At 36.8% G+C, this 144,179-nt stretch overlaps 7 protein-coding genes across 10 annotated transcripts in view; 3 read left to right on the top strand and 4 right to left on the bottom strand.

Moving 5' to 3' along the window:
* Positions 1–2,336: 2,336 nt before the first annotated feature.
* On the bottom strand, positions 2,337–5,720 carry LOC142537378 (putative serine/threonine-protein kinase PBL7). The gene is made up of 10 exons (XM_075642914.1): positions 5,181–5,720; positions 4,888–5,092; positions 4,653–4,792; positions 4,453–4,547; positions 4,193–4,356; positions 3,754–4,101; positions 3,529–3,671; positions 3,020–3,238; positions 2,706–2,855; positions 2,337–2,599 (listed from the first exon to the last, which is right to left on the bottom strand). Exons 2-10 carry the CDS (start codon positions 5,066–5,068, stop codon positions 2,516–2,518), a joined length of 1,524 nt encoding a protein of 507 aa, XP_075499029.1. The 5' UTR covers positions 5,069–5,092; positions 5,181–5,720; the 3' UTR covers positions 2,337–2,515.
* Positions 5,721–16,371: 10,651 nt separating this feature from the next.
* Positions 16,372–17,750, bottom strand: LOC142537480 (uncharacterized). Its single transcript, XM_075642991.1, has 2 exons — positions 16,520–17,750; positions 16,372–16,403 (listed from the first exon to the last, which is right to left on the bottom strand). The coding sequence occupies exons 1-2, from the start codon at positions 17,748–17,750 to the stop codon at positions 16,372–16,374; spliced, it is 1,263 nt and encodes a 420-aa protein (XP_075499106.1).
* An 8,536-nt stretch (positions 17,751–26,286) lies between these two features.
* Positions 26,287–29,521, top strand: LOC142530066 (putative mitochondrial protein AtMg01110). Its single transcript, XM_075635833.1, is given in 2 exon segments — positions 26,287–28,643; positions 28,645–29,521. Coding segments are annotated over 2 exon segments (879 nt in total). The 5' UTR covers positions 26,287–27,998; the 3' UTR covers positions 28,879–29,521.
* Positions 29,522–32,731: 3,210 nt separating this feature from the next.
* LOC142530034 (uncharacterized) lies at positions 32,732–35,342 on the bottom strand. The gene is made up of 2 exons (XM_075635787.1): positions 33,171–35,342; positions 32,732–32,965 (listed from the first exon to the last, which is right to left on the bottom strand). The coding sequence occupies exons 1-2, from the start codon at positions 34,621–34,623 to the stop codon at positions 32,937–32,939; spliced, it is 1,482 nt and encodes a 493-aa protein (XP_075491902.1). The 5' UTR covers positions 34,624–35,342; the 3' UTR covers positions 32,732–32,936.
* A 1,518-nt stretch (positions 35,343–36,860) lies between these two features.
* Positions 36,861–44,493, bottom strand: LOC142530044 (uncharacterized). 4 transcript variants are annotated; one of them, XM_075635822.1, is made up of 9 exons: positions 44,258–44,493; positions 44,067–44,182; positions 43,663–43,716; positions 43,545–43,569; positions 43,249–43,371; positions 42,732–42,895; positions 42,465–42,534; positions 41,976–42,074; positions 36,861–37,078 (listed from the first exon to the last, which is right to left on the bottom strand). In XM_075635822.1, exons 1-9 carry the CDS (start codon positions 44,429–44,431, stop codon positions 37,004–37,006), a joined length of 900 nt encoding a protein of 299 aa, XP_075491937.1. In that variant the 5' UTR covers positions 44,432–44,493; the 3' UTR covers positions 36,861–37,003. The 4 variants fall into 4 exon arrangements, with proteins under 4 accessions (XP_075491937.1, XP_075491913.1, XP_075491928.1 ...); XM_075635798.1 differs by having other exon boundaries at positions 43,545–43,716; XM_075635813.1 differs by lacking the exon at positions 36,861–37,078 and adding an exon at positions 37,134–37,403 and having other exon boundaries at positions 43,545–43,716.
* Positions 44,494–45,520: 1,027 nt separating this feature from the next.
* Positions 45,521–82,797, top strand: LOC142530024 (cytochrome P450 71A6-like). Its single transcript, XM_075635779.1, is given in 3 exon segments — positions 45,521–46,470; positions 46,472–46,556; positions 81,869–82,797. Coding segments are annotated over 3 exon segments (1,518 nt in total). The 5' UTR covers positions 45,521–45,649; the 3' UTR covers positions 82,481–82,797.
* Positions 82,798–135,452: 52,655 nt separating this feature from the next.
* LOC142530014 (4-alpha-glucanotransferase DPE2-like) overlaps positions 135,453–144,179 on the top strand; it is a 9,353-nt gene continuing 626 nt past the window's right edge. Inside the window, exons 1-21 of the mRNA XM_075635770.1 lie at positions 135,453–135,655; positions 136,172–136,571; positions 136,918–137,035; positions 137,128–137,183; positions 137,283–137,410; positions 137,510–137,636; positions 137,720–137,916; positions 138,114–138,192; positions 138,274–138,312; positions 138,500–138,619; positions 138,717–138,818; positions 138,959–139,042; positions 139,144–139,386; positions 139,508–139,633; positions 139,990–140,064; positions 140,375–140,446; positions 141,075–141,191; positions 141,421–141,518; positions 142,330–142,489; positions 142,610–142,708; positions 143,556–143,753. Of these exons, the coding sequence (XP_075491885.1) occupies positions 136,218–136,571; positions 136,918–137,035; positions 137,128–137,183; positions 137,283–137,410; positions 137,510–137,636; positions 137,720–137,916; positions 138,114–138,192; positions 138,274–138,312; positions 138,500–138,619; positions 138,717–138,818; positions 138,959–139,042; positions 139,144–139,386; positions 139,508–139,633; positions 139,990–140,064; positions 140,375–140,446; positions 141,075–141,191; positions 141,421–141,518; positions 142,330–142,489; positions 142,610–142,708; positions 143,556–143,753 (2,592 nt within the window). The 5' untranslated portion in view covers positions 135,453–135,655; positions 136,172–136,217. The remainder of the gene's footprint in view (positions 135,656–136,171; positions 136,572–136,917; positions 137,036–137,127; positions 137,184–137,282; positions 137,411–137,509; positions 137,637–137,719; positions 137,917–138,113; positions 138,193–138,273; positions 138,313–138,499; positions 138,620–138,716; positions 138,819–138,958; positions 139,043–139,143; positions 139,387–139,507; positions 139,634–139,989; positions 140,065–140,374; positions 140,447–141,074; positions 141,192–141,420; positions 141,519–142,329; positions 142,490–142,609; positions 142,709–143,555; positions 143,754–144,179) is intronic.

Genomic DNA, 144,179 nt, shown 5'->3' with positions numbered 1-144,179 from the left:
GAAATTACACATTTAAAACAAGCCCACTTACCTTAGATATCGTAGAAAACGTGAATAAAGGGAATTCCTGCACTGGAATTTCGAACCCTAGCTTCGGGGTTGGACTGCAGCAGCGCTTCGCTTCTTCGCACACTGAGAGAGCAAGCTCTCGAAAATCCTAAGAAATCTAGGAGAGAAACTCGAAAAACTGGAGTAGAAAATGGTGTGAATTTTCGAGTTATAGGCCCTCCTATTTATAGGGGTTGGCTGCTATCTCGATAGATGTCATCCGCGCGTTTAAACTTGAATCAAATCTCAATCCAAAATCGTGATCAAATCTAAATTTTATTCTTTATCCTAGACCTAAATTTCGAAATTCATGTATGTATCCCAAGGATAAATTTCGAAATTTATGCTTTGCCCATCCTGCAAAATTTCAACTTTTGTGTCTAATTCCCAATATTCGGTAGACTTTTTATTTCCTAAAATAATAAAAATTATATTTCTTAAATCCCACAAATTTGCTGACTTAAACCCGAAATTTAGTAGTATTTTTCCCAAATAAGATTTTGATTATTTTCCTAAAATCCTGGTAGTTAAATCTTTCCCAAGCTGCATTTATCGTGTAAACTTTTCCCTTTATCTATGATTTTCGAAAATTCCCTAATATTCTTTCAATATTATTTTCGAAAATCCCATGATAAAATCCTCAAGATTTTTAGTTCCAAGATTGGGTTATCTTCTTGCTTAAATCTTTATCCAGGTATATCAAATCTTAGATCTATATCCGGTAAAATTCTGCATATCTCAAATTCCGAAAAAAATATACACGATATTATTTAAATTCTTGAGTTCCAAAAAATGCCACATCACAAATTCCGAAAATCTCGCAAATCTTGGTACAAAATATTATCATGATAAAATCTAAAATCCTGGATTTTACATGTTTGATAACTCAACAAGATCTGAAACAATTGATACTCAAATATCATATATTAATATAATATTTTAAATATTTTTTGCCGATTTTCATTTGAATACAAATGTGTCATTAATAGCGGTACATGTTATACACGCTTTGAATACACATTAATCATATATTAGTACCAGATTTGAAATAATTGATACTCAAATATCATATTTTTAATTTTTTTTATCAATTTTTATCCGAGAAAAACATGTGGGTCCAAATAGTGTAGAAACATTTTTTTTTAAGATCTGACGGAGAATGAATGAAAATTTATGTTTGGGTGTGGATATATATACTGCCTTTTCCCTTAAAATTTTGTATTTTCTACTTAAAAAAACACATTTGCTTAAATAAAAGTTATTGACATATTTTCCACTTAAAAAAACATTTGCTTAAATAAAAGTTATTGACCTATCTGATATCAACGTTCTAAGTTTATAATCCTTGTCCAACTCAAAACAAAAAAAATATTATTTTTCATTGATCAAATATTTGAAGTAAAATTAATTACGTGACATAACGTGCTCCCACTCATCTTATATTCCAAATTGATGTACTTAATGACGTAATGTTGTTTCAAAAAATCTTAACATTCAAAGAATCTCGCGACTTTTTGATTGTTAAGGCAGGTCGATCCGATCCATATTTAGAGTGAAAAATAATATTTTTCATGATTTGAATAAGAAATATGTCTCATAAAATTGACTCGTGAGACGATAAAGTTAGACCAGTCATGCTCAATTACAATCTGGATGCATAATCAAATCGTATTTTTATCTTGAGTATCCAATTTCAAATTCGTAATTATTAATGGACTTGATATGAGGAATTTGATCCTAAAAATAATAATATAATCCAAGAGTATCAATTATATGATATATTGATCAAATTTTGGCTAACGACGATCTCATTCTATGATACAAATTCTTGATATTTTTAAATCTAAGTTTAGCCCACAAAGCTGCTGCCACGAAAGTTGAACTTGGGCTTTCCCAAATTTAAGAAAATATATATGTGACTAACCAAAATTTTGACTCATACTTTAATTCAAACCGAATTCAAATGAGCTCTAGATTATTTAATAAGTTTAGCCCAATTTATTTTCTTGTCGGGTCGGGCAAATCGAGCATGGGCTAGCTCGACCCCATTGGGAGTCCTAATTCCTAACAACAAATGAGTTCTCAGACAATAATACCGACACAAAGCTTTTGTCGGGTCGAACTCGAGTCGAGCCCTATTCGAGCATGCATGGCTCATTCATCACGCGCCACTCGTTTAGCAAGTGTTTGATTTCTTTCTAAATCCTGTTACTTTCTTCTATTTGAACTCGAAATCTTGTCCTAAATTGAAATTCTGGATGCACTTGGCCAAGAGGAATCATGAAATTTAAATCACCATTTAACTATAAAAAAAGGTGATGCCCACAATTCATAATCATCAATAATGATAATCAATTATCCGTTGCGCAAACAATACCAGATCAAAAAAATCTATATATGACCAATCTCAGAACAATAGCTTCGAATACATATGGTCCGAATCGAAAAACATATTTTTCTGGTTCGACTACCATGCCATTAGTTCAGATTCAGTTGGGGAGAAATCTTCGACGCTACAGCGATTAATAACGTCTCTTAGAGCCATCACTACCTGTAATGAGAGCATGATCAGTCAAGAAGGTAACCAGCTAAAGCATTTGTAAAAATTTTCTTGTCATGATAGTTTTTGTTCATTACAACTGAGACTAATTTCTTACCTTCTTTATCGAGTATCTGCTCTTGGGATCCCAATTTAGACATTTTTCGGCCACACGAATTATCCAATATAGCTGGTAAAGATCCACAGAATCTTGCAGGATTGGATCAATCAGTTCCATGTATTTCTTTTTCCTTACCAACGGTCTAGCCTAAATTAAAATAAATAATTTCCATATGTTAGTTAGTCCTTCCTTCCTTCCTTCCTTGCTTCCATCCATCCATCCATTCTTTTCTTCTTTTTTTTTGGGTATAAATAGGTCTTAGAATAAAGATTTTGCATGATGATATTCAAATAAAATCCCATATTCATTACCCATCTCAAGAAAGTTTGCCCATCAGTATCTTCAATAGTCTTTCTACCGGTTATCAGCTCCAAAAGAACAACACCGAAAGAAAATACATCAGCTTTACTCAAGTCTATCCCGGTTTCTTGAAATTCTGGTGCCAGGTATTCGAAAGTCTTTAACACCGTCGTCTCAGAAGACTGGCCCAGGGCTTCATATTGGTTTATGGCGAGTCCGTAGTAGGAAATCTGATATATATATCAAACGATCAATGGCCTTATAAGAGGTGCATTCATCCTGAAATAAATAATAGTTATAACTGTTGGGGTGCAACAGCAGCCTCCTCCTCCGTCGATAGTTGCTTATCTGCTTTTGTGTATGATGATCAAAATATGTTTGTCCAAGGTGTTGTGCAGTGTAAAATATTCGAATTATACTGTCATCACCAACTACAAATATAACAGTAGATACTCTGTCTTTTTATTACTCATTTGCATTTCTGTGTGATAATAATATTTTTATACGAATTTATGTTTACCAGTGGTTGAAAATCATGAGTAACGAGGATGTTACTAGGCCTCATGCTTCCATAAATTCTTGCTCTGTTCAAAGCTTCTAAACCTTTTGCTGCTCCAAGGGCAATATCTAGTCTTCTTTCCCATGTAAATCTCTTACTTTTTTCTGCACAAAAAACCATATACTAATAAGCTCCCAAAATCATATAGTTCAATGAATTAGAAAAAGTAAGGGTTCTTCCATTCACCCGATAGATGCCTGTTGAGAGAACCATTGCAAACAAACTCGTAAACCAGAAACCTCTGGCGCCCTTCTGTACACAATCCCAGGAACAAAGTCACGTTTTCGTGTCGGATATCTTGGAGAGTCCGAACCTCTGTATTAAACTCAGCATCTTTAATTGTTGCTGAAGGGTGCTCCCAGATCAAAACTTTGCTCTGATCATTCAACAATCCTAGATAGATTTTCCGTCCATGGTCGGACAACAAATTTTCAGTGCAAAATCCATTAGTTGCGAGCTGCAACTCTGCGTAAGTGAACCGTTTATTTATTCCATTCAAAGGGTTTCGGTTCACACAAAACGAACAGAGGCTCCCTGGTGATCGTTTTTCCCCGTCTGTTAGACTTCGAACCAAAACGAATAACCATAATTTTATGCATGAAAAGCTGAGGCCATAACCACTTACTGGATTCCGGATTTGAGGTCGACTCCAGCACTAGGCCTGGGGGCAACGCGCTAGCTTCGTTTTCTTGAGGCTCTCTGATAACTTTAATATTGCCATTAGATTTCATCTTAGAGATTCCACAAGACAGGTTTTTCACAAAGTAATTCCATTCTTTCTTAACTTTCCTGGAATTGACAGGTTCAGAAATCATCTAATGGATTTTAGGTCCAATCTTTCTCAAGTTCGATTCGATCAAGTTCAAAAGAATGATGGATAGAAACCTGTGAAGAATCACATGTGTTGCCTGAACACTCTTGACATATTCTACAGCAATCTCTTTCAGCAAGCCCGCTACCACCTTTATCTCGAACTCTATCTATTTGTGGCAGATTCAAGAATTTAGTCAGGATGTTGCCATGTATAAATATTTTGTTATTTTTCAAATAGTCAAGACAAAAAAATAAACTAGACCGTCAATCACCTGTAACGATTTGGCCATTCTAAGTATCTGTTTATGCTCGTCGCAGCTAATATACTGATCAAATTTCTTCTGAATTTCTTCTCCGATGTCCTCTTTGTGCTTATTTATTGTTGCACTCGAATGCAACCGAGTTTTATTTTCTGCACAAGAATATGAAAAATATTAGTTACGTAGAATGCTAAAATATGAATCCAAGAATCAAATCCTTTTTTCACCACAAGTACGAAATCTTTACTCAGTAATTTTCCACAGAACATAGGATGAAATATCGAGTCGTCTCTAAAAGCCTCAATTATTCCAAGAAGAATGACTCTGTCACCACACTTAAGTTCCAAGCCGTGCAGAACATTTTTTACTGTACTAAGTTCCCTTGACGCGTCCTGAATTACTACAACCTTTTGTACGTTACTCGACATTGTTCTTGCGACGAATGAAGTATACTGCAACAGATGAGGCTGTTATCCAAGATTATGCCAAAAAAAACAGAAGCGAGATTAGCAATAACGCAATAGTTCAGTAAGTCTCAACCTCAATATTCCTGGAATGCAACTCTTGTTGGGATTTGTCCAATTTGAGGGAATTTATGCAGCTTCCAATGCATTTACATCTTTATTTCTTGAACTCAAACTAAGTAAATATGGAACAATGCCTCGTATTTGTATTTTGTAATCTGATATTCTCTATATTACGAGTAAAAAAGGGACAAAAAATGTGCTTTGTTTCCTAAGAAATATTCTTTAAAGCAAGAAAATATTTGCTTTCTCGATGCGATTTGACTCAACTTTCTGTGCATGTCTTATTGTGTCTTGTTCTGATTGCTCTATGCTTGGTTTTACAATTAATCGCGCATATTCGATGAGTCGGGACAAGAACATTTCATGTTCGCCACATTCTTCTTGTACAATGTCACGTTTTTCTGCTGTTAGTTTGTTGTCGTTTGGGGAAGTTTCCTAGTTCATTGTCCTTTTTAATGGTGCCCAAGTTTGGCTTTTGGTTGATTTCTCAAACTTATCCATCTTATAATTATATATCAAATTTTCATTTTAAAATTGAAACAAATGTAGTGTTGGGACATCGTGTTCTCGTACCCAAGATTCAGCGGAAGTTTAAAATTTTTTTCTTGAGCGTCGTGTGTTCGAAAACATTCAAAGGGTGTTCTAAGAATTATACATTTGCATATCAAACGCTGGACACCAAACTATTCCGGTTTTTACGCGGATATAGCTCTTCTTATATATCCCTACGAATGGTTCTTCAAACTTTATTATCTAATTAGGTCAACGATCGAAGACTTTGTTCCTCGCTTGGATTGCACTAGAAATCGCAAGCGATTTGTGCGTTGAGACTTTATGGAAGAGGAGGGGAGAATTTTGTGTGCAAAATTTTGTGTACAAAATAATTGGTCATGTATTATGAGTCCTAGTAGTGTATATATAGAGCGAGACTCCTAATCTAATTAGAAGTTCATCTCCCTCCCACAAAGACTCTAATAATTTCATTATATTTAATCTCTCATATAATAAATATATAATGTATTTATTAACCTCTAATAATATATGATATAATAATATCATATACACATATTTATATCACCATATAAAATATAACATGTATATGTATATTAAATTAATAACAATTATTTAAGTTATAAACTAACTCCTTGGTTAATTTAATTCTAGACTCCTCTAGAATATTTATGGGAATTTGTATATGTTAGCAGTCACCACTACTAGCACAATAATTTAATTAGTAAATTCTCAATTCACTAAATAAATGATTTCGAAATCATTATATCATCGATCGACGATCCGAGATCGCCGATATATCAAGGACACAAATCTTGTTTATATAATGAAAATCGAAAATTTAGAAGATCAAAATTTTCATTTACCAATTTTAGAACTTAATATATATGACAATTATCATATTTGGCAGCTGCCAGTTTTAGTGAACTCCTTCACAAAACAGACAGTTCCACTCTCCTTCCTTATTTAGCAATCATGCAAACTTTCATTTCTTCAATCTTATGGAATCAGCTCATAAACTCCTTTATAAGCTTCATGTTTAATCTCTATCAAACTATAGCCGCCAAATTTCAACTCCTTAAAATTTGACTATTTCAACGGGAACACAGAATCGGATATTTGTGTGATCTTCAATGGTTCAGGGATACAACTAGCAGTGGGTTCACATTTTCATGTGATTCAAAATAACATTTATTCTTATTCGGGTTTACCATAGTTAACCCCATTCTTTTCATCAACACCTTGATCAAGAATGTCAGAATTCATTTCTGATTGCACCGATCGGATCATGATAAGAGCGTCTAGTAGCATCGCCTCATGATCCCCTAGGTATCACTGATAATGCCTGCAAGAACATTTAGTCATGGTTAGCGTATAGTACGGCCCCTTCAACATATATATCCCGGTCGTATATGTAATCATTGGTATATCGAGAGTTGTATATAAATTCGACAACGGTGCGATTTATCTTTGAGTACTAATAGTGTCATGGTATGTGCAACTAGGAAAACACCTTTCCATAAACACATTTCTTGCTCTGGCCAGAGACTCCTTGCACTATTAACTCATCAGATCACATAGAATATCTTCACCCGTAGGCGAACGGTGAATCCCCGACTACAATGCATTTGCTCCTACGTATTTCGAAACTAAAACCCAACCTCACCACCTGATGATCCTCAATGGAGTCGGTAAACGAATTAAAGTGCATGCTAGTACGTATAACTTCTACATTGTCCCGGGTCAAATGACTAATAGTATACAACTATAACCGCGGACTATTCCACTCGATAATTGAGAACCACTTGGACAGTCTGATGGAGGGTTGTTCAGTGCATCATCATATGATCACTTATCTGTGAGAATGAACATCTCCATGTCCTTGCCAATGAAATATGTCGTTTACATCACAGATGATAGTCTCGAGCTCGAGCGACCTTTATCCTTGTTTTAGGCGGCTGAATCGACTAGGAACCTGTTTAGAATATATGGTACACTTCCTAATGAGTTTAATGATCTTACGTTGTGACGCAAACTTCACGGTACCTATTGTATATTCAAGGACTTTATTTATGTAGTTTGCATGGGTATACATATAAAGTATAATGTCATAATAGAATAAAATCGAAAAATATTATTAAAATAAAAATTGTTTTACATTATAGTCAATAAAATTGGAGCCCACAGTTGATTTTTCGGGCACCTTACTCTAACATGTAGAACCTTTTGTTTTTGTTTTTGTTTTTTTGTTTTAAATAAATAACATCTCAAAGAAATTATATATATTATATATATATAAATAAATATATTCATATGATTTACCTCGCATACTTGATGGCACGTACTATTATTAGATTATAATTTTTTTCGATAATTATTATTAATATTTTATTTATTATTATATTTTTTGTCACAAAAAATATAATAATAAATAAAATATTAATAATAATTATCGTTTAACAGTAGCCAGAATAATAATACTAATAATAAACTTTCAAAATAACTATTATTTTAATTTTAAAATTAAATTGTGATTTAGTTATCAAATAATTCAATTCCATTCCTTTCTCTTATCTTTTTATATAAATCATATGAATCAAATAAACATACAATTAATCCAAATTTGATTCTCTTTCATTTTTGCCTTATTCAATTTCAGCCAACCAATGATGGCCTTATAATAGTGATAAGACATTGTTTTAACCGGCCTCGCCTAAAATGCCATTATCAAATTTGGCCTCATATAAAGTCGTTGTTATTATTATTATTATTATTTTATCAAAGTAGAATTTTATTTATGCAAGTTTTAAATATTTTCTTTAAACATTTTCCTCCTTTATTAGATCAAATATTTATCATTTTGCCAAAAACTATAGTTAGTGGTTACGGTGTAACTTAAATCTTTTAAACATTACAACAGATCGAACATCATGTTTCGATTGTAATAACCAGCAGAAACAATTATTGAACCAAACAATTTCTCTACCAATAATTGTACTTCTTGTCATCAATGCGAATCGAATTCGTGACATTGACTTCGATAAATGCTTGTCGTTTTACCATAAATATAGCTGGTGGTAACGGTGCAACTCAAATATTTTAAACATTAATGCAGTTCAAGTACCACGTTTCGATTGTTATAAACCAACAAAAACAGTTATCGGACCCAACATTCTTCTTCCTCACAATGAATTTTGCCCGCCATTAATTTCTCGTTAGGTTGCTTCACAACCCTACTTAATATAATTTCTCTAAAATATTTTCTCGTCTCTCTCATTTCTTAATCGTTTTTCTCTGTGTTTCTATAAAAAAATTTCCTCAACATTAATCTAGAGCCCGGTAAATCATTCTTGTTTCTTAGGAATAGTTCGAGTTTTGGTTCAAGCGGTTTTCCTTGCTTTTTCGTAATCAAAATACCGCTCAATTCATATTTTACTGTCTCAAAGGAGCGTGAAGATAAATTTATTATGTGCGCCAATGGTTCGTGCTGATATGGGAGATGGGCGTAGCTGTTTTATATAAATATATTCATATTACAAGATTTATCGTACGTGTGTGTTTTATTGTCATAAAAAATAATAATTATGTGTATTTTTCATGTTATTAAGTTTTACCTTGGTTATTTTGTTTACTTTTTTTTTTTTTGCATGCATGAACTCACAAATATAATTACAAGAGTATTAAAATTAAAGATTGCACTTAGAGTCGACGAATTATAATAGTATAATTAATTTATTAAGTTGTAGAATGGATTGAGATGGAGAAATGTTAAGAAAATATGTACATTCAACAACCCAGTCTAATATAAGTTCATGTAGCACTTCTCGTTTGAAATATAACATACTTTGATGCTCGGAAATTGCAGGGTTTTGGTGATGCTTTGGTTGTGTTTCCCCTCAGCCTTTGGCCACTATTTATAGGTGAAAATGATCAGTTGAATAAGCAGCTATTACCACTCAATAATGTGTGTCAATGGACGTTAAATCAGCTGTTACGAATCCTCCAAACCAGCTGCATGTGTCCCATTTACATTTTCGAATTTGAAGGCTGCATGCTTCTATTTTTTTCCCTGTTATAATGCTGCTGCTGAACAATGGGTCAAATGGTCTTTAATCATCTTTTATTGTATTGTTACAATTTGGCCAATTCAATTTAGAATAATGGTGATTAAATGGAGAGAGCACATTCTGGACATTTATTCGAAATGCATGAAATATTGCAAGACTGAATTGATTCGGGTCTTCACAAATTCTGTGTAATCCAGTGAACAAAGAGTCTAGAATATTCGTGACTGAGAATTATGCTTTCTAATTTTGAAGACACACTCTGAATGAAAATTTATCTTTGTTATTGGCTTAGAATTTGTGCTAGAATCATGTCATTTGATATGAAACCAAAAGAGATACGCCTGGCATGTGCTGAAATCGTCGTGCAAGTATGTGCACTGTCATACTAATCTTTTGAAATCTGGAATTGATCGTGTGAGAACCCGATTTGTGGGTATGTAATTATTTATTTAATTAAAGACATGTATAAGATTGTATTTTCGAAATTTTGGTATTATTGTGATAATAAATTCAAAAATATTAAATAATACATGATATTCAGAATTTTCAAGACAATAAATATATTAAATTTGAAATTCAATGCAATATATTCAAGAATTTCGAAATTTAGGGATAAAGTATCAATCAAATTTGGAAGAAAATAATACATTCAAAGTAACTTTTACCCAACAAAGAAGTTACTAAATTCAATGGAGTCTAATTACATCATAAACATGTACAAGAAATCTATCTACATTCAGCCACACAGTCCGATATAAATTTCAAAAATTATATAAACTTGGGGACCAAGTTTTCGAAATTGGCAACAAGTATGGTGGGAACATCTGGAAATACCCAAACCCACATTCTTGAAAATCACACCTAAATTTTACTCTATATTTCGAAATTCTCTTCCCAAGTCTTGTCAAATTTTTGATTCAAAGTTCTGCCAAGCATCAAACTGTTGCCCGGATGCTGTCTGAATATCTGCAGTGGTTCTTCAAGGATTTCGAACCCAGCCATCCATCTACACATTTTTTTTCAAGTTTGAAGTAAGTGGACTTGTTTTGAAACTATAAATTTATTTTATGGCTTAGTTCGTTTTTGAAATTTTCAATCGAGAATTATTATTAGTCTTCTTCCCCTTCTTGTGATACGATATCTAATGTTTTGGCACTGTTAGAATTCCATTGGATATGGGTTCGAATCTCAATATATGATAAGTTTATGTATTTACATAGTGAATTTGTAACCGTTACATGGTCTCGCCCCCTTAGAGGAGTAAAATTTAGAAATTGATATCTGTAAACATTGTAAAGTATAGAAATCTCAGTACTGTAGGACCGAATGTTTACCGCTTTACCAAAAGCTATAGCTGATGATAATGGTGCAACTCAAATATTTTAAACCGCACAGCAGTTCAAGCACCACGGTTCGATCGCTCTACCAAGCAGGAACAATTATTGCACCCAACAATATCTCTCCCAATAATTGCACTACTTGCAATCAATGGAAATCGAACATGTGACCTTGGCTCTGATACCAATTGTAGGACCGAATGCTTACCGCTTTACCAAAAGCTATAGCTGGTGATAATGGTGCAACTCAAATCTTTTAAACCGCACAACAGTTCAAGCGCCACAGTTCGATCGCTCTATCAAGCAGGAACAATTATTGCACCCAACAAGTACCTAGGCCAATTTAATGTTATGTTTATGCTCATGATATATGTTATACGAACTATGTTATACATGATATGTTGCTTTTCCAAAATCATGTATGTTATGTATTTGTTCGAACTGCCCCCACTTACTAAATGATGACCATATCACTCACCTCTTACTTTAACCTCTCTAAATAAGTCAGAAGAGAAAATCGAGGAAGAGAAGCAAGACTAGTTTTGGGTATCGAGGCATGACAGATCAGAACATAACTCGAAGTTGAGGTTCAAATAAAACTTGTAGATAATTGAGTTTTGTTTGATTTTCTACCTGTTATAGATCATTTGTATGTGAAATGAAATTCATATGAATTTTCCATGAGAAATGCTCTAATATGCGGAAAACAGAACACCCGAATGTCATGCATGTTCTTGCACACGGATTCACGCATGATAGTTTTTTATTTGGCGAATCTTTGAGAACATGAAATGTAGAAAAATGATTTATCTTTCATTTCCAATATACATAACTTGTTTTGGATAAAAAATGAATCATATATGAATTTTATACTAACAAGTGACGAACCTGGAATTGTGTGGTAACCTTGCTGCATTATGTATTGTCATGGAGCTATTTAGCCCAAGTTAACGAATAAATTTCAGTTCAGTGTTCTATGATGAAACGTGGAGACCGAGCTAGGTTTCCAACGACATATGACATTGATAATTTCAATGAGTATGAGGTGAGCTATGAGCTTGAGACATACTACAAGTACAAACTGAAAAAATTTCATTTAATGTAAATATTTGATGTTGTGATAGAAATCCAAAGCAAGTTGCTCTGTTTCGGATTCCAACTTAGTTTGATTCACATTTTAGATTCGTTCTAGCTGTTAGTTTGATATTCCAGCTCGTTTCTCCATCACTCGCGAGCTCATTTGAATTAGTTTGGTATTGCAGCTCATTTTTTCACTTAGACTGTATTTTTTATATTCAGGAAGCTTTGAGACTGATGTGATCTCGCTGAAATAGATGAGCCGGGTAAGGAGCTCCAACGGTTCAAAACAATAATTTTTAGTATTGAGGGATTTGAGTGAAGATAATGGCAGTGACAACACCTGCAAACAAGAAAGGAACTCGTGAATGGGCGCCCGAGGAGTGTCCGGCGTAGCCACTCCGATGCCAAAGTCAGCAGGTGGAAGATGAACACAAGCAATATTTGAGAGAAAATATGTAAGTTCTTGAGAGTTAAAGGATTTTTTGAGAGTATAAATGACATAATACCTGCTATTTATAGTAGAAAAATGGGATAGGTACCTCGATTCTCGTGCCACCTACTAAGTATGGCAAGTCAGCTGCCCATACTTGTAGCATCTGATGACTTCTAGGACACTCCAAGCCCAAGTGGTTCTGACAGATTAGACGGCCTGTATCAATCATACTTGAGTGTGGTGCAATTTCGAGGTGGCCCGGGTAGTAGGGTACCCGGGTGCTTGCTTGAGATCCCGGTTATTGGCTTGAGAGCCCGGGTTATGATGATGATTTCCCGGAAAGGGGCGCTGTCCCGATCACATTTTTGTACTTTGTAATAAATATAATGAAGAGGGTGCAAGAGCACTGGGGCTTCAAATATTCGATGGATGAAATGAGATATCGGGGTCTGATATCACCCGGGTTTAAGATATTGTGCCGAGGCCTTATACTGCTCGGGTTTTGAATAAGACGCCGGGGCCTCATGTCTCCTAGATATTTTGTCGTTTAGTATTCTCGGGCAATCCAAGGGATGTCATTATGACGCATGCTTTTAGCATTAAATTCCCGCCGAAAAAACGTTCCGTATTCCGAGAATCCGATAAGTCTGACACCTTGATATATGTGCACGTCCTTTCACATGCTCGGTACAATTTACGAGGCACATCTTGATTGTCCATGTGTACTTAGATCAACGGCCGAGATCTCCCCCCACCGCCTATATATATTAGCCCTCTATTTTTCAAAAATCACTTTCAAATTCAAACTCTCGGCGAAGCCCTTGCAAAATTTTTTCTCGAAGCTTCTCCGTGCAAACTTCTTGACTCCGACGCTCTCCCACCGTCCGCCACTTCAAATCATCTTATCCTCCAAAGAATCGTAAGTCTTCTCCCCCAAATAATTTCTAATTCTACTTCTTCAACTTCTAGAGCGAATGCGCGAGGCTCTCCTAGTGACAAGTCCGTCGTGATGTGCTCCGATTCTTCCCCTTATCCTCCTTGCCGTAGCATTACTTCCCAAGCTTCTAAAAAACCCATAGCTCATAAAAAAAAAACCCTCTTCTTCAAAACCTTCTTCCTCGGGCACCTCCCGAATTCTGAAAAAGAATAAGGGCAAGGGCAAAGCCCGGGCTTCTGACCCTCCTTCTATCGAGGCCCCGGGGGTTCCTTGGTTCTCCTCAATGAGCAGCACTCTGCGCTCGGGGGCAGACGAGGAACTTCGCGCTATAGGCTCTATCCCTTCGAACTTTTCTATCCTTATACCCGGCCTCTCTGATAGGGCTGATAACCCTCCTACCGGGTATACTACTTTTTTCCGGGACCAAGTAAAAAATGATCTCCGGTTTCCTATCCCCCTTTCTATATTGCAGTGGCCAAGTTTTTTGGCGTGCCCATCAACCAACTCCACCCCAATTCTTTCCGTATCATTGCTTCGGCCTATGTTTTATTTAAAATAAACAATTTTCTTATCAGCCCCCTCATTCTTCATTATTTCTTTTCGTGCAGACTCAGGGATAATGCCTTTTTCCTGACTGCCCGCCTTAATTCCCGATTTCTCGATGATATTCCTTATTCTCAGAAGGGGTGGAAAGGACGATTTTTCTTTATTCAACTCCCTGATCCTCTTCTTTGTCTGACCGGGTTTCTTCATTCTCTTCCACCACAACCTGCCCTTCCCCAAGCTTACAAATTTGAGGAGCCTTTCCTCATGAGTCAAGCTCTGGTGGAGGGCCACAAATACTCCTCCTCCGTTCTTATCTCCAATGAGAATCTGGTCGCTTATGGGTTGAGTGTCCGGGCTGAGGACCCTTTGGATAGGGTGATTGACGAGGCTGCTGGCTCGGGTGCTCAACCTGGTACATATTATTTTTCTCTTTTTTTTTACACATGTTCTTTACTTTATCTTTATGTAAATTTTCAACTTGTACTAATGTTTCCTTCCTCCTTTTTGTGTAGATAACTCGAAAATGCAGGAGGCCTTCGCTAAGAAATGGGCGGCCGGGAAGGTAGCCAAGGAGAAAAAACTGGCAGCCCGGAAAGCCGCTGCTGAGAAGAAACAGGCTGAGGAGGCGGCCCAACAAGCAGAATTGACTTGGGTCGAGGCCCAACGAGAGGAGGAGGTGACCCGAGATGAATCCCGGGAGGATTCTGAAGATCATGTCCCTCTCACCCAGAGGAAGCAAAAGGCTATCACGAGCCCGGAGCAGATCCTGGTTGAGGATAACCGGGAGGGGGGCCAAAGTTCCTCTCAAGCAGCTCAATCAACCACCCCTCCCCTGCAACAATCCAACCAGTAGCCCCTCCTCATCGAGCAACCTCCCCGAGTCAACATCAATGAGGAGGGCTCCTCGGCTAGAGGGCTCAAGATTTTTAAACAGCTCCCGACTCCTGATGAGGAGACTTGTTTGAAGAACTTTCGGCCTTCTGCCAAACTTTTCGAAGGCTCGAACAAGCTCTTGGCAGTAAGTCTTTCTGTTAATCTCTCTTACTCTATTTATTGTTTATTTTTACTAACTTGCTTTTGAACAGGCCGCTCAACTGCTGATCTCGGCCTTTGAGGAGGTTGCGGCGGCTGCCAACATTTCTGGCAACCGAGCCCGGCAATTCCAAGACACTCAGGCCAAGCTGCAAGAGTAATTGTCCCGGGCTCGAGCCACTTATGAGGAAGAAGTGGCCAGCTTGCGCTCGGCCCTGGACAAGGCCCGAGATGACATCAATGAAGGTCTTGTTTGAGAAGAAAATCTGCGAGGCTCTCTGTCTGTCTCGGAATCGAGGAACCATTCCCTTTCTGAATAGGCAGAGGTGCAATTACTTCGGGCCGAGAGAGCCGAGAGTGCCCTGGCCATGGGTGAGTACAACAAAGATAAATGGCATGCCTCCTTCCTTCAATCTCCCGAATTCAAGAAATCCGTTGTAGACCGGGCCTATCCCCTTTTCCAGACCGGTTTTGAAAAGTGCCGGGAACAATTTGAAGAGGCCGAGCTTTTACCTGAGGATAGGGGAGACTTCCTGGACTTCGGACGTGCTATAGCATTTCTTTCCAAGGATGGGTAAGAAGAGAAAGAGGCTCCGGAAGAACATCCAGGGTCAGACCATATAGGTATAGATTAGGATTATTTTTCTTTGTTTGTTTCTTGTAATTCCTGCCTCCGGGCTTTTATTAATGAAAATCTTTCTTCCCTTCCATTGTTTTTTTATAATGTCGTGATAAGTCTTCAAGAAACCCGGGTTATTTAACTGTGTATAATAGTTTAGAAAATCTTCGAAGTGTTGAGAACTGACCGGTATTTTTAATAAATAATAAAGATAATGAAATATGATCTCGAATAAGAACCAAGGTGCGGAATCTTGGGCCGAGGAACATGTCCCGGGACTTGGGAATGGTCGAGGTGTGGTTCCCTGAGCCAGGGTGTAGTGCCCTGGGCTTTTTAAGAACCAATGTACGGAGCCTTGAGCCGGAGAACATGTCCAAGGACTTGGGAATGGTCGAGGTGTGGTTCCCCGAGCCAGGACGTAGTGCCCTGGGCTTTTTAAGAACCAAGGTACGGAGCCTTGGGCCGGGGAACATGTCCCGGGACTTGGGAATGGTCGAGGTGTGGTGCCCCGAGCCAGGGTGTAGTGCCCCGGGCTTTTTAAGAACCAAGGTACGGAGCCTTGGGCCGTGGAACATGTCCCGGGACTTGGGAATGGTCGAGGTGTGGTTCCCCGAGCCAGGGTGTAGTGCCATGTGCTTTTCTTTTAATAACTTGGGCCTAGTACCACTGGAAGGACTGCTTCAGAACCATATACCAAGTTAAAAGGAGTTTCTTGAGTAGGTGCCAGGGGAGTGGTTCTGTATGCCCAGAGAACACTGGGTAATTCTTCCACCCAGTCCTTTCCTTTTTACCTTGTAGCCTAGTTTTTAATGCTTGTACAATGACTCTATTCACAACTTCTGTTTGGCCATTAGCTTGAGGATAGGAAACAGAGGTGAAGGACTGAGTGATCTTCATTTCCCAGCACCAGGATGTAATTTCTTTGCCCTGAAAATGTCTGCCATTATCTGATATCGGTCTTCTGCGTACTCCAAACCGGCACACAATATTCATCCACAGAAATTTTAAAACTTCCTGCTCAGTGATCTTAGCCAAGGGCTCAGCTTCTACCCATTTGAAAAAATAATCAACAGCTACTAGCAAGAATTTCTTCTGAGCCCAGACAATTGGGAAAGGACCGACAATATCCATGCCCCACTGATCAAAAGGGCAAGATGCCCAAATAAGCTTCATGAGAGTGTCCGGGCTATGTTGAAAATTTGAATGACGTTGACAGCCCTCACAAGCCTGGACTACTCGAGCAGAATCTTGGCTAAGAGTTGGCCACCAGAACCCGGCAAGCATTGTCTTTCGGGCCAAAGATATTCCTCCGAGATGCTCAGAACAGCACCCCTCATGAATCTCTCGGAGGACATAATCCACTTCTCTCTCAGATAAACATTTTAATAGAGGTCCCTGGAATGATCTCCTGTACAAGACATTATTTAAGATAACAAACCGGGGAGCTTGTCTCTTGATCTTTTGAGCTCTGGCTTTGTCTTCGGGTAATTCATTATTTATAATGAATCTGATCAGTGGCATCATCCAGGAGTCCTCGGGCACTGGTAATATTTCTTCCTCAGTGGAAAGGATCAACGGGGAAACATGCAAGACTTCCCGGGTGTTAACTTCTGATAAAGAAGCAGCCATTTTTGCCAGAGCATCAGCCTCTCCATTCTCCTCCCGGGGTATTTGTTCAATACTCCAATCCACAAAGGTTTCTGCTTGGGCTTGAATGAGCTGTAGATATTTGAGCATCCTGTCATCCTTAGCTTCATAAATGCCCTTTATCTGTTGAGTGATTAGCTGTGAATCAGAGTACAGAATAATCCGGGAAGCTCCAATCTCCCGGGCAGCTCGAATACCGGCGATGACAGCTTTATACTCGGCCTCATTATTGGTTATCCGGGAATCAATCCTTAGTGCCAATTTAATCTTTTCTCCCGGGGGAGATATTATTAAAACCCCTACTCCACACCTAGTAAGGCAAGACGCCCCATCCACAAAAACTCTCCATACCTCTTCTTCCTCGGGTTGAACCATCTCTGAGCAGAATCTACCAATATTATAAAGAATACCTTACACTTGATTCGATCAGTGTAACAGTGTAACATGACCATATTCTCAAACCTAGCCACGTGCTCCTCGGGGTCTGCATTGCCATCGTAATCCTTTATTTTTGCAGATTTGAAGTTCCCGGGAAGGGGTTCCCGGACAATGGCTTCAGCAAGGGCGCGGCTATCAACCAACCTCACTTCTCGCCAAGCAGCATAGAAGCATAGCTCGTATTTTCACCCTGTAACAACACAAAGTGTGGACGAACTGCCTTTAATCGATCCCACCCTACGCCTTCTTCTTTCTGCTTGGCTGCTTTCGCGCCTAGTTCTGGCTGGGTGCCTTTGGTCGTACAATTGTTCGCTTTATTATAAGAACTCAGCCTAGATGTGGAGCTGAATTATATCGAAAAAGGACGGTTACCAATTCGCTTTCCTCATGGTTACGCGGGCAATTCAACAACATATGATTCGCCCCGAATATCCAATGATTCACTGGCATACGATTAGCCGGCAGTTTCCCGGTTATCCCGAGCTAGGAGCTCCGGGTTCTTCCGAACCAAAAGACTCTGAAATCGCAGCTAAAGCAAGAGGTGCTATAGATCAAACGAATTTGCATCAACAAACGCATAAGCTTCAGTAGAAGCTCTTTCACAAGCGAATTCCGAGACCTATCAAGATTCCGACCCAAATAGAAATCCGAATCAGAAGCCGAAAGAGACGCAGCTGCCACTAAAGCAGATGATACTGCCAAGCCAAGGAAGGCACGGAAGAAAGCATCTATTCTTGAACCAGCGGAATCCGCTTTTAACAACCCAAAATAAAAGAAGCTACATGCCCCGCAACCCTCAATGACACGCTTTGAAAGCTCCCCTATCTGACATAAGCGCACTAGCACATTCATTTCAATCTGTTTTCATCTACTCGTGGGCCTAGTTTGAAACTATTTGAACAAAAAATGAAGCAGGAGCGTACTGGAGTTTTCGGGGCTTGGCTTTGAAGCCGTAGCTTGCTGTTACCTTCGGACTGTCTTGACTACGGCCATGAATCAAATCAAAGATTTATCCTAGTAAGGGGGCTGAACCGTGAAAGAAACGGTAAGACGAGCTTCTTTCCTCTCAGTCTTAGGCTCAATTTCAGAATGCTTTTTCCGAAATGCAAGACCGATATCTTTCGTAGCAGCCAAGGATGAGTTTGATCCATTAGGTTCTTCGATTTGTTCAGAAAAGAAACGAGAGACAAGAAAACATCTTTGATTACGATTAAAAGGAACAATCTCAAATAGACCAAGATCAAATTTCGAGTCATTTCTTGGTGAACATGATCCGCCATAATCTCTTCGATCCCTTCATTGATGTGCCAGAATAGAGAGAGATTTGGTAAGAAAGTGGAAAAGACTTTTTTGTATATGATAATCAAAGGGAGTGGGAAAACTGCAGTAATTCTTTGGAAAAGCCCGGTTCTCTTTGTCTTCGAGCTTTCATTCCTCAATCCACTAATTCGTTCCTTCATATACCTCCCCACCAATAGATAGAGACAAATGGGAATAACCGAACCACGTCTACAAAATGCCAGTACCATGCAGCTGCTTCAAAGCCAACGTGATGCTCCTTGGTCAGATGACCAAGATATTGGCGAATCCCACATATGATCAAGAAAAGAGTACCTATAATCACATGAAAACCATGAAAGCCTGTTGCTAAGAAAAAGGTAGAACCATAAATACTATCCGAAATAGTGGAGGGTGCTTGATAATATTCCATTCCTTGAAAGCCAGTGAATACTAGAGCCAGTAAAACGGTAGCTACTAAAGCGTAAACTGCTCGTTTTTCCTTCTCCGCGAGTATAGCATGATGAGCCCAAGTTACGGCAGCTCCGGATGAAGGGAGAATAAGGGTATTAAGAAAAGGGATTTCCCAAGGATCTAAAACCCCAATCCCTTTTGGTGGCCAAATACCTCCGATCTCTACCGTAGGTGCCAAAGAAGAATGAGAAGAAGCCCGAAAAAAAGCAAAAAAGAACATAACCTCCGATACGATAAAAAGAATAAAACCATATCGAGGTCCTAATTGTACGACTTTGGTATGATGTCCTTCCAACGTGGATTCACGTAGAACATCGCGCCACCATACGAACATGGTATATAGAATAAATATGAGGCCCAAACTGAGAAGTGTTGCACCCCCTTGAAATGAGTGCATGTACATCACACCTCCTACGGTTGTTGCCAAAGCTCCGAGTGAACCCGAAATAGGCCATGGACTTGGATCTACCAAATGATAAGAATGCCTCTGAGATTCAATCATAAACCATTTTGCCTCGGTTGTATGTAAACCCCCCCGCCTTCACCCCCACCCCCTAAAGTAGTAAAGAAGGGCTCTTTGGGGTCTAATTTTCTTTCTATCTGACAGGACAAACAAATAGGAAAGGGTGGTTCTTTCATTGCATTGATAGAAGAAGAACTATAAAAAGATATCTTTATTACTTTGAGAAGAGAATCGTTGGTTTTACCGACGAACTACGTGGGAAAATGGACCTTATTTCTTTCATTTTCAGCAATATTTTTGGAAAGTTTCCATTCAGTTCGCTTTCGGAAAACTTGCTGGTCGCGGATTAGTTCGTTCTGCGCCGCCAGCGGCCTAAAATAAAGCAGGTTGATCTCTTTTGCATTCATTTATTCAACTTGACACGTGGGAAGGACTTACTCTCCTAGTGGCTCGGCTTGGTCTCGCTCCCTTCCCGCACTATTCCTCCCCACTCAAAAGAGCTCACTTCCGCAAGGTTTCAAACTTGAGTTTTCAGAAGGTGTTGATTGAAGGAAGAAAGCCCGTAAAGTAACAACATTTCAAAGTCGGAAATCCACAGTACTGGAAATTCTTCCTAGAAGGCCAAGGTGTAAGCGAACATAGATAAGCTAACCAGCTTACTTTCTATGCTGAATAGAAGGCAGGTATCTTTTTGAATAAACTAAACCACCCCTCCAACGCAAAGCAAGAGAGGCTAGCGAATAAGCAGACGAGGACTCTACTACCCAAAGACAGCTGCTACTGGAGAAGAAAGACTCAGGAGTGGAACGGAGCGGAAGAGTTAAGGAAAAAGGCTCTAGAGAGAAGGGTTTAGTAAGCTAGAGATTTCGAATCTGTCTTTGTTCCAGAGGGGAATGAGTGTTGATGGATTGCCCACGGGTAAGCAAAGATTCTAATTCGAGATTGGCAGAGAAACGGCCCGTGCGAGCACGAACCAAAGGAAGGTTCCAAGCCGAAGTGTACAAATCTCATAGGTCAATATCTGCTCAGTCTATGTTAGCAGCTTCAGTAGGATTCAGGTCTTTTCTTTCTTTCCTGCGAATGGGGAAGTCCGGATCAATCCGTCGAAAGAGAAGCCATCTCAGCCTAAATGGAAGTAGACCAAGTAGTTTTATAGGAAGAAATGTGAAAGTAGGGGCTGCTAAGCGCCCAGACCCAGAATTCATTGAAAATGGAGTTCTTGGTACCGGCCAAGCAGAAATAATATGAATAGCGAGCCAGCACTATATTTATTGATTGGAAAGAAGGGACTCTCCAAAGAGAGGCCCGAGCGGAATGAAGTTGTGCTAAATGCCCCTTGTTAGCTGTCGCAGGAAGTGAAGCAAACTCGACCAAAGGACAAGTCTGTTCCTGCTTCGTTTTCTGTTCCCGATTCAATCTTCACCTTTCCTGAATGAAGAAAGAGAGTGAAAGAGAAGAGATCAGTGCAATAAGAGGGGAGAGAAACTGTCTTCGTTCAGTTCGGCAGAAGAAAGCCGAGAAAACAAATAGGAAGAGCATTATGCAAGCAACTAATTAAGTAAATAGTTGCTATCACCACCTCGAGCAGTAAAACAAAGTCGTTACGGCTATGTTACTAATATGGACAGCTATGAATGGTATTCATTGACAGGAGTGACCGCTTTCTAGTCGTAGTTGGTACCGCCCCTGTTCACTTCAGCATGCAAGGAAGACCTTCGGGAAGAATCAAAGTTTTTCTCCTCTGCAAAGCATTGATAGGTTCTCACGGAACTAACCTTGTGCTGCTTTCCCTCTCTTGGAGCTCTCAGTTGATGAGAACTGGCCTTGTGCTTTCGCTCCATCTCCCGTGCCATACCTTTGTCTTGAACCTGTTGTCTTTTACCAACTCCCCTTATAAAACCACGAGTGGGTCAGCGGGTCTCTCGCCTATGGAATGGCCAGCACCTACACCCGATTCCTAAACTCCTGCTCATGAAAGTGAAGATTTTTATGTCCACCCGGCTAGGATCCAATAGTGAATTCTTCTTTTCTTTACTCAATGCTGAAGCTGGTTCTGAAGGATCAAATAGGTCATGGCTTGGGGAGTCATTGAAACCAAGACTTTCGGTTTAGTGTTTATTAAAAAGAACAGAGGAAGGAGCCTAGCCGCCTATAGTTAGTATAGTTGAGTATTCGGCCTAACTCACAGGCAGATCTAAAGGCTATTAAATAGTCGCCTAAGCAGACGATGGACGAGACTCTGGAAGAGTGGCTTTCTGCTGAGGTTGCTTCTGACGGGCTTGTGATCAACAAGGTCAAAACCCCTAGTGAAAACGATGTCTGTATGTATAGTATAACCGCCGCTTCAAATCAATTGAATCAATGCAAGCTATGCTGTTCCCACATGCCTATTCATTCCTATTTGGTTGGATTCCTCGGTTCATGTTATGCCTTAGATGGAATAGCCTGTTTTTCTAGCTATTAGTTTCCTTCATTCAGGTATGGTGGCAGGGAATACGAAGTTCGAGTAGGCTTCGTCGGTTTGAGAAGGTAAACGACAAATCCGAGTGATCGAAGGAAAAAGTACTGAGCGAATATTCAAACGTCTATTCATGTGAGAACTTCTTGCGCCTTTGGTTGACACCACCTTAGTTAGTAAAGGAGGGAGGTAACTATTAAATAGGGCCTCCGAAAGTGAACTGGTAAGATCTTTCCATATGTCACTTCCTTACTAGGGATCCTTCCGTAGGAGTGCCTAAAGTCTTCCTATGATTCAATTGCACAACCCCCTTCAACTATATGATGCAACCTTTTCATGTGCAATGGATTCTTAAACCTTCTTCCTCCAACTGCCTTTACTTTATTCCGCAACAAATGGTAAGGTTATCCCCAGCCCCGGAATCAGCCTCTTTAGCAAAGAAGGAAGGGTGGAGATGTGTTGATCCCACCGTCTTGCCACATCTTGTCTTTGATGAGGCTTCATCATGGTGGTCTACCGAGAATGTAGTGTTGCCAGACTCGGAGAGTTTAGACACGAGTATGCGAGCGCAGTTACCAGAGATTGGCCGTTAAGCTGCCATGACCATAGGTAGGCAGTGCCAAATGAGAACTTTGCGAAACAAAAAAAAGAGAGCTATTGTAGGAAGTGGGCTCTTTGCTCCTTCCCAGATCGGACTAGAATTGGTATGAAAGAGAAAGCCTCAGCTCTCACCACTCATCTCGAAGCCCCTGGCAGCATCATCCAATACTGCTATTGACTGACAAATGCTCTCACTAAGGGCCATTTCGAAAGTCTTTCTTTCGGCCGTCACTCACTTGATCAGCAAATGGCGAAGGGTTTTAGTTTATTTAACTGAAGGTAAGGCTTCACTAGTGATATCCCTGGTATGAGGGAGCGGTAGCTCAGGGCTTCCCATTAAAGAGAAGCTTTAGAGAGTAGGGGAGAGAGTAATCCAACCATGCAGTAGCATACCAATGCAGATATCAGGGATGATACTCCATCCATCTTTCATCAATCTTTCAAACATGCAATCTGCAGTCAACACTCCCAAATCTGGAAATGCTAATCAAAACTTCAATGGTAAAGGAAAGGAGGCGAAAACATTAAAAGATAATATAATGGCGCTTCTTCCAACCTTTAGATGTCGGAAGACCTTGACGTGAGTAGACCTTATAAGATCCGCTGCGTAACCTGTACGAACACAGCAAATTGACTCGCAGCTCCGAAAACAGGAAAGCGGAAACTCCAGAAGAGAGAATACGGAGAACCCTAAGGGACACAGGACTGAAGTCAAGTGTAACCTTATAGACCATAAATCTCTTATCAAATTATAGAGCACTCACGTTAGAGATGAGGGACTTTTCTTTTGATATGGTCACATTCCTCCATAACCTCAAGATATTACTTCGCGACTACTGGATCCGCGATGACAATGTCATCGCCCAGTAGAGCATAATCAAAGAACTAAACCCCAGGGCGTACCCTCCATGCTGCATACCACACCAGCATATGATGCGTGAGTGTGAACACAGGCCATGAACTGTAAAACCCTAGAGGTTGACCCTTTGTAAACCGGAAGACATATAATTAGGCGAAGGTCTCTTTTCTGGTAACTGGAAGCCAAAAGCACATAGAAAAAAATCCATGACTCGGCTAATCGACGGCCAAACAAACAAGACACCTCCACTAAAATATACCGGCAAAGAGTCGATAGCAGCTTTGAGATCAAAGGAAAATAAATTACTTTGACCGGGCGCGGTTTAGTTATATGTCCCGTCAGTCGGAAGACGACGAAGCACATCCATCACCCAATCATGTAAAGGCCAGACTAAGGCTTAACTAAGGTTAAAAGCGCTGTCGCACCTTCACTCTTTGTATTTGTCGGCCTTACTAGCGCTACTGCTAATGTCGGCGTAAGGACTTTTTATCGGAGACTTCTATCTTTTTGGGAAATACACCTTACAGTTATGACACCCTTTAGAGAATAAATACACCTTACTCTAAAGGTGACAAAAAACAAGTTCCAGAGGCATCTTCCATTCATATAGATTTCGGTCTTCTCGTTGAAACATGCGGCCATACTCTTTCCTTATGGGGAAGAATCTTCTTTTTTTTTGAAATCCACTACTATTGGAGAAAGGGTGACCCCTTTAACCCAACTATATCTGAATTCATGAAGAATTATGATGCCCCCTTTCTTTGCCGTATGAAAGTTTGTCAATAAAACAAGAAGAAGAAAAGGTACATAAGTGATAACTAAGATGAAAAAGTATACAAGCACAGCGCCCATGACCAAAAAAGAACACGAGCTATATCTTGGTCAAAATGGGCCAGTAATCTATTTAAAATCTCAATCATTTGCTTTGGTTCGTTCATTCTTTGACTGCTCTGCTCCCCCCAAGGGAGACTTGTCGGAAATCGCCTTGGTCCAACCAAGAAAGGCATGGGAGTTTTTGGGCATTGCTTGAGCTAAGTCAAGATTAGGTCGAGTGTTGTAAAGACTGGCTACCTAGAAAGTCAACAAGAAAGCAGTCGATCGTTCATTCTCCCTCCCCAGTGGCTTTCGAAAGCTCGACATGAAAGAAGAGATAAAATAGGAAAAGTACGGGGATCCCATTCCTTAGTCAGGACCAGGGCCTCCTTGTGAGCCATAGTTATAGTGTAAGCATATAAATTAGCCCAAGTAAAGGGACTCTCGAGAAGATAAATATAACTGCTAGTTTCAGCTATCTTTCCTGTGAAAATATTAAACTTCTTCTAAATAACTTAGAACTCTTTGATGAAAAGAATGTGGAAGAACTGCAAAGTGGCTTTCCGAAATCAGGGGTGACCCTGATAAATGTTGGGAGCTGTATCGCCAGAGACGGATAATTCAAGCGATAGAGAATAAGAATCAATTCTTATAGCTTGAATCTCTTCTGCTCTGGTAGCTAAGTGACTCTTCTCTTTCCTTTATTAGGAATAGACAAGTCTCAGTCTTAATAGGAATGGAATAAAAGTTCTTGTTGCAAAAACTTTCTCATTTTCCGCTTCACTTCATAATGAGATTAAAAACCGATGCTTCCTTGGCCGTGTAGAACATGGATTAGCATTATGTCATTCCTACAAGTGATCCCCCATCCAGGATTGGAAGAAGTGCTATATGAGGACTTCGAAATCAAATAGAATATATTTCTTTCCATTCCTCGTGAGCCACTTAGTTCTCCGAAACAAGAGATTAAAGTGATCTTCTTCCTTTTTCCCAATAAGTCGACGGCGTTACACCATTGGGATACTTCGAATAAACTGGAGTACATATAGGATACACCGGTGCTAAAACCTTTTCTCAAGATATCTTCCAAACTGTTGGGGTCGTTCCTCCGGATGTTGTTCTCCCGGTGTGAAACCAGTTGGTTCCGTAGTTTTAGAATTCTGCTGATCCCAAGTACTCCATCTCCATCATTGCATATGGCAATATAGAAAGTAAAGAGGAAAAGGCATGACCAGAAGAATTGTGTTAAATAAGTGAATTTATCTAGTTGAGGCATTCTTGATTGAGAACCGATGATTCCCTCCAGACAGAAAGAGAGTCCTTCCTGTACGAGTATAGTGAAAAAACGAGAGGTTTGGTTGGTTGTTGACCAACAGAAAGCATGGGAAATAAGGGTAGGGGACTTTTTCTCGATCAACTATCTGACGAAGAAAGAGAGTAAACCAGAAGCGTTTTCTTCTTCTCTTAAGATATTTCTTTCTAGTTAGAGGAAAATCTCACTCCTAAAAGCAAGAATTATCAACTATACGATTACGAGACCACCAGACGCGCATTCCTTGGGATCAGAAGGAAGACTATCCCTGTGCGTGCTACTGCTCTAAGGCTTTCAATAATGAATTGGATGGCATGCTTTCGACGTGCTGTGATGAGAGGTGCCTTAAGCTCAATCCCGTCCTTTTGAGTTGTAAGCAATGTCCCTTCGTTTTGTGAAAGTGATTTCACTTTCTTCTTATTCCTTTGCCCTTTCTTGTGCCGATTGCAGGTTCCAAGATAGTCTTCTTTTGGAGGTTGCTATTCCGAGTCCGCCTTGTGTGCCTGCCAGTTTCGGGGAGTACGAGACGGGGTGTCTAGCTGGCAGGCTTGATTAAAGGCTTTAAGAGAAAGAGACGGAAGCGAATTCGGCTTGCTACTCCTATTCCATACATCCTTTCATCTAGTGACCAGAGGTGAGTTTCGTATAGAAGGGACGGAAGTTTGTTGAGTTGAAACTATGGGACGGAGGTAAGGACCGGTATAGAGTGAGGGTAACAGTTGAGGTGGCTTAACCATTCGAACTACCTATTCATGCTTTCCCACTTTTCGGTTTTGATATACGAAGGGAGACGAGCTAACAAGCGAACAAGGGTCTGAAAGAGTTGAAGTTCGTATAGAGAGGCCCGTATATAAATAGGCAATGAGGTTTATCACTTGACGACTCTCGAAATGGCTTTTTCACATGGCATGATCCCTATAGCTGGACAATGAATCAATCGCTATCTCACTCTATTGACAGACTTTCTGATAGGTCCTTTGATACTCGTATAGGTGTGATTTGAATAAAACAACTTCTTACTCTATCGAGTAAGCCTTTAGGTGCTTCAAGAGCTCGACCGAAAGGAAAAAAAACCTTGTCAGCTAGGTCTCTTTAAGCTACTCCCCTGTCAGCTAGCCTCGCTTCTTTTCTGTTTTCCTTTTCATCTTCGTCCTATGTAAGAAAAGCATTTATTTAAGCTGACTGGGGGCTCTTTTCGAGCTTGCCTACGTATCTGCCGCACTTGGCCAGGATCAAGTCAGCACTTTAGTTTAGAATGAAGAAGACAATGCGCAATTGAATCAATAGTTACATCCATACACATAGAATAGGAAGAGAAGCTGCTGTTTGCAAGCTCTTTCTTTAGCATTAGTTAGTATTAGAATCCCGCCCTTCCTGTTATGTTAAGAAGTGACGGAGCTCTCCTAAGCAAGAGCCCGAGCAGAAATGGCATTTTGAACATCTAATTGGAACAGAGATTCACCAATGATTCTTTATTTCCCAGCGAGGAATGGCGCTCAGTTATCAGCTGAGTACGTACTGGCTTCTACCTTGTCAAAGGTTTTAATACAGCCGCAAAGGTTATGATCTTCATATACAAAGGCGCAAGCCAGAGTACCGAAGACCAGGTCCAACAGCTACTCTCTAGTTATGTTTTGGTCTCCCGTGACGTGATACCAATCGGCCCAACACAACAAGAAGAACATTCGATTCCGGGAAAGAAGGTTGATCATCAGTGCGGACGGTTTAGCAGTAGAATCCGATTCTGAAACAGAAAGGGTCTTCCTTCGCTGAGAATGTCAATTTTATTCATTCTCTCCAGGGTTACTGTTTGTCAAGATTACTTTATATCCTCTTGATAACCCGGTATACCACACAGGCTTCTAATGAAGACCTAGAGACTTACGAGAGATGCCTCGGACTCGGTTTCTCGAGCGTGGCTAGGGCGTATGCCCATCTCTGGCCTGGTAGGTTGGCGTCAGTGGTTGAAGGAGCGGGTAAGAGGAGGATCTTTGCCATTGGTAATTACCTTAAGACTCCTCCGCCCAGTACATGATTGGGGTATGGAGGTATTACACCGCATATCACAAGACGGTACGTTTAACCAACAAGCTCCCATTATCCGTCTGTCTGTTTATAGGCCAATGGATATTTATTCCTTTGACCTTAAATCAGCGACGGATCGGTGGCCTTTGGTGATCATTTACACTCTTATGGAGTTGTTATTTGGTCCAACATGGGCTTCGTCTATTGTTAATGGGACCTTGGGCCTCAACTCATTTTGGGCTATGGTTAGGAGACCTTCCCTTGTGAGTTTTGTGGCTGGTCAACCTTTGGGTTATTACGGCTCTTGGGCTCTTTTCTCACTGTCACACCACTATTTAGTGTGGTTGGCGATTGAGTTAACTCTTCCTCAGAACCGGCCTTTCACCCGTTATGCGGTGCTCGGTGATGACATAGTCATTGTCCACCCGAAGGTGGCAGGTAAGTATAAGGAAATGTTGGGAAAATGGGGAGTTTCTATTTCAGTGGGAAAATCATTAATTTCCCCTAATGGACCCTTAGAGTTCGCCAAGAAGTATTGGGTGAGAGGAATCCAAAAAAAAGGATCTCTCCCCGATATCAATACGGGCTCTACTCACAGTTAGATCGACACTGGGCCTCACGCAGCTAGGGGATCTATATAAGATATATAATCCGAATGTCTTATTTCGGTTAGCTGGTGCAGGTTACCGAGTGAGATCTCGTCTATACTCTTCTCGTCGTTCTCCGCGATGGGAGAGATTATGGATTGCCGCTACGAAGCCCCCGGTCTCAGCTACCGATTGAATGGTGGATTGGTCGGGGACGACCCATCAATCCCTATCTTAAGGGACTATTAGTTGAGAGGCTCAGACGGGAACTCAGACCTAAAGAACTAAGGCTGATCCCCGATGAGTTGGTGTTTGATGGAGAACGGGAAATCCTGGAACGCACGTTGATCTATAATTGGGTCAAGCAGTGGCTCAAGTGGAATACCTGGTACTTCACCATAGCATGTAAGCCGGACCCGAGTTTCGCCGAATTATTCACAGCGCCTATTTGTGCCACAACCTGGAAGAGGTCATTTTACCAATTCGTGTTGTATGGCCTTGTATGGAAGTGCTATGATATAGGTGCGGGACCCTGGTCACATCACAGGGTTATTGTCCTCCCTATGTGTTGGATGATAAAACTGTGATCCAAATTGATAGGTGGATCTTGGGAGGAAGAGGTGGAACTGATTTCATCATGTCTCCTGTGGTTGACCAAACCCAGGAGGAAAAGGTGACTGGCACATAAGAATTGTTGTGCACCTGAGCTTAGACAGGAGAAAAGGGGTTTCAAAGCCCTTACGTTATAGGGGTAGCGGCATATCGTACTAGATCTGTAACCTATAGCATCATTAATAGAGCTAGCGGCAAATGCTTTAGCACTCGTGCTTTCATTATGGATTAACTAGCACGAGTAGTGGCTCCAGTAGCTTATCTGGGGTACCTCCTGTAGTGGGGGAGGCAAAGATGCCCTTTGGCGACTTTCCGTGAAGTACTCCGGCTCTCCAACTGCCCTTCCAGGACCTTCATCTTTTGTCTTAGTTCCAACAATTCCTCCGCTATAGTTGGAGATTTGGACCCGGCACTAGAATCCTCGTCCTCTATCCTCATCTCATCCTCCTCCATCAACTCCTGCTGCTGCTCCTGCTCATTCCCCTGCTCTCCTCTTGGAGAAGTAGCCTGGCGTGAATGATTTCTACGGGCCATGGCTTTATCCACAGCTTCAAAGATCATTCTAGCCAAATCCTCCGGGGTCATCGTAATAAGATTGGGTCCTGTGGGAGGAGCACCACCACCTTGTCCTGAAGTACGCGCATTATCACCCTGAACCCGGGAATTATCCTGGTTAGTTCTTCGCGTATGAGCCATATCAACGTCTTAGTCTCAATATTTCCCACAGACGGCGTCAATGATGTGATCTCGCTGAAATGGATGAGCCGGGTAAGGAGCTCCAACGAATCAAAACAATAATTTTTAGTGTTGAGGAATTTGAGTGAAAATAATGGCAGTGACAACACCTGCAAACAAAAAAGGAACTTGTGAATGAGCGCCGAAGAAGTGTCCGACGTAGCCACTCCAATGCTAAAGTCAGCAGGTGGAAGATGAACACAAGCAATATTTGAGAGAAAATATGTAAGTGCTTGAGAGTTAAAGGATTTTTTGAGAGTATAAAATGACATTAATACCTGCTATTTATAGTAGAAAAATGGGGTAGGTACCTTGATTCTCGTGCCACCTACTAAGCATGGCAAGTCGGCTGCCCATACTTGTAGCTTCTGATGACTTCTAGGACACTTCAATCCCAAGTGGTTCTGACATATTAGACGGCCTGTATCAATCACACTCGAGTGTGGTGCAATTTTCGAGGAGGCCCGGGTAGTAGGGTACCCGGGTGCTTGCTTGAGATCCCAGTTATTGGCTTGAAAGCCCAGGTTATGATGATGATTTCCCGGGAAGAGGCGTAGTGCCCAGGTATTTGAGGAGAGCACCCGACACATTGGCTTTGATTCGGACTATCCACGTAATAAATTTGGTTAATGACAACCCGAATCCTTATGATGGTATCACCAGAGATATATATTGATTGTATTTGCAAAGTTGAACACTAGAATAATATATATGCAAGGGATGAAAGAAATCTTAGCAACAATATATTATGTGTTCACAAATGACCCGAATAAAGAAAACATGGTATATAGGTTTTTTGTTTTCTAATTTTTTATACTTTTATGCAAAAATAAACACTCTTAAGTACCTTGAAAATATTTGTTTAGTTTACTCGATATTTGTATTTCCATCAACCCATTAACATTTAATGTGCTTCCATCCATTTTCTATGCTAGCGTTGCAACTTATATTTTCTATGAAGTTTATGTTCCATCACTCACATATAATAGTCAATCTTGCATTAATTAAGCAGTTGTTTCTTAACTTGTTTGTAATATAATACATATATATATAATATATATGTTCGTGGTTCTGTAATATGTTAGAAATGAGACCATATGTTGTCAAATTCAATATACTAACAAGACTTTTGTAGGTCATTAATTAATTAGTTTTTTTGGGGCCTTGGAGAAATTGAATCTGTAGGAGTTTGAAGATATTGTTTGTCATATTATATTTATTTAAGTATGAGTTTGAAGATATTATTTGTCATGTATTTTATTTGATTCATTACTTGAATTGTGTTAATGATTTTGATTTTTTGTTGAATAATTTACAGTTTGGATATACAAATTTAAAGAAAAGAGATCGTTGCAGCTTTAAGAAAAATCTCGGGTCAAGAAAGTGTGGTTGTGAAATCAATACTAGATCGAGTCGGATGCTAATTTATCCTGAAGGGAGGATTCCAAATTTATCATGATTAATGCATAGCTCTTTTTTCTAGCATACATGGAATTAGGATTCGAATTTTGAGTGATTTATAATTTTGGAAAATTGAATATTAAAATTTATTTTTTAATTTTGAATGATTTATAATATTGAAAAATTATAAGTTAAATTTGAATTTTTTGTTTTGTTTTTTATCTGGTAAAACAATAATTTTTTTCGTTGTTGCTGAATTAAAAGTGTTAAAACTTATTTTGTTAAGTAATACGCTCAAAGATAACAATTTAAAATCTTTGTATTTGCCTTCAAAGAAAAACTTTTCACCATTGTAAAACATTTGTCATCTCCTTTAAAGACAACGGTTTGAGTGCACTTTTAACATGGACTTTAACAGCAGTTTTAAACTACATAGGATAGCGGTAAAAAACGTTGTTGTTAGACATTTTTCTTGTAGTGAATGATATTTTTGTTGTGAAAAATAATACTATGGATATAAAATGTAATATTTTTTATGGATGAGTCAGAGATTCATTTCAAAAGATTTATGTAAGACATTCTCACATAACCTTATGTATTTTGAATTGAGTAAAAAGTAATTAGGTATATGAACTATTGAATAAATGTCAAATTGGTACATGAACTTTTATTAAAGGTTTTATTGGTACATATCCGCGGGATTCCGGCCAATTTCCGATGACATTTAACTAAAATGTCCAATTTGCCCTTTATTACAAAAAAATACAAATTTATTTCTTTTTTTTTAATTAGGAATATTTGTATATTATATTTATTATATTAGATAGGTTATATCCTTTACAACAAAATAATTAGATATATTATATTAATGCATTCAATATGTAAATAATTTTAAATAAATAAATTGATAATATAGAAAATAAATTATATATTTAGCTAAAATTTTGATTTATATATACGTAATTTTCTCATTAATAATTTTGAAAACATTTTCAAATAAATAGTGGTTGTGATAAAAAAAAAGTTAATATTTTAGTTACATAACCATTTATTGAATATGATATTTTAACAAATTCTTGACTAAAACTTAATTTCAAATTTTATTTAATATAACGAACCCATCTAAACAATATCAATCAAACCACGATAGATTGTGTCCCGTGCTATTTAACTAACAACGTAGATTATTTAAGCACAACAAAGTACATGAGTAATAAATAAAATTTTGAAAGTTAATCACCCTATATATCATTGAAACTTTGAACAAAAATACAAAAAAATATCATCGTGAATCATAGTTTAATTTTTAAAGTCTACCAAAAACAAGTCATTTCCCAGGAATAACATTGATACTATCTACCAAAAATATCATATTATCATTTCCAAAACAATCTATCAAAAAAAGTCATTTCCAAAACATATAAAATATCATCGTGAATTGTAGTTTAATTTTTAACACAAAAGCTATCCTTGCATTTCCAAAAGTTTAAAACTCTACCATCATGCTCAATTTTGATGAGATTCTTGCACATCTCCTGTCAAATAATTACAAAAAAAAGGTGAGGAAATGACGATTATTTAACAACAAAAATTTGAAATTTAAAAAAACATTATGAGTAAGAAATTTTGAATTTAAACAACTATATTACAACAAACACTAATTAATTTTACATTCTCTATAAGATCAATAATAAATATTTCAGTATCCAAAATAATATAAACTAATACAAATTATATTACCTTTCTTCTTTTTCTTCAATTTTTTACCAAAATTCCCAGGATTGTGAGGACATGTGGCTTTGTTGTGTCCAAGTTCTTTGCATATGCTACAACTCGAATGAACAGATTTCTGATTTTTTTTCCCAGTAAGTGATTCATCTGCTCCTTTTATTCTTTTTAACTTTGGCCTACCAGGTTTGCTTTCTTTCTTTCTCACGATCATCTTAGGATAATTCTCATCCTCCCACATAGATTCATCAGGAATAGCATTGATATTGCTCTCATATGTCCTCAAATAGGCAGCTTTTGTTAAAAAATTATCAACATATTTCATAGGATCATCTCTTATATGATTGATACAAAAAATTGCATGCTTGCATGGAACTCCACTAATCTGCCACTCTCCACATTCACAAGTCTTTGAATTCAAATTCACAACAAACCATTTGCCATCACTAATTTCAAATAAGTGCTCAGATGATTCAAATCCATGCAATTGTCTACTTTCTCGAAAGTTTCTGCTTAATTTGCTTTCAACTTTTGGGGGCACAATTGAGTTCCAAGTCATAGCATTTTGTTGTCTTTCACAAAATCTTTTCATTAGTTTTCTTCTTATATGCTCCAATAATGTAAGGACCGGTTTTTGTCTCATCACCCTTAACTCACTGTTAAATGACTCAGACATATTATTTGTCACATGGTCATTCTTAACATGTATGTCAAAAGCATGTCTTGACCAATGAAAAGGTTCTTCTTGCGTCAACCAATTCCACGCTGCTGTATTTTCTTGCTTAATCTCATCCATAATATCATTGAAGCCAAACACATTAGTAGCCTTCACTGCTGCCCAAAATTTATTCCTAAACTTTGGTCCAGGAAATAAGCTTTTGAAATTATTATATCTATGCCAAGCACAATATCTATGCTTAGCATTAGGATAAATTTTCTTAATGGCATTTATGAGACCTTTTTGTCTATCACTCATGAAGATTAAGTATCTCTCATCTCCTAAATGCCAATGTAAGCAATCAAGAAAGTATTCCCAACTATCCTGATTTTCTCCCTCAGAAATCATCACTGCAATTGGAAAAATACTAGAATTTGCATCAAGTGTTACTGCACACAAAAGTTGTCCTCCAAAAGGATTTTTTAAGAAACAACCATCTACCCCAATGAAGGGCCTACATCCATTGACAAACCCCTCTCTTTGAGAAACAAAACTAACAAAAAATCTCTTGAATATGGGATTACAATTTGGATTGCACAAATCTAATCCTTCACACAATATTTTACAGGTTACGCCCGAATTATATTTTCTCAAAACTTTAGCATATTTGGGAAGTTTGTTATAACTAACCTCATGATCACCCATATACCTTTTGGTCACCTTTTTTCGCGCTCTATGAAGTTTACAAACATCAACATGAACACCATAATCATCAATAAGAGCAGATCCCAAATCCCCAACTGTCATTCTTTGAGCAGATTTCAGTTGTTTCTCATAATTTTTAGCTATCTACTTGGATGTTGCACTTTTATCTCTGCATTGCACAACACAAGTGTGTGGACCACCATAAGTTTTAATTTTAAAAGTTACTCCATCAATCCACTTTGATGCATGGATCCTCCAAGGGCAACCATCGGTTTTGCACTTTGCTGTTTGCATATTTCTTGTATTATGAATCCTCTTCATTCTAAAACCCTCCTGGACTTTGTAATCCTCTAAAACACTCTTAAAATGTTCCACATCCTTAAAAATCTGACCAACCTCAAATTCTATAATTCCATTTTTCTCAGTTTCAAAGACATCTCCATGCATTTTATCACTTAGTTTTGCCATCAAGGTTTCAACTTCATCATCATTACTCAAAAATTGGTCACAATCAGAATTGTAATCTGAATCATCTTCATCACCTTCACTTTCAAATTCCTTCTCTGTATCAATTAATCTTTTCTCATTTGTTTCATTACTAACACTATTGTCACTCCAACAACATAACTCTTCCTTTATTTCTACAACATCAACTGTGAGTTCATCATTTTTAAAATCAGCATTCATGAGTTCTTGTTGCACACAAACTTCAACATAGTTTGGTTGATCATGGTCTTCAAAAGTATTGTGCAATAAGCGCACTTGTAGATGTAATGACGCATCACCAAATGCTTCATATGCCATAAAAAGATTTTTAAAATCTTTATCACAGTTCAAAGGAAAACTTTCTTTAGAACTATCCAATTAATCCAGTCAAATCACCAATTTGACGTATATCTGCACCAAATATTGCTATTATAGAATCACGTACCAACATTGACAAATCATAATTTTGAAGGCTTGGCACATCCTTTAAAGCAATTTGTTCATCACAGTGGTGCAAAATCATCTTCATCATGAGCTGTATATTTAAAAGAAACATATAAATATACATTAGAACAAAACACAAACCAGTCAAATACAATTTCTATTAAGCGTTTTTAATAACCCAAACTAGTTTAAACTTTCTATCGAACACCTTTCAAGCAAAGCATATCATTACAAAAAAAACACTAAAATGAGAAGAAATGACAAAAACATAAGAAGGAGAGAGAATACCTTGTTTGGAGACAATCGATTTTCAACATATTGAGGGGAAAATGGAATGCGTATCGTGGAAGCAGAAAGACTTTTTTATGGTGAAAAAATACAGTGGAAGAAAGGGTTTAGAAATAAGAATAAAATGGGATAAAATTTATTAGCTTAATTAATCTTTATCTATAAAGGGCAAATTGGACATTTTAGTTAAATGTCATCGGAAATTGGCCGGAATCCCGCGGATATGTACCAATAAAACCATTAATAAAAGTTCATGTACCAATTTGACATTTATTCAATAGTTCATATACCTAATTACTTTTTACTCATTTTGAATTTACATGCAATCCACCATTATCCCTTCATATCTCCATATCCTAGAATCTTCAAGTATTAAAACTCGGGTAAAAGATCACTTATTAAAAGTAAAAGCACCGAAACTCTACTTTGAAAACCCAGTAAACCAAAATTAAACAAATTAACAGACCAAAAAACTAGTTTCTCTTCATATTATTTCGATTATTCCATCCCAATATTGCAAATTCTCAATATATTATTGATTATTACATTTTAAAAATTTTGAGAGACTATATCGCCTCAGGAAAGTTTCAATTATATATATTTTTCTTAAAATACAAATAGATAAAACATTTCACTAATTAAATCTAATTTAGAGGAACTTTTTAATGCAGGTTTCGATTCAGATAGTTAATTCAATTAGTTCAAGTATTTTAATTGAATCTTTGCTATAATATTATAGCTCATCTCAATTTAATTTCTTCTTAGTTTTTATATAAAAAACCAAGTTTGTATGCAAAGTGATTTTTTTTTAAATTTATTTACGTTAATTTCAGTGCATAACATAATACTTCAATTAGTTAAATTTATGTATAGCATGGTTGCATATAGATGGTCTTACTTTCTTCTTTTGCCTTGGAATATGCCAACCAGTACATGTCAAAAAGAAAATAATTTTTTATTTATTGTGTTCTATCAAAAACAATTATCAACAGTTTGAAAGTATTTATTACATATATTGTAGTAAATGTTAGAAACAGTTGTAGTCAACACATGAGAACAAAAATGTGATTGCTATCACAACTCTTTGATCTAACCTTCTCTGTACTGTACAGTATCCTAACAAAGTATTAACATATATTGTAGTAAATGTTAGAAACAGTTGTTAGTCAACACATGAGAACAAAAATGTGATTGCTATCACAACTCTTTGATCTAACCTTCTCTGTACTGTACAGTATCCTAACAGAGAGTTGATTATTGTTGCTTACAGTGCATAGATGATATCTTCATTTACAGGATGATCTTCATCTTCTGCAATCATCCAAGGTTGTTTATGACCCTGGCCAACACAAAGTTGAAAAAAAATTGTAAGGCAACTGGGCCCATACAAGATATAGAAACAAGGATAACTTCACTATCCAATCGTGTAGAAAAAACACTCTCAAGTAAACCTTTCCAGGAGTAAAACAGAGGTGTGAAATAATGGGCCTCTTTCAGGTGTCACATACAGTACATCCAACCACATAGGACCTAGTTGACTTTCCGATTAGGATCACCCCTCATTTAGTTCTCAATAATTATCGTTCTTCTCTACTCATGGCTTAGTTATTGTCAAAGTGCGCAGAACATTGAGTCTAAGAACTTAGTCTATTTAATCGAACCACCTGAAATCAATGAAGTACAAAAAGATTTTATATACAAGTCAATGAAGCTAACTAAAGAAACTTGAAAGCATGAGTAAAAACATGAAACATAAAACGTGTTTGGCTATAACTAATGCTAACTATTAACACATTCCCTCGAGGTCAATTGACACCAAGCTTGGAAAGCAAATTTTTTTTATGTTGCTTGCTCAAACTTCTCATAAATAAATCTGCAAGTTGCTGATTAGTAGGGATATATGTTGTCCGAATGGTTCCATCTTTAACTATCTCCGAATCAAATGACAACCGATCTCTATATGTTTCATTCTCTACTGATAAACCGATCTCTATATATTTGCCAAAGGCGGTACTCGGCCTTTGCAAAGGGCCTGGAAACAGTGTTCTGCTTCTTGGTCCACAAAGACATTAATGATTCCCAAGTTTAATCAATAACTTGTAAGAAACTTCCTCGTCATGGGCAAGTTACCCAATCCGAATCACAATAAGTCAAAATTCATAAAGGACTTCACATTGGTAAAAGAATTCTCAAACCTGGAGTATTCTTAAGATATCTCACCATCCGAACTGCGGCATCCATGTGTGATTTTTTGGGAGAGTGTATAAACTAGATTAAAGTCTGAACCACATAACAAATGTATGACCTCATGATGGTAAGATAGATTAATCTCCCAATCAACTTTATAATATATCTGAATCACTCAAGAGCGAATCTTCTTTGTATTTACATTGAACATAACTCATATTTGTGTCTAATTCTTGGCTTGTTAACTTTTATTTTGTTCCATTACTGTGTCAAACGGTTGTGGCCACAACTTTAATCTTCGCTATAAGTTCAAGAGCACACTTTCCCCAATATTTAAGTGGAAGAGAAGAATGAAAACATAAGGATCTGGCTATATCAAGGATATGTGTACTCTTTTTTTCAACTAGCCCATTTTGTTTGGTGTGTGAAGACAAGAACTTTGATGAATGACATCAAGGGATGAAGAATAGGCTGCACTCGTATTATTTGTTCAAACGACCTTAATCATTTGTTAGAATTGTTTTGGACCATAGCAAAAAAATTTCTCAGAATTCCTAACACATCCAGTTTTGAATGCACATACACCCAAGTTCCTTTTAAAAAAAACGTATTTTTCCCCATTATAAGTGGGTCTGTTGGATGAACCCCAAATGATCAATATCGATTAATTGAAATGGACATGATGATTTAAATAAATTGAACTTGAGAAAACTTATACAAGTTTGCTCGATTGAAGACAAATACTGTAGTGAGACAAAGACATTTTATTCGACATAAAAGGTGGAAAAAACATTCTCGAAAGTGACAAATGACGCAACCTTTTATGCCAAACATCATCTCAATCAATAATAAATGTACAAATAACTACATTATAATGAGGAACTATAGAAGAAGAATGGATTACAGGACTCGACTTTGACTTTCTGAAAGGATTAAGGTTCTAAAATTCGTTAGGCGCTAATCAGGCGCTAGAACAGCGCTTAGAGCCTAGACCACCAGGCGGGGACTAGGCGTCGCTAAGCGGATTCCACGGTATCAAGAGATTTATAATGGTTTTAATAATGAATTTCAGCTCAAACTATGTTAAAATCCAATTGATACCTAGTTCATTCCTCCTACTTCTTCTGCTTAAGGGAGGTCGGGATAATAGGCAATGCAAAATAAATCAAAATACAGAAAAAATTACATTTAGGGTCTGGTTCGATTTTCTTATGCGCAGGTACGCAGACGAAGAAGATGAGAGTGGTGGGTTAGGGCAAGCGTAAGCCAACAAATCATGGTTTTAATTGAACTTTCCATCTCAAAAAAATTCTCAAAAAAACACTAAAAGCCTAGGACCGCCTAGACCCGCCTAGGCGCCCTTGCAGCCTAGGCTGGCCGCCTAGCACCTTTTCCGTGCGGTCAATAAGTGCCTAGAGCCTAGGCGGCCGCCTAGCACGAATTTTAAAACACTGAAAATGAGTTTTTTTTTAATATAAAACGAAATTATATTAAAATAGGAAAAAAATTATAGGGAAGGGGGTAAGATATCGGCAAAAGCATAATACAGGAAAGACTACCCAGTCGTCAATAACATAAAAAATTTCAATCCCTGACTAGATATGAGACAGAGAAATGATTAAACTCTATAAGTTTTCCCATCCAACTAGCAACCCTAAATCTTAGCTTTTCTCAAACCTCGTCTATAGACTTTGCTACATTGTTGAAGATTCTTCTGTTCCGCTCCAACCAGATTGACCAAAAAAGGCAATGAACTACCACATTCCAAAAGTCTGACATTTCCATCCGTTAGGTAATCTCGGGTCCACAAGAAACATATCATGCGCCGCTCTTGGAAATATCCAGTTCATACCCAATTCCTGCAATACTCTATACCAAATTCCACTAATAAACGAACAATGCAAAAGTAGGTGATCTTGATTCTCCTCTTTGTTCAAGCGAAGTGTACACTAGTTCAGACATAATACACAGTTAGGCCATCTTCTTTACAAAGAATCGCAAGTTGGCAATTTTCCCAAAACCACAGTCACGAGAAAACTTGAACCTTATATGGGATATGTTCTTTCCAGATATTAAAAAAATAAGTAAAATTAGGAAAATTACTGACCGAAAAAAAGAGTCATAAAAAGATCTGACAGGAAAAAAACCCCAAAGACTCCCCCAACCCAACCCTAAGATCCACCCAACCCAACTCCAAATGAACAGTACCTAAAACCCCTAACAAAGTACTCAACTCATCAATTTCAATCTCATTCAAAGCGTTTCTGTAGCGTAGATCCCAAGCATAGGTGGAATTAATGGAAGGTCCACCTCACTGATAAAACTGTTAATAGGTTTGTTATGACTCGAGGAGCTTTGGAAAAGATATGGAAAAAGATATTTGAACGACGAAACCCCCCACCAAGTATCTTCCCATAAACAAACGATATTCCCCATTTGAACACTGTCCTAACTAAAAGATGAAGAGCCGGATAAGATCGAGTGATAAATTTCCAAGGATTTAAAAAAGTCTTACTCCTTGCCAACCCCATGTCCCAACCATTATATTGCAATCCATAAATGCTATTATTAACTATTTTCCACAAAGGTTCCTTCTCCACATAACATCTCCACCAATATTTCCCTAAAAGTGTCTTATTCCTCAAGTAACTTTGTCTCACGCTACCTTTTATCTCCTGCATATCGAGAATAGTCCACCAGTCAATGAAGGAAGGTATCAAAGGTTAGTGGGAAAGTTGATATATCTATCTCCCATAAGACCTAACATTGGATATGTAATAAGTGTCTCGCGTCAGTTCATGAACAATCCAACATAGGAACACATGGAGGCCATTCTTCAGGTATTAAAGTACCTAAAGAAGTCTCTTAGAAAGGGACAATGTTTTCGAAGAACCACCACAAGAAATATACAGGTATACAGTGACGTTGACTGAGCAGGATTTTCTACTGATAGACGATCTACACATGGGTATTGCTCATTTGTTTGGGGTAACCTAGTAACATGGTGTAGTTAAAAGCAAATTGTGGTGGCAAGATGCAATGCTGAAGCAGAATTTCAATTCTTGGCCAATGGGATTTGCGAATGATATGGCTTCAAAGATTGTTGACTGAATTGAAATGGGAAGGTCATCAAACAATGGAACTAAAGTGTGACAATCAAGTTGCGATAAGTATTGTCAATAATCCAGTTCAACATGATCGTACCAAACATGTAAATCGTCATTTCATAAGTGAAAAAATTAATAAGGGAATCTTGAAACTCAACTACGTTCCTAGTCATTCACAAGCAGTAGATATCCTAACAAAGGCCCTATTTCGAGTTACATTTGAAGGCTTGGTGTCCAAGTTGGGCATGATCAACAAATACCACACAAGGGGAAGCGTTGAATATCCGAAGTTTGATTAGGATAGGCATTTAAATTGTTAGATGAACATTCATCTACTGTTTTATGTTATAAAACATCCATCTATTGTTTTATGTTTGAAACAATGGATAGATTAGATTAGATTACGTTATTATTTTTTGATTTAGTATGTACAAGTATAGGTTGTATTTCTCGGTTAATGGCATGAATAAGAATTCATCTTTTCAGCATATAATTTTCCGTGTATCAAACTACAACATTCATTTGCTTAGTCATCTCTTTATTCATCCTTTTATTAACACCCTTGTTTTGTGGCTTATGTAACAGGTACCCGGAGGATAACCAATAAGTCGATAACATTTATCTGTTGTATGTCCATTCCTATTACGATGTTCACACTTCAATGGCTCATTTCTTTGTCCGGCACTCTTACAGGAGTTAAACATCAGGATATAATGCCCAAACCCTTAAAAATATTTTTTATCGCGCACACATGAAGACTGTGAAGATGAATAAGAATAGGTTCATGACGTTGAGATCAATATTCACAATTCATGACATCAATTTCTTATTTCTTAGAGCACTGGTGCACTTGTGCAGGTCACCGCCAGGAGAAATTGTTACAGTACCATAGAACTTGAGATAAGGTGAGTTAAAACAAATAGTAACCAGTGCAGCTCTTACCTTTCCATGTCGTATAATTTGAGGAGAACTCCCAGTCATGTCCACTACAGTCGATGGATCAGCTATCCTCATACCAGCATCGACAACAAAATCAAGGCCCTGGATTATATAACTCAGAAGTTACCATAAAGAGCACAGTCACGGCATTTATTTAATTTAGCCACTACTATAATTTTCAATGATATGGAATGAAATGAAGTTCCACTCTATTGTGTTAAATTGTGTAACTTCGTTTCTTTCTGTTTCTTATAAATTTTATTTGGTGTTTTTAAGAAAATTAATTCTGCATATCTTATTGGTCAAACAGAGGAACGGAAAAAATACATGCAGTCACAGAGCCTTGGTAATTCCAGTTCGTATCAGAAGTGCAAGAACAGTAAAACTTCCATAATGAAGAAGAGACCACGACAAATGAAAAAGCGGGCAGGCAAAGGTTCCTATAGAAATGCCTTTAGAAGTACTACCCAATTAATGTGAAAGCAGCAGTACCTCTGATCCGTATACGTCGGCTATCACAACAGGATCTAATATCCACTCGTTGTCCTTTGGCGATTTGACACTAAAAAGTAAGAAGTATGGTGTATGAATGTTCCAGAAAACATATGTAGAGATAGGATATCAATACTGAAAGTCCTTATTAACAACTTAATATATCAAATTTTTTTCAATACCACGGTCATCCAGAAACAAACAGAAACAATGAATTTGTGGCTTGTACCATATATGCCAAACAATTAGGAGTCAATATGAGCCTACCTCGTGGATATCAAAGGTTCATCAATCTTCTCCAGTATAGCCTGACACACAGGATCATCAGGTATACGAACTCCAACGTTTTTTCTTGATGCATACTTGGATTGAGCCCCGTGTCTTATACATTGTTTTGGCAATTCTTTGCTTGCAGTTAAAATGAAAGTATACTGTACCACAAAGAAAACTTGGTTGTTGTTACAGACTTGATGTAAGAAAGAGAAAGAGACCATTAGTTGCAGTTATATTAGAATGAAGTCATGAACAATATGGACCATTGAAAAAGTAAATAAAAGGAAATATGTTTCACTAGCAGCTTAGGTAAGAGTCATGAACGAACAGCAACAAGAAAACCACAAAGACATATATACTAATTTTTTTCCTGGATAAATCAAACAAAAAAGTAATAAAGTTTCTTTTAAGTTTTAACTGGACGAAGATCCACGCACTCAAAATAATGCAACATGCTCGTGCTCTGATATAAACCTACAGAGGAAACTATACAATAACTAGTTGCACTTACTGGGCCTGGAAGACAATGTTTAACTGCTCGAAAAATGTTTGTAAGACCCTGGCCATTGCCCTGAGGAAATCCTGTGGTATATGTATCTATGTCTCTAAAAGAGCGACATAAAATACTAAGAGGCTGCAAAAGGGAATAAAATAACGATAATAATCAAAAGTGAAATCAATTTAAATGCAAGGAAGGCAACTTTATAATTGGATAGCAATGGGGAAAAAATCAGGTATTTCATTCAGTAACTTGTGTGAGCAAAGGTGATGCCAAGCTTAAGATCCAGAAAGTAAACAGCAGCTTGCCTTAGTAGGCTGTATATCCTTTATTCTGAACAAATAAAATAAAAATCTTAGTCCACTAAATAATGAACCAAAAGGTTTAGTCGCGATTGTGACAGATGATAAGGTGAACATCACATACCTCCGCAGTCGTTCAATGGCTGAATTGTTTCTCAGATCACAAACTAGAGCATACCTTAGAACAAAAACAGAGAAAATAACATCAATCATTTGACAAGATCCCTTCAATCCAAACAGAAAAGTCAAAATGGTGAAACAACTGAGAGTTAAAAATACATAAAATCCCAAAAGAAGTAAACTCCACTACATTAGTATTAAAGATGCATATCTGCCAATTTTAGCTTGCCTTTGATAAAGGACGTGGTGTAAAACGATTTAAGTAGACAAAATATTGAAACAATATCTGACAAGCATGAAACAGCTATCGGATTCCAAATACATTTCTGAGTGCAGACTCATCAGCATACAGATACAGACGAGCTTTTACTTCAATAAAACAACAAAAAAGAAGTAGAAACAGTATACACGGTGTCAGTAGGTATAACTCCAACAGCTCCCTCCTTCAAAAGCTCGATCATCGGGTCTAGTTTCCATGAGTCCGACCCAGCAGGATCAACTTTAACATAAAGTAGCCCGTCCTCCTGAAAGGAATCAATAATAAAAAAAAGTTTTTCCTCACACATAAATACCCCGCTGTGACGGATAAGACGACGGACCTTAGCAAAGCGAGGAGTGGAGTATTTGAGTCGTTTGGGGCTCCTCTTCAGTACTGCAGATGTAATGAATCGGCGGGTGATTTTCTGAGGGGGTTGGTAGGATAAATTCTGAGAGCGTCGGAGTGAAAACGTTAGTACGGCGGAGCCGCCGCAACATCTGACATCAACCGCCATTCTTCAATATTCTGGTGAAAGAAATGGACACAAATCCGCTGGCCCAATTGTTTGTTTTCCACCCATTGGCAATTGTCCTCTTGCTATATACAGAATGTTTTTTTTTTATTATTATCTTCTAGATCCCCTATAATTAACGGTGTAATGCATAATTTTAAAATTAATAAAATCTTATAATACACTTCCACCAAAATCATCTTATATATCCTATTTGTTTATCACAAATATTTGTGAGGGTGTGAGATATGAAATCGTGTCAAATATAAAATCCGACTTCTAAATCAAACTATGTGAGTCTCGATTAAGTTGTTAGTTCTAACTCTCTCGGTAAAGGGTGAGTGTCACTGAATAAGTGTAGCAAGCATTTTCTCAAATTTAAAATACAACAATAATACATGGAAATCTAATAATATAATATTTGACCCAATATGTATTACACAAATTTTCCTTGTTTCAATGTACTAGAGGAGGTAATGATTTCTAGTGTTCATCTGGTTAACCCTTCATGTCCTAGAATTATCAAATTTTAAAACTTTGAGTAAAAGATCGTGTTTTGGGCAGTGACTGAAAGGCTAAAACCCAGTTTTAGAATGTGTCAGAATAATTTAAACTCCTAAATTGCAAATGGGTTGTGGGAAAATCTTATTATTTCGATTATTCCATTCCAATTCGCAATATATTATTGATTATTACATTTTACAATTTTGGTAGACGACATAGGCTCAGGCAATTTTCATTCATTAATTATTTTTCTCAAAATACGAATAGATAAAAATTAAACTAATTAAATTTATTTTAGGTGAACTTTTTAATCCATGTTTCCATTCAGTCCTATTTTACTTCCAGTCTTATTTTTCCTGATCGGTGATATCACATCGAAAAATATTAATGTGGTATCAAAAAATCCCGACATTACACCGAAAAGTATCGACGTGACATCGAATCTTTTGCTTCAATTATTATAATTCAAATATCTTTACATATATTGTCGGTGTTTCAATTATTTAACTTTATGTATGGAATGGTCTCATCAAAATGGTCCAATTTTATAAGATATTTCATATATGAGTAAGAGCGTATGATGAAAAATATCCGAAGATTTGCAGTCTGCTTTCTGATTTTGCCTTAAATGCAATGCAAAGTAAAAAAAATCACAAGATAGGTTGCATTTCAATATATTGAATTATACCACCACAAGTCTCTGGGGCTTACAAGAAAATGGCTTCTCTTTCACAATTAGTCGTTTCTCTTTCTCTTTTCTTGATCTTCCTCGTCTTCGTCTACAAATGCCGATGCAACGAAGCTTCAAAACCAGGGAAAAAACTGCCACCATCTCCGAGAAAGCTTCCATTAATTGGCAACTTCCACCAGATCGGTGCACTCCCCCATCGCTCTCTCCAGTCTTTGTCCAGGCGCTACGGTCCCCTCATGCTGCTTCATTTCGGCGAAGTCCCAGTGCTTGTCGCCTCCTCAGCCGATGCAGCTCGCGAGATTATGAAAAACCAAGACTTGATCTTTTCAAACAGGCCCAAATCTATCATACATGATAAGCTACTTTACGGGTCCAAGGACGTGGCGTTTGCTCCGTATGGCGAGTACTGGAGGCAGGTCAGAAGCCTATGCGTGCTTCATCTTCTTAGTACCAAAAGGGTTCAGTCCTTTCGTCGTGTGAGGGAAGAGGAGACGTCGATTATGATCGAGAACATTAAGCGACTGGGACGTTCTTCCCGTGTCATAAACCTGAGTAATTTGTTGGTATCCCTTACCAATGGAGTTGTTTGTAGGGTTGCCTTGGGGAGGAAGTTTGAGAATAAAGGAGAAGGGGATAAGGTAAAAATGTCATTGAAGGAGTTTGGGCAGTTATTGGGAAGATTTTGTATGGGTGATTACATTCCTTGGCTTTCTTGGATTGATCACGTAAATGGTCTGCACGCCAAGTTGGATAAAGTGGCAAAAGAGAATGACGAATTCCTGGAGAGGTTGGTGAAAGAGCACAGGGATCAAGAATTAAATGAGAAAGGAGTTGTTGGGGGAGTTGAATTTTTTGGATATATTGCTTGAATTTCAGAAGGAATACAAAGAGACTAGTCATATCGAGGACAATTCCATCAAAGCCATTATTTTGGTAAGAAATCTTAATTTTTATCTAAGCGTAAAGTTTATTTAATTTTTTTTATGCGGTGAAATAGAATTATTAAAAATGGAGAGTTTACTAACACATCTAGATCATGAAACTAATGCAAGAATTTAAATAATATTTACAACTTAATAACATGACAACTGAATGCAGAAAATGAATAGAACGTCACTTCCAGCTATTGAGTTTTAAAGAACGCCCACCAGTAGAATTTCCTTGATTTACTTCGCATATTAAATGAATTAATAGGTAGATAATTGTCGAAGTAGATGCACGTGAAGTAATAGGATACCATTTTACTTCGCATTATCACCGAAGTCGTATCCAAGAAATTAGCGAAGTTTTTGACCGGAATTAGACCGATGACGAAGTAAAACAACGTCTTCTACATCGTCGATTTCGTAAAGTGCAGAAGTAATAGCTTATATATAACTTCATAGTTTATATAGAATGAGGAAGTAAATGTGTTGTATAACTTCATATTTTTGTATTTTTGTGAAGTAATTGATGCGAACGACTTCGGTGTTATGGAATTAAATTAGCGATGGTTTCCAATTAGCGACAGTTTCGGAAAGACAGACCGTCGCTAATTAGCGATAGTTTTCTGAAAAACCGTCGCTCATTAGCGACGGTTATATGAATTATAGCGACGGTATATACAAAAACTGTCGCTATACCGTCGCTAATTAGCGACCCTTTATACCAAAACTGTCGCTAATTAGCGACAGTATTTATAAAACCGTCGCTAGTTAGCGACGGTAATTCATAAAACCGTCGCTAATTATATTATTTTTAAAAAAAAAATTTAGTTCTAAAATTTTATAATTATTCCTACATAATTTTAAATAATATCCTCCCCACATCTAAATATCATATTTTAAATTTGTAAATAATTTATAAAACAATTTAACCTTGCGATAAAATGAGCTAACAACAAAATTAAATTCAAGATCATAAATTAAAAATTGAAGCTAAAAAATATAATCTAAATCGAAATTAAAACCATCCGAGAGAAAAAAAGGACGAAGATAAGAAATGGTGTGAAGAAAGCCGGGGAGGTGTGTATTTATAGGCAATGGGCGACGGAAATTTATAAATCGTCGCTATTAGCGACGGTTTATTAAATAGGTCGCTAATTAGCGACGAGTTTTACAACTGTCGCCGATTTATTTAGCGACAGAATGTTTAAACTGTCGCTATTGGCGATGGTTAGAACAAAACCGTTGCTAATTAGCGACCTTTTACAAAACCGTCGTCGATTTAGTTAGCGACGGATATTTTAACACGTCGCTAATTAGCGATGGTTTACATCTTTTTTTGTTTGTAAGTTTTGTGTTACTTCACAATTTACCTTTAATTTTAATGACGAAGGAGTGAATTTAAAGGACTTAATTTTTTTGTGTTGTAGTGAAGTAATTAATAGAGAACGACTTCACAATTATTGAGTTGTGGTGAAGTAAATTCTTTCTTTAACTTCGACACAATTTTAATACGACGAGTTAATTAGTATTTTATTACTTCATCATTTAAGGAAAATTAATTAAAATTATGGTTCATTTTTTTACTTCACTAAATATAAATTTAAAATTTTTTTAACTTTTCACTTCATCAAAACTACTCTGTCGAAGTAAAAGATTACAAAAAATTAGAAGTGAAGCCCGTGCTTTTTAAATTGTGAAGTAAAAAATAATGTTTTACTTCGCTGATGTTATTACCGAAGTTGATTGATATATACTATTTCATAATTAATAATCGTCGAAGTAACGAGTGGCGAAGTAAAAGCCAAAAATTCTACTAGTGGCCTCGACACATTTGAATATATTTTAAATGTGTGACAGTCTTCTAAGCACTCCAAACTATACTATAGATAGTGTGAAAACCCTAATATTTTTAGAGATGTAATTATTAATTGATCACATACATGTATATGATATTATTTTTTGAATTCTTCGTATTATGATAAATAATAAGACATTCAGAAATATTAAATAATACATGACATTCAAAAAATTTCAAAGCCAATAAATACATGAAATTCAAAATCTAGTGCAAGATACATAGCAATTTCAAAAATTTAGGTTGTATATCAATCTAATTGGAAAGAAATATTGCATATAAGGTAGTTTTTCTTAACAAGAAAACTACCAAATTTCAGTGCAGTCCAGATACATTATGAATCTGTACAAGAAAGCAGTCTATATTCAAGCATCTAATCCAAGGTTAATTAAATTTCGAAATTTAAAATATTTGGTGGACATGTTTTTCAATTATGACATGATATTATCTATGGAAGAAACATCTCGAATTATGGAATAATTATATCGAATTTATGGAAGGAGCATCTCGAAATTTTGGAAGGATTATCAATGAATTTTGGTAATATTTTCATATCACCCCTATAAATACTACACCTAGGTCATCCGAAATTTACACCATTCAAACACTCTGTATTTTCAAAAAGTTTCTTTCCAAGTGCTGCTGAATTTTCGAATTTCTGCACTCCAAGTTCTATCAAGTAGCGAAGCTCTGCTGCAGTCCAGGTCCAGGGAGGATTCGAAAATCCAAGTCAAGACATACTGCCATTCACGTTTTTTTAGCATGTGGATATGAGGTAAGTGGGTTTGTTTTAAAAGTATGAATTTTGGTTATGCATTGTTTCATTTTTCGAAAGTTACAGTCTGTGGGGACCCGGACGCTAATCATCTTCTTAATCATCTTTGGGACTAATTAATCAATTAGGATAAACAGGGTCTAAAAAATTTTTCTTTAAAATGCGGAAGATAATGGAATCATTCTATTATACAAACCAGTATAATAATACAAATCTTGTACAACATGCTTCTAGTTCAAACTAATTTAAGGTTTAACTACCAATTTCTAGTATTAAACCAAGTTTACATCCAAGTCCGGAATCACCACTCTAATCTTGATCTCTCATCATCCTCTTGACCCTGATCCTGTCCCACCTGTTGTCATGCACACATACAAAACAAGACAACAGCCGGATACTCCGGTGAGAATAAATCCCAGTATAAACAATGTATTAAATGCATTCATATAAAACATATATAAAGCATAAACAGACATCAAAACATGTATCTAATCTGATTACATGAATCAATGACTCGTGATCTAATCTTATCTTATCTCAAATCTAGGGATCCCAATCTAATTTAGACTTTGGTATTCTGTATCGAGTGTCTACGATAGACGTCCATCTACATCTAAAGCTTTTCGATACACCGTAAGTCTAGAGTCTTATCGGTTCTGAGAAAGACTCGGCGGTTCTGCCCTAGCTAGGCTGATCTGCCCTAGACTCGGACTCTGACTTTGTTCTAAGTCAATACGTTAACATATCAATCTGATAATCTGCAATTATCAATGCAATAAATAAAGTATGTTATTTAGGGAAACTCAAGTCAAACCTAACTCGAGTTGTGCAATCCCGAATCAACATTTATTTATACCTTTATCTTCACGATCTGATGAAGACGAAGTCTCGTATTCCACTCTGTCCATACCCAATCTGGCAATGACAATCGCATAAATACAATATCAGTATATAACTCAATTCAAGCCCTGTTCTGATCAATACTCAAATCGGTATATAATCTGATCAATATCAATCTACTGATGTTTTGACAGCATAACAATACAGTCTTGATACCCCGTCAATCTCAACATCACCGAGATAATATCAGAGTTCATAATCAGTATCAATACAATTCATAATCTGAATAATAACACAACTCTGATATAGAATCTCAACCAAATTAACTCTGAAATTCATAACAATTTCATACACAGTCTGTTCTTTAATCTGACTTCAATTATACCATATCTACGGTAGCAGAAACACCATATATGATTCCCGTCAAATTCTGACGATATCATAATTTCAAATCATATCTAAACGTAACAAAACTTACGTCCAGTTGTAGCCTACGTTGATAGGAACTCAATACTGAAGTCAGATTTGAAATCAGACGGACGGATTGAAATATAAAGGCGTAAGGATTTTCTGGAGAATTCTCGTGCTTCCTTTCTCGTTTCTCCCTTTCTTTACTAAATGAATTGATATATGTATATATATATATACACATCTCGTGCATGAAAGGCAAGTGGCTCGATTTCGTTTTGCATGATTCGCGCTCGAGCGGTTGATCTTTACCGCTCGGGCGCTTGCTCGGCGCTCGGGCGGTTAAAACATACCGCCCAGGCGCGGGAGTTTCTGTCCTCCACACTCATCCTTGGCGCTCGGGCGGTCAAAGACTACCGCCCGGGCGCCACATCGTCGGCCCAAAGCTTACCTTACTGAACATTGACGCTCGGGCTGTGAGGCCCGGGGCCGAAGAGAGCGGAGGGTGATCGCCGGTGCCATCAGTTGCACGGACAATGAGCGGCTCCTGGCAGGCTTCTAGGTGGAGGGAACATGAATGAACCGACCCACACGGGAATGAGAGGGATTCCGAGACTGTTCAATGTAATGGAGTGTACAGTTGAAGAGGGCTTAAAAGATTTGATTTGTACTACTCATATCACGAAGATGCATCTTCTTTTCGGTAGCTCATCACATAAGAACTCTAAAGTTAAGCGTGCTTGACTTGGGGCAATTTTGGGATGGGTGACCTCCTAGGAAGTTTTCCGGGGTGCGTGTGAGTGAGGACATAAGCACGCTGGAAAGACTCGTCTTGGTACAGTGAGGACAGTCGTCGAATCTTGGGCGTTACACGGGCGGTCATTTTCTACCGCTCGGGCGCCAATGGTTCTGTCCAAAAATTGCACCCTTCATATGATTTGGCCAATCTGGTCTCGTAATAGCCCGTCTATAATTATATGCATTCATAATCAATAATCATCTCAGATTACGTTAATTAATTTCGCGGGCATTACATTTCTCCCCCTCTTAGATTTGAGTTCGTCCTCGAACTCATAAACAATCAATTCAGAGATATCAGAAGAAATGCATAACAAAATTTAAACCAACACTCAAATATCTGATTCCGGTCTGGAATAAGAATTTACTAAGTATAATGTCATAATACTTCTCCAGTCCTTCTGACAGAATCAATCTCACATTACTGGCTTTACAACATCCGTATAAACCAATCTACAGCTCATCATATATCAGTACTATCTGCTGTTATCAAATCAGTTTATCCCGATCAAGGACATATACCATCTTCAGCTTCAAGTACCAATCGTCATCATCCGACGTTGGTTTCTTAGGTCTGTCCATTCTGAACTATCTTCATCTTCCTTCTAATTTTCTTCAAAAGAAATCTGTAGTATTCACCGTATACTGTCTTGTCTATAACTATCTCATTACCCAGCTGATAAGCTGATAGTTATCGTCACGCAGTGATAATAAGTCATATCAATTAGTGCTAACATCCAGCACTCTATACCTCTACCAAAATCTTCCAATATCTGGATAAAATATTCTGACAGTCTGTCAATCTGTGAAGAATCTAAAAGAAAGCTCATGATATACTCTGTCCCATGTACAAAATCAATCAAAAATCACAATCTGATATATTTTACTGGGGCATTTTGATTACTCTGACCACTTTTCTGACATCGATCTGTGTCATTTGGTCATGTTTGTACGTGATCTGGTACAAACTAATAGATATATGGATTGAACAATCTGTCAATCACAATCATATCATATCATAATCTGGAAGTATTGCAGTAATCTCATTACGAGACTCATCGAATCATACTCCCCATTTCTCGTCAAAACTATACAAATTCTGTAAGAAATCTTCTGATCTTTATCTTTCTGTCTTCATTTGTTGACAATGTAGACATATCAGTACAAATTCTGCCAACATTTCAATACAAATTCTGTCATAACTGATCTAATCTGTCTATATCAACATTATCTGCTCAAATACAATACATTCTCAATCATCAACTGAAAACTGAATCCACTACGGCGCATTTCTGACCCTATCTGTGATATCTTATTCGAACTATTTGATACAAACAAATCAGTTAATAACATAAATTAAGGAAAATATACCTACCTGGTATTCGGCTCTGACTATCGATATCAAATTCTGTTATACAATTCTGAAACATTCTGACATCATAAGATAATCAATCTCATACAAAACACAAAATCACATATCTGTTACTCTGTTCTGATTATAAAAATCTAGTTCTGCACATTCTGATTACATTCTGAACTGCTGTAACTCTCGAAATCAACTCTGATTCGGTTGGAACTGTATATACTCTCACTGGTTCACAATAATCTGTAGCATATACGGATTCAAAACACAGTAATATCAAATCAGAAACGAATTATCAATATCCTATACAGATCTAGTGAGTTCAGTGAACTCATAAAACAATGATTTCTGGTCAATATCTTCGTATTCTGATCAACTGTTATATCTCATCTGCAAATAAAATATGCTCCCCAAAACAATATAAGATGTCTCAAATACTAATTTAGAACAATAACAATACTCAGCAGATATAAAGCAACAGTCGAATAAAATAATCTGCCAAATCAGACAAACTATATTTCTGACATTTCTGACATTTCTGAACTTTCTGGTCTTTCTGATATCGGTATCTTAGCAGTCACTGATCACAATCTCAACGGTGTCAAAATCAATCGGTATACGAACTTCAGATAACGCATACTCTGAATACAATCTGTTTCAAGCAAGATTCTTATCTGAACAATTTCTGTATACAATCAGCATAGTTCTCAGAATATCCAATAAAATCTTTCGTTATTCGATTCGATCAATCAAATACTGTAATTATATCAAAATCTCATAGATATAACAAGCATAGAATCATCAGAACATTCCTGAAGATACTGAAACATGCCACAGGGAAACACTAAATCAGATGTAACTCCTGTTTGGTATTCTTCTACTGATCTTTCAATTCATTCTGTATCATTATGTACATTCAATATCATTCTGTACTGAACTCTAAAATAACAATCAATATCTGATCTGGATTCAATTCTGAAATCTATATGTCTGATATAAAGCAAATCTAAAATCTTATCTAAGCAAGCATCAGCCAATTCGTATATTATTGGCAAATCTGCCAATGCTATGCTCGATTTCAGTATATCTACTGAATACATAAGGATACCATCTGTTCCTTTCTGTATTAATCAAGTCATAGACAATATAAATATCACAGGAATACTAAATCTAGAATACTGTGAAATCTCTAGTCACCAACCATATCTGGTCTGAATCTTATACTCTCCTGAAAGGAATCTATAATAGTTCTGTAATTGTTCAGCATATTAATATCAATAATGCAGTCAAATCAGAAAGCACAAGTACATCATAATTTAACTCGATCTCATTCTCATATTACTGTAGTAAACAATATATCACCGAAATCTCTGATATCAATCTTTCTTTCCCAGAAAGTAAGGGAATCACTACTACAGTACAAACAGGCTCAACAGATACAGCATATCTCAATGCAACTTAGTCAAAGATAATCATAGGAAATGCATTAGTATATATCAATACATATTCAATATAATCATATAGTAACGGTACCTGCCACTATATCATCAAGTGCCTCTTGGGTCTGTTCCTCAGTCACTACCACCAGATGGTTCTGATCCCTGAAATCTTCGGGAATCTCTCTGGGGACAAACTCTAGCAAAATGTCCCGGCTGTTTACAAATATGGCAACTACCAGTCACTCCCTGGCATTGCTCTGTGGGATGTCTCCCTCCGCAAGTTCTGCAATATACTCCAGTATAACTTGGACTGGAACCACTGGAGCTAGTTGAACCGCTCAATCCGCTCCCTACTTCTTGAATAGCTTCTTTCGAGCTTTCAGCAAATCTTGCTTTCCACTCGTGCTGCCGCGATCAAATCGGAGAGGGGATTGTTGTGGCTGGGGTTGCATCGCACACACCCTTTTTAGTTGTCTAATCAGACTTTCCTCCGCTCTCTTCGCTTTACTCAAGCCATCAGCAAAATGATAAGGTCGCTGCATATTCATCAATGCAACTACCTCCGAGTTCAATCCCCTGATGAACTGATCCGCTACAGCTTCATCATTCCCAATTACATGAGGAGCAAAACGCAGTAGAGTAGAGAGTTTCGCAACATATTCTGCAAGATTCAGTTGGCCTTGTCTCAAATTTTCAAATTCTGCTTTCTTGTCCTCTCGGTACGAAACTGAGAAAAATCTTCGATAAAATTCAGTTCTGAATATTTCCCACGAAATCACTGTACTTCCCTGTTCTAGCATTCTTTTACTTGTAATCCACCAACTCCTGGTGGTCTCTCGTAACTGGTGGAATATCAGTTTAAGTCTCTGCTCATCTGAATAATCAAGCAAATCAAACAGTATTTCTATGTCATCAAACCAGTTCTCACAATCTTCAGACGTCTCGGTACCACTCAGAATCGGCGGCTGAAATAACTGAAATTCTTTCAACTGTATTTCCATATGAGTTTCTGATACATCTATCTGTTCAGTCGAAGTATTACCCCTTTCTGGAATTCTCCGTGGAGGTATATCTGCTTATCAAAACATTAGTACTCAAATACTACAAATCTGTTCCATTCTTTCTCTGATCATCTTACTGCTGATCATGAATCAGATCTGATTCATACTCAATAATACATAATACCAACTCAAATCAGATAATCAGGTAACCATGTATTTCAAGGCAGTAAAACATAATCTCATGCTAGCATACACAATGTCAATCAACATTAAAATAAATCTCATGCTAGCAATCACATGCAAGGAAAGAAAAACTCAATCTACCCCGCTCATTCTCTTCTATCTCAATCTAAAGGATCTATCGCTCTGATACCATCTGTTGTGGGGACCCGGACGCTAATCATCTTCTTAATCATCTTTGGGACTAATTGATCAATTAGGATAAACAGGGTCTAAAAATTTTTTCTTTAAAATGCGAAAGTTAATGGAATCATTCTATTATACAAACCAGTATAATAATACAAATCTTGTACAACATGCTTCTAGTTCAAACTAATTTAAGGTTTAACTACCAATTTCTAGTATTAAACCAAGTTTACATCCAAGTCCGGAATCACCACTCTAATCTTGATCTCTCATCATCCTCTTGACCCTGATCCTGTCCCACCTGTTGTCATGCACACATACAAAACAAGACAACAGCCGGATACTCCGGTGAGAATAAATCCCAGTATAAACAATGTATTAAATGCATTCATATAAAACATATATAAAGCATAAACAGACATCAAAACATGTATCTAATCTGATTACATGAATCAATGACTCGTGATCTAATCTTATCTTATCTCAAATCTAGGGATCCCAATCTAATTTAGACTTTGGTATTCTGTATCGAGTGTCTACGATAGACGTCCATCTACATCTAAAGCTTTTCGATACACCGTAAGTCTAGAGTCTTATCGGTTCTGAGAAAGACTCGGCGGTTCTGCCCTAGCTAGGCTGATCTGCCCTAGACTCAGACTCTGACTTTGTTCTAAGTCAATACGTTAACATATCAATCTGATAATCTGCAATTATCAATGCAATAAATAAAGTATGTGATTTAGGGAAACTCAAGTCAAACCTAACTCGAGTTGTGCAATCCCGAATCAACATTTATTTATACCTTTATCTTCACGATCTGATGAAGACGAAGTCTCGTATTCCACTCTGTCCATACCCAATCTGGCAATGACAATCGCATAAATACAATATCAGTATATAACTCAATTCAAGCCCTGTTCTGATCAATACTCAAATCGGTATATAATCTGATCAATATCAATCTACTAATGTTTTGACAGCATAACAATACAGTCTTGATACCCCGTCAATCTCAACATCACCGAGATAATATCAGAGTTCATAATCAGTATCAATACAATTCATAATCTGAATAATAACACAACTCTGATATAGAATCTCAACCAAATTAACTCTGAAATTCATAACAATTTCATACACAGTCTGTTCTTTAATCTGACTTCAATTATACCATATCTACGGTAGCAGAAACACCATATATGATTCCCGTCAAATTCTGACGATATCATAATTTCAAATCATATCTAAACGTAACAAAACTTACGTCCAGTTGTAGCCTACGTTGATAGGAACTCAATACTGAAGTCAGATTTGAAATCAGACGGACGGATTGAAATATAAAGGCGTAAGGATTTTCTGGAGAATTCTCGTGCTTCCTTTCTCGTTTCTCCCTTTCTTTACTAAATGAATTGATATATGTGTGTATATATATATACACATCTCGTGCATGAAAGGCAAGTGGCTCGATTTCGTTTTGCTTGATTCGCGCTCGAGCGGTTGATCTTTACCGCTCGGGCGCTTGCTCGGCGCTCGGGCGGTTAAAACATACCGCCCGGGCGCGGGAGTTTCTGTCCTCCACACTCATCCTTGGCGCTCGGGCGGTCAAAGACTACCGCCCGGGCGCCACATCCTCGGCCCAAAGCCTACCTTACTGAACATTGGCGCTCGGGCGGTCATTTTCTACCGCTCGGGCGCCAATGGTTCTGTCCAAAAATTGCACCCTTCATATGATTTGGCCAATCTGGTCTCGTAATAGCCCGTCTATAATTATATGCATTCATAATCAATAATCATCTCAGAGTACGTTAATTAATTTCGCGGGCATTACACAGTCGATCACAATTCTTCTTCTATCCGTTCTTGATATGATTATCGTACGTTATGTGTTTTGGCACTCTGAGGATAAACTGGATAGGGACGGGACTCCCAAAACATGACAAGTATGGCCCTTACACAGTGAGATTATAACCATTATACGGCCTCGTCCCTTAGAGAAGTAAAAACTAGAGACTGATATCAGTAAACTATGGAAAGTAGAGGAATCTCAGTGCCTAGGTCAAAAATATGCTTATGATATGAATTGTGCATGGTATGTTTTTATTCGAAATTCTTGTATATTGTCACGTATGTACTCAAACGACCCCCCAACTTTCTGAGTGACGACCATATCACTCATCTCTTACTCTACCCTCCCCATATAAATATGTAGAATAGATCAAAGAAGAAGAGTCAGACCAGTTTTGGGGCTAGGGATTGATGCAAAAAGACGTTTAATTTAAGTTTACGTTTAATTCAGTTGTAAAGAGCTTCTGCATTATTTCTATCATTTTAAATAATTTCGTTGTAAAGACAATGTTATTTCTATGAAAATTATGAACTGGTTTTTGTTTATACTGTACTACGAGGCTTTTTTTTGACGATTATGTGATTGTTGAACAACACCAGTGTCGACTAACCCCGATCTCGAGGCGTGACATTTAAGTGTTATCAGAGCCAACCTCTCCTAGTATGATGTGTTCATGGACGAACCAGCTTAAGAGGGCGGGGGGTGATCGCTGGTGCCATGTGACTGCATAGACAATGAGCGACTCCTGATAGGCTTATAGGCGAAGAGAACATGAATAAACCGATCTTACACTGGAAGAGAGGGATTCCAAAATTTTTCAGTATGGGACGTGCAGTTGTGGAGTGCTTAAAAGATTTTATAGGTACTAGTCATATAAAAACGGTGCATCTTCTTTTCGGGAGCTCAACACATAAGAATTCTAAAGTTAAACATGCTTGACTTAGGGCAATTCTGGATGGGTAACCCCTTGGGAATTTTCCTATGATGCGTGCCAATGAGGACCTAAGTACGCTGGAAAGACTCGTCTTGGTACAATAGAGATATTCGTTGAATCTGAGGCGTTACAGTTGGTATCAGAGCTGACCTCTCCTAGTATGGTGTGATTCAGGGACAAATCAAGCAGAAGTTGGTGAGCATATGAGGTCAGGGGCCAAAGAGGACGGGGGTGATCGGCGGTGTCATGAGCGGCTCTTGGCACGCTTCTAGGAAAAGGAAACATTAATGAACCGATCTCACACCGAAAAGAGAGGGATTCCAAAAACTGTTCAGATATGAGACTATGAAGTTGAAGAAGAATTAAAAGATTTGATATTTATTACTCATATCAAGAAGGTGCATCTTCTTCTCAGGAGCTCATCACATAAGAACTTCAAAGTTAAGCATGTTTGACTTGGGGAAATTCTAAGATGGGTGACCCCCTAGGAAGTTTCTTAGGGTGCGTGTGAGTGAGGACATAAGTACGTTGGAAAAACCTGTCTTGGTACAGTGGAGACAGTCGTCGAATCTAGGGCATTATAGTTGGTATCAGAGTTGACTTATCCTAGTACGGTGTGGTTCGGGGACGAACCAAGTGAAAGCTGGTGGGCATGTGAGGATCGGACCGAAGAAGGCGGGGGCTGATCACCGGTTCCATGAGGTTGCATAGACAATGAGCGACTCCTGACAGGCTTCTAGGCGGATGGAACATGAATGAACCGATCTTACACCGGAAGGAGAGGGATTCCAAAATTGTTCAGGTATGTGACTGTGCAGTTGAAGAGTGCTTAAAAGATTTGATAGGTACTACTTATATCAAGAATGTACATCTTCTTTTCATGAGCTCATCACATAAGAACTGTAAAGTTACGTGTGCTTGACTTGGAGCAATTGTTGGATGAGTGACCTCCTGAGAAGTTTCCTAGGGTGCATGCGAATGAAAACATAAGCACGTTGAAAAGACTCGTTTTGGTATAGTGAGATCACTCGTCGAATATTGGGCATTATAAATAGTGTTGTAAAACTTTTAGGTATGTATGCTTAGGGATCCAAAACTTCACTATTTATAGGTAGCTCGTTACAATAATCGAGCAAATAAAACATTGTGGCATATCGCGATAAGAGTTTATGCACTTTTGAAAATATATGAATGGCATGATATTGTAAGATTTGATAGATAATGCACATCTATATATGACTAATTAATAAAATAAAGAATATCCATAATTAGTTCTTAACATATATTCATATGGGTCACTCAATAATGTAAAATTTTAACACCTAAATTATAATTTTTTCAATATTATCTCACTTGGCCTATATGTATCTCATCATCGCCAGAGGAATAAAAAAAATGCACGAACAATGATGATAGGTCCCCTAAAAACGAGTATTATCTTTCATGTATCTCGATGCGCCATGTTTCCCAAACAAATATAACTTGATGAATAAACCATATGTTTATTTAAAGTCCAACTTTAGTGGTAATTCTCAAATTAATGAATGCGTACACAAATAAAAATATGAAAAAAATATCATAACGAAGTTTCATTAATAACGTAATTTGTTTTTATAAACATAGAGGAACTAAGTCTTTTACTTTCTAGACGGTCCATAAATTTTTGTGGTGACATGCCTTTAGTCAAAGGATAAACAACCATCAATTCAATGCTAATGTGTTCGATAACAATTGTCTTATCTTTAACATGCTCTCTTATGGATAAATACTTGATGTCACTGTTCTAGGTTTGACTTCTACTTTTATTGTTATTAGCAATAAAAACAGTAATAGAATTGTCACAAAACATCCTCAATGGCCTAGAAATAGAACCCAAGATTATAAGCTCTGAAATGTAACTTTTCATCCATACACCATATGAGGTGACCCCAAAACAAGATACGAACTCAACCTCCATAATGGAAGGAGTCAATGTTTTCTTTATGCTTCTCCAAGATACAGCTCAATCGGCTAGCAAGAAAACATATCTTGAAGCGTATTTTTTGAATCAATGCAGCCAAAATACTCTGAATCAAAGTAGTCAATCACTTCCAAATTTTCAGTTCATCTGAACATAAACATGTAGTCTTTGGTCCTTTGAAGGTACCTCATCAAATTCTTTTCAGTTTTCCAGTGGTCTATGTCTGGATTACTCTGATATATCCCCAATATTCCAACTATATATGCGAAGGGCCTCGAACTACTTGATTGAAAATTTGCGGAAAATTAAAAATTTTTCTTTTTAAAAGAACTTAAATGGCCTCATTCATAAAATCACTGGGGAATCAAGTTCAATGTTTAAAATAATAGCAGCGGAAGAAAATAAAGTTTGCCAAAAATCACAATTTAAAAATATCCAACAACTGATAAAAATTGTTTGCGGAATAATATAACAACTGCTGCACTGAGGTCCTCGGGTGCCACTACTGCCGACCCAAGCTGGCTCACTGGTCCCCGCCCTCGGCCCTGACCTCATCAGTACCTACAACAATCAAGTCTAGTGAGCCTAAAGACTCAGCATGCATATATCACAGGTAACGAGTAAAAATCCGAATTAAAAATATGCATGAGTTAACGTATCCTGTCCTGAGGCATACTGAAAATAATCTGTACTGAGCAATTATAATACGTGCATAATTGAACTGGAAATCACTGTAAAAATATTTGCTCCTTGGAGCCTGTACTGAAATATCTGGTAAAATTTTCTGTTGAGATTATGTTTTACGCCTGTGGCCACTGCACTAAGCTGAACTGATCGGTAACTGGCTACCGGGGAGGCTGAAACTGAACTGAGCTGGCCGGTCACTGGCGACCGGGTGGTACCATACTGAACTGATCGGTCACTGGCGACCGTATAAAATAACACTCCCACATAGTGAATGAACCACAAGCCATATCGCATAAATCTCAAAAATAATCATTTTCTGTTTAATGCACGTAAAATAATTAACTGGCGTAATGAAAATTCCTGTAATTTTACCAACTGGATTGGATTGGATCGTTCCCAGGCTCGCTGCAACCTAACTGTGCCATGAAAAATATGCAATAGCTTAAACTTGACCAACTATGCAATTTACGTTCAAAAGATGCGACTATGACGCCTAATGACTTCGCATTTAATCATGACTCCGAGCCAACCTGAACCGACACTGAACCGACGTATAGTCATGATTAAAATACGCTGAAAAATCATAAAATAATGTTCCTAAAATGATAGGGTCGAAATCTAGGTGGAATGGAGGCCAAAACACGAAACGCTTTTTCGAGAGTCAATTTGGCACATTGCACCGTAAATTCTCGTACGACCTCAAAAATGATCCAAATGACGAACGGTCGAAAACATGACCTTCCTAACTCAATGAGGCACTGTCCAGTCCAAGGACATGGGCTAAAAGCCAACCAAGAACTCGAACGAGCCTCTGAACCGACACAGCAACTTGCTGTAATTTCCAGCAGCTGCGACCTAGCTTGCATCGCGTCGTTTGCGAGACTTTTGACCATTGAGGCTTGAACCACCGACCAAAGCCTCTCCACAACGTCCCAAGGAATGATTTGAACCATGGCTAAGGGCCCTAGGCCAGCCACAATTCGCCTCATTCCAGCAACCACTCGAAAGTTCTCACCGAGGGCCCTCATGCGTGCGTGTGTAGTGTTTATGCTATGATCGATGTCTTGCGTCGTTCTAGTAGCCATTTGATTGACCATGGCACGATCTAGACATCTAGGAGCATGATATGAACCGTGGCTAAGGGCCATAGGCCAACCAAGATCCACACCAAGCAACAAAAGAAACGAAACCATATGCTGAAAAATGGAAGGGCCGAATGGGGAAAGGGGCTGTCTTGTTGATTATTTAAAAACCGATGAGCCATGGACCAAGCCACCAAAAGGGCGACTTAGTCACGTCTTAGACATGCTAGGGAAGTGATCCAACCATGGCTAAAGGCCATTGGGGCAGCCAAGATCAGATACTTCCTCCTTGACATCCAAACTGAATTTTCGAATCACATTTCTGCACTTATGGGGAACTTGCTGTCATTTCGGTTTTCCAGCAAGTATGGGGCTGGTTTGAATGGACCAACATGGTCCTAATGCATCCTAATACATGTATACAAGCCGCCTTGGGAGCCTGGAGTCGATCCAATACCTGAAACCATCAAAACTTAGAAAAAACGTGAAGCTTGTCAAGGGAAGTCGAAAATTCTGCATGTGTGTTCCAAAATATTTTGACATGGATCTCGATTTTTTCTTGCTACAACATGATCATGTACTGAAAAATAAATGATAATATGACTTGATTGAGGTTTGAAAGAAATCTAGACATGCCTGGTTTCGTTTCGAAAGAAAACGAAAAGAAGAGACGAGACGGCGCGGAGGAGACGGAGTGGCTTGCTTCTCTACCTTTCTTGGCTCTCGATTTTTCTCCCTTTCTCCCTAGCTGTTATTCACGTTTTTTTCTACTGAAAAGGGGTCTTATTTTCGGTGGAGGTGGAGGGGGAGTGATGGTTATGAAGGTGAGGAGAAGGGTGCACAAAAATAGGATCATATCAAGACCAAGTCTTCATGCATTTGAATTTTGAATTTTGAATTGCTATCAAATGATCTCTTGGGTGATTCTAGACTATAGTGGCCGATTTTATCATGCCAAACAAGGGTTAGGATAGTGGTCTAGTATTAATTAATTAAGGTGGAAAAATAGCTAAAAGAATTAGCATGCTAATCAACCAAGAATGGGTCAAAGGTAAGTTGGCAAATCCTAGTTTGTTCTTCTAGGGGTGTGGCCGAAAATGCATGATAAATGGTAGGGGGAAAATTGATTATCTAGTAATTTAATAACCCTTAAAAGCCTTACTAATCCTTTAATTAATTTAGTGAACTAACCCCTTAATTAAGTAACTTAAATGAGCTCATTTCTTAATCACCTCCAATAATTTAAATTAAAATCCTCAACTAACTTAAATAATTCCTTAAACTTCTTTTTTAACTTAAATGAACTTACTTGCTAGCTAAATTAACTTCTGGAAATATTTCTCAAATCTTAAATTCTATCTCAAAACTCCAACTCCGGTCCGGCCTCACTGAAATAACTGAAATGCTAAAGATCAAACTACTGAACTGAAATAATGAATAATTAACTTCAAATAAATGCATTTAAAATAATCATGCAATGAAGTCAATTAAATTTAAAAATCTAGAATTATGCATGGCTTATACGTCTACTGACTTACGGGTTCTACAATCCTTCCCCCCTTAAATAAATTTCGTCCTCGAAATTAGAACTCACCGAATAACTCAGGGTATCGACTTCTCATCTCCGGCTCAAACTCCCACGTAGCTTCCTCCTCTGAATGGTTGAGCCATTTGACTTTGACTCGCTTAACCAACTTGTTCCGTAGTTTCTTCTCCTGTCTGTCTAGGATCTGCACGGGTCTCTCCTCATAAGATAAGTTCGGAGTAAGCTGCAACGGCTCTAAATTCAGCACATGCGAAGGATTTGCCATATACTTCCTCAGCATGGAGACGTGAAAGACATTGTGTACTCCGGCCAGATTTGGCGGAAGAGCCACACGATACGCTAGCGTCCCAACTCTGTCGAGGATCTCAAACGGTCCAATGAATCTCGGACTGAGCTTCCCTTTCTTGCCAAATCTCATGACACCCTTCATAGGTGCCACTTTCACGAAGACATGATCGCCCACTGCAAACTCTAACTCTCTCCTCCGCTGATCGGCATAACTTCGGCTCTGAGCAGTCCTCATTCTATCACGGATCTTGACTACTACATCTGCTGCCTGCTGAACAATCTCTGGACCCAACTCTGCTCTCTCTCCTACTTCATCCCAATGAACAGGAGATCTACACTTGCGGCCATACAGCGCTTCATACGGAGCCATACCTATAGACGACTGGAAACTGTTGTTATAGGTGAACTCTACCAATGGTAAGTTCGACTCCCAACTCCCAGAGAAATCAATGACGCAAGCACGGAGAAGATCCTCTAAGATCTGAATAACTCGCTCCGACTGTCCATCTGTCTGCGGATGGAAAGCTGTGCTAAACAGCAACTTCGTACCCATAGTCGAATGCAAACCCTTCCAAAACGAGGAAGTGAATCTGGGATCTCTGTCGGATACGATAGAAACTGGAATACCGTGGAGTCGGACTATCTCTCGGATATACAGCTCTGCATACTGAACCATGGTGAAAGTCGTCTTAATAGGCAAGAAGTGCGCTGATTTGGTAAGACGATCTACAATCACCCAGATAGCATTCGATCCTCTGGCTGACCTCGGCAATCCGGTCACAAAGTCCATGGTAATGTTCTCCCACTTCCACTCGGGAATAGGAAGAGGCTTGAGCAAACCTGCTGGTCTCTGATGCTCGGCCTTCACTAACTGGCAAGTCAGGCACTCGGATACAAAACGCCTGATGTCCTTCTTCATCCCTGGCCACCAATACAATAGCTGCAGATCTTTGTACATCTTCGTACTCCCAGGGTGAATGGAGTACGGGGACGTATGGGCCTCTGATAAGATGTCTGCTCGGATAGAATCACTGCTAGGAACCCATATCCTATCTCGGTATCTCACAATACCGTCGCTGACTGAATACAAAACACTGCCCTTAGCTTCATCTCTCTTCTTCCACTGTGCCAACTGCTCATCTGCTGCCTGACCGCTGCGAATACGGTCAATAAGAGAGGACTGGATAGTCAAGGTAGATAAACGAGGAACTCTACCTCGAGGGTAAGTCTCAAGATCAAACCTCTGCATCTCGATCTGAAGAGGTTTCTGAATCGTCAAATGAGCCATCACTGCGACTTTCCTGCTCAAAGCATCCGCAACTACATTAGCTTTACCCGGGTGGTAGCCAATGTCACAATCATAGTCTTTCACAAGCTCCAACCAACGCCTCTGACGCATGTTCAGCTCCTTCTGCATAAAGAAATACTTGAGGCTCTTATGGTCGGTAAAGATCTGACACTTCTCTCCATACAGATAGTGCCTCCAAATCTTCAAAGCAAAAACTACGGCCGCTAACTCCAGATCATGGGTGGGGTAGTTCTTCTCGTGGATTTTCAGCTGTCGAGAAGCATACGCTATCACTCTCCCATGCTGCATCAAAACTGCACCTAAACCAAGCTTCGAAGCATCGGTATAAATGACAAACTCACCAGATCCTGACGGTACAGCCAAAACGGGTGCTGAGATAAGAGCTTGCTTCAAAGTATCGAAGCTCTTCTGACACTCCTCGCTCCACACAAACTTCACATTTTTCTTTGTCAGTGCTGTGAGTGGAACGGCGATAGAGGAGAATCCCTGGATGAATTTCCTGTAATATCCTGCTAGCCCAAGAAAACTGCGGATCTCTGATGCATTCTGAGGCACAACCCAATCTCTGACTGCTACAACTTTCGCCGGGTCTACCTCAATGCCACTGCTAGAAACAATGTGGCCCAAGAACGCCACCTTCTCTAACCAGAATTCGCACTTACTGAGCTTTGCGAATAATTTGTGCTTCTGCAATGTCTGCAACACTGTGGTCAGATACCTGCTGTGCTCCTCCCGACTCTTGGAGTAGACGAGAATGTCATCTATGCACACTATCACAAACTGGTCGAGGTACGGCTGAAATACGCGATTCATGAGATCCATGAAGATCGCTGGCGCATTCGTCAGACCGAACGGCATCACTAGGAACTCGCAGTGGCCATAACGAGTCCTGAAAGCTGTCTTCGAGACATCAGCATCTCTCACCCTCAACTGGTGATAACCGGAACGCAGATCTATCTTGGAGAAAATCGAAGCTCCCTGCAACTGGTCAAACAGATCCTCAATCCTCGGCAGTGGGTATTTATTCTTCACTGTAACCCTGTTCAACTCCCGGTAGTCAATGCAAAGCCTCATCGAGCCATCCTTCTTTTTCACGAATAAGACTGGCGCGCCCCATGGAGAAAAGCTCGGGCGAATGAACTCCTTGTCGAGAAGTTCCTGAATCTGCTTCTTAAGCTCTGCCATCTCTGTCGGTGCTAGTCGGTATGGCGCTTTGGATATCGGAGCCGTACCTGGCATAAGCTCAATGGAAAACTCCACCTCTCTCTCTGGTGGCATACCAGAGACGTCTTCGGGAAAAACTTCTAAGAAATCTCTAACAATCGGAACATCTGAGGCTGACTGGCTGGGTTCCTCGGGGACAGATAAAAAGGTTGCTAGAAATGCCCGACACCCTCTATGCATGAGCTTCCTAGCCTGTACATAAGGAATAATGCGCGGTAAAGAAAAGTACCTGTCCGGCTCAAATAAGAACTGCTCCATTCCAGGCGGTCGGACAAGAACGGATCTCCGCTGGAAGTCTATCAACACTCTGTTCCTCAATAGCCAGTCCATCCCTAGGATGATGTCAAATTCCGGCATCGGTAACACGATCAGATCCGCATAAACAAGATTACCGTGCAGCTCAAGGTCTATATCTCGGATAACATTGGTAGCTGCCATCTCCTCTCCTGACGGCAACACTACTGAAAAGGCTGTATCTAGCCCAATGGTCTGGATCTTGAGAAAGTTTGCAAAGACCTCCGAAATAAATGAGTGAGTGGCCCCTGAATCTATCAAGGCCTTGGTAGCGGAACCAGATATAAAAATTCTCCCTGAAAGAGCGGAGCTCTAAGTTGAATCCCACTACAAGATCTAAACTTATAGACATGCAAAGGTCAAGGTTCCTCTAGCTTAATTTCCCCGAAATAAATCTGAGTAGAGCATGCAATCCTATAACAGTTCTAGGTTCAAAATCTAAATCCCGATTCCCAAAACGCGGAAATTCAAATAATAACTTAAAGTTTAAAGGTACCTGTCAACAACATAGTCTCCGGGTTGGCTTCCGCGGCATGGAGAGCAAAAACTCTGCCTTGGGTAGGCAGATTCCTCTGAGGACACTGCAGCAACATGTGGTCTGGACTGCCACACTTAAAACACTTTCCTGAGCCAGCCATACATGCTCCAGGATGGCGACGTGAGCACCTGGGACAGACTGGGTGCTCCTGAGTCCTCGGGGCTGGGCGTCCCCGCTGCTGCTGCTGCTGGCCTCGGTTCCTGGGCGGTCCATGAAAAGGCCTCTTATTCTGCTGCTGATGCTGATGAGGAGGAGGGCGGTGCGGTGCCTGGACCGGGCGCTTGCCCTGGCGATCCCTCTCGATATCCCGCAGATCCTGCTCTGCGGCTAAGGCCTTGGAGACGGCAATCTCATAAGTAGCGGGGTCAGATACCCTAACATCCCGGCGCAAGATCGACCGTAAACCCACCAGGAAGTGCATCAGCTTGGCTCTGGCATCATTCGCTATCAGGGGCACAAAGTGACAGCCCCTCTCGAACTTACGGATAAACTCCGTAACCGACATATCCCCCTGTCTTAGACTCATGAACTCGGTGGTCAGCCTGGTGCGAACCTCCTCAGCAAAATACTTGGAGTAGAAAACCTCCGTAAAGCGGGTCCAAGAAAGTGTAGCCAATGTCAGGGCTACCGAAGCTCCTTCCCACCATAAGCGGGCGTCTCCAGTGAACAAGTAGGTGGCACATCGGACTCGGTCTGCGTCCCCCAGCTCCATAAAATCGAAGATAACCTCGAGGGATTTGATCCATCCCTCGGCAACCATGGGGTCAGATGCCCCAGAGAACTCCTTCGGGCGCATCTTCATGAATCGCTCATACACAGCCTCGGGCCCTGTCGGCCTGGCTGCGGCTGCAGCATTGCCCCCCGCAAACTGTGCGAAGAACTGTGCCATCCCAGCTAACATCTGGGCACTCATGTCCGGTGGGGGCGGTGGAGGAGGTGGTAGGTCTCCCTCCGGTCTATGCTCCTCTCTGTCCTCTCGGCGAGGCTCCACCTCTCTGTTGCGCTCTAAAATGCGTCTAGGGGGCATACTGTTCCAACATAACCCATACGTAACTAACATGCATAATTCCATACTTTATTTTAAATGGACACTGAAGTACTGAAAATCTGGAAGCATGCTGACAAAATAATTCATGCTATAACTGAAATGCTGAACAAAATGCTGAACTGAAAAACTTACAGACCAAAGGCGTGGCTTCGTGAGCTTCTCGCGGTCAGTAGTAGTGAAACCCTATACAGAACCACCGCTCTGATACCAACTGCGAAGGGCCTCGAACTACTTGATTGAAAATTTGCGGAAAATTAAAAATTTTTCTTTTTAAAAGAACTTAAATGACCTCATTCATAAAATCACTGGCGAATCAAGTTCAATGTTTAAAATAATAGCAGCGGAAGAAAATAAAGTTTGACAAAAATCACAATTTAAAAATATCCAACAACTGATAAAAATTGTTTGCGGAATAATATAACAACTGCTGCACTGAGGTCCTCGGGTGCCACTACTGCCGACCCAAGCTGGCTCACTGGTCCCCGCCCTCGACCATGACCTCATCAGTACCTACAACAATCAAGTCTAGTGAGCCTAAAGACTCAGCATGCATATATCACAGGTAACGAGTAAAAATCTGAATTAAAAATATGCATGAGTTAACGTATCCTGTCCTGAGGCATACTGAAAATAATCTGTACTGAGCAATTATAATACGTGCATAATTGAACTGGAAATCACTGTAAAAATATTTGCTCCTTGGAGCCTGTACTGAAATATCTGGTAAAATTTTCTGTTGAGATTATGTTTTACGCCTGTGGCCACTGCACTAAGCTGAACTGATCGGTAACTGGCTACCGGGGAGGCTGAAACTGAACTGAGCTGGCCGGTCACTGGCGACCGGGTGGTACCATACTGAACTGATCAGTCACTGGCGACCGTATAAAATAACACTCCCACATAGTGAATGAACCACAAGCCATATCGCATAAATCTCAAAAATAATCATTTTCTGTTTAATGCACGTAAAATAATTAACTGGCGTAATGAAAATTCCTGTAATTTTACCAACTGGATTGGATTGGATCGTTCCCAGGCTCGCTGCAACCTAACTGTGCCATGAAAAATATGCAATAGCTTAAACTTGACCAACTATGCAATTTACGTTCAAAAGATGCGACTATGACGCCTAATGACTTCGCATTTAATCATGACTCCGAGCCAACCTGAACCGACACTGAACCGACGTATAGTCATGATTAAAATACGCTGAAAAATCATAAAATAATGTTCATAAAATGATAGGGTCGAAATCTAGGTGGAATGGAGGCCAAAACACGAAACGCTCTTTCGAGAGTCAATTTGGCACATTGCACCGTAAATTCTCGTACGACCTCAAAAATGATCCAAATGACGAACGGTCGAAAACATGACCTTCCTAACTCAATGAGGCACTGTCCAGTCCAAGGCCATGGGCTAAAAGCCAACCAAGAACTCGAACGAGCCTCTGAACCGACACAGCAACTTGTTGTAATTTCCACCAGCTGCGACCTAGCTTGCATCGCGTCATTTGCGAGACTTTTGATTATTGGGGCTTGAACCACCGACCAAAGCCTCTCCACAACGTCCCAAGGAATGATTTGAACCATGGCTAAGGGCCCTAGGCCAGCCACAATTCGCCTCATTCCAGCAACCACTCGAAAGTTCTCACCGAGGGCCCTCATGCGTGCGTGTGTAGTGTTTATGCTATGATCGATGTCTTGCGTCGTTCCAGTGGCCATTTGATTGACCATGGCACGATCTAGACATCTAGGAGCATGATATGAACCGTGGCTAAGGGCCATAGGCCAACCAAGATCCACACCAAGCAACAAAAGAAACGAAACCATATGCTGAAAAATGGAAGGGCCGAATGGGGAAAGGGGCTGTTCTTGTTGATTATTTAAAAATCGATGAGCCATGGACCAAGCCACCAAAAGAGCGACTTAGTCACGTCTTAGACATGCTAGGGAAGTGATCCAACCATGGCTAAAGGCCCTTGGGGCAGCCAAGATCAGATCCTTCCTCCTTGACATCCAAACTGAATTTTCGAATCACATTTCTGCACTTATGGGGAACTTGCTGTCATTTCGGTTTTCCAGCAAGTATGGGGCTGGTTTGAATGGACCAACATGGTCCTAATGCATCCTAATACATGTATACAAGCCGCCTTGGGAGCCTGGAGTCGATCCAATACCTGAAACCATCAAAACTTAGAAAAAACGTGAAGCTTGTCAAGGGAAGTCGAAAATTCTGCATGTGTGTTCCAAAATATTTTGACATGGATCTCGATTTTTGCTTGCTACAACATGATCATGTACTGAAAAATAAATGATAATATGACTTGATTGAGGTTTGAAAGAAATCTAGACATGCCTGGTTTCGTTTCGAAAGAAAACGAAAAGAAGAGACGAGACGGCGCGGAGGAGACGGAGTGGCTTGCTTCTCTACCTTTCTTGGCTCTCGATTTTTCTCCCTTTCTCCCTAGCTGTTATTCACGTTTTTTTCTACTGAAAAGGGGTCTTATTTTCGGTGGAGGTGGAGGGGGAGTGATGGTTATGAAGGTGAGGAGAAGGGTGCACAAAAATAGGATCATATCAAGACCAAGTCTTCATGCATTTGAATTTTGAATTTTGAATTGCTATCAAATGATCTCTTGGGTGATTCTAGACTATAGTGGCCGATTTTATCATGCCAAACAAGGGTTAGGATAGTGGTCTAGTATTAATTAATTAAGGTGGAAAAATAGCTAAAAGAATTAGCATGCTAATCAACCAAGAATGGGTCAAAGGTGAGTTGGCAAGTCCTAGTTTGTTCTTCTAGGGGTGTGGCCGAAAATGCATGATAAATGGTAGGGGGAAAATTGATTATCTAGTAATTTAATAACTCTTAAAAGCCTTACTAATCCTTTAATTAATTTAGTGAACTAACCCCTTAATTAAGTAACTTAAATGAGCTCATTTCTTAATCACCTCCAATAATTTAAATTAAAATCCTCAACTAACTTAAATAATTCCTTAAACTTCTTTTTTAACTTAAATGAACTTACTTGCTAGCTAAATTAACTTCTGGAAATATTTCTCAAATCTTAAATTCTATCTCAAAACTCCAACTCCGGTCCGGCCTCACTGAAATAACTGAAATGCTAAAGATCAAACTACTGAACTGAAATAATGAATAATTAACTTCAAATAAATGCATTTAAAATAATCATGCAATGAAGTCAATTAAATTTAAAAATCTAGAATTATGCATGGCTTATACGTCTACTGACTTACGGGTTCTACAATATATGCTATATTAGATCTAGTGAAAACTTGATCATACATCAAGCTTCCAACAACCTTTTTCAAATTCATTTTTCGACATTGATCCAAATTGAATTTGTCTCCCTTCACTATGAGAGCCACATTTGGTGAACAATCCTTTATCCGAAGTCTATCTAAAACTTTGTTTGATATAGGTTTCTTGAGAGAATCCTGAGATCCATCGAGATATATCTCTATGTATCTTGATGTCAGTGAAATAAGAAGCATCACTCATATCTTTCATATCAAAGTTTTTAGATAGAAATTGTTTCATCTCATATAGCAAGGTCAGTGGAAGTAGGATTCATTTACTTATTCTATACGTGGGTGGAATATTACTTGCAAACAATGATAAGTTTATGAATTGATTCATTATGTTCTCTACGAAACCAAATGAGAAGATAACATCGTGAAATTTTAGATACCATTGAAGGAAGGCATTTTCAATCCATATATGGATTTCTTAAGCTTGCACATCAAGTGCTCACCATCACTAGAGGAAAATATTTCTAGTTGTTTCATGTAAACTTCTTCCTATAGATCACCATTGAGAAACAATATTTTCACATTAATTTGTTGCAACTCGAGGTCAAAATGTGCAATTAATGTCATAATTATTTGAAGAGAATATTTCTTAGAGACACGAGAAATGTTTCTTTGTAGACGATTCATTTCCTTTGAGTGAATCCATTAGCCACAAGTCTTGCTTTATATCTTTCAATGTTGTCCATTGAGTCATTCTTTGTTTTAAATAAACATTTACATTCAATGCTATTCGCACCATGAGGCATTTGAAAAAGATCCCATAGTTGATTTTATGCCATTGAATTCATTTTTATTTCACGAACATCATACCAAATTTTCGATTCACTACAAATTATTACTTGTGAAAAGTTTTCAGAGTAATTTTAGGCTCCAATGTTAAAGTTCGGTTCTTGAAAATACACAATATAATCATTAAGTATATTTGATTTTCTTATTCTAGTAGCTCTTTTTAAGTTGTCATCTTGGAGATCTTATTGATCAATTGTTTGATCAACAATTGTTTATCGTCCACAATTAACAGTTCGATTGACTAGATTTTCATCAACATTTTGTGAATTTTCAACAATTGGTTGTCTATCATCCGTTAAGGCTTGAGGGGTGTGAAAGACAACCAATGGATCGCTTGAATAAGCGGGTTGATCGTTCATGTGATCTTCTGAATAATTACATCTTATGGATTATCATTCCAACTAATCAAGTAATTTTTAATAACTTTTTCATTCCTTGATTCCACAATCCTAGTGTTATATCATCACAATGAGAATAAAACTCTTTGTACAAAGGTACTTGAAAGGGTTTATGGAAAAACAAGTATATCTCAATCTCACTCTTTTAGATCATCAATTTATTTTTCTTTTCTCTTTCTTTAACCTCTTTTCCCTTTTCATATTTTTTCTTTCTATGGGCACCTCAATCTTTAGTTTACTATTTTTTCAGCCATTTAACATTTCTTTCGAGTCACTTCAAGAAATTTCAATATATTCTCAACAACTACATTTGGATTCAATTGAACAAGAGATATATATTTTTCCTCAACACATTCAAAAACCAAAGTTTCACCATGTCTACTCTCCTCCTTCATAGCATATACAATAGAAACTTCTTCACAACTTAATGGTTAACTCTCCATTATATATTGTTCAACGACATTTGAATCATCAACCAGTGGAATATCATCATCATTAACTCTCTCAACCAGAACCTCAATCTCGGCCTCAAGCTCAAATTCAAATTTTGATTCAAATATTGAATGACTAGTGCCCGACCGCAGCATTATAGGATGGCTCTGGCATGGAACAACCTCCCTTACTCCATAGGAGACGATAAGGTTGAGCAATTTTAGATTCAAGCTCAATTACAACATTGGATCCACAATCATTTATGTCTTCGGGTTCAAGCTCCACTTTAGAACCCATCACTGTCACCGGCTCACTTGGACATTAGCTAATGTCATGCTCCACCTCTAGACACCAACAAAATATAATATCACAAGTACGAGAGAGTGAATTGTTAGATGTACATTGATATTCGTACTTGGATTCTTCATGATTTGAATCAATCATTGGCATAGCCATGATGTTCTTCTCAATACTCAACCTCCATGTGGATGCTAAAGACGTCTCATTCAAGTCACATTCATCTCTTCTATCAAATCTCCAATCACAGTGATTAAGAACACACCATTTCCTCATCACCATTTTCATCTCATCCCACGTGAATATGGGGTCATCTCCACATCTTCTCCTACCCGACACTAATTTTTCCCACCAGATAGTTTCACAGTCGGTAAACTCGCTAAAAGCTTGTTTTACCTTCATAGCTTCCGAGTAATCTCGTACCTCAAAAAATAAAAAATACTTTTCATTCTCTCATCTCAATCAAAATAATCCTTTGGATTAGCTTTCCCATGGAGAGATGGAACTGCCATCTTAACACCACTCACTCTATGCCCTTCTCGGCTTACAGATCCACTAATCTCATCGTGTCGCCTATCATCATCAAGATTCCAGTGCGACACTCTATTTCCCTCGATTCTTTTTGCTCTTTTATCATCATCAGCTTGCCTATACTTCTTACATAAAATAAATGCTTCAACTCCTTCTCCCACATTTATCCAACTCTCCGAACTAATCTTGAGATCATCAGACATGTCGTACCTGCAAGAAAGGTTAGTAAAAAGATAACAAGATATATCTTCCTCACTCAAATCTTACAAGTCACTCCAAACAAAAAAATCACTCCTATATTTTTTTTGTCTTCACCAAAAATACCTCACACGTCATTGCAAGAAAGAAACGCTCGCACTAAAATATTTCATTCAATTTTGAGAATTCTCTCGTAGGCTACACTTTAGGCTCTGTAGCTTGTGTGCATCAAACTCACAAGTTCAAATTTCACGACATCTGAAAATTTACTTACTCGGACTGCATAAAACAAGAAATCCGAATTTTTTTTCAAACACTTGGATATGATTCACAATAAAGACAAGAACAACAATTTCAATGCTAATTTATTTTGATCCTTTTTTTTTTTTATCGAAAACCTCTTTTTTGATCGAAAGTATTTTTTTACAACACTTGCACAACAAGAAACGAAAACTTGTGCAACAACGATAACAAATCAACAATATTCGAGAATTACAAGATTCACAAACACAATAATGCATGATTTTTTAAAACAAAAATTTTGCGACACAAGAAAATGAAGAGCAAGAACAATATACGAAGAAAAATTGATAGATAAACAAGATAACTTACTTGTTTCAAAACCTCGCTCTGAATTATCAAATGATTAATCAGAGCAGGCCATAACTCTGATACCAAATGATGTGAATCCGGTTACCCATGAAAAGCAAACACGAACTAGACCTAGTCCTGCCATCGATTCAATGAACAAGAAGATTCTTTTACCCCAGATCTTTAAAATTTGAATCAAACAACATGTATTTGCCCCTAAATCACGTGGTTTAGCAAATAATACAAATAAACAATTGATCTCAAACGAATCTTCAAAGAACTCATCATTGACAATCATCCTGAAGAACAATCGACAAACACCACAAAGTTATGAAACTTTGATAAGTTTGATTTGAGAAACACACTAAAATATATACAAAAGTCAAAGTTTTTTTGGAGAGAAAAGATCTCAAATTGTGATAAAACCCAATAATCATTTGTTATAATTTTGTGTATACAAGCTTATATAAATAAAAGATAACAATCTTGATGTTTCCTATTGAAATTGGACTCTAATATAGGAAATATAATCTTTTTACACATCGTAGCACGTGGGTGTGCCTCCAAATCGCACGGGTGCGAGCCTGTTTCTGTTCTACTTCACTCCATACAGCTCGTGGGCACTGATTTATGTGCGATGGGGCACTGCATGTCGGGCGGTTGCATGGACAATGTGAGAACCTGAAATTCCAGCAGTAGCAGTAGCAGCAGCTAGCAAATTTCAGCAGAAGCTAAAAATTCCAGCAGAAGCTAATATTTCAAAAGCTGGTATTTTTCCAGCAGATTGGAATCCAGCAGCATACAACAGATAAAATCCAACAGCAGCAGCACAAAATCCCAGCAGACAGTTACTAATTCAGACCATAGCTTGTAACTGAAGCATTTAACACGAAATAAAGATTGTTAATGTCATATTATGGCATTAATTGGGAGGCTAACAGTCAGAATTTCACCTATAAATATCACCCTCAAACCTCTGAATTGGTTTACCAAAAATTTGGAGTTATCACTTGAAATTAGAGCTAAGAGAGTACACTTTCGAAGCTGTAAAATCCAGTAGCAAGGCAAGCAGATTTCCAAACTTCAACTGAAATTCTTTAAGCAAATTACTGTAAGTGGGCTTATGTATAAATATCTTGAAACCCGTTTGATACTTCTGTTTCTAAGTTCAGTTTCTGTATGTTTGATTTCTGATATATGATTTTGAAGCACTGAAACTCCCTAGTGAACTAATGGTAGGAATATATATTCTTGAACATTTCTGAATTCTGATTCTGATTCTGGCCTCACCCCTTAGAGGAGAGAACATATAGGGGACTGATATCAGTTTAGCCATGAAATTCACTAACGTGCTTAGTGCTTACTAATTCTGATTTCTGTTCTGAAACCTGTGATATCTGAATTCTGATTTCTGTTATGAAAAGATGAGTTTCTGTATATTAGTGTATTACTGTTTTTGTTGAAAATGGTTTCGAAAACTGGGAGTTATTCCCGCCCCTGCTTACTGAGTGACAACCATATCACTCACCCTTTAAACCCATCTCAGATAAGAACGAGGAAGAAATATTAGAGGAGAAAGAGCAGATCCAGTTCTGGCGCTGGTGAAGAAGATTATTGTTTTCAGTTTATGTTATGTTATGTTAATTCCGCTGTATCTGTTAAGGCAATGTTGTGTCTGGTTTTACATTTCCGCTGTAAAACATCAGTATCCGAGTTGTAACAAACAATTGATTTATTTCGTATTATGAATAAAAGACTGGTTTCTGAATTCTGTACTCTGAGGCTTGTTGTTGTCGAATGTAAATTTGAGAACAACGCCGGTGTCAACCAACCCCCGTCCCGGGGCGTGACAGACAATGCACGCTGCTGCATGCCTGCTTCTGCCCGGTGTGCACAACTCTTCTTCCGAGCATGCGGCATGTTGCGCGAGTGCGTGCCAGTTGCTGTCCTCTGGGATCAATTTGCACTCAAATGTTTGGTCGCTCGATACGATACCACAGAATGCTCCCTTGAACTCCTTTAATCCTTTGAATATGCTTGACACGTCATCTTCAATCACCATTAATCTTGTACGTTCGAGACAACAAAGCTTCTTTAAATGCCTTCCACAAATTAGCATGCTACACGCGTTCAGATTCATATCACATAAATTCGTAGATATATCCAAAAACTGAAATGAGTATACAAATGTTAGTCTGAAACTAAAATTAACATAAAATGTCTTTTCTTAGTCTTAAACAAAAAAAAAATATCAAAAATCAAATTGCATGTTTCAATCTACTCCACAAGTGAACAAATCTTGTTTCACGAATAGATGCTCCACTAACTTTCTATTTGCTTCTTTAGACTTTGCATACCTTGCAAGGTATTTGTGACATGGATTATGGAACCAAAGTCAATCCACCAAGTGTTATAAATCGTATTACCATATTAGATCCATAAAAAAATGAAATAGAATACATTTGTTTTTAAGTTAGTCCTTAAATTTGGTGCAATAATTCTTCATATGTCCCATCCTTTGATAGAAGAAATACTTGAATTCTTTCTTGTCAGGTTGGAAAAAAATATCACTTGTTTCCATCAGCAACCTTCATTCCTCTTGAGCACACATGGTCATAAATTTGTTGATTGACCATTTTTCTTTATGTGTGTTGTAAATTTTTTTGAAATGTCCTTATTCTTGTGGAAGAATGCATAATATGAAGCTCACAAGAAAAATATAAGATATTTCAACCTTAAGAGTTCTTAATCGAGCCGTTCTGTCCCTCATCTTTTTTATGTGCTCTCGCACACCTTTCATATTGGTGAACCTTAATGATGGGAACTCCATTATTAGGATGCTGGCAAGGTCTTTGTCTGAAGTTGTAAATTGTTCATCAATTGCCTCAAGTAGGTCCTCGACTTTTTCATGCCCCTCATTGAACCACGAATGCCAATAGAGATTTTAGTCTTTATTAACGTAACGCATATGCGGTTAGATCGCTCCCACTTTTCATAAATATTAGCCCCTCATTAAGTTCGTTAGTTTCAGTTATGGTAGGTGTCATGGTTTCTTATGACATAGTCAATGTACATCCACCTTAATTGAACTAGAACTTTTTCCTTCTAGACTTCGCAATTATTACCTTTAAATTCAGGGATATCATAGTGCATATCACTAAAATAACATGTTGTACTGTAAAAATAAAATAAACATGCTTATTACTTAAAATATTTTGAGGAAATTATCATGTCTTACCAATGTAAATCATGTAAAAAAATCCAGTGACATAAAATTTGTCTATTTGCTAAAGTTTTAGTTCACTTAGATTTTATGTAATTTTATAATAAAACAATCAAAATAATTTTTCTTTAATCATGGAGATAAATAAAAAAATATAATTTGAAATTTTATCCTAATTAGTCATATAAATATAACAAAATATAATTTGGGGTAAAATTTATTATGTTTTATAATTAATGACAATTGAAGTCTATTATGTGACTCAAAACCACTTAATGTATAATTTTGCATAATCAAGAGTGTTGTGTTTAAATCTTAATTACTTAAAACTTAACGGTTAATTGGACAAAATTTTGGCATATACATAAATTTTTATATAATAATTATTCAATAACACAATCTACACTTTTAAAGACTGCTCTCAAGAAAGATAGATAGGGCTAAGACCTCTTCAAATACCGAACTCTTTAGATAGAAAAATGTTCCTCAGGGAGACCAGTGACAATTCAAGGAAATTAAACTGGTTTATGAAATACTCCATTAGATTGTGATTTCATATCACATCATAATTATTATTTAAGTTTATTATCCATATTATGGATCTGTATGGCCAAATTTAAATTAATTTGTTTGTAAAAATTATTGAATAAAAATATTTAACATGAACAAATTTTTTGTTTACATGTAAATAAAATTCAACTTTAATATTAAATTGCATGCATATAAATCACAAGATTTGATATATCATATCCAAAAGATATTGTAAACAATCAATTATGTATAATTTTGGAATAATATTAAATGCTCAAAAAAAAAAAATATTACAGCAGCCAAACATGAACTTAAATTGAAAAACCCCAAATTGCGAAAATCCCCAAATTGAAACACTAATTTTCAAACAAACCCTAACCCCAAAAATTAAATCCATCCGCCACCTCCTTCAGTGAAATTTCTGACCTTTCCTATCCCCGAAACTGAGACGCATCATCGGTGTTGTTTAACAATTTAAAATCGCAAAATAACAAGCCATATAGTACATAAAATAGTCAAAAGCCAGTCTATTATATAAACCAAGACTGTTTTTACAGTGCTTAACATAAATACAGAAGTGATAAAATGATGGAAAATAAAACTAAAATTGATGCTTGAAACTTCATGTCTCGAACTTGATCGCCAACCCCAAAACATGTGTTCATCATTTTTCAATTGATCTCTACCCTTATCTGGGGAGGGAGTAAGAGGGTGAGTGTTTGGAGAAACACATAGCATGTGGGGGTCAATCATACACAATAATATCGAAATGTACATATTATATGAGTTCAAAGGGCAAATGACGTTGAACATATCGCAACATGAATCAAGACATGAGACAAACAGAATTCGAAACAAGGCATCAAAACATATAAAAAAAGGTACATTATTAATCTCTTTATCCATGATATATTGATTATTCCATAATTGTTACTTCTCTAAGGGGGTGATTGATATATTGGTTATTATAACCCACTACATCAGGGCCTTATCTTATAATGTTCTAGAAATTTCCTTAACACTTTTAATTTGAATCATAACAGTGCGTTTTCAAAACTTCATAGCACAACAGAGGAATCATGCGGAACGGAACATATATAATAAAATGACGTGACACGAGTAGTCTACGGTTGAATTTTCAAAAACATGAACATCATTATTTTAAAACACGTTTATATAAGCTCACTTTCTTTATCTTAAGTTGAGAATAACGTGAACAAAGTTTTCAGAAAGATCGCTAAAGTTGAAACAATTCTTTGACAACAACTCTTCTTTGAGAACTTGAAAGTGGTTGGCTGTCAAACTCACTTTCTTTATCTTAAGTTGAGAATAACGTGAACAAAGTTTTCAGAAAGGTCGCTAAAGTTGAAACAATTCTTTGACAACAACTCTTCTTTGAGAACTTGAAAGTGGTTGACTGTCTTTCCTTGCTTGAAGTGAACAGAACTTTGCTTGCAAATGGTTGCTCAAAGATGGGTAGAAATCATCTTTAGAGAATGGACAACACCTTTCTACCCGAGTTTGGACATATTTTTAGCTCGAAATTGGCGGCACTCTTTTCAAATATGTTGTAGTGAAAATCGAAATTAGTGAGAGAAATCATTTGTATTTGGTATGATTTCCTTCAGCTTTGAGGTGATATTATAGGCTAGAATGGGGAGAGGTCCTGAAGGGTTTTAAGCCTGTAATAATCACCATCTCAATAGCCTTAAACACACATTGTCTGGCTGTTACATGCCGACCAAGAGGTAGTTCAAAATTCAGATTTTAAGGGACGTTAGTGGTTGTTAATGATGATCAAATTGTACTTCAAATTTTCGAAATGAAACTTGATGGGCAGTAGGTTTGCTTGTTGTGTTTGAGATGTCAATGTAAGTAATTATTGGGCTGAAAATGTGAGGTATTCTTGGGTTTAAAGGCTGCAAATTTCTTGAGCTTTAAGTTGGTCTGGTCTTGGGTTGTGTCTTCACATTTCTTCACAGTCACTACCTCTTCAATGGTCAGAGATCGAAGCAATCCGTCGGAACTAATGACTGAACTCGCGTAGGAGAAGTCGCGATTTCCAAGCTCATTTACGACGAAAATTCCTGCCAACGACATGTTGTGGTCTCCTCGACATGGGATTTCGTCTAGCGACCTTAACTTTACTATAAGAGTTCTGTACGGAGACCGATTTGGATGATTTCCGAAAGTTAGTTTTTTTTTCTAATTTAGTTGATTTTCGAAAATTGCACAAAAAATGGAAAAAAAAATGGTTTTCCAAAATTTTGTCTAATCGTATCAAGGCAGAGGTGAAAAAACGATCTGATACCAACTTTAAGAATTTAAATCATGTTTACAATTTAATAATATGATAATTGAATGCGAAAAAATGGATCGAATGTTAGCTCAAATCATTGAGTTTGATGAACAACTTGAACACCACTTGAATATCTTCTAAATGTTTGAGAGTCTTCCAAGTACTCTAAACCTCACTATAGATGGTGTGATAAAACTTTTAGGTGTGTTTGCTTAAGTACCCAAACACTACTATTTACAGGTTGCTCATTACCATCATCTAGCAAATAAAAAAGATTGTAGTAAATCACGGTGAGATTTTACTTTTGAAAACATATGAATTGCATGATATGGTAAGATTTGATAGATTATGCTTAATTAAATCTTTCAAAATATAACCGCTTACTTAAGATAAAGATTGTGTATAATTAAATTTTAACATATATTCATGTGAGCCACTGAGTAAGGTAAGATTTTGACACTTAAATTAAAATTTTTCCAACAACTAAAACTTTTGATGATCAGCACAATTTGTTGCCAGTTTAATTCATCAATAAAAACTAAAGGAAAATATCATGTGTACAACTGTTACTAATATAATGTGATAATAATCTAGGAATCAATCAATCAAATTCAAAGTAAGCAACATATTGTTATAAGGAAATTGTTCCATTACGAATTTTTTGTTTTTGGTCCAATAGTTTTTCAAAATTTTGTTTTGATACATTAACTTTTAATTTTCAGTCATTTTGGTTAAATTGCTGACGTGACAGACAAGTCAACATTTTCCAAAACCACGCTATTATTTTTCGATATCACATCAGCAATTTCCGATGTCACGTCAACAATTGAACCAAAATAGTTGAAAATTAAAACTTACTGCACCAAAATCAAAGTTTGAAAACTCAGTGAACCAAAACCCAACATAGAATAAGTCAGTAGAACAAAAAAACTATTTTCTTGTATTGTAAATAAGAAATTAAAGTGTAATACTAGCTAGATGTCCATTACCATCCACCACACAGTAAAAACTGAATATGTTTTTAGTCAGAGGAACGAAGATTTGATAATTAAGCACATCTAGCTTTGACATGCAATTTTGATTCTTATTTATGATAGGATGTATTTGCTGCTGGAACCGATTCAACATATACTGTTATAGAGTGGGCAGTGATAGAGCTTCTACGACATCCCCAAAGCATGGCAAAACTACAAGATGAAGTCAGAGCCATAGGTGCAACGAAAGAAGAGATTACAGAAAGTGACTTAGAAAAAATGCAGTATCTAAAGTTAGTTTGCAAAGAGAGTCTAAGACTGCATGCTCCAATTCCATTACTAGCAACTCGAGAGTCGACCAAAGACACCAAAATAATGGGGTATGACATTGCATCTGGCACGCAAGTTATCGTCAATTCTTGGGCGATAGGACGAGAACCGTCGTCGTGGGAACAACCCGAAGAATTTCGTCCAGAGAGGTTCTTGGACAGCAATGCCGACTACAAAGGGCTAGATTTCGAGTTGATACCGTTTGGTGCTGGTCGAAGAGGGTGTCCTGGAATTACATTCGCCACGGCGGTCTATGAACTTGCGTTGGCGAAATTGGTGCATAACTTTGACATAGTGTTGCCATATGGAGAAAGTGGGGAGAATTTAGACATGAGTGAAGTCAATGGAATCGCAGTGCATAGAAAATTTCCTTTAATGATAATAGCCACTCCACCAGCTGCATAGTTCTTCTACCTCGACGTTTTGTGGTAAGTATTTGATTTCCGTGTATTTTGAATTATAAATGACCAAAATTGTGAGATTGCACTTTCACTGCACAAAACCTCCAATTTGGATCTGCGAACGTTTGTCTGAGACAATATGGTTCTATGAAAATCTGATGGACCTTGCAAAATCCCCGCCAAGTCCCACGATCAAACGATTGTTTAGATCCAAAAGGTATATAATTCTTTATTTTGGGTAACAATTTCCCCTTTGTTTGCTTTAATTATTATATTAGTCGGACCATGATATAAGAAGAGAAATTATATTTTTTGGTCTTATATCTTTTTTTACCTATATAATTATCGGTTTATTCACGATTTTAGTTATCAACACTTCGATAAAAAAAAAAGAATAAAATTGAAAATAAATATAAATTAATGCACTAAGATTTTAAATTGACAGTCATAGTACCAAAAATAGAAAATATTTAAGTTATATGACAGCAAGCATATTTTTCCCATATTCCATCTTTTCATACAAATTATGTGGTTTGTTCTTCTTCTTTTTTTAATCTCTTCCACGTGAAGGCTGAAATCGAACTCATCAATACTCGTTCTTGTGACATTCGTCTATTTATCGTTCTTTGGTTCTCAAGGACAAGTTCATGAGTTTAAGTTTCGTTGCGTTGTTGTACAACCGTTATTTGGTTCCTACCTCGTTTATAGATAAACAAGTAAAAATACACCAATTTGGAAACTACCTTTGAGTTCTTTTGTTTGTTTCGATTCGAAGATCGGGTTTCCACCGGAATTGCCCGAGTTCATATCATTAGTTTTGTCGCGTCCCGAGATCAGGATTAGTCGACGCCATCGTTGTTTTACAACCATACAATTGAAAACAACAAGTTTCGTTGTACAGTATAAATCAAAAACCAGTTTATTACTCACAATAAATCATAAAATTGTCTTTACAACGTAGATTTTTAAAACGATAAAAATATTAAGGAAGCGTTTTACAATTTTAATTAAACGTAAGCTTAAATTAAATGTCTTTGTGCGTCTATCACCAACCCCAAAACTGGTCTGATTCTTCTTCTTCGATTTGTTCTTCGGACTTATCTGGGAGGGTAGAGTAAGGGGTAAGTGATATGATCGTCATCCAGCAAGTGAGGGCCGTTCGAGCCCATACATAACAAATACACATGATTTTCAAAAACCACCTATCATATCATGCATATCAAGCTTCTCATTACATGTCATCATCATAACCATAAGTATAATATTAGCAAAGGCACTGAGATTCCTCTACTTTCCATGATTTATTGATATCAGTACTTAATTTTTATTCCTCTAAGGAGGCGATGCCATATAACAGTTACAATCTCCACTGTGTAAGGGTCATACTTATCATGTTTTGGGAGTCTCACCCATATCCAGTTGAATCCTCACCGTGCCAAAACATATAATGTACGATAATTGTATCAAGAAGGGTAGAAACAGAATAACAATGCTTGACCAAAAATTTCAAAAATGAAATAATTTGTTCACAACATATTTTAAAACAACCCCACTTATCTTATGATTTCTTGGAAATTCGAAACCACAAAAGAATCATGCAAACGACATTTCCAAAATACAGCAGCACTTCAACCAGAAAATCAGTTGTCTTGCAAAATTATTTGCGACTTATTACACCGTTGGATCGGGCTTAAACTTGGACATTATGTTTATAAGTAAGTCAAATAAATTTTGAGCGGTGAAGACCTGATTTGGATGTCGTTTTACCTGTTTATGGACAAAAAACCGTAGGTATGCTGTTGTCATCTAAAATCTGAGCAGTTTTCTTGCGAAGACTATATACTGAAAACTACACTTTGGATTTGGCTGAATTTTGGATATAATGTTCAAAACATATGATAGTGTATTTTGAACTGTGGAGATCGGATTTTGGATAGAACCTTAACTTGAATGTATCACTCGAAAAATTGATAGAATTTCTCCTTGCAAAATCATCGAAAATGCTGCAGCACTTGGGAGAGGATTTTCGAAATTTAGAGTGGATTTGAAGGTGTGATTTTTGAGAATGAGGTGGTGGTATTTATAGGGGTATGGTGAAAATCTTACCATAATTCATTGATAATCCTTCTATAATTTCGAGGTGCTCCTTCTATAAATTTCGAGATATTCTTTTCATAAATTACGAGATACTCCTTCCATAATTTTGTGATGCTTCGTTGTTGAGAAAAACTGTTTTGTTTATAATATTTTCTTCCAAATTTGTGGATATCTCAGCATTAGTTTTTGAATTTAATACATGTCTTGCATTGGATTTTAAATTTCATGCATTTATTGGCTTGAAATTTCCAATACCATGTATTATTTAATATATTCGAATTTTTTATTTTTACAATAATACCATAATTCTAAAATATATTCTTATACATGTCTATATTTAAATAAATAATTGCATGTCCAAAAATTTGGGTTATGACATCCCTCCCTCCTTATTGGAAGTTTCGTCCTCGAAACTTGAGTCGGCTTGGCCTTTGAAAAGGTATGACTATTGCTTGCACATTTTCTCTTCAAACTCCCAAGTAGTTTCTCGTTCTGTGTGGTTTGACCATTGCACCTTGACACAGAGAATGATATGTCGTCTCAGTACTTGATCCTTAATGTCCACAATCCTACCCATGTTACCTTTGATCATAAGAGGTTCAATTTCCACAACATGGTTAGAATTCGGGATGTATTTCTTTAGTTGGACACGTGAAACACATTGTGAATCCTTTATATATCTTGTGGCAATGCTAGTCTGTAAGTCAATGTGCCCACTCTCTCAAAGATTTTGAATGGTCCTACGTGCAGATGATTCAATTTTCCTGTTTTATTGAATCGAACAACTCCTTTCATTAGTGACACCTTTATATAAGCTTTTTCATCCGCGGTGAATTCCATTTGTCTCCTTTTAAAATCAGACTAACTCTTTTATTGGGCTTGTGCAGCCTAGAGTCTGTCTTTGATGATGACCACTTTAACTGTGAGAACCTGAAATTCCAACAGTAGCAGTAGCAGCAGCTAGCAAATTTCAGCAGAAGCTAAAAATTCCAGCAGAATCTGGTATTTTTCCAGCAGATTGGAATCCAGCAGCAGACAACAGATAAAATCCAGCAGCAGCAGCACAAAATCCCAGCAGACAGTTACTAATTCAGACCATAGCTTGTAACTGAAGCATTTAACACGAAATAAAGATTGTTAATGTCAGATTATGACCTTAATTGGGAGGCTAACAGTCAGAATTTCACCTATAAATATCACCCTCAAACCTCTGAATTGGTTTACCAAAAATCTGGAGTTATCACTTGAAATTAGAGCTAAGAGAGTGCACTTTCGAAGCTGTAAAATCCAGTAGCAAGGCAAGCAGATTTCCAGACTTCAACCGAAATTCTTTAAGCAAATTACTGTAAGTGGACTTATGTATAAATATCTTGAAACCCATTTGATACTTCTGTTTCTAAGTTCAGTTTCTGTATGTTTGATTTCTGATATATGATTTTGAAGCACTGAAACTCCCTAGTGAACTAATGGTAGGAATATATATTCTGAACATTTCTGAATTCTGATTCTGATTCTGATTCTGGCCTCACCCCTTAGAGGAGAGAACATATAGGGGACTGATATCAGTTTAGCCATGAAATTCATAACGTGCTCAGTGCTTACTAATTCTGATTTCTGTTCTGAAACCTGTGATATCTGAATTCTGATTTCTGTTCTGAAAAGATGAGTTTCTGTATATTATTGTATTACTGTTTTTGTTGAAAATGGTTTCGAAAACTGGGAGTTATTCCCGCCCCTGCTTACTGAGTGACAATCATATCACTCACCCACTAAACCCATCTCAGATAAGAACGAGGAAGAAATATTAGAGGAGAAAGAGCAGATCCAGTTCTGGGGCTGGTGAAGAAGATTATTGTTTTCAGTTTATGTTATGTTATGTTAATTCCGCTGTATCTATTAAGGCAATGTTGTGTCTGGTTTTACGTTTCCGCTGTAAAACATCAGTATCCGAGTTGTAACAGACAATTGATTTATTTCGTATTATGAATAAAAGACTGGTTTCTGAATTCTGTACTCTGAGGCTTGTTGTTGTCGAATGTAAATTTGAGAACAACGCCGGTGTCAACCAACCCCCGTCCCGGGGCGTGACATTAACCATTGTCGCTTGGATTAGTTCAGGCCTAGTTATGGTTGTCTCCTCTGTTTCGTCTCAATATAGTGGTGATCGATACTTTCGTCCTTAATAGATTCATATAGAGTAATTTCAATATTGTTGTGATTACTATTATTGTAGGCGAACACTATCATGTTCAATTACTGCTTAAGTCTAGTGCACATGCCCTTTTCATATCCTCTAAGGTTTGAATAATTCTCTCTCTTTGTACATCAGTTTGAGGGTGATAAGCCGTACTAAGAGTAACTTTTGTTCTCATGGCTTCTTGAAAGTTCTACCACAAACGTAGCACAAATCTTGTATCTCTATCCGACAATATGATTGATGGTACTTCATGTAGCCGCATAATGTTATCCATGTATATAGTAGCCAACTTGTCGAGATTGTAATTCTTTCGGACGGCAGAAAGTGCACAGATTTTTGTGAGTTTATCTACAATTATTCATATCCTGTCCTGACTCTGTATTGACTTTGGAAAATACACTACGAAATCCATATAAATATGTTTTCATTTTAATTTTCATTTTGGTATCTTAACGATTGCAGTAATTCTCCATGTTTTCGATGCTCCGCTTTCATTTGTTGGCATAATTGTCTCTTAGATATAAACTCGACGACATCTCTTTTCATTTTGCTTCACTAGAAACTTTCTTTCAAGTCCTTATACATCTTTGTACTGCGTGGATGGATCGGGAATGTTGACTTATGTGCCTCTTAAATCACTTCTTAATAGAAGATTGTCGATGTCTGGGTCCACTTGAAAATCTGACGACTTTATTTCATTGGCTTGTTCTTTGAACTTCTCTAACGTCGTGTCTCGACTCTGATTTAACTTGACTGTTTTCCAAAGGCATGGTTGCTCGGAGAGTGGTGCTAGAGGTATATGACCCATGTTTTTCTGACTTAAAGCATCGAGTACATTATTTTCCTTGTCGGGGTGATAGCTTATTGTCAAGTCATAGTCATGGAATAACTCTATCTATCATCTTTTCCTCGTTTTTAATTCTTTTTGAATGACCAAATAATTGAGGTTTTAGTATTCTTCGAAGATTTCACATTTGATACCATCAGTCTCTGAATTTTCAAAGCAAAGACCATTGTTGCCAACTCGAGATCGTGAGTTGGATAATTTTGCTCATGCGGCTTCAGTTGACTCGTCTGTCTTGCATGAGTACGCATTTGAGACCTTCTTTTGAATTTTCGTTGTGGATGGTAAAATCTCTGCCCTCAGTAGACAATACCAACACTAGTGTAGATGCTAGCTTCTCTTTTAACGTTCGAAAGTTCTTATCACATCCCTTGCTCCAGATGAATTTGGATTTCTTTTGTATGAGTCTCGTCAATGATACGAATATTGAAGAAAAGCTCTCGATGAATTTTCGATAATAGCCTGCTAATCCTAGAAATCTCCTAATGTCAATTGCATTCTTATGCTTCGGCCAATCTAGAATTGACTATACTTTCTCTGGATCCACTGATACTCTTGATTTCAATCTCACATGACCTAGTAAAGTCACACTTCTTCGTCAGAATTCACATTTCTTGAATTTGGCGTAAAGTTCTTTCTCCTTTATTTTTTGTAAAGCGATGCTGAGGTGCTATTCATGGATTTTTTTTCTTGGAGAATAGACAAGGATAATATCGATGAACACCGCTATGAATTTGTCAAGGGACGTATTGAACATTATGTTCATAAGGTCCATGAAGACTGTTGGAGTATTTGTCGATCCAAATGGCATCACCGTGAACTCGTAATACATGTATCTAGTTCTGAAGACTGTCTTTGAGATGTCTTATGCTCTGACCTTTAGCTGATGATAGCTTGTCCTCTCGAGCTTGGAGAAGACTGTAGCTCTTTTAAGTTGATCGAAAAATCATTGGAAAAAGATATTCATTCTTGATTGTGATCTGATTGAGTTCTCTGATTTCTATAGCACAATCACATACTTTCATCTTTCTTCTTTATAAATAGGATTGGAGCTTTCCAAGAGGAAACACTTGGCCTAATCTGCTTTTTGTCTAATAACTCTTGGAATTATTCTTTTAACTCTTTGAGTTCAGCTGGAGTCATACGGTATAGTTCATTGGGGATTGGTGCAACTTCAGGTACCAAATTCATCTCAAACTCTACTTCATGGTCCGGGACTATTCCAAGAAACCTTTATGAAAAAACGTCCGAAAATTCTCTTGTTGAATATATTCCAACTTCAGCTCAAATCCTTCCTCACTTCGTTCACCATTGCTAGATAGCATTGTCTATCAACTTTATTGGGCTCAAATCAAAGTGAGGGTCATTATAATTTTTGTTAATATGGAAAATTTATGGGAATAGTGTTGATGATAAGATGACGTATGTTGTGCAATATCTTCAAAAAAAAAAATGTTTCAATTGTATTCTAGTGAATAAGGATCAGAGTTGGAAGAAAGTTCAGTTGAGAAATCAATAAGAATTAACTTTCTACATACTTTAGGACACCAGAAATATAAAGAAAAAGCAATGTCCACAAGCTCATAAAATGAACTACAATTCTTTTTTAATCAAAAATTTTAAATGATAGATAACTTTGATCTTTTACAAGGGTGCAAGTAAAATTCAATATAATAAGTAATCTTATCATTAATTGCATGAGACGTATTTGCAATTCAATGCTCAAAGGTATCATCCGATTCGGCCTTCTCAAAAATCGGCCGACTAATTGGAGATGATATATAAAATCTTTGTTCAGAGTCCATTAACATGCTTCTATTAGTGCAAGATTGTTTTAGCACTGATAAAAATAGTATGATATGCTCTATCGATTAATTTGCGAGTCAAAACTATGAAGTAGAAGAAGAATATTCTAGAATTTTTTTCAACAATTATGATGAAAATTGAATTTTTTTTACTAAACGAGTTGAAATATCAATAAATGAATATTTATTTTTTGATATTATTTGCAATTCTTAATATAATTGTTGGAATTGTTGGGGTTAATAGATTGAAATTAAGCAGGCGCAATGCACCCTTGTTTCCGTCGGGAAATTCCTGAATAAAAATGGAGTGCGGGTGTGCCATAAAGTGGGTGCTCATGCGCTCCAGCTTATGTTTAGGAATTTCATGTACATATAATAAAGTGTGTGCGCGCTTCAAGCCCTGTTTCATAGCTCATGAGCTCGGAATCTGTCCAATGATACTGAATTAGACTTCCGATACGAATTTATTCCATCTTGAAATCGGAACCGAATTGATTTTCAACCGGTTTCGTCCGATTTCTGAACCTCCGGCAAGAGGATCGGTCGGAACAGGACCAGAACCAGAACAGAACCAGAACCGGGGAACCTTAAAGCATGCCTAAGCAATACTTAATGCAGGATAATTTTATTTCTCCTTTATTAATTATTAATTATTTAGTATATGCGTAGTGTATCTAATTTATTGACAATTAAAAAATATTTGGTTATAGTATGTTTGCGGATTTAAGATTTTGGTCCTTTAAGTAGTTAAAATTTGATTTTAATATAATTAGTTAGTTTTTTGCCAAACAAACTAAAGAACATAAACCAAATAAAGAATCAAAACCTAAAATTAGTCGATCTACATGATGATCATTATGCTCGTTTCACAATTGTATGGTAAATAAATCAAAATAAAAATATATGACAATATGTGACACAAAATTTAAATAAATTATGAATAATAATGAAGGGAAAAGGAAAAAGATTGTCTCGAAGTGGATCATTTCGTAGATAATTAATTACGAATACTTTACCATTTTAGATTTCTTGGGTCACACTTTTTTTGCGTTAAAAAGTTAGTTTCGATCGAGTTTCGAACTGAGATTTCGTCTGAAATATTGTATATTGGTGGTTCATAGGCTATAAATCATAATTTTTTGGTTGAAAAGTAAAAGAGAAATCTTATCCACACAAAAAAATTTCGAAGTTTAGTTATTAGGATGGGTTCTTCCGTCGATAGAAGATATCATAGATTTTGGTAATAAAATAAGATGTTTGTGAAATTTAAAAAGTAGAGAGAAATTGATGGCAAAAAAAGGTTAGTAGTTTCACTTGTCTTTATTATTTTATTTCAAGCAAACAAGAATTGACGGTCAATGGAAACCGGTCGTTACCACAAAAGCTCACCAAATTGTAAAAAATAAGCATAGTATGAGATGATCTCGTGAGTTTATATCTGTGAAACAGATTGATTCAATTCGTATCTTTCATAAGATATAATAATTTTATATGAAAATAATTTTTTTCGTGAACTGATTTGGTTGGATATAAATCTCATTGAATTGATTTGTGAACAATAAGATTTGAGTTTTGTCAATTGGAAATGATATGTTTAGTTACTACAATCAATTTTTCTTTTCTTTTTATATTTTGTATTTGTATTTGTATTTTTATTTTTAGCAGTTTTCATAGGGTCTAGAGTTATAGGAATAAAAGAATTTGGATTCGGCTAAAGTCAATTCGTATATTCCAAATTTGGATTTACCAATGATTTCAATTTATTTGACTTACTTTTGTGAACAAATAAAATTCGTGAATTTCAAATCTATTATATATCAAGTTAGCAATTTAAATACTAATTGTTGAGAATTTCAAAAGATTTAAATAAATATATTTATCGTCCCCAATTTTGGGTAAAAAAATATTCGAGCTCAACATAATTAAATGTTTCAATCGAGTGAAAATTGAATTTGCAGAGCATTTTTGATACATTTGTCTCACATTGGTTAACAACTTGAGTTAACTATTTTCGTAAGTGAGGACGGATACAAAATAATTTCTATAGAGAACTATTGTGCAGTCGCACATGTACATGCCTAAGGCTTGGGGCCGGAGCAGGACATAATGATATCTAGGCATGCTTATCGGTTCCACCGGACCGGTTTCGGACCGGTTCCTACCGGTTCTCGGTCCGGTGAGTTCGGAACCGGTCTGAACCGGTTAGGAACCGGTTCTAAGTTGAAATACTTGGAACCAATCCGAACTCAGACCGGTTCGGCCTCTAATAAACCGGTTCCGGTTCGGATCGAACCGGTTCCGAACTCTAATTTATTATATTTATTATATAATTAAAATTAAAAATATTAAGGGACAATTTTTTATTTAATATTTCGATGCAAATAAATGTGCATTACATTAAAAAAAAAACTTCAACAAAATAATTTAAACATTTTTTTTTACAATTGAATATCTAAAATTCATCACGATTTATTAAAATATATTTTGAATATTCTGGATCTTCGTCGGAGCTTGAGCTTTGAAATTCGTCGATCGCGCCAGATGTCCTATTCTTTTTTTCTGCACCAAACCAATCTTGTAGGCATGTTAGCATGGAAAGTGTTTCTGGCTTTAAATTAGTTCTTTGATCACCAATGATCCTTCCACATACTGAAAATGCTGATTCGGAAGCAACACTTGAACTTTGAATGGGTAGGACATATCTTGCAATTGCAGCTAACACTGGATAAAGTTTAGAATTTACTTTCCACCAATCAAGAACATCGAAATTATCCGTAGTCTCGGTATATTGGCTTAGATAAATTTGGATCTCATTGTAATTGGTTGTTGTCACCGCTTTTCCTTTGAACTTTTGTTGTTTCAAACTTTGAAAGAAGTTCAATGCTCCACTTTTGCTTTTATATGTCGGCATCTCCTCCGTCTGCGCACTTGGTTCACCACATTGTTCACTAGCATACAAATCAAACAATTCTTGGAGAGAATGCATGACTGACTTCTTTTGATCGTCAACATTCTTCTCAAGAAATTTAGCATAATATTCAAAAAACACGTCTAATCTTCCTTGATTTTGAGTAGGGTCAAGTAATGTTGCTAAACCATGCACAATCGGTATAGTTTTCCAATATTTTAAAAATTTGTTTTCCATATTCGAAACAAAATCACGCATAACAGAATCATTGCGATATTCAATAAATTTATAAAACATATTGAAAAGCAAAGGTAGAAACATGGTTGAAGTAGGATAGTTAATGCCAGAAAATTTTTCGGTTGCTTCTTTAAAAATTTCTAACAAAGAAACACATTAACTCAAAACATTCCAATCATCGTCAGTTAACATTAAAGATTGTGCCACAATATTATTATAATATGGAGTAACTAAATCTTGAAAACGTAATAAAGTATGAAGTAAGTGATATAAAGAATTCCATCTTGTATCAATAGGAAGAGGAAATTTTTTAAATTTAATTCCGGTTGTTTCGATTAGTGTTTTCCAGTCACGTCCATATCTCCTTTCACGTAATAATTTCCCACATAATTTGAACTTTTCTATTACAGTGGACATTTGCTCATCACATGCACATTTAACACATAAGTTGATAATATGACACGCACATCTAACATGAAGCAAATTACCTTCTAAAATTGGTTTTAATGAATCTTTAAGATATTTAATTGCAAGAGTATTGGCACTCGCATTATCTAACGTGATCGACATTATTTTATTTTGTATGCCATAAATCTTAACAACATTTAAAACATATCTAGCAATAGTGTATGCATTGTGAGACGATTCTAAATGATCTAGCGCTAAAATTCTTTTTTGCATCGTCCAAGTTTCGTCAATCCAATGACACGTAACAACAAGATATGATTCATATTTTAAATTAGTCCAAATGTCAGTTGTCAAACTAACTCTACAAGAAATATTTGAAAGATGCGATTTTAGTGTTTCTTTATATTCTTTATAAATATCAAAACAATATTTCTTAAGTGTGTGCCTAGAAATATTGTGAAAATCAGGTTGAATAGTACTAGTAAATTCAACAAAACCTTCTTGTTCAGCTATTATAAAAGGTTGACAACATTTAGTAACAAACTTTACGATGGCTTTCCGAGAAATTTCTTTTGTAATTGTGAAAGCTTTACCACTTGAAGGATTAATTTGTTGTTGCGTTAGTTCCCTACCGAATGGTTGTAGCGTATCAGGGTCAAGTTTATGTACCTTAACTAAATGTTTTTTCAAAGTACCGGTACCACCGGAACCACCACCCGTTTTGTAAGAATATCTCGTTTTGCAAATTTTACATATGGCAAAAGAGTTATTCGTACCTTGTTGTTCAATATCGAAGTGATCCCAAACTTTGCTTCGCTTTGCACGGGCTGTCGTCGTGCTCGTTGACATTGTGTTGCTTGCTCGGGTAGACGATGGCGTCCCTACATCTTTCTTGGGGAGTTCCATGGCTTCTTCATCCTCGTGGCCAGGTTCGACTTCATCAAAGTCAGGGATGTAACCAAAATGTTCACCAAAGTCGGGAGCGTATTCGCCACTACCACCACGACGATTTGAAGATGATGCCATTGAAATTCGAATTGTTTAGATGAGTAAATTGAGAAATATTCGAATTGTAGAGAAATGAAAAGTTGAAAGAAAATTGATATGTGAAATGAAAAAAATGACTTATATTTATAGGTGATTTTTGGGGGTTAAAAAAAAATTTATTTGCTGGGGGCCAAATTGATAAAAAAAACACTGCAGATTTCAGTAGCCGTTGGCTACTGAAATCTGCAGTGTCGCAGCCGTTGGCCTGCTGCATTTGCAGCCCAACGGCTGCAAATGCAACCGTTGGGTTCCATTTCGGGTCCGGTTCTGGGCTTAACGGACCGGTTCCGGGTCGGTTCCGGTCCGAACCGGTCCATTAAGCATGCCTAATGATATCAGAACTGGCCACCAGCAGGAACACCGAGAAATAAATGCTATGTGGGTGGGAGCCTCCTTTTGAACATTTGGGGCAAAGTGCTATATCACGGGAGTCACATCTTGAACCTGTAAGAGTCATCTCTAGATTCTTGGTCTAGTGTATCGAGGTACATCGTGTTCTGAAGAAATAGTGATGGTGATATCTTTGTCATACATTGGTTGAAAATGAAAGTTTAAAATGTTTTATAAGCTTACAATAGACTTCTATATCAACTTGAGTTAAACTTTTCGTAAAGTCGGGACGAAAACAAAATAGTTTCTATATGTGCCCATTCTACTACCGCACACAGGTCCGGAACAGGACCTGGATGTGACAGCATATATGTAACAATAACATTCATGCTTTATGATAAGTAAGTATTAAAATGAGTTATTTTCCTAATTTTATGAGTTATTTTGATAAATAATTGGTTAGGTACTAAAACTTTGTGTTCAATAATCTTTATTATGTTAAGATGAGTTACTTTCTATATCTCAACGTGAAAAATTCTATTTTGAAAATAAAATATCATAGCATCCCATCAACAATTCTAAAATTTAACATTTTTTTCTTGATTTTATTACGCATACACCTTCCTCTATTTATTCAAATTATATGTTCTTTATGATGATAGCAAAATTTTACAACGGGTTCGGTCTGGAGAGCGGATAATTGAATTTCCACAACTGAATGTGTCGGGTCGGAATCCTGGGTTCTACATAGGTGAGAATGGGGTTGGGGCGCCGAAAAGTTTTTCGGAGTGACCCCTCCGATGCTTAAGTCAGTTCGAGGAGCAAAATTAAGGATAAGAGAAATATATTAATTTGAAGTACACTAGATAACGTGAGAGAGTAAAACTGTAGCATATATCTGATATTTATAGAGGGAAGATATTAGTTACTTTGTTAGAGTAGGACTCCTACTGAGATAGAGTTCTACCTTAGATAGGAGACTTCAAACACTAGGACTCTACCTCAATAGCGGCTAGGACTCTTGTCATATCTTGATTAGATTTACCCGAATCTCGCATTTATCGGGACCCTTATCTATTAACGAGAATATCTTCATATCCTTAAGTCGCGTCAGGGCTCGGAATTCTCGACCTCTTGGTGGGCTCGGATTCTAGACAGTGCTAGGGAGTGTGGACTTAGACTCCGGAGAGTGCTAGGGAATGTGGGCTAGGGATAGTTTTGATATGGACTCAGATCTGCCCAGGTGTACCAAATTTAGAGGGCATCAATAGTACCTTCTCTCATTTAGTTTAAAAGAAGTATGAAGTTTAGACTAAAAAATCTGGTCGGATCTTGAGCCCTATATAACTAATCCTTCGTGTCTATTGTGTAATGATTCAGCCCTACAGGATATCTTGAACGGTGCAGATCCCGATCCGAGTGAAAATAAATGGACGGCCTAGATCTCGTGGTGGCTCGATTTCCGAGGTGACTTTACATCTCCTCACAAAAATCCAGACCTTTGATTTCATGTTGATCAGACGACTAGCATGAAATTTCTCCTAGTATAAATAGAAGAATATTTTCCCCTAAAGTCTTATGTTTATTCTTTTCTAGCCGCTACTCTGTCAAAATTCCGGGAGCTTTCCCGAACAGCATGACTCACACCTGACCACTAAACCTTCGACCCCCCTCAGTAAGTTCATTCGCTTTTACTAGACCTAAGCCTTAGGATGTCTTCCCCTGATGAATCTGTCGTACAAGAATTACTAGAATATTTATATGAGACCATGTCCCAAGCAGATGAGTCTAGATCTTCCAGAACCGAACAGGGCCCTTCCGAGTCTTTTTAATTTGAAACCAAAATTTTCTGAGTAATAAATAAAAAAAACCCGAACCCTTTTAACTTGAAACCAAAATTTGGCTAAGTAATGAAATAAAAACCCGAAATAGATAACTGTCCGAGCCCTTTTAACTTGAAACCAAAATTTGGCTAAGTAATGAAATAAAAACCCGAACAAGATGGTTGTCTGAGCCCTTTTAAGTTGAAACCAAAATTTGGCTAAATAATTAGATGAAAACTCGAACAGGATGGATGTCCGGGCCCCTTTAACTTGAAACCAAAATTTGTAACTTGAAACCAAAATTTGGCTAAGTAAATAGATAAAAAAACCGAATAGAATGGATGTCCGAGCCCTTTTACTTGCAACCAAAATTTCGAGCTTTGTTTTTATAAAGGCTACATTCGTGAACTTACATAGTACCGAGCTGGTTGTCGGGCTTTTAGACGCATGCCACCTTCGTGGTCTTACATAGTGCTGAGCTGGGGTCGGGCTTTTGGATGTGTGCCACAATTGTGGGCTTTATCGTTATGAATGTCACATTCGTGGTCTTACATAGTACCGGGCAAGGGTCGGGCTTTGGGATGTCTGCCAAATTCGTGGACTTTGTTTGCGTGACTACGACATTCGGGGGCTTACATATGCCGAGAAAGGGTCGGGTTTTCGGAGATCTCCCACATTCGTGGGCTTTGTTTGCATGAATGCCACATTCATGGGCTTACATAGTGTCGAGTAGGGGTCGGGCTTTTGGATGATCTGCCACATTCGTGGACTTTGTTTTCATGATTGCCACATTCGTGGGCTCACATAGTACCGAGCAGGAGTGGGACTTTTGGAGATCTCCCACATTGGTGGGCTTTGTTTGCATAACTACCACATTCGTGGGCTTACATAGTGCCGAGCAGGGATGGAGCTTTTGGATGATCTACCACATTCGTGGACTTTGTTTGCATGATTGCCACATTTGTGGGCTTACATAGTGCCGAGCAAGGGTCAGAGTTTTGAAGATCTGCCACATTCGTGGACTTTGTTTGCATGACTGCCACATTCTTGGGCTTACATAGTGCCGAGCATGGGTCGGGCTTTTGGATGATCTGCCACATTCGCGGACTTTGTTTGCATGATTGCCACATTCGTGGTTTACATAGTGCCGAGCAGGGGTCGGGTATTTGGAGATCTGCCACATTCGTGGACTTTGTTTGCATGACTGCCATATTCATGGGCTTACATAGTGCCGAGCAGGGGTCGGGCTTTTGGAGATCTGCCATATTCGTGGACTTTGTTTGCATGACTGCCACATTCTTGGGCTTACATAGTGTGAATAGAGGACGTGATTTTGGAGATCTGCCACATTCGTGGACTTTGTTTGCGTGACTGCCACATTCGTGGGCTTACATTTTATTGTGTTGGATGACTTTACCACATCACACGTTTCAAAAGTAACTGTATGAACAATGAAATAAAGTATATCGATGAGAGATATCTTAAGGAATACCGCCTTTTGAAAATGATAAGGATCGGATCTTCCAAGGGTAACAATGATGAGTCCTTTAGGATGTTCTGTTGAGGAAAAAACCAGAATGTGCTCTTCTGTGAAAGAGCAGGATGAGATGTTTGGAGTAAGACCATTATGTGCTCTTCCAAAGAAGACAAAGATGTGCTCTTCCCAGGAAAACCAGGATGTGCTCTTTTGGGTCAGACCAGAATTCGCTCTTCCGGGTAAGATCAAAATGTGACCTTATGATCTGTTCGGAGGAAGACCAAGGGCCCTTCCATTGAAGATAACAAACACTCTTGGGGAAGAATAAGAGAAGTTTGGTAGAATACCAGGGTGTGCTCGGAGGAGGACCAAAAGTTTTTCAAGGAAAACCAGAATGAACTCTTCCCAAGAAAACTAGAAACTATTTCGAGGAAGACCAGTGGCTCTTCCATGAAGGACCAGAAGTTGTTCAGAGGAAGAAAAAAAGATCTTCCGCGGAAGACCAAGATGTTCTCTTGACCTGAAGACTAGAAACTCTTTCGAGGAAGACCGGAAGTTGTTCGGAGGAAGACAAAGGGCTCTACTGCGGAAGACTAAGATGTACTTTTGCTCTGAAGACCAGAAAATCTTTTGGAGTAAACCAGAGGCTCTTCCATGGAGGACCGTAAGTTGTTCGGTGAAGACCAAAGGCTCTTTTGAGGAAGAATAGGATGTGCTCTTCCCAAGAAGACCGGAAACTATTTCGAGGAAGAGCAGTGGCTCTTCCATGAAGGACCAGAAATTGTTCGGAGGAACACCAAGGGCTCTTCCGCAGAATACCAGGGTGTGCTCGGAGGAGGACCAAAAGCTTTTTCGAGGAAGACCGGGATGAGCTCTCCCCCAGAAGACCGGAAATTGTTTCGAGGAAAACCAGTGGCTCTTCCATGAAAGACCAGAAGTGGTTCGAAGGAAGACAAAGGGCTCTTCCGTGGAAGACCAGAAACTTTTCGGGGAAGACTAGATGTTTTTCAGAGGATTCGGTTCCCCACGAGGCTATTCTTCATGCATTCCTCTGCGTGGTGCTTTTCGTCTTTGATTTACCATCTTGTCTTTTTTTGTTCAATTTCCCACAGACGGTACCAATTGATGATACCAAAATTTTACAACGGGTTCGATCTAGAGAGCAGTTCTTTGAATTTCCACAACTTAATGGTTTTGATCTGAATTCTAGGTTCGGCACAGGTGAGAATAGGGTTAGGGGACGCCATAGAGTTTTCCGACGTGACCCCTCCGATGTTTAAGTCAGTTCGGAGAGAAAACTTAAGGATAAGAGAAATATATTAATGTGAAGTAGGCAAGAGAATGTGAGAGAGTAAAACCATAGCATATACCTAGTATTTATAGAGGGAATAGATTAGTTACCTTGTTTGAGTAGGACTCCTACTTAGATAGAGTCATACCTGAGATATGAGACTTTAAACACTAGGACTCTACCTCCATGGCGGCTAGGACTCTTGCCTTATCTTGATTAGATTTACCCGAATCCCGCATTTATCGGGACTCTTATCTATTAAGGAGAATATTTTCATATTCTTCAGTTGCGTCAGGGCTCGGGATTCCCGACCCCTTGGTGGGCTTGGATTTCCCTGCCCCTTGGTGGGCTCGGATTCCTGACAGTGCTAGGGGTTGTGGGCTTGGACTCCGGAGAGTGCTAGGGAGTGTTGGCTTGGACTCTTGTTAGTGCTAAGGATTGTGGGCTAGGGTCCTTGATCGTGTTAGGGAGTGTGGGCTTGGACTCCTGATAGTGCTAGGGAATATGAGCTAGTGATTGTTTTTATATGGGCTCGGATCTGCCCAGGTGTACCAAATTTAGAGGGCATGACAATCCATACATTCAAAGCTAACGATAACATTTTTGGAAATAAGCCTCCCCGGTATGAAGGCGGTTTGCGACTAGTCAATGATGCGAGAAATGATGTGTCTATATCGATTCGTGACTCGTTGGAATTATCTTTATAATTTGTGTAATATAATATTATCATACAAAGATTTATTCCATAAGTTTTATAATTCTATTACTGCATTTTCTTTTCAACTTAAAAAATATGATTGTGATCTTATTATTAAATGTGTTGAATTTTTAGAAATATTTAAAAATACAAATGAAAGATTTTTCCTGCATTTATTACCCTACCACTAGGGATGTAAATGAACCAAACCGTTTGTGAGCTATTCGAAGCTCGATTCGATAAAAGCTCGTTTGAGCTCGTTTAATGAGGCTCGTTAAGATAAACGAACCAAATTCAAGCTCTACAATATTCGGCTCGTTAGCTTGTGAACATGTTCGTTAGTAAATTCATAAGTAATATCTTATATGAAAAATAATAATTTTGATATTTAATTTATTGATTTAACACATTAATTATGAATTATATAGAAAAATCTATTAAATTTATTTATTATAATAAATTGACAAATTTTAATAAGATTATTATATTTTTTCTAAATGTATAATTTATTTTTTAATGAATTTAATGAATATTTAAATGTACAATTCATATTTATTGAGCTCGTTTAGGTTCGATAAAAGCTTGAATAAGCTCGTGAGCCATGAATATATTCGTTAAATAAAGCTCGAGCTCGGCTCGATTATAAACAAGCCGAGTTCAAACATTCAAGAGTTCGGTTCGGCTCGACTCGATTACATCCCTACCTACCACTCTCCTTTTTCATCATATTATTTTAAATATGTTTTATAATTTGTTGAATACAGAGATGATGATATTTTGCCATAATTTGTATTAAGCATGGAAGAGAAATTTAAAAAATATTGAGAGGCAATCCCACCTTTGCTTCGACTAACTTTACTAGACTAAAGTCAAAATGAATTAGATTATTTTTTTTCATATTATGGTAAATTTTTGGAGAATCGTGTTGACGATAAGATGATGTTTGCGATGCAGTATTTTCAAAAAATGTTTCAATTATATTCTAGTGAACACGGATCGGTGAAAGAGCCGGAGTTGGAAGAAAGTTCGGTTGAGAAATCAATCGGAATTAATTTTCTATAGACTTTAGGATACAATAAATATAAAAGAAAAACTCACAAGAGCATCAAACGAACTACAATTTTTTTGAATCAAAATTTTCAAATAAGAGATAACTTCCATATTTTATAATGGTGGAAAGAAAATTCAAGATAATCTGTAATCTTATCATTAATTTTAAGAGATGTATTTGCAGTTCAGTGCTCAATTGTTAGAATTGAATTTATTGTGGAGATGCTAAGGAAAAACCAGTAGATGTTGGAGTAGTTCAAAACCAGTAGAACCAGTAAATGCTGTAAACCAGAAGTACTTATATCGCGCTAAAACCTGCTTAAATAATTTCTTAGCTAAAACCAGAACTAGAAGGATACAAAATTCGAAATATACACTAACAGAATCTTGCGTATCTCAAAGTCTCTAAATATTACCTTTGATCTATTAACGTGATACCAGCATTTATTGCTTCATTAAATTCTATACAAGAACATTTAAGACGGTATACCATTTTTGGTATGAACTGCGACTGATTACTTTTGATGTATTCTGCAGGGTCCATTTTAAGCAATAAAGCTGAACCACCAAAAAGAAAAGAACCGTTCAGTTTTTGAACGTTGAATAGAGCCTATATATGGAGATGAAGGATTTCGTGAAGTAGGACGTAGCATTGAACAAAAATCTGAATTGAAAAATATCATTCGAGCATTGTTAGAACTTTCAGTTATCTAAAGAGCTCAAACACTGAAAAAGCAGCACACGCTTCATTGCATACTCTTGATCATTGAGATCATATTGTGCTAGCTATTTTTCGTCATATCTTCTCAAGCTATTCACTTCACTATTTCATTGATAAAAGAATTTGTAACTGGAAAAGAGTCTTTTCCAGAACTTAAGATCATTCAAGAAGTTGAGTTGTAAAGCTAAGAGTTTCAATAGGCGAAGGGTAAGTCCTGTTGAAGTGGGTGTGTACAATTGTTGTGTTGTATTCACCAAAGTCTTTTAGTGATACCTTCTGGAAACAGAAGAAGGGGAGACGTAGAAGATTCATCTTCGAACTTCCAGAAACAAACCTTGTGCTATCTACTGCTTTTCGGCTTTATTATTTTTCACCCACTAACCAACAGATCGTTTTCCGCACATTATCTTGTGATCTGCTGGTCTTTATACTTGAACAAGAATCGTTAAAATCTCAAACAGGATTTTAGCACATCATTCGAAAGAATTTAATAAGTTGGCCGTTGAGTTTATTCAACCCCCCCTTCTAAACTCAACCCGATCCTCAACAAGTGGTATCAGAGCAGAGTTATTCTTGTTCTGAAAAATATTTAATAGACATGGCTCATTTCAGCAAAGTTCCAATGTTCTCAAAAGAAGATTTCGATGATTGAAAAATCAGAATGCACGCTCATCTTGCGGCTCAAGATGATGACATGTGGTATGTCATCACTGATGGTCCATTAAAGATCTTAAAGCCAAATCCAGCTATTGCTATCACCGAAGGTGCACCTCAGATGCTTGAAAAACCAAGATATGAATGGACAAGTGAGGACAAGAAGAAAGCCAATCTTGACAACGTTGCGAAGGACATTTTATACAAGACACTCGACAAAAATACCTTCAGCAAAATCAAGTTGTGCCATACTGCCAAGGAAATCTGGGAAAAATTAATTCAGATCTGTGAAGAAAACGAAGAAACAAAGGAAAACAAACTGTCTGTAGCCATGCAGAAGTTTGAGAATATGAAGATGAGGGCTGGAGAAACTATGAATGAATTTGATGAACGATTCAGCAGCATCGTCAATGAACTCTCAGCTCTTGGGAAAGACTTTGGCAATAGAGAAATTGCATTAAAGGTAATGAGAGGCCTACCCAGAGAATGAGACGTCAAAACAATGGCAATGAGAGCTTCCAAGGATCTCAACAAGTTAGAACTACACGACTTGTTCTCGGATTTAAAGGCATATGAGTTTGAACTTGAAGTTCGAAGTGGAGAAGAGCCCTTAGCAAATCCACCAACCAAAGCTCTCGCAGCTACTGTTAACTCTACTACTACAGTTGCTCCAAGTTCATCTTCTGCTACTGCTTTAGAGAACACTTTTGAGAGAAGTGCTGAACAGATAAGCAATGACGCAATGTCATTATTTGTTAAGAAGTTTTCCAGATTCATGAGAAAGAATCATAGAACATTTCAAAGTCCCAACCGCAATTTCAAAATGGAATCATCACCTAGTGATATGGCATGCTTTAACTGTGGAAAAGTTGGACACTTTATTGCTGATTATCCAAAACCAAAGAAGGATGACCAGAGGAAGAAGGGTGTCAAACGCAATGATAAAAAGACTAGAAGAGACAGGAAGGCAATGGTTGCAGAAGAAAGTAAGTCCAAATGGGCAGACTCAAGTTCTGAATCTTCTGGTTCTGAAAGCCATTCGAGTGAAAGTGATGAAAATGAGATCAAATGTCTGATGGCAAATACTGAGTCAACCTCGACATCCGGAGAGGTATTTGACTTTGACTCTGATGAATTTACACGCAATGATTTAGTCAAAGCATTACACGACATGGTAGAAGAGTATTCTAGACTTTCTCAATCGTTCGAGGTAGGGATGGCAATTTTCTCCGAACTCGTTGGAGGATCCGATACCCGACCCGAATAGAAGAGGGTATGGAGGGATTTTTAGACCCGATTAAATAATTGGGTAATCGGGTATGGGGATTTTCGGGTTTGGATATGGAGGCGGGTTTGATATAATCCGACACACACCCGACCCGAATACCCGTTTAAATTAATATATATATATATATATATATATATATATATATAAATTATATTTATTAAAGATTCATCTTCTCAAATCCAAGTACTTTTGTTCAACTAATATAAACTATTTTTAATATTTTGTTATTTTTTTAAAAAGTTTATTTTGCAAATTTTTATCATTAATAATTTTTCTTATTGTTTATTTAAATATTTTTTAAAATATTCATAACTTCATTGAAACAATTTAAATTTGATAAAATTCAATTGTATATGATAATAGGGTATTTGGGTAGGGTATGAGTATCCGGTAATCCGATGGGTATGGGGATGGGGATGAAATTCAATACCCGATGGGTATGGGGATGGGTATGGGGATGAATTTAGTAAATGGGTATGGGGATGGATGTATGAAATCCGACCCATACCCTACTCATTGCCATCCCTAGTTCGAGGAAGTTAAGATCGAAAATCAGGACTTAAAAGATCATAACAGTAAGTTAACTTGCTTGCAAGTAGACAGCTGTAGTGATTTACAAGTTGAGATGAGTAAATTAAAAACGGAGAATGAAAGAGCAAAAGCAGAATACCAGAAGATGCTTTCTGAAAACCAGAAGTTATCACTACTGGTAAATGTTTGGAACAAGTCATCTATTTCACTGGAAAAGATGCAAGAATTACAAAAACAATCTGGAGACAGGAGTGGTCTCGGATTTTGTAATAATGAAGGCACTTCTGAAACGAATACTAAGCCAAAACTGGATATGTGCAAAGGGAAGTATATTCACTTTGTGAAATCCAGTGTGGTACAGAAACAAGAAGTACCTACTGTTTCAGTAAAAAGGAATGTAAATCAGATGAACAAAAGGATGCATTATGGTCTGGTTTATGTTGAACCTAAGGAAAAAGTTGACCAGAGTTCTAGAATCAGAAGAGGATTCAACTCAGGAAGACAACCTCCTATGAAGGTTAAAAACTGCCAGTACTACAATTTTAGACCTGTTCAGAAGAGATACATGCTAGACAACAGAAACAGAAGGGAAGAACAACATACTAAGATGCACAATGTTAGAAACAACAGACCCTCTATTGCACACACCTCCATGGATACCCGAAGTATAAAAATTATACAAATGTAGGTTCCAAAGGGACTAATAAGGCTTGGACCCAAATAGATTGGGTACCAGATACTAAAATTTGTGCTTGCAGGAACAGGTGAAGAAAACCAAGATCAGTAGCTCAACGTGGTATTTGGACAGTGGATGTTCAAGACATATGACTGGACAGAAAAGTCTGCTATCAGAAGTAGTAAGTTGTGCTGGACCAGAGATAACCTTTGGGGATAACTCAAAAGGTAAAACCGTGGGTAAGGGTAAGATTATCCATGGTAACATCACTATTAAGGATGTGCTCTTAGTTGAAAATCTTTGTTATAAATTGATCAGTATTAGTCAATTATGTGATAATGGATTTTCAGTAGCATTCCAAAAGCACACTTGCACAGTTAAAAATGCTGATGATTCTACTGTTATAACCGGAGTAAGAAAAGGCAACACCTATAAAATCTCATGGAACATAGATCATATCATTGCTCCTACATGTTTAGTTGCATCTCTAAGTAATAAACACTGGTTGTGGCACAAAAGACTGAATCATCTAAATTTTAAGTCTATCAACAATCTCAAAAAGCAGAACTTAGTCGATGGATTGCCAGACATAAAATTTATTAAGAATCATGTATGTTCTGCATGTCAACTTGGTAAGCAAGTAAGATCTAGCTTCAAAAATAAAGGCAGCAAATCATCCTCAAGATGTTTGAATTATTACATATGGACTTATTTGGTCCAATCCCTATCATAAGCTTAGGGGGAATAAGATACACCCTTGTTGTTGTTGATGATTTCTCTAGATTTACTTGGGTAATTTTTCTTGCTGGAAAAGATCAAACCAGTAACCTCCTACTCAAACTTTTGAAAAAGATTCAAAATGAAAAATCAGTTTCTGTCATTAGAATCAGAAGTGATCGAGGTACTGAATTTACTAACAAGATTCTTGAGATATATCTAGATGAACAGGGCATTCATCATGAATATTCAGCTGCCAGGACGTCTCAACAAAATGGAGTAGCTGAGAGGAGAAATAGAACACTTAAAGAAGCTGCTAGAACAATGCTAGCAGATGCAGACATCTCTCAGCGCTTCTGGGCAGAAGCTATTAATACAGCTTGCTACACACAAAACAGAACGATGATCAACAAGAGAAACAATCAGACTCCGTATGAAATATGGAAAGGAAGTAAACCGAACGTATCTTACTTTCATGTGTTCGGTTGTAGATGCTTTGTGCACAATAATGGCAAAAATCATTTAGCTGCTTTTGATTCAAAATCTGACACTGGTTTATTTCTTGGATATTCAGCAGTTAGTAAGGCTTTTAGAATTTTCAATAATAAAACTCTTAATGTTGAAGAATCTATTCATGTTGTCTTTGATGAAGACAGCAGTGTTCCCGAGATTACTAACATATCTAATTTAAGTAAAAGATTAGACGGGGTTTATCTGAAATTAGACAGTGAAGATGATGCAGAAGCAAGTGTCAAGGATATTCAAAATCCAGAACCAGACATTCACATTCCAGAACCGGCAGCTGATACTCCAGAACCAGCAGCTGATACTCCAGAACCAGCAGCTGACATTCCAGAACCAGCAGTCGATACTCCAAAACAATCTACTGCCTATATGAAGACAATCTAAATCCTTTTATTTGGAGAAAATATCATCCTCCATCTTTGGTAATTGGAAATCCAGCAGATCCACTAAGGACTAGAAGACAGATGATAAATGAATACATGCATGCTGCTTTTATTTCTCAAGATGAACCAAAGAAGATTGAAGAAGCTCTTCTGGATCCCAGTTGGATAGAAGCTATGCAAGAAGAGCTGAATCAATTTGAGAGGAATAAAGTTTGGTTTCTAGTATCTAGACCTTCTCACCAAGCTGTCATTGGAACTCGGTGGGTATTCAGAAACAAACTAAATGAGGAAGGAACAGTTGTAAGAAACAAAGCAAGACTGGTTGCACAAGGATTCAGACAAGAAGAAGGAATAGACTATGATGAAACCTTTGCACCAGTAGCTAGGCTCGAAGCTATCAGAATATTCTTAGCCTTTGCTGCTTTCAAAAACTTCAAAGTATATCAAATGGATGTAAAGAGTGTGTTTCTTAATGGTCTACTACAAGAAGAAGTCTATGTTGAACAGCCTCCAGGTTTTTCTAATCATTTGTTACCAAATCATGTTTTTAAATTATATAAAGCATTGTATGGTCTGAAACAAGCACCTAGGGCTTGGTACGACACACTTTCACAATTTCTCATTAATCATGGTTTCACCGTTGGTACTGTAGATAAGACATTGTTTACCTTAGCCAAAAACAAACACATGTTGTTAGTTCAGATTTATGTTGATGATATCATATTTGGGTCAACTAACCCCAAATTATGTGCAAAGTTTGCTAAGTTAATGCAGGACCAATTCGAGATGAGCATGATGGGAGAATTAACATTTTTCTTAGGACTTCAAATCAAGCAACTTGATACTGGAATCTTCATAAACCAAACTAAGTATACAAAGGAACTACTGAAAAAGTTTGGGATGGAAGCATGTGCTGCTGCTTCCACTCCTATGAGTTCATCTACTAAACTTGATAAAGATGAAGGAGGAATTTCAGTAGAGGTAACTCAGTATCGCGGTCTTATTGGTTCATTGTTATACCTTACTGCCAGTAGACCAGATATCATGTTTGCTGTTTGCATTTGTGCTAGATTTCAATCAAACCCTACACAATCACATTACATTGCTGGTAAAAGAATTTTAAAATATCTTAAGGTTACTCAAAATGTAGGACTCTGGTATCCCAAGGACTCGTCGTTTAATCTTATTGGATACTCAGATGCTGATTATGCAGGATGTAAACTGGATAGAAAAAGCACAAGTGGTTTTTGTCAATTTCTTGGTGATAGGTTGATCTCCTGGTTTAGCAAAAAGCAGACTTCCATAGCCACGCCTACTGCAGAAGCTGAATATCTTGCTGCTGGAAGCTGTTGTTCTCAAATACTTTGAATACAGCAACAACTCAAAGACTATGGAGTTCAAGCCTCTGAATCACCAATATTTTGTGACAATACCAGTGCAATTGCTATATCACATAATCCAGTACTCCATTCCAGAACTAAGCACATTGATATCAGACATCATTTTATCAGAGATCATGTGCAAAAGAAGAACATTCGTCTGGAATACATTCCTACAGATCAGCAAGCAGCAGACATTTTTACAAAACCTCTGCCTGAGAATAAGTTTTCTTACTTTCGAAATACACTTGGATTAATAGATTTAACTTGATTATTTATCATCATCTGATATTATGGCTTAACTTTTCCTCTGTGATTATTCAGTTTTTAATTTTGCAGAAGGTAAAAGCTGAACGATAGAAATAATCAGTAGACATAAAATTTCATTAAAAATAATAGAAGCGGGGGCGTACATTTCTCACTTCTTTTTTAACGTACTCCCTCCAGAATGCCAACCAAGTGGTCAGTTCTCCGGTGGAAGTACGTAGAAACTCCTCTGAAAAAGCAATCTTTTTCAGAGTCTTTTGCTCCTTTAAGAGCATGAGAAGGTAGACGCCATCATCAGAGACGACGTCTGCACTATCATCACTATGGAGACGTCGATAATATTTCTTCATCTTTAACAACTCCTTAGTGGAAGATGCTCGCCCACTCTCGAAGGAGGACTTAAGCTCCTGGATTTTAGTCCAGGTAGCAAGTGTCTTTTTCAGCACTTTGTCTTCTATTGCTTTCTTTCTTGCAGCGGTCACCTCCCTCATGAACTCATCAGCCAAATCAGGACTATTATCTCTTGCTATTTCTCTTAAAGAATGATTATCTGGTTTACCCCATGTTCATATTTATGGATGAAAATCAGGCACCAAAGCTCGAGAAAGTCTTGACTACAGTAGATATATATATGAAACATCCCATATCAAGCTATCATCGGTTCAGTTACCAAGTATTTTCATTTAATAATTGCACTAATTTAGGTAGAACTTTATTCTGATCTTCTGTGATTTTGTGTCAGATGCAGAAAGTATTTTGTCTCATTAACAAAACAAGGCTTTCTTCAGTTTCCAGTAGAAGCTATTATAAGACGACTTACTTCCTTCTGAACTTAATCATTTATTCATTTTTTTCTTCTAACATTGAGTTGTTTGCAGAAAGGAATAAAGGAACATCAAGTACTTCAACTGAAATTTCATTAGAAATTTTCCAGTACATTAAACAAAGCGAAAGTTACAGAAATCTCAAGACAATCGAAACGTCTTCTGAAATTCTAGACTAATCAAGCTTATGTCTTCAATAATATCAGCAGCTTTTAGTATTTTTGCTGAGTACTTCAGCATAAGAATGAGAGTTTTTTTTCGAAAAGAATCCAGCAAGCTTAGGTCTTGCAAAGAATCTAGCAAGCTTGGGTCTTGTCAGTTCTAATGTATAATCAGATGCTTTACAGGGCATTATAGATGATATTAGCATTATCGATCCACCAGCACTCTCTGATTGCATTAGCATGCTTCTGGAAGGGATCGATGCTACATATCAATCTCAATGAAAGCAAACAATCTTTTTGATTGTTAATATTACAACTCCAGGAGTATGATCCAAGGATCATTATGTGCAGAACGACTTTTTCCAACATCTTCTTAGAAATCGCAGCAAGCTGTCTTCTGAACATTCTTGCTTCTGCTTCCGGATCAGTTGTTACCTCTTCTTTCATTTGATTTTTATGTTTACTTAACCTTGTTTAACCCTTGCAGGGATTTATAGTGATATTCCAAGGAGATAAGGATCCTTACGACTGTTCAAATTCAACGGTTTAAATTGAAAGATTGCCGAGAGTCGTTTAGTATTTAATATCCATTACTACTGCATTAATTGAGGGGGAACATCCTTATGGCATTTATATTAGAAACTGATTTGTCTTTTCGATAAAACAGTATACCTACCAGAAGTTGTTAAAGTGCTGCATTTGTTTCAGCATCTTATCCACTTCCAGTAGATATTATCATAAAATGACAAATCAGCTTCTGTTTATTTAGCAACCGCCTCGGACAGCCCGCCAATTTTTCAAAATATTTTAAAATGAGTAGAGTAACTGACACTTTTGTCTCTCTCTCTTCTAACATATCGACACGTGTCCCTATGTTCACTGACGGCTATATATTTTGCTTTAACCATTTATTTTTTTACGCTTTACGAACTCAGATTATTTCCTTGTCTCTACTGCTTTTTCGCATCCACTGCTAACATACTTCTATTCTCTTTCAAATTTAGAAATGGCCGCAGCATATACGTTGAATGCTTATCAGGTGAATTTTGCTTCTGTTCTCACTATTAAGGATGATAATCTTGTCAAGATGTTCAAATCATTGGAAAAGTCCGGGCTTCGAATATTCTTGGTATCACATGCTGTTATCTACAAGTCTGTTCTTCTGGATTTCTATGCCAAAGCAGAAGTTGTGGAAGGCAAGATTACCTATACACAGGGAGATGCATCGATTTCTATTGATGCTGCACTTCTGGGTTCCACTTTCTTCCTACCGATTTCTGGCCTTTCCGAGCTTTCGGATATCACAAAGGAAGAAATGTCTACTGCTTTAACCATCTTTTCAGCTACTGGTGAAGAGCTCTCACCTTCCTGCTTCAAAAAGTTACTAAAAATTGAGAACTAGGTACTCGCTGATATAGTAGCAAAAGCCTTGTTAGTTAAGGCTGGAACCTTTGACAAACTAACAAAAGAAAAGGTTCAAGTGATGGTGGCCATCACATCAGAAAAGAAAGTGGATTGGGGACGTTTTCTGTTTCGCATTATGAAGGATATGATTCTCAGGAAAAGTACTGGATTTGCTGTGCAAATCAGTAAGATGTTGAAAGATGCTGGTTTTCCTGGAACAGCAGAAGAGGATGGCTCTTCGGTAACAATGACTGATGCTGATAGCGTGCTTGCTTTAAGGCCAAAGCTAACCGTTGGTGAGTTTGTGGCCATTAAGAAGGAGATTGGAGAATCTCAAATTGAGGGGCAGAAGAAAATTAAACGAAAAAGGGTTGTGGTCTTGTCTGATTTTGACAAAACAGAATCTGGAGAATCAGCAGCACCCACTCAGCAAGCTTCACTGCCTCCCACCCCAGCTAAGAAGAAGCCTCGCACAACAATCCGCATCAAGAAAACAGCGGTTCTGTCTGAACTGGAGAATGTTCCTCTCCGCCAAGTTTTTCCATCTGTTGTTTCATCCACCAAAGCTAAAGCCGTTGAATCAGGGCCTTCAACTGCTCCAAGTTTCAGACCAACTTCTGGTGTGGTCATTAGAGAATCTGCTACTGGTTCTTCTGCTTTTAAACCAGTAGTCCCTGCTGCTTCTGAAAAAAGGAAAGAAAAGATTACTGAGTTGTCTCAGTCACCGGTGGCAACATCAACCATTCAAACAGCAATAAATCTACATCTGAAAGAAGTTGAAATCTCAACCAGAGAAGATATGAAATTTTTTGACGATTGGCTTAAGGTACGTGTCTACCACCCAATCACATTTTTGAAAACTACTGGTGTTTATGCTCAAACATTAGAAAATGAGAAAAAGGTTTTTGATGCTGTCGGGACACGAAATGTGATAGAAGCTATAAATCGTCGCAATTACATTCTGGAAAAATTCAAAATGCAGAAGATGGACACTGTTCTGAAAACCTTAAAGTCAAATTTTGACTCTGCAAGTCCTACTGCTTTTCATGACCAGAATGTCATTCAAATTTTGTCGGAGCAGCTGACAATTCTTTCTGAACAAACTGCTAATAAGGAAAAGGCCTTTTCTCGGCCTCCAAAGTTCAGTCTCACTTCTGTCTCCGCAATTTTGAAGAATCGGACAGTTGAGGAACCGACCAAAGCTTCTCCTGAAGTCAAGGTCTCTAGTACTCCTGCACCTCAAGAAGTTCCTACTCAATCATCCTCTCTGATTTCTGTTCATGATCTGGCATCGATTGATGAGGTAATCGAATCGATTATGCCGACCCAAACAGCACAAGATGAATTGCTTCAAGCTATTTCTACTACTACTGATCCTTCTCCAGAATCTGCTACTGCTACTGCAACTGCTGCTGCCAGTGCTACTGTTATGACTACTGCTTCATCGTCTCTTCCAGCACTTGAGCTTTTTCAGAAGCTCACCAAGTTGATATGGCAATTTTATTGCATACTTCACCCTCTGCTGTTGAGCCAGTGGCTGTATCTGTACCTGCTGCTGTTTTGCAGCAACCAGACGAAGGGCCAACTGAACAGTCTACTGCTTCAGAAGAACCTTCTGCTGAACCAGAACCAGCTGTTACGACTCAAGCAGAAGATGTACCATTCTCTAGTCCTTCTTTGCAGTCTCCTGAACGCATTGCCCGAATGGAGGAAATTAAACAAAGATTGCAAGCAAGGACTCCTTCCCCAGTTATGGAACCATTTGATCTAGAATTCCAAATTGATGCTCTTCAAAGGGATCTTGTAAATCTTTCAGACTTTGTCAAGCGGATATCTTATGAAAATGCCGCCGAATTTCGTGATGCTCAATTCTTCCGAGAACGCATGTCTAAGGAAATACAGAACACTGCGGAATCTCTGAGTAAAATGCATGCTGAGACCATCGTCTTTCGACAGGCCATATCCAAAAGTTCCAGTCAGATCGCGCTTGCTCAATCTGATATATTTACCAAGATCACCGAGCATGATGAAATGTTTCGATCAATCTCCACCACCATGGACCTGATGGGTGCCAAGATTGATTCTCAATCTCAAACGCTCACTGCTATTAATGATCAAGTTTCTAATCAGACTCCTTATCTGGAGATGCTGACAAATGGAATTCACAATTTATCTGGGAGAATGGATGAATTACTTGCTAGGGTCCTTCTTGATGATGCCAAAAAGGGGGAAGACGATAGAACTGGAGCAAGTAGCAGCAGACCAACTGGAAGGAATCAAAATCTAGATGAAGTCATCTTCAGGGATATTGGAACAAACTAATTTTTCTTTTTTATTATTTTATATTTATGCTTTGTGTGATTTTCTCTGGATATAAATTGTTTTGATTATCTAATCTGTTCTTATCTCTATTTTACTAACACAGAACATCTAGGTTTTGGCATCACCACAAAGGGAAAAATTGTTAGAATTAAATTTATTGTGGAGATGCTAAGAAAAAACCAGTAGATGTTGGATTAGTTCAAAACCAGTAGAACCAGTAGATGTTGTAAACCAGAAGTACTTATATCGCGCTAAAACCTGCTTAAATAATTTCTTAGCTAAAACCAGAACTAGAAGGATACAAAATTCGAAATATACACTAACAGAATCTTGCGTATCTCAAAGTCTCTAAATATTACCGTTGATCTATTAACGTGATACCAGCATTTATTGCTTCATTAAATGCCATTAAATGCTTTACAAGAACATTTAAGACGGTATACCATTTTTGGTATGAACTGCGACTGATTACTTTTGATGTATTCTGCAGGGTCCATTTTAAGCAATAAAGCTGAACCACTAAAAAGAAAAGAACCGTTCAGTTTTTGAACGTTGAATAGAGCCTATATATGGAGATGAAGGATTTCGTGAAGTAGGACGTAGCATTGAACAAAAATCTGAATTGAAAAACATCATTCGAGCATTGTTAGAACTTTCAGTTATCTAAAGAGCTCAAACACTGAAAAAGCAGCACACGCTTCATTGCATACTCTTGATCATTGAGATCAGATTGTGCTAGCTATTTTTCGTCATATCTTCTCAAGCTATTCACTTCACTATTTCATTGATAGAAGAATTTGTAACTGGAAAAGAGTCTTTTCCAGAACTTAAGATCATTCAAGAAGTTGAGTTGTAAAGCTAAGAGTTTCAATAGACGAAGGGTAAGTCCTGTTGAAGTGGGTGTGTACAATTGTTGTGCTGTATTCACCAAAGTCTTTTAGTGATACTTTCTGGAAACAGAAGAAGGGGAGACGTAGAAGATTCATCTTCGAACTTCCAGAAACAAACCTTGTGCTATCTACTGCTTTTCGGCTTTATTATTTTTCACCCACTAACCAACAGATCGTTTTCCTCACATTATCTTGTGATCTGCTGGTCTTTATACTTGAACAAGAATCGTTAAAATCTCTAACATGATTTTAGCACATCATTCGAAAGAATTTAATAAGTTGGCCGTTGAGTTTATTCAACCCCCCTTCTAAACTCAACCCGATCCTCAACATCAATTATAGCATCCTATTCGACCTTCTCAACACGCGACCGACTAATTGGAGATCATATATGCAATCTTCGTTCAGTGTCACTTGACGTGCTTCTATTATTATAAGATTGTTTTAACAGTGAAAAAAAAGAATAGGACGATATGCACTATCGATTAATTTGCGAGCTAATACTATGAAGTAGAAGAAGAATATTCTAAAAATATTTTTATTAATTATGATGGAAATTGAAATGTAATTTTTTTAGTTAAAAGAGCTGAAATTTCAATAAATGAATATTTATTTTTTGATATTATTTGCAATTTTGTAATCTAATATGTTGGAGTTGTTGGGGTTAATAAATCTATATTATTTTATTAAGATTGAGCCACTTAAACTAACTAACTTTGGTGTCATGGTCTGTTTTAATAATTATATATATTAATAAAATGTTAAAATTTTCATGTAAGTTATATGTAGTTCAGCGAATATAGTCATTGTTTCATGAGGTATAGGTTATTATATGTTCAATTCTTACTGTGATCATTTTTTTTATTCTTTTATTTTTTAATTTATATATCAAAATTACAGTATGATCCCTCACTATTCCTTGTAATTATATTTTGATCATCATTTAAATATAAGTCAAATGAATTATAAAAATATTATACAAGCACGCAACGCGTGCGTCGTTGCACTAGTTGAAATTAAGCGTGTGCCATGTGCTCCTGTTTCTATCCGAGAAATTCCTGTATAGAAATGTAGTGCAGGTGCACCATGAAGTGGGTGCCCCTGAGCTCCAGCTTTGATCGGAAATTTCCCGAACATATCATAAATCGTAGGTGCTCTTCAAGCCCGGTTTCATAGTATGTGGGCTTGGAACTGGTCCAAAGATACAAAATTAGACTTTCGATTCGAATTAGTTCCAAGGTTTATCTTGAAAGAAGCGAACAGTTTTTCAACCGGTTCGACCCAATTCTTGGACCTCTGGTAAGAGGATCAGAACCGGAACCGGGAACCTTAAGCATGTCTAAGCAATACTTAGTGCATCATAATTTTTTATTTATCCTTAATTAATAACTAATTATTTAGTATATGCGTTGTGTGTATCTAGTTTATTTAAAATTTTAAAAATACTTGGTTATAAAAATTCAAATTGGAATAATTTGTAATTCGAAAAATCACAAAAAGTGTCTTGTAAGTTGGTGGATTTAAGATTTGTTCTTTTAAGTAGTAAAAAAAAATTGATTTCAATCAATTTTTTTTATTTTTTTTTTTTTGCCAAACTGACTAATGAACATAAACCAAAATTTTACCAATTAAAGAATCAAAACCTAAAATTAGTTGATCTACATGATGATCATTCTGCTAGTTTCACATTTGTATGGTAAATAAAGCAAAATAAAAATATATGACAATAAATGAGACAAAATTTAAATAAAATATGAATAATAATGAAGGGAAAAGGAAAGAGATTGTCTCGAAGTGGATTATTTTAACATTAGTAGATAATTATTATTCTCATATTCGTGGGAATGACGGTTCCATCTATTTTAGATAGTAATGATCATTCTCACTCTTAATTCTTACATATTTATAATTTTTTTGTATCTTATTTAGTTTAACTAATTTAAATCTATATCTTCATCGTAATGATAACAATAATAACAATAAATAATCTATATTATGATTATTATTTTAATTATTTTTATTTTATAAAAATTATAATTAAAAATAAAACAATGTATAATAAAAATTAATAATTATATTAAAAATAATAAAATTATATATATTTAAATTAATAATAAATAATAAAATGTTAATAATTTAATAATGATGTTAATATTAATAATTAAAATAAATAAATAAATAACTTAATAATCATGATAATAATATTAATATGTAAACCTATAATAAAAATAAAAATATAAAATAAAAAATTGTTTGATAAAAATTATTATAGTATTTTATTGAATGAGTTATTTTATCAAGTAAAATAATAATAATATAATTATATGATAACATTAAATTTAAAATAATTAATATAATATCAATAATAATAATAATATCATTTTTTCTTTTCGACATCAATAATTGGAATTCAATATAGCTATCATTCCTTTCTCGTCTTCATTCCATTCCAATATTGATTTCATTCATGTCTTATAAAATATTTTCACACCAATCATGTCCTTATGTTATTGATTTGAATTTATTTTTTATATAACGTATAAAAGCAATTGCAGATCTTTTCATAGCAAAGAACACCGTATTGGAAAGAGCAAATGTATTGGTCTCTTGAGAGACAGTCTCACGGGTCTATATCCGTGAGACGCATTATAAATTTTAATTGTTTTTTCTCAAGTAAATTCTGTCTTTTAATTTGATTATTTAATTTTAATTCATTACAGAGAGCTAAACCCTCTTTTATACAAGTATTAATTAAATTTCCATAAGTATAATTATCATATGGAATATTAATCTCATCCTTTCTTAATACTTTTCTAATTCTTTCAGCAAATAGAAAAGGTAAATCATCTATAAATTTAGCTTTCCAGAAACTATTATTACAATATGGTATCTCATATATACGAGATAAAAATGTATCTTTATACCATCTAAAATCAGTAAGTGTTTTACATTTTAGATTACTTAATAAAATACGAATCTTTTCACTATCATCAGTGAATTTACCAGTAAAGTGTTCAATCATAGTCATTATTAATGAATAGACTACATTTTCTGATTGAATATTATTCTCAATTTTTATAGAATTAATAATATCTTCTTTTTGGAATTGATTTAAATAATTATCCCACCAACCTTTAAGTTGGCCAGTAAATCCTGATATAATCATCTTAGCAATATTTTTATCAGTATTACCTGAAGTTTTACACAATGTACTATACATAAGCATTCTGTGAGCAGTATTATAAATTTGCTTATCACTAAAACCATCAATATTCCATTCATAAATACTTTTCTCATTATAACTATTAGCTAATATATATTCTTGTTCTTCAATAAGAACATCCATGAGAGTAGGTCTATTATAATAATATTTGTTCTGGGTAGGTCTATCTGCCCATTTAATTTTATTAATTTCTTCATCAGAATGATTCTCATCAAACTCTTCATTAAGAGTATTTAAATTCAGATTTTTAAATTTTTCTTCTAATAATTTTTCTATATCAGAAACAGAAGATTTAAATTTAAAATCCTTTATATCTGGAGGGGATTGAATAGAAGAAGAAGCAATATAAACAATATTAGTTTCTTCTTCTTTTGTTTGGATATGAACATCTGGTTTAATTTGATTAATAGCCAGAATAATTTTATCAATACGATCCTTAAGAGAAACTATCTCTTCTCCTATTATCGTAAGATATAAATTTGTATAATTCTGTTTTTCAATTATCTGATTAATATGTTTAACAGTTATTTGTAACATATCATTCTCAAATAATTTTGAAAAAGCAGTGAAATTTAAAATTTTATTATTCTTTTCTATAATAAAAGATTGTTGAGAAGGATAAACAGATTTTTGAATCTGTCCGGAAGAAAGTTTATAATTTCTTTCAAGAATAGAAATATAATCTATAATAAAAGTTTTAAAAAACTAAGGAACAAAATGAATCAATTTATTCTGGTTTTCACAATATTTATAAAATTCTGTAACAATATAATCAAACTCATCTTCAGAAAAACTTTTAAAGTACCAATTTCTGAAAGATTCCCATTTGGGTAAATAAAATTATGCATTGATCTTTGCTCTAGCAAGAGATCATTTAGTAAAATCAATTTTAGGTGTACTATCCATTAAATACTAAAATTCATCTCTGAAACTGTATCAGTTTCTCTAACTTTTTGAAAGTTACTTTTATGAACAATATTGTTTTGATTAATTATTAACTCATCTATTGTATCTTGTACAGAAGACTCAACATCTTCTCTTATATGAGAAGTAGAAGCTCTAGAAGTTTGAGGAATATCCACCATATAATCTAATGGTGAAATAAAAGAATGACTAGATCTTGATCTAGTATAAATAGAAGATGGTAATAATCTTCTTTGTTCATTATTGAACTGTATTTGAACAGATCCTTCATTATTCCGTATAACTTGTTGTAAATCTCTATTTATTATAGGATTTCTAGGAACAGCTTGTTCAATTATCCAATTTTCTGGAAATTTAATTTCTTCCCATTTTATAGATCTACGGGTTGCAATATTCGATCTATTAAAATTAGTTTCTATAAGAATAGTTTCATTTAATTTTTTATCTATTCTTTTACACATAGGATTCAGGGTAAATAATGGTTGATAATAAATACGATAACAGATACATATAACTTCTGTGCCAGGAGTATAATTATAACCATGAGTTTTAACATTTAATGTTAAATAATCTAATATATTAATATCAGACAAAGATAAAGATAAATTAGGATAAACATCAAAATATACTGGACCATGATAATTAAAACAATTTCATTTTTTTCTTTTCGACATCAATAATTGGAATTCAATATAACTATCATTCCTTTCTCATCTTCATTCCATTCCAATATTGATTTCATTCATGTCTCGTAAAATTTATTCATACCAATCGTGTCCTTATGTTATTGATTTGAATTTATTTTTTATATAACGTATAAAAGCAATTGCAGATCTTTTCATAGCAAAGCACACCATATTGGAAAGAGCAACTGTATTGGTCTCTTGAGAGACAGTCTCACGGGTCTATATCCGTGAGATGCATCGATCTGATCCATATCTATCATGAAAAATAATCTTTTTTGCATAAAAAATAATATTTGTTCATGAGTTGAACCGGGTCGGAAATATGTCTTACAAAATTAATTTTTGAGATCGTCTTACTGGATTTTTTGTTAATTGGAAATGATATGTTTAGTTACAATCAATTTTTCTTTTCTTTTTCTATTTTGTATTTGTATTTTTAGCAGTTTTCATGGGCGTGGAGGAATACGAATAAAAATTTTGGATTAGGCTAAAGTCCATTCGCATATTCCAAATTGGTTTTGCTTGAAATTTTTCGAGATAATGACCTTGAGTTCCTCAATCATGTACAATATTTCTAGTTGACTTATATGTTACATAATCAACTCAAAAACATCGAGTAGTTCGAAATTCTAGAATATTTTTCTTTTTATAATTATAATATATGTTATTTTATAATAAAAGCAAATTTGTGAACCATCCAATATTTTCGTATATCTCGTGTTACTAGGAGAAATTATCAGCGGTGTAAAAGGTATAGTCTAGGAGATGGTCTAGACGACTGCCTAATGTAATATATAGAATTTTTTATTTTTTTAAAAAAATATTATTTGGCATATATTTAAATCAATTTATACAGTACAAAGACAAATAATATATCATTGATTTTGAGTTTGAATATAATATAGAGGAAGTCTTGAAGAAATACAGAGATAAACCAGAAAAACTAGATGTTTTGGTAAAAAAAACTTCTTAGGCCGCCGCCTAAGTACCTAGGCGGTAGGTGGTGGGTGGTCGTCCGCCTACCGCTTTTCAAAACACCAGTTACTAGGATTTTTTTCATAAATATTTTTTTATTTTTTAAAAAAATTACAATAAAATAATATATATTAAAAAATACCGTAAAAAGCTAATTCTAGCAGCGGACACGCTGTCATTGATCTCGGATGTTGCTGTTCGAGATCCAGAAGCAGTCGGCGAGCACTACTACACGCTTTCCAATAAAACAGGTCAAGTCTTGTCATGCAAGTCTATTTACTATCGCGTCCTATAAAGCAGGTCCATTTATTAATGGTTTGTCCAGAAAATGAGCAATTATTTAGACGCATGAATTGAATTTAAAGAAAAAATGAAAGTTCATCATACGCTGCACTACCATTCCTGAAAATTAGCTTTCCACAATTACAGGCTTTAACTTTGAACGATTCTCGGATTTTTTATTCGGGAAATTTTATAGTTTTTTGCTATAAATTCGTAGTTCTTTCACACTGATACCCTCGAGATAGACCGGGGGTTGTGTCCGAGTCATAGACGATTCTTGTGCCCGGGGTATGTACGACCCAGGATACTGGATGGATGGCCAGAATCAGTACAAGTCGGCAGGAAGGGTTCATAAGAGCCGGGTGGGTGAATTCCCGGGACGTCTCCTCCCCGGGCCACCGGACGCCCAGGCTCTCGTTCAAGCTCCCGGAAACTTTCTACCCGGGCCACCTTGATATGAGCATCGCACTCGAGTATACTAGCAAAATAGGATGTGGACGACTGTCTCATCTCTGACATCGATCCAAGTGGTTGACGGAATCAGACAGGCAGGATGTGACTAGTATATGATTTGACATGACAGAATATAGGGTGTGCTCAGCCGTCCTACTATAACTAATAGGTAGCACGGAGAACGAGGTCATCATTACTTCTCCTACTATAAATACCAGGTTCTCTATTTACATTTACATTCATTTATTCACATCAATATCACAACCATCACTTGGTTACATTGGTTCTTGGTTTGAATCATTCACTGACTTAAGCATCGGAGTGGCCACGCCGGACACCCCTCCGGCGTCCATTCACGTGGTTACCTTCTTGAGTGCAGGAAATCCTCTCCGCCTGGGGAAGAAGCTTCTGGTTCAGATATCTACATTGCTCTTATTTCCTTCATCATTTTGATAGCAGATCCGGTGGAGCACCCGACCCTGCTCATCCATTTCACCAGGATCGCATCATTGGCGCCGTCTGTGGGAAATTGAGCTCAAGACGTAGATATGGTTTCCATTCAAAAATAAGCCCAACTCTGCTTGGCAAACATACAAGTCCGACCTCGCGCTCGGCACTCATATCTTATATGTGGATTTCATATGGGCTCAAAGCTCAGCAGCTATCTCGGATTGGCATGAAGAGCATTTGCTATGTACTCAATAGTATACAGCTATATTAGTAACCTAATTTAGCTCAACCAGAGAAGTTTCACTCTACCAAAAATGAATTCGGATTTAATACATCCAGGTTAGTGATTTGATTTTTAATAAAACTCATACAGCAGGTAAAAAAATTCTCCTAAGTCCGGGAGACACGAGGCCCCGGCACATTATCTTAAGTCCGAGAGGTTTGAGGCCCCGGCACATTATCTAAAGCCCGGGAGGTTTGAGGCCCCGGCGCATTCTCTCAAGTCCGGGAGGTATGAGGCCCCGGCACATTATCTTAAGTCCGGGAGGTACGAGGCCCCGGCACATTCTTGAAAGTCCAGGAGGTATGAGGCCCCGGCACATTATCTTAAGTCCGGGAGGTATGAGGCCCCAGCACATTATCTAAAGTCCCGGAGGTACGAGGCCCCGACACTATATTTAAAGTCCAGGGATCCGTACCCTGGCCCGGGGACCCGTACCTCGGTCATCTATTAAGTCCAGGGATCCGTACCCTGGCTCGGGGCTCCGTACCTCGACCTTCTATGAAGGCCAGGGCTCCGCACCCTGGTTATCTATTAAATCCAGGGATCCGTACCCTGGCTCGGGGCTCCGTACCTCGACCATTTATGAAGGCCAAGGCTCCGCATCCTGGTTATCTATTAAGTCCAGGGACCCGTACCCTGGCCCGGAGACCCGTACCTCGGTCATCTATTAAGTCCAGGGACCCGTACCCTGGCCTGGGGACCCGTACCTCGGTCATCTATTAAGTCCAGGGACCCGTACCCTGGCCCGGGGACCCATACCTCGATCATCTAATAAGTCCAGGGATCCGTACCCTGGCCCGGGGACCCTTACCTCGGTCATCTTTTAAGTCCAGGGATCCGTACCCTGGCCCGGGGACCCGCACCCCGGTTATCTATTAAGACCAGGGTTCTCAAACCTGGCTCAGAGCTCTACATCTCGACCACTCCCAAGACCCGGGACATGCTCCCCGGCCCAAGGCTCCGCACTTTGGTTATTCATAAGCCCAGGGTTCTCAAACCTGGCTCGGGGCTCCGAACCTCGACCATTCCTAAGTCCGGGAGATATGAGGCCCCGACAATCTATTTTAAAGCCCGGGAGACATGAGGTCCCGGCATCTTATCTCAAGTCCATAAGACATGAGACTCCGGCATTTCATCCCATCTCTGGGATACATGAAGCCCCCGATGCTTTTACAGACAAACTAAATATTTTCCATGATCGGGCACACAAGACTAATCGGGACAGCGAGCATTACTCTAGCCCGACTATTTAGGGAGGGAGTGATGATACCCTCGGGATAGACCGGGTTGTGCCCGAGTCATGGACGATTCTTGTGCCCGGGGCATGTACGACCCAGGATACTGGATGGATGGCCAGATTCAAGACAAGTCGGCAGGAAGGGTTCATAAGAGCCGGGTGGGTGAATGCCCGGGACGTCTCCTCCCCGGGCCACCGGACGCCCAGGCTCTCATTCAAGCTCCCGGAAACTTTCTACCCGGGCCACCTCGATATGAGCACCGCACTCGAGTATACTAGAAAAATAGGATGTGGACGACTGTCTCATCTCTGACATCGATCCAAGTGGTTGACGGAATCAGACAGGCAGGATGTGACTAGTATATGATTTGACATGACAGAATATAGGGTGTGCTCAGCCGTCCTACTATAACTAGTAGGTAGCACGGAGAATGAGGTCATCATTACTTCTTCTACTATAAATATATGGTTCTCTATTTACATTTGCATTCATTTATTCACACCAATATCACAACCATCACTTGGTTACATTGGTTCTTGGCTTGAATCATTCACTGACTTAAGCATCGGAGTGGACACGCCGGACACCCCTCCAGCGCCCATTCACGTGGTTACCTTCTTGAGTGCAGGAAATCCTCTCCGCCCGGGGAAGAAGCTTCTGGTTCAGATAGCTACATTACTCTTATTTCCTTCATCATTTTGATAGCAGATCCGGTGGAGCACCCGACCCTGCTCATCTATTTCACCAGGATCGCATCACACACATTTCATATCAGTTTAAAAATTTTATATCGATCTATTTCCAGTTTCATCTTTTTTATCTCAAAAAATTTAAACACATTATTCTATATTTATGATTTTTCAAATCTATTTCATGTATAAAATTGGTGTTCTATTATATTTGAGTGATGATGTCATTATTGAGAACAGATCGGTGGAATATAGTATCCCACATGTGAGATCGATTCGAGTATTACGATCTACTAGTTTATTGGAGCTGATTCAAGTTGTACGTATGAAGTTAAATATCGATCCAATGAAGTTTACTATCAAATTGTCAACTAAATATTCATTCATAGAAAAAATGTCTTGGAATGAAGTACATGTCTACATTGTTGACGAAGAAATTCTAGAGTTTATAATGCAATGCCAAAATTTTTGGATGTTACATTTTTATGTGAAAATAGAGCCAACGAGCCTTGAATTTCGGGGGGCATGAACATGAATCATATATTCCACTTGTTGTCGAAGTTGATTTCCAAAACCAACCCGGTACTTCTACGTACATGGGTTTTAATGAGCCAAAGTCATATATTCCACATATCACTGAAGGATTAAGCAACATAAATTTGGAGCCTGAAAGTGGATCGTGAGATCGATATATTACAGGCTCGTCCGAAGAAAATCCCACATGTTGGCCAAATACAACAGCTGTTTGGGACAAAAATGTTGGAACAGGTTGGGATCCAATTGATCATGCGGTTGATGTGGAGGCTCGTTCTTTAGATGATGGCAAAAATAATAATGATGTTTTTAGGAGTGATATTGAAATAGTGATATCATATCACTACAAGAACAAAGCCTAAAGACAACTGTGAATAACCGTCGTCGTAAGCCTTGAAAAATCGTAGTCGTAAGCCTTGAAAAACCGTTGTTAAAGCCCATGTTGTTAAAGAGTTCTCTCAAAGACAACGGTTTTCGTAGATCAACGACAATTGTTTTTCACCTTTGTTAAACCGTTGTGTTTCAGCGGTATAAACGACGGTCTAAAATGTTGCCAAATTTAGCGACCGTTTTAACAAAACCGACCGTCGCTAATTTTAGCGAAGGTTTTTCATTATTTCCGTCGTTAATTTTTTCAGTAAAATAAAAAATTACTTTTAAAAATTTAATAAATATAAAAAAAACTTATAATCTGACTATGCTAACAATATTCATGATCTTAACAACACTTTAAATTTACAGAAAATTAAAACGAAAAAATTTACCCTAAATCGAAACTAAAATCATGTAAGAGAGAAAAATTTTAAGTGTTGTGAAGTAGTGTGAGGAAAATGGTCCGAAAACGTGGATATTTATAGACAATTTGCGACGGGTTTTGGTTAAACCGTCGCCGATTTAAAAATAGCGACGGTCTTGCTAAAAACCTTCGCTAAATATAGCGATGGTTTTGCTAAATATGTCGCTGATTTAAAACAAGCGATAGTTTTAGTAAAACCGTCGTTGATTTAAAACATGCGATAGTTTTGCTTAAAACCATCGCTATATATAGCGACGAAATAAAAACCGTCGCTAAATTAAAACCGTTGCTATTTTTAAATTAGTGACGTTTTTTATAAAACCTTCGGTAAATATAACGATGGTTTAAATGAATTATTGTTGTTTGTCCAAAAAACACGCTAATCGACAACGATTTTCTAAAACCGTTGTCGATTGACCTTAAAAAAATGCTCAAAGACAACGGTTTTCTAAAAACCGTTGTTTTTTACCCCAAAAAAACTCCAAAAGACAACGATTTCCATTAAAACTGTTGTTAAAAAGTATACGACAACGGTTTTCACGACAACGGTTTTAGTAAAAACCGTTGTTGTATGTGCGTTGTTGAAAGCCATATTTCTTGTAGTGTATGGCGAGTCTTCAGAAGATGAGAATAACGAGATAAATGATGATAGAGAAGAGAATATGCGTACTTTTGCAGATGAGTAACATCATCATGTGAACCACCTCGTGCCACTTTACAGAGAAAATATGCACCATTTATGCCAGACAATTCTGAGATGCCATCATTTTTTGATAAAGTACTTGTGGAGGAGCTTCTTGATTCTATTGGTGTACCTGTTGATTTTGTGATCCATCTTTTATAATCTAGGAAAAAGGAGAGCTATCTATAAACATGATTTTTAAGGGTAAAATTGAATTGATAGCATCAATGAAAGATTACTCGGTTAGAGTTTCCAGACGTGAGTGTAGTGTTGTTGAGAGCACAAGTACTTTGTGGAAACTATGGTGCAAAAACACATTATCTTATATCATGTGTCGATGAGGTCTTCGAGCTTCTTTGAAGTAGAAGAAAGGTTATTTGAAAATAACAAAATATGGTGGGCTACACATATATATCTCTATTAATGTCGGTATAGATCATCGCAATTTGAGTAGTGAGATGGTGGCAAATATATTGTTGGGCATTGTACAATGTGATCTTGTGTTCGGGATTAAGCATATAATCGAGCAAGTGAAAGATAAATTTGAATAAACAATCTAATATACGAAGGCATGGTGAATTTTGCAACGTGCGATGGAGATTGTTGATGGTATATAGGAGAGTTCTATGCAATTAGTTCCAAAATATATGGGTGCTCTATCCAAATATAATCCAGAAACAATTGGGGAGTGGAACCATCCAAGATCGAACAACAGAGCGATAAAAACATTGAACTATGTTTTTTGGGATTTCAAGCCGTGTATAGATGAGTTTCGACATTGCTTCAAAATTATTAGTGTCGATGATACATATCTGTACACAAAATTTAAGTACAAAATGTTGATCGTTGTCATCTTAGATATGAACAATCAAGTTATACCATTAGTTTTCTCCATCATGGATGAAGAGACAACTGACTCGTGGAAATGGTTCTTGGAGAATCTCGGATGACATGTTGTTTGTGGTGCAAATTATGTATGTCTAATTTTCTGATAGATGTAAGGGAATTGTGTGAGCATTAGAAAATCTACCATATTTTCGAACTCCATGTGGTATGCATAATTTTTGTTTGCGACATGTATTCTCGAATTTTAATGTAAGTTCAAAGATGTGCACTTGAAAGATATGTGATGTGAAGTGGGTATTCAAAACCAGATTTGTATCTTTGAAGCGAAAATGGAGGCAATCAAGAACAAGAACATTTTGGCTCACAAGTCTCTGACAGGAATTTCTAAGGAGAAATGGAGTTTAGCACATGATGGTGGTTGGTGTCGTGGGGTGATGACGACCAACATGTCAAGGTACTTAAATAGTGTGTTAAAAGGTGCTCATAGAGTTCTTATTTTTTGTAATAGTATATTTGACTCTTCAAAGGTGCGTACAATACTTCATTGAACGTGTCACAAAAGTTTGTTTTATGGTTCAGGAAAATAAACCCTGGTCAGATTACGCATATCGGAGGTATGAGGAATGTGCTAGAAAATCTAGTGAGCATCATTCTACGAAATATGACGTAGGAGACCAAACGCCTTTGGTTGCAACTGGAGGAAGACCAAGTCGTGGTCAACGTGTGCAAGTGGTAAAATTGTCAACAATTGACTGCTTGTGTGGTAAATGTACAATTTTTGGCATTCCATGTTTTCATGCTATTTGCATTGCTAGGTGGCATTCGTTTGATCTGACAACACTAGTGCATCCATGATCTAACATGTCTGAGTACTTAACAATATGGGGGAAAATTTCAACATCTTGCAGATGAACGACACTAGATGCACACACATTTGAGTTGTATCACAACCCCGTAAGACGTGAAAGAAAAAGAGGGGTAGAGATAGAACAACTCGATTGAAGAATAAGATGGATATACCTGTAATCAGGGAGAGACAAAAACGAGAAACAAATATATAAACGTGCCAGTAAGTTTAACTTTATTATAGTTCATTGCTATTTCAATTATTATTATTCATAAATAATTTTCTATTGATGTATTTTATTTCAAGAACAACATATGATTGTCGGATATTTGAAGAAGGGACTTCCAAAAGTGTTTAACAATTTGTTCATGTTGTTATAATATTCAACATTATGTACTAGTAGTTATGTTTACTTTAAAATTTGGTTTATGAATTTGTATTATTTTTATTATTATTATTATTATTATTATTATGTCTAGTAATATTATAAATTTTATTATTATATTAAAAATAATTTCATTGTCAAATGAACATTATTAAATACATCAGTAACAACTAAAATTAAAATAAAATAGAATAAAACAATAAAACATTTCAACGAAAAATATACACTAAAATAAAATATTAAACATTTTACAAAAAGTACATAACAAAAATAATTACAAATCATTTGTGGCCTCCGGTTCCACAATCAAGTGGCCGATGTTGTCGATCACCTCTATACAAGTCAATATTATAAAGATTGTTTACTTGGCTTATGGAAACATGGTCACTATCACCATCACCATCATCTTCATTATTTATATCTAAATATCCTAGAAAGGGCACAAGTGATACAACATTTCCCATGGGATTCAATTCATGCACCAGTTGTTGGCGGTCAAAATTTAGAAGATCCGTAAAACGTGGGAGATTTGAGAAAAAAAGAGTGTGGTAACCACAGTCAACGAACCAATCGTGGATCACAAGTGTCGATCCAGATGGCCCTCCAATATTGAACTCAATAAGTACATCAGATGTCACCTAAGTATCAAATCCACCAAGTGTCCATGTAAACCCACCACCATATCGACCAGTGTCGAAACCTGTGGGGGCCCGAACCTAATCCATCTTCTTAATCATTATAAGGATCATTTAATTAACCTGGGTCTAATTTTTTTTTTAAATACAAATGCGGAAACATAAAGTAATCACTCTGATATAAATATCAACATAAAGTACAAATCATGTACAACATATGTTTATCGCAACTAGAGTTCAGTCACTACATCAAGTACTGAAAATCAATCTACTCTAAGTCCGGATCTCCACGCTAATCTTGAATCTCTCATTCTCTTCGTGACCCTGATCTTGTCCCACCTGTTGTCATGCACACATACAAACAAGACAACAGCCGGATAACTCAGGTGAAAAATATATCCCAGTATAAACCATGTACACATGCAGTCATATAAAAGCATATATAAAAGCATGAAACACATATCCATATCATGGATCAAATCAGAAGACATGTATCAATATAAAGCTGTAAATAAAACTCTGAGCTCGTCATCTCAGACTCGACTCATCTCTAATTTAGGGATCCTGGTTCCTAGACATTGGTACGATATACCGAATTTCAGCGATAGGAATGAATCAACTCCTAAGCGACATCGATATAAACCAACATCCAGTGTCTTGGCGAATCAGCCGAAGACTTGGCACATCAGCCAATGACTAGGCACATCAGCCCCTGACTCGACACATGCTCTGCTATGAATCAATAGACTAAGCATATCAATCTCAAGAATTGTCAATATCAATGCAATAACAATTCAGTATGTGATTTTGGGAAACTCAAGTTACATCTAACTCGAGTTGTGCAATCCCGAATCGACATTGATTTATACCTTTCTTCCTGTCAATCTGACTCTATCGAAGTCTCGGATTCAATGCCTGTCAATACTCAATCTGGCAATGAAAATATCGAGGAATACAATATCAATACCCCACTCAATCAATACTGGATATAATCAGAACTCAATCAAATTCTGTTCCAACAGCATAACCGTACTATCTCAATATACCCAGCAATACAAATTAACAGATATCAATTCCCACAACTCATAATCAATAACGATACAAATCTAGTATCAAATCGATCTAATCATAGTCAAATCAACACTGAAATTCATAACAATTTCATACGGTATTGGTTCTTCAATCCGATTTTGATTATACGATGTCTAACATATCAGAAACACCATATATGAATCATATCTGATTCCTTCAATAACATAATTTCAAATCATAACAGAACATAAGAAAACTTACGTCCAGTTGAAGTCCTTGTCGATAGGAACACAGTACTGAAGTCGGATTGAAATTCTGACGGGCGGATCTTACACAATCACAAATCTATCATATAAAAAGGCGTAAGGATTTTCTTCCTCAAAGCTTCGATCCTTTCTCAGAAATTTGAGGAAATGAAATGCAATTCATATATATATCTTGCATGATAGAGCCATGTGGCTTGCTTTGTATACAACACGTCTCGTGCATATGCGCGATCTCAACCGGCGCATGTGCGCGAGACCTACTGGTCTCGGCAATGATCTTCTCGGCAGCTCGCGCATATGTGCGCACTTACTCGGCGCATATGCGCGAGGTCCTTCACAACTCTCGGGTACCCTCGCGCACATGCGCGGATACATGTCGCGGATATGCGCGAGGTTCTCTGCCTGCCTCGCGCATATGCGCCCTGTCCGATCGCACATATGCGCGAGGTGTTCTGTCCTCGCACATAATTTGATCTTCTTTTCAGCTATCCCGATCTGATCCGTTCCGTCTATAATCACATCACAATTATCAACAAATCATATCGGATTACAGTAATCAAAATCTAGGGCATTACAAAACCACTAGATTGACCAGTATTATCGAACCGATCAGATGTCCCTACAGTATCAAGTCCATGCACTATATGCGATATAATGCGTACAATAATTCATTCATACCACTGCATATAATCATCGTCAGTTTGCCTTGATCTTCATTGTCGTTCACCTTGCACAACATACATTGACTTTCTAACCACATATGAATTTCACTCTTATGATATTCATTCCAATATGTATTGCGATGACCTATCTTTGTCATATTGTGTAAGTCATCGTTGTCAAGCGAAGGCTTTGGAATAGCTTTTCACATTCTGAATTGTCACATCACACGATTGGGACGATGCATCTCTACAATCTTGAAGCAGATCAAGCGGAAAACACATCGTCGAATATTAGTATCGTATGAATCAATAATACTTTTTATATCTATATGATATTTTTGGTACACGATCCAGTTAAAATGCAAAAAAAATTAACAAAAATTAAGGTTAAAAATATTAAAATAATACAAATTAAATAAACGTTAATTAATAAGTTTAGAAATACCTCATCATTATTCATACGGTATAAAAAATCTTTATAAATCTTAGCACATGAGTCGGTGTATCAATGTAACTAAACACAAATTTTCACCTAATACATGAATAAATAGGATCGTATTCAAATATTTTGCAAAATTTACATTATGACATCAATTTTCAAATATTACCGCGTGCCATAGGAAGCAACTTGATATATTTTGGGGTTACCAACAGGCGTAACCAGAGATATACCCTACCTGTCATGATTAACAAACTTAATCATGCTACATGCCCATATATGTCAATGATAATAAATAAAGTAAAAAAAAACTACATGCATGATATATAAAGACCCAGTTATATTAGACTTTCTTATACGCGTTGCATTGCATAACTCGCGATATAGAAAAGATGAAACTTCATTACCACAACTTTAGGAGTTTACTCAGTTTATATCCTGGAGTACATGAAAAAATAAAAGTCTGACCGAACCACCTTGATAATCTAGAAACATTATTTCTCCGATTATCATCAACATCATACATCGACTATATTTAATAACATCAATCTTCGAGAGTTCATTATCAATAACGGTGGATTCCCAGTGAGCATGTAAATATGTAATAGACAAGTGATCTGCCTTTAAAATACGATTGTAGATGTTCATATCCCAGCAACTTGAGAAATATATGTTGTCATTTCGTCACTAGTTTGTGAATAATGTACTCCAGTTATTGGATCCCCATCAATTTTCAGACCTCAAACAATAGAAACATCTTGTAAAGTGATTGTAGTTTCACCTCATCTAAAGTAAAATGCATGTGTTTCACCGTCATTGTTCAACAAGAGCAGTTACAAAATGATTATCATATACACGGAAGCCACATTGTAGAACACCATATAATCCCATATGATTTAAATATGTCAACACATGATTGTGTATATTATTTTCGAGAAATAACAGCTATATAATATTATTTGAATGATTAAATTATACAATATTGTCAACATTTTCAACAGAAACTATGATGAAATATACGTCGATTGCAAATACAAAATCTTCTGGACCTCAATTAGCGGCCACCTTGTAAAATAATAAAAATCATAAAGTAGTATTAAAAATATATTAATATCTAATACATATAATACAAATAATAATAACTAAAAAATATTATAATATTAAATACGTGTTAATACTAAATACGTTATACGTATAAAAAAAACAGCTATTTACCTTATTCATATGTTATAAATTGAAAATGAAATTTGCGCAGAGTTTCCTGAACTTGAATTTGTAATATATTGATGAGTATGAATTAAAAAAATATATAAAAAAACAATTCACGCATATACAACAATCAAATAATTGATGCTAAATTTCATAAAAAATGACAAGTTCGTGTACCTGCGAACTCGCACACCACATATAGAGGTGATCCATGACTGCACAGTTCACACAAACCTCATGTAGACTGCAGCATCCGCTGTCAAAAACTGATTGTTATCAATGAACTCAGGGTATGTTTTGATTGACCAGTGATTTCAAATTATTTGAGTTATTTTTATGAACAGATAAAATTCAAGTTAATTTTAAATCTACTTTATATCAGGTTAGTAATTTAAATAATAATTGTAGAAGATTTCAAGAGACTTAAATAAATAAATAAATAAATAGCTAGCTCTATCATCCCCAATTTTGGGAAAAAAAAAATGGTTCGAGCTCAACATATTTTATGTTTCAATCGAGTGAAAATTGAATTTGCAGAGAAATAATTAGAATGAGTTGTTTTCCTAATTTTATGAGTTATTTTGATAAACAATTGATTAGTTACTAAAAATTTGTGTTCAATTATCTTTATTATGTTAGGATGAGTTACATTCTATATATATACATATCAACGTGAAAAATCTATTTTGAAAATAAAATATTATAGTATCCCATAAAAAATTCTAAACTTTAACATTTTTTCATAATTGATTTTATCTCGCATTTACCTTCCCTCTATTTATTCAAATTATATGCTCTTTATGTTTAAAACTATGAAAATAATTTCCCATTTTAGTTCAAAATATTTTGTCTTGTTGGGTTAGAAAAAATATTGAATTACAAGATTTCAGCTGTCAAAAAAATATTTTGTCTTGTTGGGTTAGAAAAAATATTGAATTTTCGGTATACCGAAATTATCGTATAGAAAAATACCGAAATTATCGAAATTTTCTATGTCGAGATTTTCGGTGTACCAAATATTTCGGTATGGTAACGATATCGAAATTTTGTTGTGGTAACAGTATGAAATTGAAAAATTTCGATATATCTTCGAAACAATATAAATCTTTAAAATATATAATAATTTAAAATAATAAAGTAATAAATTAAAATATATATAAGATTTTTTCGGTATAAATCAATATATACCAATATCATCCAAAATCTCAGTATATCACAAAACTTCGATATAATCGATATCTTAGTTATATGTACCGAAAATTTCGGTATATACTGATATATATATTTTTTTATACCGTAAATTATCGATATGGTACAATACAACATATCACCTCTAGTATTGTTTCACGAACACATGCCAGTGAGATAAGGTCTCATTTGATCTCAATTCCTAGGTACATGCTTTGAAGTATTAGGTATAGGAAATTTTCAATACGATATTGATATATATTTTCTTATATCGTAATTTTTCGATACAATATAATATACTACTTCTATTTTCGTTCGCGGATAGATACCAATGAGATAAGGTCTCATTTCCTGGGCACATACTTTGATATACTTATGTATATCGAAATTTTCGATACAATATCGATTTATATTTTTTTAAAGTTACGTTCTTTTTCGCGATATGATATAGTAAAATATATCACCTGCAATCTTTTTCACACACGTATTAACGAGATAAGGTCTCATTTCCTAGGCACATGCTGACATCTTCATGCGGAAATATATCACAAACATCCGTTTAATTGTATTTGATAGAAATTATTATTTCGCGTAAACGTACAGAAGACAAACAATTCAAAACTAGTTTGTCAGAATTCAGTGTTGTGTACGGTGTTGTCAACACAGTACACAACGCGGCAGCGAAAATGAAATATTAAGGGCACAGAATAGAACATATAATAAATGAACACTTCGGTTAAATTATGCACAAGTACTAATACTTGTGCAATGCCTCATGGCGAGAAATTCACTAGAAAATATGTAAATCGTTTACACCAAAAATTAATACTAGTGAAATTTAACAAAACTAAATTCCCTGACAACCCAAGGAATTAAATTGCATCAACAACTCAAAATAGACACCAGATACACGCAACGTATTGTTCAGACACAAAACCGAAAAACATCCTTCGAACAAACATTCTGCGTCAGTGTTGTTCTTGGATGTAGGCAGCACCACTTGGTAACACAGTCACGTGTTTTATGTAGTCACTTCAGCTCCTTATGCAATTCTCCACGACCGAATTAACTTCGGCGAAGCTTCAGAGGCCGTCTATTAATTTTCTCTCCTTATCGCGCTACTTTTTCAATCTTTGTCCCACTTCATATAGAGTAATTCTTTGACCTAGATCTCCAAGGATACTTCCACCTGTAAATAAGGTAACTAGAGTTTAATAGGAATCAAACTCTATTTTAAAGCAAATACCTTATATCTTATAGATAATTTTCCAACTTAAGTAGATAATTCCTAATAATACGATTCACTATATCTAGGAAAATAAATCTATCAAATTTAGTCTAGAAGTGCAAAATCAAAAACTCAATCTTAATAAAATTAGGAATCAAATATTCCTTTCAGTATTTACATAACATCGTATAGGGTTTTTTTTAAAATAATTTAATTTTTAAAATTAATTTCAAAAATAATTTTTTAAAAAAAGAATTTGCAACAATACCTCAATCCGTGCTTACGAAGCACGGACGATGCTCCATGTCCGCGCTCTGTAAGCGACGGAATATTTTACGGACATAACCGTCGCTAAAATTGAATCAGTGACGGTTAATCAGAGACGGTTCAAAACAGTCGCTAATTTTAGCAACTGTTTTGTGGAATCAGCGACGGTTAAAAAACCTTAGCGACGGTTTATAACCGATGCCGAAATTTTGGTATAAATATCAACGGCATACATTGCACGCTGCAGATAATTGTATTAACGACGTGTAGTATTAACAGCGTGCACATGTACACCGCGGATAATCTTGAACTTTCAACGGCTTGCATCTTTGCAGCGTGCAATGCGCGCTGCGGAAAGAGAATTTGCGCGCTGCGAAAAACCATTTTTGTTATAGTGAAAACAAAGAAAAAAAAACAAACAAGAAATTCATCAAGAAATAAGTTTTTCATGGCTAAAAGCCATTCTTGATGAATTTCTTGTCTGTTTTTTCTCTGTCTTCACTACAACAAAAATGGCTTTTCGCAGCGCACAAATTATCTTTCCGCATCGCACATTGCACTGAGGAAACCATTTTTCATCGCACATTGCACTGCGGAAACCATTTTTCATCGCTAAGTTTTTCATTGCTAAAAACCATTCATCAAAAAAACAGACAAGAAATTCATCAAGAAATAAGTTTTCCGTCGCTAAAATATTCCGTCGCTTACGGAGCGCAGACGTGGAGCATCGTCCGTGCTTACGAATCACGGATTGAGGTATTGTTGCAAACTCTTTTTTTAAAAAAATTATTTTTGAAATTAATTTTAAAAATTAAATTATTTTTTAAAAAAACCCCCATCGTATATGATAATATATTTTTTTGAATGTAAATATATGATAATGGCTTGTTTATATTTAACTATTTTCTATCCAAAATATATTGTTGACACTAATTAAATATCCGTATCAATTATTAAATTTTTGCACGAATCAAAATGTTATATCTATATATATATATATATATTAAATAATATTTTATTAATTAATCCAAAATATATTGTGGACACTAATTAAATATCCGTATCAATTATTAATTTTTTGCACGAATCAAAATGTTATATATATATATATATATATATATATATATATATATAAATAATATATTATTAATTAAATCACTATAATTTTGTTTAAATCATGGTATTGTATTTATACTTTTTTTAATGACCATAGAAGAACCTACCACCATTATTTTTTTCAAGCGCATTGGATAAATCTCGCGTAATGCAGTAGTTTATAAACCTAAGGTAAACCACATTTGAGAAACTTTTACGAAAAAATCGTTCGAGAAAGCACTAACAAGAAGATCAAACCAATAAATATCGATCAAACTTTCACTTATAACACATATCTAAACACCCAAATGGAAACTTATTTTTTCAATATAAGACACTTTATAACATAATGTTTTTACAAAATATCGTAATCAAATTACAAAAGTCAAAAACCATATTAAAAAGAAAACAATTTAAATTAAAATCAAAATTGTTTTTATCGAAAAAATGGAAATTTCAATCAAATGGAATTAGAAATATAATATTCTTTACAAATATATTAATTTTATTTAAATATTTATTACAATATATATTGATATATAATTAAAAACACATAATTTGAAGCATAAAATATTAAAATGATTCCACCATACATTAGACCTTTGTACAACACGTGCATTTCTTGAAATAAAATAAAAAAGATATAATTTTCTCTTTTTCATTAATTTAATATAAAATAGTAGAATGTGCGATTGAGAGAGATTTCACCGTATACTCGCAAGCGTACGTAGGCGGATGAGCATCGCATTCAATTGCTTCACGAGCCAAAATATCTCCCACTTTTTTCTCTGTGTCGTGATTCATTTAAGGGATCATTTATAACCCACTTTTACTATAAAGTAAGAAATAGAAAGACCCATTTTGTGATTTCTTAAGCAATTTGATTGGATTGGAGTTTTGCGATGAAAGGTACAGTCTTGAATATTGTTTAGGCTAATTAAACTTGTTGGAACTGTCCCTTAGTTGTAGTTTTGTTTTTTATGTACTTCGATGTAATTAGTGTTTGAGTACGTTTTTATTGCTATTTGATGTTAGCAATTGTGAAATTTTTTTTGTTGTTTTGGTTGATTTTTGTGGGTTCCCCTTACCACATTTTATCTCGAGTTCTTCTTGCTTAAAGTTCGACTTTTTAGGTTCTGAGAAATGCGAATCTCTGAGCCTTTTTAATCCGATTTACGTTCTTTCTTTTATTTATTCCTTTGTTGGAGATTCCAAGATTTTAGTGGTTAGTGGTAGTATTTATTTATTTTTCCTTTCTTTCGTTGAAGAATATGCATGTTTGCTGGTGCGAAAGATAGCCATGTACGACTGCAGTAGAATGGCTTTAGGGTGGCAAAAGATGGGTTTTCTTTTAACTTTATGTCGTGATTCTATTGAAGATGTCATTTGATATTGAATCTTATTATTGCCAATGTACTTTACCAGAGTGTGAATAATCCCAACTCTTTCTCGGTTCAACGCTTGGTAAAAAATGGTGAACCCGGGGTTGTTTCATGGGAGCAAGAAATCGAATTCGGTGACTCTGAGGTTTCAAATACCCTATTATACTCACTGGGGCCAGCATCTTCTGGTTTGTGGTTCTGAACCTGAACTTGGCTCGTGGAGCGTGAAGAAAGGTCTTTTGTTAAGCCCTTCTCACCAAGGGGATGAGCTTATATGGTCTGGCTATCTTTCTGTTTCGACCAGGTTTGCATGTGAGTACAGCTATTACGTGGTGGATGATGAGAGGAACGTTTTGAGATGGGAGGCTGGAAAGAAAAGAAAACTGCTCTTGCCGAATGATATTCAGAATGGGGAGTTGGTAGAGCTTCATGATCTTTGGCAGGTGTTTTTTTTTTTTTTTTTTTTTTTTTTTGCTTTTGTTGGTCTTTTCCTTTCGCAACATGAACATGTAACAGGATTTTATACTTTTGCTCGCCTGTGTTTCTTGTGCATGCATACCTGCTTGATCTATTTTGGCTAATTATGTTATGTTTCACTCTCTTACTACACATAATTCCATTTTCTTCAAACTGAGTGCTCGTCCAGATAGGATTCTTTTGATTTCTCTGCTCATTTTGATCCAATGAGCTGTGGTGACATTGAATCGCTGAATATCTGATTTGTTATTGGCTGCACATTTTTCTGATTCTTAATCTGAAGCTGGTATTTTTGTTGGGCGATAAGAGCAGACTGGTTCTGATGACATCCCTTTGAAAAGTGCATTTAAAGATGTCATTTTTCGTAGAGGTTGGAATCCAGAAGTTGAGAGACCCCATGGGGAAATTGAGAACCTATCAACTCGGGAAGGTGATTCTCCTGCTAAGGATCAAATATAACTGTTTTTAAACACCATCACGCTGACACCTGGAGGCTTATTTGCAAATGAATGTGATTAACAGATATGGTCATTGTGCAATTCAGAATTTGCTGCCCGAAAATTGAGAAAGACACAGAGGTATGATCTCTTATGCCAGCAGGCTCAGCAATTCATCAGAAGGAATTTGTTTTTCTTTTAAGTTTGACTCACTAATGTTTCTTTAATTATTTTTTGCAGATTTATGTGATTGGTAGTTCGTTAAAGCTGGGGAAATGGAAGATTCAAGATGGACTTAAACTCAATTATGCCGGTGAATCAGTTTGGCAAGCTGAGTCACTAGTGCATAAGGATGACTTTCCTGTACTATATCCTTTAGGTTTAGGTGCCTTTCTGTTGGCATTATGACTCACATGCTGTGCAAATATTAGATTAAATAGATGTATCTTTCCTTAACGATTGTTTACTTACAAATATTGTAAATATAGCAAAGCTAGAAACTTTGGTTTAGAAGTTGGCTCGAATAGGGAGCTCTTTGTCGACTTCTCAACTAGTCCACCAAAGTACATTGTTTTATCAGATGGCTTTATGCGAGTAAGACATTTAAGATAATAATTCTCTATTTATTCAATTGTTTCTCTCTTTCTCGATATTAAGATGCCGGTTTTTGTTGTCAGGAAGTGCCTTGGAGAGGTGCTGGTGTTGCCATCCCTATGTTTTCTGTCAGATCTGAGGCTGATTTGGGAGTTGGAGAGTTTCTCGATTTGAAATTACTAGTAGACTGGGCGGTTGAATCAGGTTTTCACTTGGTTCAGCTGTTACCCATCAATGATACGTCTGTACATGGAATGTGGTGGGATTCATATCCTTACAGGTAAATGAATAACAATATTCAAGTGGATTAACATAATTATTTCAAATCTTGTTTCTACTGATAAATAAGAAAATTTGCTAAAGAATGCCCTCAATTTTTAAATGGATTATATAGACATGATTTTAAGTACATTCATGGAAAAAGAATGGCTATAGGCTTACCTGTTGATAATTAGTTCACTTTCATGTGACATGCAGCTCTCTATCAGTATTTGCTTTGCATCCTTTGTATCTGAGAGTCCAGGCTCTGACCGAAAATATTTCTGTGGATGTCAAGGTGTGGTTTTCTTCACTTGATGGTGGTGTAAAAGACATGTTTTAAGGTCCTTATTCTTACACTGTCTGTCTCTCTTTTCAGCATGAGATTCAGCTGGCCGGAGAACAGCTTGACGGAAAGGTAATTACTTTTTAATCAATGAAATGTTTTTCTGCTCTCTTTCTTGTTGAAAACTCCGCTTGATGTGCTGAAAATGCATTGTATTGTTTCACATCTCTCTGCACAGAGCAATGTCAATCACTGTTTAAAATATATATTTTTCTAATTCTTCGATGGATAACCTACTTGTGGTTTTTCTTTTTGGCAGCATGTGGACTATGAGGCTACAATGGCTGCAAAGCTTTCTATTGCCAAGAAAATATATTCTCAGGAGAGAGAAATCACATTTAGTTCAACTGCATACCAGAACTTTTTTTCTGAAAATCAGGTCACATTGTCTTGGAATTTGACTGACTTTTTGTGTTTACTGTATTGTAATTCAAGACCTCTTTAATGTCGCTGGTAACATATTTGTTTTATCTCAGGATTGGTTAAAACCATACGCAACCTTCTGTTTCCTACGAGACTTCTTTGAGACATCAGATCATAGCCAGTGGGGTCGTTTTTCTCTTTTTTCAAAGGATAAGGTGACTGATAATTGAATTTGTTTTCCCCTCGCTCTCGTTCCTGAGCTATTAATAAAAATGGGCTAGGAAACTTCATCCCAAGTTCGAAACTTGTCTTTGCTTTAACATCCTTCATTATCAATCACATCTGTATTTTTCAGCTCGAGAAACTTATTCAGAAAGACAGCTGGTGCTATGATATAATTTCTTTCCACTACTATATCCAGTTTCATTTACATAAGCAGGTAAGTTATGAATTTTACCTTGTGACAGTTTCCCTTTGATCGATATTTCTTGGTAAAACTTGAAACACGCTTTAATCACGTTTATTTTCACTAAAGAGCAGTTGTCTGAATCTTCCGAGTATGCGAGAAAGAAAGGAGTTGTATTAAAAGGAGATCTCCCTATAGGAGTTGACCGGAATAGTGTGGATACCTGGGTGTATCCAAATCTTTTTAGTATGAACACCTCGACAGGGGCGCCTCCCGACTATTTTGATAAAAACGGGCAGAACTGGGGTTTCCCTACGTATAACTGGGAAGAAATGTCTAAGGACAATTATGCATGGTGGCGGGGTCGTTTAACTCAGGTTCCTGATGAAACTATTTTGTTACTTTGCCTCTTTTCTTTGGTTTCTCTATGTAAAGTTGCAATGTCCTTCATAGATGTCATATCATTTTCAAGTAGCAAGCTATGTCGTGTTTTCACAGATGGCGAAGTACTTTACAGCATACAGGATTGACCATATATTAGGATTCTTTAGAATTTGGGAGCTTCCGGATCATGCAATAACTGGCCTCTGTGGAAAGTTCCGACCATCTATCGCTTTAAGCCAGGTAGGTCCCTTGTTTCCTTTGTTCTTGTTTCAGGTTTAACGAGGACTTTACTTAAATGTGTGTTTGGACGGAGGTGCTTTTAAAAAAAACAATCAGTTGAATTTATTTTTTAAAAATATTTTAATCAGATTAAATCAAGAATTTAGTAAATGTTGTTTATTTGACTCCTGTTTAAAAATTTAAATTCATAGTTTTGCTTATTATTTCCAAGTATAAATATTTTCCCACTTTTTTTCGAAGGAAAAAAATGCTTAGAAAACACTATGCAATAAATTGCTTTTTAAGCGAAGTCTGAATTTTCTTGTTCAAGCTCTTGTGTTCGTATGCACCATTTGTGATTTGCTACCTTTTCTCAGGAAGAACTTGAGCAGGAAGGGATATGGGACTTCAATCGTTTAAGCCAACCATATGTTAGGCAAAAACTGTTACAGGTGCGAGTTTGTCATTACCATTTCTTCCTTTTTGGGTTTCCTTGCCTCAGTGTGTGCAGACTCAAGAAAGTACATGACATAGAGGCAAATGAAACTCTACTGTGATTTTTATTATTTTCTTGAATGAATAATTGAGATACAAAAAAGTTGTTTTATACAAGATTATCTATTCCTAATATTAGAAAAGAAAATAACACAAAGATAGCACAATATCCTTATTTCTTAATATTTACATATTCCAAATTATCTACTCTCTCTTATTATGGGCTTCTCATTTAAGCTTATATGTATTTGGCACTAAATATTTCAGGAGAAGTTTGGAGCTTCCTGGGCTGTGATTGCTTCCAACTTTCTAAATGAATATCAAAAAGACCATTATGAGGTAATAAATATTGGGAAAGAAATATATGTTATTTGTTAATTTCTGATGTTATGTTACTGTTTTCGGATAAATAAACAATATTATAGCTATGCTTATTAAGTCAAACTAGTATATGTGGCATTCGTATAGGAAATGCCATCATTACTTAGCTAAGGAAATATATATATATTTATTTATTTATCTTTTTGCCACACTGCTTTTCTTTGTGGTTAGATGTCCAATATGAAAAATTAATTTTGATGTTCCATGTATGGGCATATATAGTGTATATCTAGTTTTGATTCGCCGACCAAGCTGTTTCTTGTAAAAATATCAATATTTTGATTTTCAACTTTGGTTCTATAAAACTTTTTTGTCTGCCAAAAAGTTGAAGTTATGGAGATTGGTGAATTTAGCCATGATCTTTAACTATTTTAGTGATGTGCGAATTAAAAAGTTCATCTTTGCTCTTGATAGAGAAATTTCAGCATCATATGGAAATGCTTTTTTCTTGTGGCTGGAAGTATTAATTTTTTTTTGTATTACGTTAGCAGGATCAAACTAGTAATCAAAACAAGAGAAAAAAGAGGAAATCTGGGTGTTTTTGGTCTGTCAACTTATTAAAGTTTCATATCTGTGATCATTTTAGTTCAAAGAAGAATGCAATACTGAGAAGAAAGTTGCATCTAAGCCGCTGTCCTGCGTAGAAATCTCCATGTTGGAAAGTGAGGAAAAACTGCGACGAAACCTCTTTGATCTTTTGCAGGCAAGTGTAACCGAGAAAAATAAAAAGAAAATTATTTAGTTTTTTGTAATCCACGGTGATGACACAAAATAAATAATTAGTTCCAAGACATGCAAGACTTTGTTTACTTCTCATCTCAGATACTCCGAATTTCCTTTTACATGATATTCAGAAAGTTAAGATTACTATCGTATATGTCGCACTCAAGAACATTTTTGTTCTAATTCATGTTTATTTTTCCTTGAGATAGAATATTGTCCTCATTAGAGATCCAGAAGATTCAAAAATTTTTTACCCACGCTTCAACCTTGAGGACACATCTAGCTTCAATGATTTAGATGAGCACAGGTACCTTCTATATCATATTATTCCAGTAAAACGTGAACTCCTTTTTGTTGTGAAACTGAATAACGTACAGGGGTGATTAGGGATGCAAACAATCCAAACCAAACTAAACAGTATCAGGCTTGAGTTTGGTTCGTTTAAAATTGATAGAAGCTCGAGCTCGATTCGAGCTTTTATCATCCGGCTCGAGTTCAAATTGTCTTGAAATTACTAAGCTCGTGAAAAGCAGGAGTTCGCCTCGTTAAAAGCTCGTTTATCATGAACCCAGCTTGATTCATTAATAGCTCATTTATCATGTTTAACAAGCCTGACTTGAGTTTGACTCGTTTTCGAGCTCTTAAAACATACAATTGAGCTCGAGTTCGAGCTTGGTAAAGACTAAATATATCTATGAATTAATTTTAAATCACAAATAGAAGTGTAAATTTTACCAGCACTAATATTTTTATTTGTCAACTTAACAAATGAGCCAAGCTCGAGCTTACGAGCCACCTAAACAAATTGAGCTCGAGCTCGCGATAAATAACATGTTTGCAAGCTCACGAGCCAAATATCCTTATGCTTGAGCTTTGTTTGATTAAATTATCGAGCTCGAAATCGAGCTTGAGCTTGACTTGATATGATTAACAAACGAACTCAAACAAGCTTTTTATCGAGCCGAGCTCCGAATAGCTCGCGAACGGTTTGGTTCGTTTATATCCCTAGTGGTGATGTGGTATGAATAACCATTTTTCATCTTCAATCTTTCGTCTTATTTGGGCTTTTGCTTCACATTTTAGCATATCTTAAGCCTTACGGTTATCTAATGACGCAGCAAAAATGTACTGAGAAGACTATATTACGATTATTATTTCCATCGTCAAGAAACTCTCTGGCGTCAGAATGCTCTGAAGACGTTGCCAGTTCTCTTGAGCTCATCAGATATGCTGGCTTGTGGAGAAGACCTTGGGATGATTCCTTCTTGTGTTCATCCGGTCAATTTTATATCAGCTTCAAAGAAATTCATACTATAAATCGGACACCTTTTTCTTGTCGTAAGTTATGATTAATTGAATTCTGAATTGAAAAGTTGTGTTTGGACAACTTTGATGCAGGTGATGCAAGAACTCGGTTTAATCGGATTACGCATTCAACGTATGCCTAATGAGCCTGGTCTCGAGTTTGGTATTCCTTCTCACTACGGTTATATGACGGTAATTGTCTTCAATATTTTTTTTTCTTTGCACACATTCCAAGATATATTTTAGCAAATTCCTCTTTGAGTTTCAGTCTTTTCTGAATATTTACGTTATGTTATAAAAATTACCATAGCGTGTGGTCAGCAACTAGATTTCAGTAAACATCCCTTTTTAAAGCACTTTTCTTTGTTCTCAATAACAAATTGTCTGGCGTGAATGCCATGTGTTGTATTTACACTCAAATCTAATGAGAAGAATCTTGTTGCAGCCGATAGCAGAGCCACGAGTTTCTCTTATGAGCAAAAAATTAAATTGAAATTAAATCTTGAACATTTGTAGCAACATTTAATAGGGAGGGATACCATTTGTTTTCCGCGACCTGTGAGCATACCTGTTTAGATTTGTGTGTTTAGTTATTCCTATAGCTTATTCCTGATTTCCTCAATCAATGGATGAGAATCTGCCCTTGGGAGGACGGATTTATCTCCAGGACAGCTCGGGCATGTCAAGGTAGGCATTATTGACAGTTGACAGATGTTTGATTCGTGATTTACGGTGCATATATCCCAGGACAGCTCGGGCATGTCAAGTTAGGCATTATTGACAGTTGAGGTGTTTGATTCGTTATCTACGGTGCATTTGGTCTTGGTTGCCCTAGTTTGTATTTTTAAAACGTTTTAGGCCAAGTTTGGAAGCAGAAATGGTCACTTCTTCACATTTATTATGTTCTCTCATATGCACTAGTGCAAGTTTCTATCTTTGCAAGGATAAAATAGGCAGTAAAATATTATACCTAAAACCATACAAATTTGTGTTGATATCTTTCATTGTCCCGATTAGTAAGTTTTGAACTCTGTATCAGGTGTGCGCCCCATCGTGTCACGACTGTTCCACCCTCCGTGCATGGTGGGAAGAAGATCAAGAAAGGCGACTCAGATTTTTCAAGACCTTTATAGGCACCGACACGGTACCACCCGATGAATGCACTCCTGATGTCGCGCATTTCATATTGAGGCAGCATGTCGAAGCGCCATCAATGTGGTCAATTTTCCCACTTCAGGTATATCAATCAATATATTTTAGGTATGCATTTCTAAATATTATATTTCGAAACAGACGACACATCTGCGAAGCATGCTGACACATTACCTTGTGAAGACTGGATTCACTGGGTACATGTCCTAAAAATCGATATTTTCTTACAAAGCATCACTTAACCGATTATTGTTTGCTGCCTAAAACAAAATAGTGATCAAAACGTGTCCAACTTAAAATGAGTTTAATTGCATGCTTACGAAGGGTGTAAACGAATCGAACCGAATCGAATATTAGTAAAAATTTAAGTTAGATAAACTCGATTCGAAACTCAAAATTTTTTAACTTTTCGGCTCGAGTTCAGCTTGAAATCTTCGAACTTTTTTGCAAGCTATGCGAATTACTGTTCGGATAGAAAGGTTCGAGAATCAAGGTTCTAAAGCTCGAAATA

This window comes from Primulina tabacum, chromosome 2, assembly GCF_025594145.1.
Source record: "Primulina tabacum isolate GXHZ01 chromosome 2, ASM2559414v2, whole genome shotgun sequence".
Lineage (NCBI taxonomy): Eukaryota > Viridiplantae > Streptophyta > Magnoliopsida > Lamiales > Gesneriaceae > Primulina > Primulina tabacum.
This window is presented reverse-complemented; position numbering and strand designations above follow the sequence as displayed.

Bases quoted from the DNA above. Each gene is read 5' to 3' on its own strand.
- LOC142537480 (XM_075642991.1), bottom strand. From the start codon at position 17,750: ATGGTTCAACCCGAGGAAGAAGAGGTATGGAGAGTTTTTGTGGATGGG. The intron at 16,404-16,519 runs GTAAAAAGGAAA...GTTCTGAAGCAG, and splicing joins ATTAAAAACTAGGCTACAAG to TCCTTCCAGTGGTACTAGGC.
- LOC142530034 (XM_075635787.1), bottom strand. From the start codon at position 34,623: ATGACAGTTGGGGATTTGGGATCTGCTCTTATTGATGATTATGGTGTT. The intron at 32,966-33,170 runs GTAATATAATTT...ATTATTTGACAG, and splicing joins ATTGAAGAAAAAGAAGAAAG to GAGATGTGCAAGAATCTCAT.
- LOC142537378 (XM_075642914.1), bottom strand. From the start codon at position 5,068: ATGTCGAGTAACGTACAAAAGGTTGTAGTAATTCAGGACGCGTCAAGG. The intron at 4,357-4,452 runs GTTTCTATCCAT...TGTCAATTCCAG, and splicing joins ACACATGTGATTCTTCACAG to GAAAGTTAAGAAAGAATGGA. The intron at 3,672-3,753 runs GTGAATGGAAGA...TTTTTTGTGCAG, and splicing joins TCTCAACAGGCATCTATCGG to AAAAAAGTAAGAGATTTACA.
- LOC142530044 (XM_075635798.1), bottom strand. From the start codon at position 44,431: ATGGCGGTTGATGTCAGATGTTGCGGCGGCTCCGCCGTACTAACGTTT. The intron at 43,372-43,544 runs GCAAGCTGCTGT...TCCCTTTTGCAG, and splicing joins AGGATATACAGCCTACTAAG to CCTCTTAGTATTTTATGTCG. The intron at 37,079-41,975 runs GTAAGAGCTGCA...TGTGTTGGCCAG, and splicing joins AAATTATACGACATGGAAAG to GGTCATAAACAACCTTGGAT.